Here is a 144,179-nt window from a genome sequence, read left to right as displayed (position 1 = left end):
AATATCTCCATGTTTTAAGGAAATTATTAAGAGTCTTGAGATGACCTTTTACGGTATTTTTAAAAATGTGTATATCTTTCGTAGGCTTGATGAATTCCAAATATGCTGCTTAACGTGAAGATTGGATTCCTTGACCTTCTCTGCTTTCTAGTTTAATTCACTACAAAAAATGGAGCAATAAAAAATCAAAAACACAAATTCCTTCTCTCTTCTGACTTCAAACTCAATCTACTCATAGAATACAAAAGAACTAAATTGATGCACTTGAACATACAAATATAACTATGCATTCCATTCTATTTCCAAAATATTGATGAATTTCATTTTTATACTGACAAAGTGAGGAAAAGTTAAGGCCCCAAAGATTACTTAGTTTAGAAAAGAAAAGGCTGTCAATTCAAATGAAAACTTTAGAAGTTAGATGAAGTATTACTTTATTATGCAAATTCCTTAACAATTGGGACTGGTTAAGAATTTGTCTTCCATATATCTAGTACCTCATCTTGAAGATTACTTAGAGTGAGTTCTTAATAGATATGAATTGAAAATGAACTAAAGGAACTGAATTATCTATTACAATTCCTAATCCTGGTCTTAGCTTTTTATCTAAATTATCTCTATTTAACTCTAGACGTATGAAATTCTTCAGAATTTTAATTTTTAAAATCTCTTTGGATATGGTATGGCAGAGGTATTCTTGTTAATATTAACCCCCCCCCCAAAGGTTCTTTGTGGCTATGTATGGACTCTTCTAGTTCTACTTTCTTCCAATGGTTGTGTGGAGTGTTCTGGAAGGACTAGCATCTCTGGTATGAGTGCTCGCCAAGCTCTTTTCAGGGCTGCTCATCTCTCCTTTGGAGACTTTTTCCCAACTCTCATCTGTGACTCCTAGAAGCTGTAGCATGTGCAGTGCCCACACTTTAGTAAGCCATCTCATCAGAGGATAATCAATAGGTGTCAAACCCATTGGTGAATTAAGGGGATGTCTACCTGAAGCATGTGAAAATTTCCCTGGGCGAATAAGAATAATTAATTACAATGACCTAGAAAGCAACTGAAGCAGGTGCTTTAGAATGCTTGGAGCTTGGTCACATATTGAAGACATCAACATCAATCACTCCATCCTGGACCATTGCCAAGGCTCCTGGCTTTTGTCTTGAGTGAGGCTGATGATGACTTTGTGCACTTAAATCCAATTCACAGGCAAGTGAAGACATCATCTCATGATCAAAAATGAACCATGATTCTTCTTGCCTACATCTGTGAATCCCAGAGCTTGGTGTACTATCTCCTTACTCCTCCTCCCTCCATCTTTATAACTCATTGTACCTCCCTTTCTCTCAATTGAGTCCCTCCATTGTAAAATGAGAAGATTCCATTCCCTCTTACCTTGTGTTCCCCCCCCCCCAAATAACCTTCCTTTAAATATTCTAAGGGGGAAAAGAGAACTTATAAAATAATAAGTAAAGGAGACAAGTTACCAAGTTATAAATTTTAAAAGCTAGACTTAATCCTCAATGAACATAAAAATGGAGTTAGATCTGCACTGATTTCACTCTCCTATTATTGCACTGATTCATCCTTATCCTTTTCATTATCTGGGTTGGATGCCAGACCAAAAGTCAATGTTCCCTGCACTTCCCCATTGTATTTCTGTCTACAATGAATGTTAAGTAAAGGGATTGCCTGAGGCACATGATCACCTCAGGCTAGAGTCTATGAGCCAGACCTCTTCACAGATCACCTCTGACTTGTATAGCATGGCACGACTAACACAAGGATTCTCCTTTCTATCACTGCCTACCCTGAGAACACCTACTCTCGGCATGGTCCTATGGCAAGGAGTAGGAGAAAGGACATAGCCCTTGGAGTCAGAAGACTGGGTTTTGAGTCCGGGGCCCTTCCCTTAGAATCTGTGGGACCATAACCAAATTGCGTAAATTCTTAGAGCTTCAGTTTCCTCAGCTGAACTACAGAGGTCATACCATTGACTAAGTGTACAAGGAGAAAAGAGGTGGGGTGATCATGAAGCAAGAAGGACGAATAGCAAATGAGCCATTAGTGTGCTCCTTCTGTAGGTAAAGATATCAAGAGAATGAGGGAGGACACCCACTGGTTGGATCCTCTGTGGATGAGGAGATAGACAAGGATGGCACATGATGACAAGGTTCAAACAAATTGTCTGATCTTTGTTGTTGGAAGGAGTATCGTCATAGAAGAAGTCACAGATCCATCAGTTTCAGGTCATGTGTATTATCTATCTCACAAAGGGGTTGTGAAGATCAAGGAGGATAATTATGTAACCATAAAACACTGTATACAATAGAAAGAAAAGGAAATAAATATTTATTAATCACCTACTGTATCCAGGGATTGTGCTAAACATTTTATAAATATTAAATAAATAAATAAAACTTATTTGGTTCTCACAGGAATTAAGTTGGTGCTATTATCATTCTCATTTTCTAATGAGGAAACTGAGGCAGACAAGTTAAATGATTTGTCCCAGGTCACAGAGGTTAGAATGTGCTTGAGACCAGATTTGAATACAGAAATCTTTGACTCCAGGTCCAATGTTCTATTCACTGTGCCACCTTATTATCTTAAATGATAGATAATAGAGTCTATCCCAGGCATTCAAAGACTTTCCCTGGCAAAAAGGGCAAATGAGAGCAATTCGTTCCAATGGCCTTGAAGGTGGCTGGAACAATCATTGTGGAGCACTTAGAGAGTGGTTAGTGATCAAAGAAGCCAAAGTCATATACTGCATCCTGAGTCATCACTAATTGTTTTGATTTTTGTCTTGCCACTGGATTTTAATAACTGGAACAGAGAGTGAAGCTCATGACTTTGTGCAACTTTGCTTCACTTGAATTCAATTTATGTGTTAAGTCCAAAGACATCAGTGATGACATTTTGGTCCTCTTCAAGTACTAAGGGAAACAAACAACCAACAATCAAAGATAAATTGATGTAGTGAATAGAGAATCAGAAAGATTTGGGTTCAAACTGAATCTCTAATACATACTGTAAAGAGTTAAAAATTTTGATAAAACTACAAAGAGCAGGTTGATTAAACACCAATACTTGGTTAATTACAAGGAGAAGTTCAGATAGGAGTAAAGGAAGTGAGATTATCTCTCCAATATCATATAACTATGCCTAAAATCCAAATCCTATTCTCAAATTTCTAAGAAATGCTAAATCTAACTGCCTTCAAGGGCAGAATCTCCTTGCCTGCTAGAACAGGCCTAGTTTACCTACTCTATCTAAGATAATATTTACTATCTAACTACCTATCTAAACTAATTGATAACTATTAATCTCCAACATTCTCCTCAAATCATTTTCTCTATTAACTGTCAGTTGTAAAACTGCCTGTGACAGAGACAGTGCTCCTGCTCCCTCAAAGTTCTGAGGAGAAAAAGCCCTCAGACACAGACTCTCCCACAAAGTTCTGAGGAAAAAAAGGCCCAACTGTCAAAATAAATCCAACTATCAGTCCGACTGAGACAAAGGCAGATGACCTCCTGCTCCCTAGAAATCCAGAGAAAAAGAGCCCTTTCTCTTAAGAGACTCTTTCTTAGATGCTGGACCTCTTAAAGAGACAGAGGGAGAGATTAAGAAATTCCTAATCTGTCTGTTACTGCCTCTTAAAAAGACAGAGGGAGAGATTAAGAAATTCCTAATCTGTTACTGCCTCTTAAAAAGACAGAGGGAGAGATTAAGAAATTCCTAATCTGTTACTGCCTCTTAAAAAGACAGAGGGAGAGATTAAGAAATTCCTAATCTGTTACTGCCTCTTAAAAAGACAGCAGGAGAGATTAAGAAATTCCTTTTAACATTGACTCTCTCTCAATGTTCTCAGGCAACTCCATAAGCTTTAGAAGTTAGGACTGATTATCCCTTTGCCTATAAAGTCAGAAACCTGGCCAAAACGCTTGGGATGATTGGGACGATGACATTGCTTTTCAGGAACCAGAGATAAAATAAGATCTCTCTGAGAGAGTGATGAAAGTTCCTTATCCATCAATCAGCATAGCACAAAAATCTCCCATGAAAGAAGGAAAATGGATGTCTACTTACAATTTTAAGGGTAAGTCATTCCCTGGTTCTGCCATCATGGACCTCTAAGGAAATTGACCAATGTTAGTGTTAATACAATAATAACCTCAGAGAATGGAGATGTACAGAAAGATAATAATAACCATCAAGGAGTGATGCTGCTCCAGGCTACACTCCAGCTTGCCTCTACCATCCCAAAACATCACCAAACCCTAGTATTCCATAGTGAAGCTTCACTCCAACCCTCAAATTCACACATTGGAACTTCCCTCTTACCCTTGTAGTCTCTCACTCAGGTAATATGGCTTCTTCTAGAATTTCTATTTAAGGAGTACACTCAGACAAACTTTGTTTCATTCCTCACTCCAGAATTCCTCTACCATGTCCTTCATCCTGACTTTCATCTTTTTATGTATTACCTTCCTTCATTAGAATGTAAGCTTCCTGAGGAAAGGAGCTCTCTTTCTAGTCGTATTTGTATTTGTATTACCAATGATAGGTACTTGGAAACTTCTTACTTTATAAATGCTAATTGACTAGTGAAATACATCTGCAGGTTAGAGTAGCTTCTGTCATGTGAAAGAGAAGACACTGCCTTTCTCCCCTCCATTTCTGGGAACTGCTGCAGGTGGTTCAACTCTTCCATAAAAGCCATCTTCACCAAGAAGAAAGAGGAAGCAGTTGAGTTAGTTTGTGCACCTGACATCTGCTTCTGGATTGGTACCTCAAGCTTTATCTCTGGATGTACTGGAAGCAGTTTCTATTGACTCAGGAGCCAACTGTTAAATTTTTTTACACTTTGGAAATTGGCAAATGCTATGGATCAGAGCTTGATTTGTTCATTGTCTAGACATAAAAACACAATGGGAGAAATGTTAGATTGGCAAATTAAACTTAAAAATGTGTCTTATGTACATTTTGTTTCCATTGGAGAGTTGATTGTTAATTAAACATTTACCAGCTTATCTGGTTGTGAAAGAAACGTTCCTACTAAATATTATTCCCTGAATTTCAGGGTATACTGTACTGACCTTTCAATTCTATAATTTCTAGCCCTTGGAAATTTCATTCTTGGCTTCCTAGAATAGGAACACATATCCATGCCTGATCCCAAAAATTTCTCATCTAGACTTTAGAATATCCCTTAGTGACCTCAAATCTCTTCTGTCAGGTTCCTAAAAATCTCAGTGACTTTGTATAGGGAAGTTCTACTGTGTTCTGACTAATTTCTCTCTCCCTATTGATTGGTTTTCCTGAAACAAATTTGCTAGATGATGAGATTTGTACCATACTTCTAAGTTAAATATTCACTCTGCATGACATTTTATGCTGTAATCTTAGCTTCATCTCACTAGTGTCCATGTGGACATCTTAGCAGATACCATTACCCCTGGAGCCCCATACCAGTTCCCATCAGTCTCCAGGAATAAGATGCCTTACCTGACTGCTCCAAAGATTTTGTCTAACATTGGAAAGAGCACTGAGATCCCAACTGCATTTCCAAGCAGTCTTCTAGGTCTAAGATGACTTGCATAGCTGAAACCACTGATAGATCTTAAGTTTTGTGATTGATCATCCCTTTCTTAGGTCAGATTACTAGCTCCACCCAATGATCCACATTTATCTTTTTTGATGATTCCTAAGTAGCATGGTTTCCCATGTGCTTATTTTCCCAGAATCTGGTCATTTCCAATTTTGTAATATTAAATATACATTGTTTTCTTTCAGTATGCCACTCATCTGGCATTCTTATGAGCCTGAGTGACCCAGAAACACAGGAGGAAAAAGAAGAGTATGATTCAAATTTAAGTAAAAAATCACCCTTCCAAAAAAAATCAAGAATCTCTGATAAGAAAGATTTATTAATAAATCATACTTTGCCTTCCAAAAATAAAAAAGGATTTGATACAGGTTGCTAAGTTAAAAACACATTTGATACAAAGCAATGCAGAATTTTAAAATAAAAAATAATAAAATTGAGAGAATAGTTACAAGAAGCAGAAAATAGAGTAAACAGCCTCCTGGCTTGAATGAATTTTTATAATTGTATGCTGAACTTAGCTCTGAATTTACTCAATGCCAAGACTGAAAGGAAGGTACACTTAATTATATAGTTGTTACTGATTAATATAAGGAAGTAAATATGCTGGGGGTTAGGGGAGGATGCACTTTGTCATGATACTGACCTCAATCAAAAGGAATTTATTACATGGATTTTTATATAAGGGGCACTGGATAACATAATGGACAATGTCTTCACCAATAGTATCACAAAATATATAGACACATTTTTCAAGTAGACATTTCTGATATTGACCTTCAATAAAAGCTGAGGCATAAGATTGCATCTTAACATAGTGAAAGCTCTTTCATAGGGACCTAAGATAATACATTCCTATTGCATAGTGTTCCAGTTATCTAAATACAGGGATAATGTTTAGATAACCTCTAGGGATAAATAGCCAAATTGTCCATTAGGCAGTCTATGAAATATCAGGTGTCTTAATCAGACTCTTTTCAAGTACTGGATCACAGTTCATTTGTGGCTGAATGGACTGAGATCTTTTAAGATCTTAGTGGTGCATGAATTGTTCATTGAAATGAACTGTTTTTTGTTTTTTGAAGAAACATCCATAAGACTTAGATCAGTAGTTCTGGATAGCCAGAGTATAGTAGTGTTTGATGATTGAGAAAATAAATAATAAAAGGCTATCATGAATTCAGTGGTGCTTTTAAAAAAAAAGATCATATTTTAATCCAAAAAAGCTAGAAAATTTTTTTCTCACAAGACACAATGAGGCATTGATAATATAAAATCATTGACAGAAAACCCACTGTTCATGAGACATGTTTCATTGAAGCTAAATAAATACACCAATGCATGGGGCACATCTAGATTCTTATCCATGATCCCCTAGGCATCCAGAGCTCACAGTTTGTGACCACTACTTTAGATACCAGATCTGTGTTCACAGGGTTAAACCTTGAATTGTACATGAATTGGATTTAAGTGAAGCAGAGTTGCTCAGAGTCATCAGCTTCGCTCTTTCTTCCAGTTATCAAAGTCTAATAGGAGGACAAAAGTCAGAATGATTGGTGAAGACCTAGAATAAAATGGATGACCTTGGCATCTTCAATGTCTGGCCAAGTTCTAAGCATTCCATAGCATGTGCTTCAGTTGCTTTCATGGCCACTGAAAAAAAAATTGTTCTCATTTGCCCATTCCACTGGGGGATCTCTTCACATACTAAGTTTATACATCTCCCTAACTCATTCTTGCATTTAAGACATGTAGACAGTTTTATTGTGGAGTGACCACTGCACCTGCCACAGTGTCTTAGAGCCACAGGTGAGGTGAGTGAAAACTAGATGACAAAGGTGAATGAGTAGGCTTGAAAAAGTCCTCCCTGAACACACTCTACACATACAGGAGGCAAAGTTGGTCTTATGATGAGTCACAGATGGTGAGCCATCCCACTTCCATTTGAAGATGAGCCAGTAAATGACTAACCTCCTTCTTTCCATTTCTATTGAAGATAAAACAAGAAAATTGATTTCTTTGTAAAAGAGGTTGGGGTTAGAAATAAGGAAGATATTTCCAGTTAAGTTATTAAGTATACTAGAATGAATTATTGAGAGAAGACAATTCCTTTGGAGGCTTTAGAGACAGAATAAAGGCTCATTGGTCTAAGGTGATTTTAAGCATGATTTCGTGTGAACTCAAGAAGAATGACTGACTATATGGGGGTGAAGGATGGTAAGGGAGAGGTTCATTTTTCCCAGCTGAAAAATAAGAGAATTAAACTTTCTAACTATAAACCAATAAACCCCACTTGAAAAGTCTGAGCAAAATTCTGTGAATTCAGTCAAAAATATCTTGACAGTTATCTGAGCATCAGGTGGGTATAGTGAAGTCTGATAGGCAAGCCAAAAATTTATTGATTGAATCCCAGGCATGTTGACCCAGGCAGTGTTGCAAAACAATGAAAACACTCCTTCTGAGGATGAACAAGCTATTGTGACAAAGCAAGTGGAGAAAATGAAATCAGAGCAGCAGGTAAGCAGCAAATCATACCATTAAAGGCAGAGAAGAGTGGCAGATGTAGAGGGAAAAAGTAGACCAGAAGTGAAACACCATAAATTGCTAGGAAATAGAACCACAAGAAGTATTTTAGTTACAATGTATAACCTTCCTTATCTAGAATGGCTGTCCAGGTAGTGTACTTTTGTTTAGGGCATGAAAAAAACCAATACTTTTCTGTATATGAGAATAGGGTAGAGAGTAACTCTACTACCTGATATACTTTGTTATTTATTTTATTGTTCGATCTTTATTAAACGCTGTACTATAGAATTTATAATTACTGCCTGGTACATTTGGCAGGGCAGCTAGGTGGTGCATTAGAAAGTGTCAGATCTGAAATCAGGAAGGTTCATCTTCATGAGTTCAAATCTGACCTCACATATTTATTAGTTGTATGATGTTGGGCAAGTCACATAACCCTGTTGGCCTCAGTTTCCTCTTCTTTTTCTTCTTTTTTTTTTTGAAGCTTTGCTTTTTTTATTTAGAATATTTTTCCATAGTTACATGATTCACCATTTTCACCCCCTCTTCCCTTCCCCCTCCCAGAGATGACAAGCAATTCCACTGGTTTATATATGTATCATTGTTCAAAACCTACTTCCATGTTATTCATATTTGAAATATAGTGATCTTTTAACATCAAAACCCCAATAATAACCCCATGAACCATGTGATCGATCAAGTGTTTTTCTTCTGTGTTTCTACTCCCACAGTTCTTTCTTTGGGTGTGGATAGTGTTCTTTCTCATAAGTCCTTCAGAATTGTCCATTACATTCTATTGTGCCACAGTATATCAGTCTCTGTGTACAATGTTCTTCTGGTTCTACTTCTTTCATTCTGCATCAATTCCTGGAGGTAGTTCCAGTTCACATGTAATTCCTCCAGTTCAATATTCCTTTCAGCACAATATATTTCATCTCCAACATATACCAAAGTTTGTTCAGCCATTCCCCAATTGATGGACACCCCCTCATTTTCCAATTTTTTGCCACCACAATGAATATGGCTATGGATGTTGGCTCAGACCTGAACCTCAGGTAGAAAATGTGGGGTTAGAGGATGTGGCTCACTCTTGGCTTGCTCTTCCTTCCTTGCTATGGTCTCTTGCTGGGTCTACTCTCCTCTCACCCCAGTGCCCCAGAGGTTTGTTGCCTACCTTTTGGCCTTTTCTTTTCTTGAAAGCTGTTTGACTATGTCTCCTTGTTGGTTCTTTCACTCCTGTATTATTTCTATGGAGATTTTTCAATTTTGATTGGGGAGGATTCTCATGGTGACACAGAGCAGCTGACGATTACTCTGCCATCTTGGTTCCATCCCTAAATCAGTTTCCTCTTCTATAAAATAAGCTGGAAAAGGAAATTATCTTTGCAAAAAAAAAAACCCAAATTAGATCATAAAAAGTCAGACATGACTAGAAAATGACTGAACTTTCAAGTTTGGTGGTAAAAGCAATATGTATAAGGAACTGAGCAATATTTGCATACTTATGGTTAGCTAAAACATACCACACTGTGGCAACGTAGCAAAGATGTTAAATAATTAAGGGGAATTTTTGGTTACATTTATACTAGGGACTTACTTGTAAAAGGCATTATCTCTCCGACAATGAAGTAAATAAAAACTGAATCATTCCCTAGTATATTCCATTTTCAGAATTAAGTTAAGTCTTCCAAGTCTCTCTTAAACTTTATAATTTTCCCTCTGATTCTCATCAAATAATTTATTTTGGCAAAATAGAGAAAACTGTCTTGATGATTCATGTTGCTCATTATTTTCATAAGTTATACAATAGAACAATAAACACATTATTATGCACAATTCAAATTGAACTAAACATAAATGAATGAACAATTCACTGTTGATAGATACATTGCTTGATTTTTTTTGGTCATTCATATGTGATTAATTAGAAAAACACATTTTAAACCATAGATCCCTATAATCAGGGAGAATCAATAAGATTTGGCTACAAAACATTTTAAAGCATGAAGCATAATATTTTCCTTTGGTCACTTTTTTCTAATGATCTTCATTACAGAGAAAATCAGAACCTGATACAGATTGGTAGTTGAAAACACAACCTCCACTCAGAACTAGCTAACATACCAAAGGTAAGTGAGTTCCAAACAGGAATGGGCTGGCAAGAGCTCATACAAGCTCTAAAAAACCAATTGTTAAATTTTCAGTCTGAGCATTTATACTTCAGAAATCAACACCTACTAAAATGAGGACTTGATCTATTGTTTTGGTGATTGTCTAGACCTAACAAAGTGAAACGGGATGTTGATAATGCAGATTAAACTCTAAAATATGTCTTGGGTCCTTAAAACATTTACTAGGACAGCCCTGTCTTGACTCTTTCACTATTCACTTAAATCATTCCAAAAGAAAACTAGGATTTCTCTAAACAGTTATTTAAAGATAGGAGGTGGAGATTTCTAATCAATTTAGAGAAAAATTCAATTGACAGATTTTATAAGCTATAAAATATGATTCTTTTTTTTAACCCTTAATTATTGATTCTATGGCAGAAGAGCAGTAAGGTCCAGGCAATGGGGGTTAAGTGACTTGCCCAGGGTCACACAGCTAGGAAGTGTCTGATGCCGAATTTGAACCTAGGACTTTCTGTCTCTAGACCTGGCTCTCAAACCACTAAGCCACCCAGCTGCCCTATATAAGATCCGATTCTTGAGTTGAGTCCACATAGAATAGCAACTTCTAGTTTTAGTCTATAAAATTGAATCATCTCAACTTGCCAACCACTCTAGTATCAAATTCAAATAGAAGCAAGAATCGACTAAGTCATATATAAGTATCCTTGTGAGCAGTTTTTAAATATAATATTATGTATATATTTCTTTGTTAAATATTTCCCAATTATATTTTAAGCTGGTTCAGCTGCAGTAGGAGAGTGCCCACAAGGGTGTGTTGGACACCTCTAGTTTAAGCTATGGGGCCAATATTTTTCAGGTGTGGAACTATAGAGCAGAATTTAATAGAAGATCACTGAATTATTCTTTATTCTAGTCTGATTTAATCAAAGACATGTTGTCATCATCTTCTCCTTTGACTACTTGAACAAGTTAACCTAGCAAGTTCCTAAACTTCTCAGTGTTTAAAGTTTACTTAGAGTTGCCATAAAAGAAAAAGAAACAAGAAATGGACATGTGCCTGTTAGTTTTAGAAACTAAAACTAATACTGAACAAATAAACCAATAGGCCCAATAATAAGACATTTTCCCATGTGATTAAAATCACAGGTGAGACTGAGAACCAAGATTGATTAGATGCACAAGTTATGTTTCCTATAGATCTCTCAGGTCACCATAGTGGCATGGGGGAGAAGACTGTGCAGGGAAATTTAACCTAGTCACCATGTCTGAGCAACATGGTAACGTAACGTGAAACATCAGATGTGGAAAATTAGTCAGTCTTATTTTCCCAGGACCATCCCCGCAAAGTAAGCATTGTGACAAGGACCTCTAGAACTCCACTCTGGAGCTCCAGTCTTCTGGAAAACATTTTACTTTGGGATTCAGCAAATAAGGAGACAAGTGAATAAAATATAAATTAAGAAGAGTGAGGAGGGTTCAGGAAAGGCTTTATATAGTAAGGAGAACCTCACCTGAGCCTTAAAAGAAGCTAAGGATTTTAAGAGATACACTAATAGAGTCTAGGCATGAGATATAGCCTATGAGCAATGTGAGATGGAATGCCAGAATAGGGAAAGAAAAAATGAACTAATTTGACTAGAATGAGAGTATTTAGAGTCAAGGAATAATGTATATGAGGGGAAGTTCAATTAATTAGATGAGTCACTCCATCAGCTTGATGGAATTATGGAATATGTGGCATTGTTTGAAGGTTTCTGAGGAATAATTTCCCAGGAAAGGGGAAGGAGAATAGGAAGAACAAAGGGAAGAAGAAGAGGAAGGGAAAGATGAAGGTCAGATTCAGCTAGCAGTGCCTAATAGAAACTAGATAGTTAGGCAATGAGGATTATTTGGGAATGAGAAAAATCTATAGTTCCTTTCGGGTGTTTCTGGTCTTTCCATTCTCCATTGGTGAATTGGGAACAAGAAAGGGAGGAAAGTTTCAGACTCTGTAACATAGGCCTAGTGGAAGTGAACCATTCTAGTCTGTCCTGTCTTTGGGGCCGAAGGGAGGATGATTCACCCAAATGGCATTAAGAGCTGCCCCTCTCCACGATCTATTAAAACAACCTGACAAACGATTTCACACTCACTCTCATTTGGTCTCTTTTTGTCTTCAAAAGCCAGAGCAATGCTCAGCTAAGTAGATTTGAGTTCTGAGGGGAGAGAATGATTTTTGCCCAGGTACAGTCTGCTCTCCCAGGCACTGAAAATGGCTCCTCTGGGATAAGACACATGGTGGAATTCTGCATGGAGGAAGAAAGATTTTTTTAGTGCCCTAAACCAGAAGATTCGAGATTCTGGACTTCTAATCTAAGTGAGATTTCCTGGATAATTATAGTTCAAAATCTCCCAAGTTCAAGATTTCAGGGAGGTGCCCTTTTAGAAAGAAAAAAGAATTTCCTGATACAGCATATTCTTGTTCCCCAAGATAGGTCAAGTTCAGTGGGAAGGAAATTGCTTATTCCATAGCTCCCAGAGGATATTTACCTTCCAAAGTAACTAAACCACAAAGATATGGGAGAAACCATGTAAGATTCTGTAGGAATGAGGGATTCAATGAAACCACAAAGGGTTCCCTCAATAGCCAGCCGAATTTCAACTCCTTTCTGAGGGGAGGATAAGAGGAAGTTGAAAGACTTTTCAAGTGTTTATGTTTTCACTTGTCTGCTTATCGGCTTCTGTAAGTCCTTTGCATCTTCTGCAGGATCTGTGAGGACAAATAAAGGCCATTCCAAAATTGATTTCCACATGCTACCTTTGTGTTTATATAAAAACTACAGATACTTTTCCCCTCATATTTTGGGAAATTTGAACATGAGTTGTAAACACCCAGATTAATTTCATTTATTTATATAAATTTTTGTATTTATTTATAATCCAGGAAATAACACTAGAGAAGTAACACTTCCCTGGAGTAGTTACTAAGGAAGGAGAGAAGAAAGGAAGAGGTGGAGAATTAGCCAAAGGGATAGAGAGAAAATGGCCATCTTTGGGTCAGTCCAAAAGACCAGGCCTAGTCCATTGAAATCAGAACTTAACTAGGGAGGTAAAGCATCAGTCACATGCTGAAGCCAAGTGGTATCAGATTTTAAATAACAAGATAAAGAATTTATACCATACCCCAGATATGATAGGCACCTCTTAAAGGTTTTTGAGAAAGGGAATGATGGGGGCAGATATGTGTTTTCAAGTGGATTATTTGGGAACCTATGTGGTTTGAAGAGGGAAGAAACCCGAAGAAAAGTGAAATGTTTTGTCCAGGATCACACTACTAGTGAGTGGCTAAATCTGGACAAAGTTGAAGATCTTCAAGAAGATTAGTCATTCTATCAAGAGAATCAGAGCCAAATTCCATTTCCATCCACTTATGTTTCAGAAACGGAGAGATATCATAGAATCCCAGAATTTTAGCCTAGGAGTGATGATCATAGGCAATCATCACCAGAAGAGTTGATTCATTCCAAATTTTAATCTAAAGGGAAGGTAAAAGTCTTATCAATGAGAGAGGATTTTTTTTTACCATTTTCTAAGTGAAAAACAGAAAGATGGGTCTTGAATAACAATAATAACCAATATGTATATAATGCTTCTAAGTCTTCTTTACATATATAATCTCCTTTGATTCTCATAATTACCCTGTGAGATAGGTACTATTATCATTATCCCCATTTTACAGACATAAAAGTGGCTTGTACTGGTTCCTAAAACTACTATGTATCTGAAGTGGGATTTGATCCTCCTTGGCTCCAAGTCCAGCACTCCATTTACCATATCATTTCAGCTATAATCTATCAGGGTATGAAATGCTCTACAGATGACATTTTAAAATATTTTTAAGGAAAAGAGAACACTAGAATAGACTAGTTAATATTTATGTCTCCAATATATTTTGACACTACTTCAGATATTTAAAGCATTTTTAATGATGATTATTTAGGTTGAATTTTAGAAGCTTTTTAAATATGGAAAAACAAGAATCTGATTAGCCTTTTCCACCATGTTCAAATAACAAGTCATTCTGGACCTAGACACCCACCTGTGGAATCAGCTCCACCTCTTTGTAAATTGGAAGCCTATTCACTGAAGAAAACACCATTTTGTCATTTCCCTTAAGTTTGGCTTGTGTTTGTTTTTGCTCTGTCATGGAACAACAACAACAAATTATTTGAGTAGCCAGTTTGGCTGCAACAGTAGCTGCTTCAGTCAAGAGCATCATAGTGAGCAGAGAGATTGCCAAATGTTCATTGTCTAAATATGGCCCAATTTACTAGGGTCCAAGTTATAATTAGGTTTCTTCTTTGAATTTTAAAAGGGAAAAAGTGAAGACACAAACTCCTAATACATATAATTAAGACTAGCAGTCTGAACTGAACAGGTTTTTAGAGACACTTCCTGTCACTCTAAATGCAGGCTTCCTGTTGAGAGCATAATTACAGTTTTTATAGCACTACACACTATCTACCGCCTGGAGAGCAAGCAGTGTTTATTATTAAAAGGAGGCCTTGTCATATCATGGTCACCTCTGAAACATAATGTCTTCTTGCTTCAGTATATGTGTTATCTACTCTTTTCCATATGAGAAAAAAAAGCTAATGAACTAAAGAGATCTGGTAAATTTTAACAAGTGTGAGTTCATATGCATGTGTGTGTTCTTTTTTTCCCCCCGTGTCACTCTAAAAACAGAATTATCTCTTTAATCAAATATTCTTAGTCTAAGTTATGGCCCCAGAGCAGCCCTTCCCCACACCCTTTTCCATTCTATTATAACTATAAAGCAAATAGGAATAGCAAGAAATAACACATAACTGTGATCACCTATTCCTGAGAAGGCAGGATATTCTATGTTGAATTAAATCCCCAAACTCCTAATCTATTAAAACTTTAGACCACATCCATCTTTCACACTAAGAAGTAGACAACCAGTCATTCCTACCAGTGTCAACAAAGGAAGCTTGGAGAGTGGGGGAATTTAATTATACAATAAAATAGGAAGACAAATCCAATCATAGCTTTCTGAAGGGCTCTCATGACCTCTTAGATTTGGGTGGATCAGAGCGGAACTTTTTGCTTTTTCTTGGTTTTGCCTGTTGTTATTGCTGTTTTAAAGAACTTGACTTTCAGCAAGGAATTAATTGGCGTTTGAACAATATATTGCCCAGCTTGAGCCAAATGGTAGCAGAAAAGATTTTCATGGTGCAAACATGGCCATAAAAGGATCAAATGTATTTATCTACTCTATTGTTAAAGTTGACATCAGCAAAATGTTCTTGAAACTATTTTACATGTCACTCTGGTCTGTGACATCTTATTATGGTTCATGGTCTTTTCTGACAATTCTACCTACAAAAAAAAAATAGTACTTTTCACAGGGCAATTTCTTTTTAAACAAATGGGTTTTTTTCCCTTGTCATTAGAGCTATAATCTATCAGGGAATAAAATGATGTACAGATGACATTTTAAAATATTTTTAAGGAAATGAGGACACTGGAATAAACTGACTAGTTAATGTTTCTGTCTCCAGCACATTTTAGCACTCTTTCAGATATTTAAAGCATTTTTAGTGATGATTACTTAGTTTAACTTTTAGAAGCTTTTTTAAATACGGAGAAACAAGAATTTGATTAGCCTTTTCAACCAGCTGGATTTCTTCTTTATATGCCAAGATGGTGTGTGTGTGTGTGAGTACTTTTATAGTAAAAAAATATTGTTGGAAGAAAAGCGATTTCACATTCAATAATATTTATGATGATTAGGTTGGAAGTCAAAGGTTGTAGGATCCTACAGAGCCAGGGACACTTGACCATTGGTTCCTACAGAATTGTATAGAATATTATGGGGACTTAACAAAAGGGCCTTAAATAATGGAGAAAGAGAACACAGGCTGGCAGAAAGAGCAATGGGCCTCTCTTGACTTTATTAAAACTTTACCATAAAAAATGGATTAACTCTCCTGATTCAGTCTCCATTTTTGTAAAATGGAAATAAGAATCTCAAATTTAAATTAATATCTTAAGAACAAAACATTCAAAACAGTTCTTTTGTTGAGAGCAAAAATCTAGAAACAACATTGCCCATTGATTAATGTTTAAACAAATTGTGGTACATGAACAAAAGCAACATTATTGCTCTGTAATAATGTTGAACATGAATTCAGAGAATCCCACTTAGACTTAGATGAAGTGATACGTATTGAAGTACAAAGAATCAGGAAAACAAATTCACTATGATTCTAGTACAAGACATAAAAAAGATAAAAGACCAATCCTGTGAATTCATTACAATGAGGAAGCTGCTGGGTACAGATACTTCCCTCTGCCAGTGGGAGTCAGCAACTTCTCTGCCCCTTAAGAGTCTTAGAAAACTGCCTGGTGGGAGGCAACAGGGTCACTTAGTGAATTGAAAGGCAGACCTCTTAGAGATGGGTTCAAATCTGGCTTCAGAGCCTCCCTTGCTGTGTGAACCTGGACAAGTCAGTTAATCCCCATAACCTAAGCTTTACTGTTCTTCTCTCTTGGAATCAATACACAGTATTAATTCTAACACAGAAGGTAAGGATTAAAAAAAAACAAAACTGCCTAGCGTTGAGAGGGGGAAGTGATGTCCAGCCACACAGTGCAGTCCTGTGACTTGAACCCAGGCATTCTTGGCTTCAAGGACAGCTCTCTATTTACTGCATCCAGCAGATACGTGGGGAGAATCAAGAAAATGAAATCATTGTGTAATTATACTGACCAAGATTGACGCCCCCAATCAAAAAGAGATGTGAAAAGGTATTCAGTGTCCTTCCTCAGATGCAGAGAGATTTGGATATAATAGCAGATAGTTTGTGTGCCCACTGGTTTTGCTGCACTGCTTTTCCTGCATCTTGGCTGGCTCAGTAAGGAAGGAACAGGAATATATTTTGAAAGGAGGGTGATGTAAAAACTAAAGACATCATAACAAGCAATAAAAATGTTGTGAGAACAAATCTACATGAGTAAGTTTTCCATATGATTTGTCTTGAAGAAAGAGCTGGGTACCATTGTGGTCATAATATATAGTCAAAAAATCCCTAAAGACACTTCCTCTTTTAGACAACAAAAGAGTACTATCACTAGATCTCAAATCAGTAGCAGCTCTTCTGAGTTAATTTTCAAAACTGGACAAGGCAGTTGTCTCCTCAGTTAATGGAGAGAAAAAGAAAGGAGCTAGAGGAACTCAGTGTGGAGCAATGGAAAAAATACTGACTCAAGAGTCACAGAATATGAGTTCAAATTCTGCCTCTAACACTTTCATGAAATTGAGCAAATCACAATCTCCCTAGGCCTGGGTTTTCTCATCTGTAATTAACATGCAAATAAATAAAAATAAGGGGGTTGGACTAAATGGCCTTCAAGGCCTCTTCCAACCCTAACTCTTCAGGTTCATCTCTGAAATCCTGAGGGGCAATATGGCAATGTAGCTCTGGAAAAGACAGTCAGAATGTACATACAACAATAACATGTATAAGTTTAAAAGCACCTGCTTGGAGATAGCTTAATTCAATCCCTTTCCTTTACAGATGAGGAAAGTGATCCCCAGAAGACTTAGTATCCATTACACCCTCCACAGAATGACTTCCAAACTTTCTCCTCTTTTCTCAAGCCCCAATGAGGCCTTCATGTTCCTCTTTTACAAAAGATGGACTTGACTACTTATTTATTGAAAAGAAAAATAAGGCCATCTGTTCCAGGTTCCCTACTCTATCTCTTAAAGACAGTTTCCTCTCTACCTCCTCATCCATTCCTATTCCCTTTTCTCTTGTCTGCCAAAGCAGAGAACCTTCTTTGCAAAGAATAATCCCTCTATTTTCTTGAAGATAAAGCCCTATTGATGATTTCCTCCAAAGTAAACTCCTATTGACCACCTTTAATCCTTCCTCCATCTCTTTTCTTCAACATGTCCCTATCTATTAAATTCTTCCCCAATGCGTACAAACATCCTCCCATACTTAAAAAATATCCTCTTCAGCCTGATGGCTCAAGTTTTCATCCTATCTCTTCTGCATTTCATGACTACAGTCACAGAATTGTTTATACTTCTTGACTCTCCTTTTCCCCACCATCTTTTGACTTCTCAGATCCAACCATTCACTTGGATTATCCCATAGATGGAGTCTGAATATAGATTGAAACATACCATTAAATGTGGAAATATATTATATGATAATATATGTACAATATACAATATTACCTGCATTCTAGGGGAAGGGGGAAGAGAGAAGGACAGAAGGGAGGAAAAAAAACATGGATTAGAAAAGATCAGAAAACAAATATTAAAAATTGTGTTGACTACTAAAAAAAGACAAAAAGGAAGTTTGACATAAAAAATGATTATCCCAGAGTTTGTGAATGATTTCTTTTAGCTTCTCAATCATTTACAGTCTTTTCTTTCTTCATTCTTCTTAATCTCTCTTTTTCCCACTGCCAAACATACCTCCCCAAACCTCCCTCTTCTCTTGGCTTCTGTGCTAGTTCTATCCTTCTCTTCTTCCCTGACTGACTCTATTGTCTAAGTTTTCTCTCCTGGATCTTCATCTGCCTCTGGCCCACTAAACATGAATGTCTCCCAAGGCTATCCTCTCTCAAGTGATTTCTTTTGCTTCCAGTGATTCAGTTATCATATAGTCATGATTAGCTTCCAAATCTATATACTCAAGTTCTATCTCTCTCAAACTACAATCTATGGGCTATATATACCTGGATGTCCCTTCCTAGTAGCATCTAAAAATCAATATTCATAAAACAAAAATTCACTGTCAATTCTTCTAAAAATATTTCTATTTCTATTCAGGGTGCCACCAATTTCCCATTCACACATTGATCTTGAGTTCTCTCCTTTCCCCCTCCTCTATATTAGAGTATTTGCCTTGTCTTATTGTTTTTATTTCCTTTTCATCACTGCTTACAACATTGTTACTAGCCTCCTAAAATTGTGCTTCCTGAATCCAGATCCTCTCCTTATTGGTCTACCCTCTACATCAGTGGTATCAAACTCTAATGGAAACAAAATCCCCTGGGAACCATGCATAGGGTATATTTATATATATATATATATTAGGTATTGTGAAATGGATAGAGAGCCAGATTTAGAGTCAGAAAACTTATCTCTGTGAGCTAAAATTTTGGCTCAGACACTTACTAGCTATGTGACTCTGGGCAAGTCATTTTACCCTGTTTGCCTCAGTTTCTTCATCTGTAAAATGAGCTGAAGAAGGAAATGGCAAACCACTCCAGTATCTTTGCCAGATGGAGTCTTTATGAGTCATATGACTAAAATGAATGAAAGATCCCTCTGGAACCTAGACTGACAGTTTTAAAATGAACTATTATCTATATTTTATAAAAATTTATTTTTGTTAAGCATTATTACAAAATTTATGAGTTTACATTGTTAATGCCTCCTACTTACATTTTTTAAAGTTTTGTTTAAACCTTTACCTTTTATCTTAGTATCAATTCTAAGACAGAATAGCCAGGGCTGGGTAATAAGGATTAAGTGACTTGCCCAGGAACACACAATGAGGAAGTGTAAAAGGTCAAATTTGAACCCAGATCCTCCTGACTCCAGGCCTGGTGCCCTATTCACTGTATCACCTTGCTGCACCCAATTCTAATTTAATCTGGTTTGGGTTACACTCATGAGTATGGGCTACATGCTTGCCTGTTCTGCTCTACACACTGAATGAGTTGCATTCTAGAACACTTGACTTGTACTTTAAACCTTGAAACTATGTATGAAATGATCTACCAAAGGCATAAATTTGACCAGATAACTCTCTTGCTCAAAAATTTTCAACAGCTTTCTGTAGAGATTTCCTCAGTGTAGCATTTAAGACCTTCCACAACCTGTTTCCAACCTCTATCTTCAGTCCTGAATCAGATTACTCCAGGTCCTGAACTCTATCTCGTGCCACCTAGAAAACTGTTTCTCAAATTCAGCATAATAACAACAATAGCTATGATTTATGTCATATTTTAAGATATGAATATGTATTGGGTGGAGTGAGGCAATCTTCTCCATGGAGGAGGTTAGAGAGCCTCCTTCTAGAAAGGCAAAATGGCAGGATGGAAGTTCCCTGATCCCCAATTTGGAGAATATCATAAGTAGCTCCAGGCTGGTTGCCACATGATAAGGATATGGATTATTAATTCAGTAACTTATGAGGAGTATATTCAAAATAGGCAGTGAAGACCTGGCCTTTGTTCTCTCTGTCTAGATAATATCCAGATCAAAAATGATGCTGTAAAGGAAGAGGACTCAAACCCTCCCTAGTCAGTGTCAGTATATAGTCTGTGAATACAGGTCTGTTTATACCTCAGCATTCCTTTTTTGTCTTAGATAAAGGAGAATAAACATGACGATGACCCTTTGAGCTTCAAAAGGTCAGGAAATAAAGCCACTGGAGTCTGGGATTTGCCAGAAGCCAGAAAACCAATGGAGAGCATTGTTTAGGGTTGAAAGTCCCAAACAGTGTACTTGGCCCAACTCAGGAACAGAAGAAATGCAGATATTCATTCACCCATCAAGTGTGGTGAATTTGGAAGTGAATTTGGTAGAGTAAATGCTATGTAAAAACTGTGTTAAACTTCAGCCTCCTATCCACAGGGATCAAGGTAATGTCATAGGGTTAGCAAATGGCACAGTGGATAGAGTGCCAGATCTGAAGTCAGAAAGACATGTTCCTGAGTTCAAATCTGGCCTTGAACACTTAATGGGACCCTGGGAAAGTCACTTTAACCTATTAGCCTTATTTTCCTTACTTGAAAAATGAGTTGGAGAAGTAAATGGCAAACCAGTCCACTGTCTTTGCCAAGAAAACTCCAAATGGAGTCACAAAGAGTCAGAGATAACTGAAAAATGCCTCAACAGCCACAAGGTCCTATCAGAGAGGTGACCTCATGTTTGACCATTGATTGACCCCCACATATACTTGAAGGTCCAGTGTACCCAATAACTGGCTTAGTCAGCTACATTTAGGGTGAGGAATGCAAAGTTAGCAAAATATTAGCTTCCCAAACTTCATCTAATCCAGCCATATGAGGTTAGTAAACTTTACTAATCACAATATCCTTATGGTTTATGGAGGGAGATAATGCCACAGTCTAGACAAGCTTTGATTGACTGCCCTTACACTCCTCCTCCCAGTTTGTCCTTATGATATAATAATCACAATAATAACAATAATCAGATTATAAAGTCAGGGTCAGAGAACCAGGATATCTGGGTTTTTGATCTAGGGACTGTAGGACCATAGAGTGAGAGAAACACACATTTGTGTAGTTACCAGTAATTAATTCCCAGACTTGTGATCTTTTGAGAGTTCATGTTTCTTTCTCTATCTTGCCCCACCCACAATCCCTTTACACTGGAGTGGGGAGGAAGAATGCTCCTATTTCTTTTTTTCAAATTAAATGTCCTTTTGTAAATGCTAATTGATGGCAACCTATTACATGGAACTGTGATACTAGTTGTTCAGTCATGTCCAACTCTTCATGACCCTGTGGACCATATTGGTCATGAGGTCTTCTTGGCAAAGGTACTGGAGTGGTTTGCCATTTCTATCTTCAGTGTATTAATACAGGTTAAATGACTTGTCCAAAGTCACTTAGTTAATACTTCATTTGAAGATTTAAACTTAGGGACTCTTCATAACTCTTTTCTGGGGTATTCTTGGCAAATATACTGGAATGACTTGTCATTTCCATTTTCATCTCACTGTACAGATGAGAAAACTGAGGCAGGATCCCACAGCTAGTTAATATCTGAGGCTGGGTTTGAACTTAGGTCTTCCTGACTCTAGGTCCAGCATTCTATCCACTGAACCACCAACCTGCTTTATCTGTTACTAAATACCAGAAGCTAAACATGGTGGGAAAACACCAAGATGGGGGACTCAAACTAAAAGAAAAAGTCAATAAATAATAAACTATAAAAATGTATTCAATACTTACTATGAGCCAGGCACTGGGCTAAGCCACATTAATATTTCTCAGTACTCTTTAACCTTAAGGAGGAGATATGGTCAGTTTCCCTCTTGAAGAGTAGGTCCAAAGTATATAATACACACATGCATACAAAATATATAATACACACATCCTACCTCATTTTATCCTTACCATCTTCTTGCAATGATCTACCTGCCTTTATCCAACTCACCCCCCATCCCTGGGACATACTCTTTCTTCATCTCTGTGTCTCAGGATCCTTATCTTCCTTCAAGACTCAAACCAGTGGCCCAGCTCCTCTGCGAAGCCTTCTCACATTCACCAGTTATTAATACTTTCTCTCTTCTCTACCTTCCTTACTTTTTCTTCCCCACATGCAAGTTCCATCCCCTCCTCCCTCCAGAGGAATGTTTATAGGAGGATAGACTAGAGCTAGAAGGAGCCATAGAAGTCATCCAGTACAACCCCCTCATTTTATAGATCAGACAAATGAAGTCAAGAGAGGGTAAGAAATTTGTCCAAAGTCATACAGATATGTAATGGGGGAAAAAATTTAAACTTGGGTCCTCTGACTCTTAATCTAATGCCCTTTCAGCTTTATTGCATAAGCTCCCTGAGGGCTTGGTTTGTTTTTGTCTTTATTTCCAAAGTGCCTTTCGTAGTGTCTTATCTGTAATTGGTTTATATTTATTGAACAGAACTTTAAATCAGTTAGTGGTAGAATGCAAACTAGAACCCAGGACTACTGGTTTCCAGTAAAAATGGCACCATTTTTACTACTTCCTCACTGAGCATAACCTCACCTCCTTTCCATAGCTATAAAAGTCACCTTAACTACGGTAAATCTTAATATATATGTCTTTATTACCTAAGCTCTTGTGTATTCAGAATTTAGCTACATGGACATAAGAGAAAGAATTAGAATAGAAAACGAGCCTTCCAAAAGAAAAGGTGATTTGAATTCTGCAGACTTAATGATTTTTGAAAGGCATTTACAAGGCTCTGGTGGCTAGTTCATCTAAAATAAATATAGTCATTAACACCTTAGTATTGCCTCATAAGTTTATGGGATGCTGGGGGTCCTGTCTCAGGTTAGCTAGATGTATGTCAAAGAATTTATTTAATAAGGCATTCTTTCCCAGTTCAAGATACTGGTCAGAAATGGGAGTCAACCCAGAATGCCAAAATAAGAAACAAGAGATACTCAAGCTGTTTCTCCAGTGTCATTCTTTGCCTGTTCCTTGCTTCCAAATCTGAATCAAATCTCTCATAGATAAGTAAATATAAAGGACACACAAGGTTATTTCAGGGGCTGTAGCACTAAGAATGAGTGGAAATCAACAGTGACTTATCTTGTGTAAAGGTGGCGCCTGGTCTGTGCTTGGAATAAACTAGGAGCTCTATGAGTTTTAGATGAGTAAAGAGTACATTGTAGAAATGGAAGTCCAAAAATGGACTGTCTTTTTCAGGAAATATATGTTTAACAGATCATTGGATTCTGGAGGGCAAATACCTTGCTTTAGTTTTTACGTCCACCAAAGTTTTTCTTTGTTTCCTTTAAAATGTTTTCCTATTAGAATAAAGTATATTTTATCTGAGTTACATTAATGCAATAATATATGTAATAATATATGTAATAAAAATCTAATTCCACATCTACAGTAGGAACAATATTCAGAAGTGCTCTCTGCACAGGTTAGTCTAGTTTCTCCTTACACATATTTCCTAAAAGAATTTTGTTCTTTTTCAGCTCAGGGTGTGGAAGGTAGAAAGGAAAAAAAAAAGAAATGCTTGTTATTCTAAAAATAAAAGTTAAAAAAAAAGATATTGAAACAACCCTCTAGATTAATTGGCCTGGGCTATCCATATAGTCCAAGACTTTTGGAGTGTGCCAGAGAGCTGGGACTTCCCCTAATTAAACCTTGATTGTAGGTGGAGAGAGTTGGTGGGAAAGTGAGTGGCATTCTAGAATATTTCACCTCTATTTAAACTTTAAAACTGTATGTTGGTTCCAGGTAATGCTAGCAATCTAAAAGATATTGCCCACATAAATGACACAATTCAAAACTCCTGTAATCTCTGCCTTCGAAAGCAAAGGCAGGGGAAAGGGCTTGCAAGTGGCCCTCCTGAACCCCAGATCGGATATGATTTCAGATCAAGGTAAAGATGAGTGGGTCCAGAACAATGTCTCTTATATTCAGTTTGTGTAGGGAAGTAACCTTATCTTTTCTTTTTTTAAAAAAAAAACTCTTACCTCCCCCCCCCCAAAAAAAGAAAAAAGAAAGAAAAATAAATTAAATAAATAAATAAATAAATGAAACCCTTACCTCCCATGTTAGAATCAATATTATGTAATGGTCCCAAGACAGAAGAGTGGTAAGAGCTAGGCAATGGGGGTTAAGTGACTTGCCCAGGTTCACACAGCTAGGAAGTATCTGAGGCCAGATTTCTTAACTTTTCTAAAAGCAGCATCTTCATCCAGTGGCTACCATGGTACTCTACATGCAATAGAAATGTAATACAAGCTTATGGAGTTGGATTATTTCTTTCAAAACCCACTTCAAATTTCATTTTTTTTGGCATTCTTCCCTGATAAGGAAGCCTTCTGACAAATATGCAAATATTCTGATTTCTTGGAACATGCACTCAAGATGTGGCTTGTCTTCCACCCAAATGTTTCCTACAAAAGACAATTCATCTTTCCTTCCTTTTACACAGGTAGCCACTTGTGTCTGGAATGTACTCTCTACCTAAAAGACATCATAGCTCAGGTGCCATCTCTTATACAAAACTTTTGTTTATTCCCACTGGTTCTCAAATCTCTATCCCTCTTGAAATAGCTTTGTATGTACTTGGTGGATATAAGATTTCTAGGTGCAGAATGGTGAAAATACTGGGTTTAGTCAGGAAGACCTGAGTTCAAATCCAATCATAGATACATGCTAGCTCTGTGTCCCTGGTAAAACCACAATATTCCTGTGCCTCAGTTTCCTCATTTATAGATTGAGAATAATAATAATAATAGAAACTCAAGCTAATGGAGTTGTTGTGAAGATTAGAATAATTTTTACAAACTGCTTAGTGCAGTTCCTGGTAGGAGCTTAACAAATGTTTATTCTCTTCTCTGCTTCTGAAACATATTTAATCTGATTAGCACTACACACTATGGTGTTTTACTCCTATTATTACTATTTCTAATAATAACAGCTGACATTTATATAGCCCTTTAAGGTTTACAAAGTGATTTATAAGTATGTTCTCATTTAATCTTCACAACCTTGGGAAGTAAACACTATTATTATCCCCATTTTAAAAATTAGAAAGCTAAGCAAAGAGGATTAATTACTTGCCTGTGGTCACTCAGCTAGTAAATGGGGGTAGGATTTGAACTCAAGTAATGTTGCCTTAAAATAAAGAGAAATTACATGACCAGAAGGAATCCAGAAAGCATTGCTAAAGATTAAAAAATACTAAGGAAAGAACTAAAGACCTAAGGGAGACAGAGGCAGTGCTTTTATTATTGGTAGCAGTTGAAGAAAGGGGTTTTAGAGAAGAAAATCAACTGTGAGAAATAAAAAATTGGTGAAGAAAATGGTATTTTAAATGAAATTTGAATTATTGTCCACAATATAAGGCATAGGACTCTTGCGAAAAGAGGGAGGGTATCTAAGTGTCAGTAAACACATTTGATAGGAGGCTTGCCAATCTGAAGAATTGGAAAGGACATCCTCTCTGCATTATATCTGACAAGTGGTTATTCAATCCAACTCAAATAGAAATGGATCTCAGTAAACCACATAATGACTTAGAAAACCACAAATTAACATTATCTATGTTATATATATTTTTTTTATTTTGTGGTCTATCCATACTCTATTATTGCCTGGGAAAATGGGTCTTGGGCAGGGAGATGAATACCTCTTAGCTGACATTTACTTGAAGGTTACTAGTAAAGATGAACCCAGTGCTACCAAAGTAGTTCCTTCCACTTCAGTGAAACTCTAATTTTTGTAAGTTTTCCTAGATATCAAGCCTAAACTTTCCTCTTCGATACTTCCACTCATTTCTTCAAGTTCTGTCCTTTGTAACCAAAAAGAAAAAAATCTAATCACTCTTGCACATGGAAAAACTTTAAAAACCTATTACCTCCAGAGAAAGGAGTATAATATATATAATACCTATAATAATAATAATAATAATAATAATAATAAATGAAATGAATAGAAACCAGCAAGGCATAGTTTTATATGCATATTTTTTGTCAAATGATGTCTTGGCTACTGTGAGGAGAGAAGGAGGGAAAGAGATACTTGAGTACTTTAATATAGCAAATTAATTAATTTTTTTTACTTGTAGTTAGCTATCATTATTTTTTGCTCTCTGCTCCACCCTCATCCCCACCCTTATGTCTTATTTTCTCTAGGCTAACTAGCAATAGTTCCTGCAACCAAACCTTTGGGCAAGAACTCAAGACCCTTCATCATTTGCTCTCCCCTAGATATTCTCAAACTTACAACAACTTTCTAAAATTTGGTTCCCACACATACACAATACTCCAGATGTAATGTAACCAAGGCAAAGTTGTTAGACTCTCACTTCCCCAGTCCTTTACAAGACAAAATCCTCATCCCTTTTTATATTTTCTTTCAATGCAGCCTAAGATTATGAGCTTTCTTTAATGGCATATTGTTCCATTGTTCTGTGTTGAATGTGTAGTCTAACAGAACCCATGATCATTTTCAGTTAAATTGCTTTTCAATTGCAACTTTACCATTTATTTCTATTAAATTGACTTTAAAAAAACAAGTATAAGATTTTGCATTTATTCCAACCAACTTTCTTTTTATATTTGGTTCAACATTCCACATCATGTTGGACTCTGATTTAGTCATCTCACATGTTATTTATCCTTTCTAGTTGCATGCATCTCTATATTTTATCAAGTTATCAATAAAAACTAAATACCACAAGGCCAACACAAATCCCCAAAGAATTTTACTGGAGATCTCCTTCTGATGTGATATTAAAATCATTCAAGTCTAGTTTGTGGTTTACCCATTTGGTCTGCTCACCATCTACCTAACTTTATTTTTACCTGGATCTATGGGATATTCTGAGAGGACTAGAACCTTAAATCCAATTCACTCTCAAGTCAAGAGATCACCCTCATGAACAAAAACAGTATGAACACCAATTATCATTTAACTAAAATTTCTTCAACTTGTCTAGAAGAAAAACATCAAATATTTAGTTAAATTCTTTACTAAAATATGGGTGAAATAAATTGATCCACTTCTATAAATCTAGTAGTCCTATTAAAAAGTGACCTATTCTTAATCAGGTCACATGCTGTTTTGTAAATATTGTTTCCTTTTATAGATGATCTTTAATCATTCCTTTGATAATACATATTAAATACCAGAGAAATTTTTCTAGCGTAGCTAGGGAATTTGCAAAATTCTAAGTGGTTGGGCAGTTTACAACTGTCTCTCTGAAGCTGAGATTCAGACATGGAGGTGAGAGGCTGAGAGTCTCCCTGAATAAATCATCTTTGAAGCTGCTTGCCTTGAATTATCCTCAAGAAAAAGGTTGAGTTTGAGTTCCCCATTCACTCTGGTGGAAAGAACTGATTTGGGTGTGATCTCCTCCCTTTCAGGATCATTGTAAGGACCATAAAACTGGATTCTTCAGTCTGACCCTACCAAGGACTCTGGAAGTTTGTGAGAATCTGGGCTCTCCTTTTGGACTTTATCTTTTATTTACCCTTTAGTTTAGTTATAGTTTAGCTAGGTAAAGCTTAGAATAGAAACCTTATTGAGATAACTATCTGGGTGGGAAATAGTTGGTCCATCATCCCCTACCATCCCCATCCCTTTTAGCTAATAAAACTATTCATTTACTTGTTGTGAGTTCCCATCCTTAAATTCCTCCTTTCCCTTAAATTCCCCTTATAACACTAGAAATTAAAATTAAATTCAAAGCTCAAATGAGCTTTAAATTGAAAACAGAGGGAGAGAGAAAAAACTTCTTACATATATCTACCAAACCAAGTGGCAATAAGAATAGCAGACACAACATAAGGAGGATAATGTGAATTAGATAAATATCAGAATAAAATATACAAAGAATAATATACAGAATAAATACAGGATAAAATATCTCAGGGAAAGTAATTCAACCTACAGCTTCAAATATCTATGTAATGATGAGCAATATGTGAGTAATAAGCTAGATGAACTAAACATCTTAACACAAAGACATACATTCAACATCAATAGCATTGCTTACCTGGTAATATGACTGCAATATGTCTATGGAAGTACATACATACATACATACATACATACATATGAAGTCCTAATTCTTCACAGAACTGAATTCCTTTGAAAAATGCAGTTTTTAAGTTAATGGTCCTAGAGCCAGAATATCTGTAGTCTCTGCCTCTCATACATATTAGTTACATAACATTGGACAAGTCACTTAACTCAGTGCTCTAGGTAATTGTGAATGAATGAATTCATGAAAAAAAGCATTTATTAAGCACTTACTATGTTACTGGGACTGTGCTAAGTCCTGAGATACATAAATATAAGGAAGTATTACAGTCCTTGCCTCAGGGAAGTTATGTTGTAATAGGGCATAAATTGGAAAAGGAGGACAAGATTGAGCAATAGATTTAAAAATGGTGGTGAAGTAACATGTTCCTCTGATTCTAGACAGGGCAATGTAGCAAAGCCTGACCAATCACAACCCAAGATACCATGGGCAGGATCTTCCACCCAGTGACTAGACCCCATCATTATTAATGTCAAGAGAATTTCCTCATCCAAGAGTTCTATATGTTGAGGAAGTCACATCTCTGTTCCCTCTATCCTTTCCCAGTGAAGACCATCTCTCTAGGTGTTTCTTCAGATCAAGCATCCCCAAGAAGTAGGAAAGACAAAGTCTGTGTGTGTGTGTGTGTGTGTGTGTGTGTGTGTGTGTGTGTGTGTAGGCACATATATGGGCATCCATGGGGAAATTAATATTTAAATAAAAAGATCTGTGATATCCTCAGCATGTGGAGGACATGCGGTCCTAGGCTTCTGTGGCATTTGCATTTTCATGAGGTTCTGGTGTGGTAAGTAGGTCAAAATGGTGTGGCTGAAGCTATACACCAGAAACTAGCACCAAAGACTCCACCAGATTTGGTTGCTATTTAATGCAATTCTCTTGTTCCTTCAGTACTGGTGTGTCCTATTCAGGCAGTCCCAACCCTTTCAGCATAATATCTAAAAGGATGGGGAAGGAGTCAGGAAATAAGGATCTGAGAAGCTTGCACCAGCTCACCTGCAATGATGCAAGGTTTCTCTTTCTGTCTTTTCTGGTGTTGCTATGGTTGGTCCTCACTAATATTCCTCAGAGAGAAAAATTACTCCTAGACTTTTGTGGCATTTGTATTTCTCTGAGGTTCTGTCATGGTTCAAGGTCAGGTTCCTTATTGCTTGGAGGAGGGGAGGAGCTATAAAATACACCTATAATAAGAGGGGATTTTGGTAATGATAATGTGCCCTGCAGATCTAGCCTCAAAGATGTCTATTTGGTCTTTAATGACTGATATGCATTATTAATACTTTCTTAAGTCTAGACAGTCAAGATTCTCATTTCCAGCAGCTAAATTGGCAGAGTAAGGAACATTCTAAGCTTTCCTAAACCAACTTTCAAACAACCATAAAAGAAAAAAAACTCTCAAAATTAATTTTGAATAGAAGCATCACCAGAAGGCAGAGAGCAAAGTAGGGTCTCAATCAAAGAAAATAGATGGCATCAGAAAGGACCTGTCTTGCTGGGGTGAAAGGTAAGAGCAATAATCTTTACTGATTGATCTTAATGCTTCTTCACATGGGAATAATAGTTAGCAGTAATAATCTTTGCGGCAGAGCTTGATACAGACATGCTACATTATTAGCTATGATTAAGTAAATCTGATGAAAATATTACTAACTATAATGATAATAATGAAAGATGTTATTGAAGGATGAACATTGCTGATAGATATTCCTGTAATAGATATATCTTTATCTTCATGAAATAGATATATATTTAATGAGTTGCAGATAAACATATTTTCAGAAACTGAATTACATTTAAGACCTTGATAGTTTAAGACTTCTGCTATTAATCCTTTTATAAAGAAGAGTCCTTTCATAAACCAATCACCCCATTACCTAGATTCTATGAATCCATATTTTCCTGTTAGATAGGCTTAAAGCAGATCATACCTGTTGTAAAAGGCTCATAGAAAGGGCTTTTTTTTTCTTTTAACAACAAAATAAAAGTTTTTTTAAATGATCTATTTCTTAGCTTCCTTCCTCAGTCTTTACCAAAATCAAGGTATGGGAAAATGGGATAATATATGCTAAATAGTGTTCTTATGGGTCTGCGATAATTAAGTCACCTCCAGGATTAAGTAATTTTATCCCTGGGTCAGGCCAGTGACTCCCCCTACCAGCAGCATGGGCTATTGTCTCAAATCAAGCCCAGCAATCACCAAATTTCATCATTCCCAAGAGGACTATTTTGCCACATCTCATTAATTTTTACAGGGTCTTGACCCATAAGAATAAATGGTCTATGTTTCAGTGTCTAAGTATGCACATAAAGAGAGCAGAAATTTAACTTAAGTGCTCTCTATGTAATCTCAGACCCAGGAAAGAAAAGTGTTGAAAGGGGATAAATTCTCTAGGACTCATTTCTCAAGCTTCCAAACAAACAAAGGATAGACTGACATTCATTTCCATCATTAGACATCTGTCTTATTGAAAGCAAAGCACAAAGAATCATAAGATGTTTTGCTAATCTTCCTACATGGACTAATATCAATATGCAAGAGTCCTTTCTTTTGCAGGTTCAGTCCTAGTTCATTACTATTCTATTCAACTTGAATTAGAAAGACACTTGGGTAGACAATTTAGATCTGGTGTGCATCCCCCACCCTCCTCAAGAAAAAAAGAATCCAGATTTGGTCTTTACTTTAAAGATCAGAGTCCAGGGTCCATTTTTCCAATGATAAAAATTAAAAGAATTACACAGAACCAGGGAATTTGAACTAACTTTTTGACAGAAGTCTCTGATGATTTGAGACTCTAATGATTTGAGCATACTTCTTCTGTTTAAACTACATCAGTATTTTCCTTCCTTGACTAAGAAATATAAAAAAAAATGAAAGCCTTTTCATCAGGCTAAAATACAGCTGGCAATTTATTCATAGTAATGAGAGAGGGATGTAGCTACATAAAATCCACAGATAATCAATTCATCAATGTCATTTAAGCTGATAGAATTAATCTCTTTCTCAACAAACTACTGACAACACACCAAATCAATTTTTTAATCATTTATATTCCTCTGGAACAATTTCTACCTTATGGAAAAATATTAGTTATTAATATAATTAGGAGATTTGTATCAGAATCTTGTAAAGCTTCAAAGTTAAGATCTTGGGATGCTATAAAATGGCAAGTAGAAAAATAAAATGGAAAGTAGAAAAGTAAAACCTAGCTATCCCACAGAGAAAGTTTTCATCATCATTGATCATTTCAGAGATAATTACAACTCCAGGTTTTTATTTGGGAGAGGGGAGATGTTACATTATGCATGAATTGAGGTGCAAAACACATTAAAGTAAAAGGAAACCAGAGAAAAATTGATATAATAACTTCACAGAGTGAAATGAGAACAGAGAGCATTTTATATAATAACACTGGAAAGAACAACTTTGAAAGACTGTGTCACAATGCAACCATAACTCCAGAAAATAAAATGGTGAAACATGCTCCTCACCTCCAGAAATAAAGGCAATGCACTCAAGGTACAGAATGAGACATGAACATGGATGGTGTAGAATTTGTTTTGCTTGATTATACATATTTATTTTTAAAGATTTTGTTGTATTTTATTTTTCAATTGGAGGAGAAAGGGAATTAGGGTGAGTTAGCAATAGAGTATAAAAAAAGGAGTGATTGGAAAATGTCGATGTACTTAAGAGAACAAAAGGTTGTAAAAGTTCTGTGTTCATATATCATAAATTAACAGATTAATGATTTCATGTACAATTTCCTGTTCTTATTTTTGTTCATTTGTTATTTATTAATTTCAGATTTAAAATATTTTAAAAGAAAGTATCAAGATATATGAATTGGAGATTTGGAAGACCAGAACTGTGAAGATGGTAGCATGGAAAGAGTTATAAAGAAAGCATGTACTTGAGTTTACATTTGAATGATTATAGAGTTAGAAGAGTCACTACAGAATTACTGGAGTATAGAGCTTAAAAATTATGTCAACGAATTTGGGATCTGGAATTTGGGATTTCTGTTGAAAATAGAGTAGGTGAATAGTAACGCAGCTGAAAAGTTGAACCCCAGTGGTATACATGAGAAATGGACTGATTTAGAGAGTAGTCTAAGAATATAGAGTGTATATGCCAGTTAAGACCATGATCTGGTTGCTGAAAATCACATACATTATATTTTAATAGTCAACAATGATGTCTACATTCCGTCTACATTCAGATTTGTCCAGTACAGAATGTCTCATCTGTGGAGGGGTTCAGTGCAAAGGGAGGAGTCATATGACATAATGTGTGTTCTAATACTGAGAAGCTATTTATATGAAATTGTCTGTGATCATTTTGAGAGTGGATTGCATTATGAAAGAATAGGTTAAAACTTGCTTTATATCACCCATCATGACGAGGTCATAATAAATCTGAATAATACTTCATACACAGAACATAATACACATGAAACTTCCAAGGTGCCAATGACACTAGAAAATGATAGGGTAGAAGTTATATTTTTCCTAAAAGTTAAATGGTATTAGTTATTTAAACCCTAGATAGCTAATTGGTGCCAACAGTTAATAGATTAATTATCTAGGATACCAAATAAATAAAGACAATCTCATTACAGGTAAATTTAAAATTACCAAATGAGATATATCATAAAAATATGCTAAATCATAAAATAACAACCTACATGTCAAGCAACACTTTGGTGAAATAACTACCCCAGTTAGCATATCAGTCATCCTCACTTTAGGAGAGCAGAAAGCCAGAAGAAAAGCAAATAAAGGGCAACAAGTAATGGGGAAGATTAGTCGGCCATCTAACCACTAATTTTGGTAGAAACTTTGACAATAGCCTTGTCAGAACTGCCAGCACTTCATAAAGCGCATGGTGCTTCTAGTCTGAAAGCTGCCAGAAAGAAGGAAACCAGCCTGACTGAAAAATAATAGTAATTATAAAAGAACCTTTTCCCTCTCAGATATTCTCTTTATTGATTGCTAATATAGAAACAGCTATAACCAAAAAGTATAAAATGAATTCAAAATAAAATCTATAATTCCATTTTGTCTAGAAAGGAATGAATGATAAGCTATCAGGGTTAACTAATCAATTAGCAAGTATTTATTGAGTGCTGATGATGACCTAGAACTGTGGCTAGGCCCTGTGGAAAATACAGTAGAAACAGAAGTACTTCCCAACTTTAAAGGTAAAGGATCTAATTGAAAAGTTCATTCTAATACATCTGGAAATTAGAAAATGGTTAAAAGCTCAGTTGTGATGCTAATTAAAATTATAATTTGAATGACTAAATGTAACTAACATTTAGAGCATGCATTAAAGTTTGTGAAATGCTGTATATGTTATCTCATTTAATCCTTACAGAAACTCTGGGAGGAAAGTGCTAGGATCATTCCCATCTTACAGATGAGGAGACTGAGAAAAGTACAAGAAGGTTAAGTGACTTGTGGGGGTCACCCACTAATAAATACCTGTCTGAGTCCCTTAGCTACCAGAAGGAAACTAACTAGTAAAATAAGAAAGTTGTTCTATGTTAGTGCTTCAGAGAAGGATATTAATCTCTAAAATATGGGTGTGATCTAAGTTAGAGATTCTTAAAAAAAAAAAAAACCTTACTTTCCATCTTAGAAACAATATTGTGTATTAGTTGCAAGGCAGAAGAACAGTAAGAGCTAGGCTATGGGGCTTTGACTTGCTCAGGATCCCACGACTAAGAAGTGTCTGATTCACTTTTGAATGCAGAACCTCCTGTCTGTAGAAATGTAATAGACATATGATTAGATATTGATTAGATATTAGATTAGATATTGATTAAGATAAGAACTTGGAAGGAGAGCAGATAAACTCTGACAGTTGGTCACTGAGCTCTGCATTGGTCTTTAGCTTTTGGTGGAGGCAGATTCAACTCCGCCTTGCTCTTTGGTGGTTATAGGAGAGAGAGAAATCAAACCCATCTCACTAGGTTTCTACTTGCCTGACCTTGAGAAATCATCACGGAGAAGAAGTTATCATATCTGCTGTGCGGGAGAACAATTTTGAAGAAAGAAAGATCAAAGGCCTGTTTTGCCTGAACTTTGGGAGCCATCATTTAACTTAAATTTAAAGTTAAAGTTAAAAATTTAACTAATTTACTCTGTGTGTACTTGGAGACGCCTTTAATAATTAAGTTGTTTTTAAAAAGGATTATAGTTAGGTTTTAGTCAAATAGCTGTTTGGGATTTTTTAGTAAGTGATAGGAAGTTCAGTGTAGCTTCAAGAAACTTAGAAGAGTTTGCTGTGAGGCAAACATAGGAAAGTGGGTAGATATATAGTTCCCTTTTAATGTTGAGACTTTCCTTGTTACCAATCCTTATACTCACATCTGTTAAATATAAATAAATTGAATTTTATATAAATATATAGTCTCCAAGAATATTACATACTGGCCTGGTGAAGGGAAGTCACTTCTGGCTATCCTTCTGAGAGAAGAGGTGAAGATACTTTTGTGAGCAACAAACAAAGCATTTACCACAGCTTCCTCCTGAACAACATCAATAATAATCTCATTACTTCACGTCTCTAGACCTAGCTCTCAATTCACTAAGCCACCTGGCTGCCCCCTTAGTCAAAGGTTCTCAACCTGGCATTAAAGGACCCCTTGAATAGACTTCAAGGGGACTATAAAGGTCGATGGGGACAAAAATTTGATTTTGATTTTCACCAACGTTTAGCTGAAAATTAGCATTTTCTTCAATTATTTAAAAACATTGTTCTGAGAAAGGGTACAGGATAAAAAAAGGCATCATGTACTCTTGTTTAGGTAACTTTTAAAGCTCTACTTAAGCTTTAATGATTGATTCTGCATATATGCTACAGTAGTAGAAGACTATAAGAATATGTGGGGTTTGTGCTGGGCATTGAAAGGGTTTAGGGTTTAAATAAAGTTTCTAGATGACTCAAAAGAACAAGGAACTGAATAATCTGAGCTCACAGGTTCCATGCAAAAAGGAGAGCAATGGATAAAGTATAATGTATTCGAGATAGCTCAAAACTTAGAAATAGGGCATTCGAAACCTTGAGGGATTGGAAAGTCAGTCCAAAGGTGAAAGGCTAATTATTTATCAAGCACTGGTACTTGAAATAGGGTGAGAAAAGGTAGAATGTCCTTGTGGGGGAAGGCTTTGATTTTATATGCCACTTATAAGCAGATAAAAACAACTCTATAATGGTAGGCAAAATGCTGCTCCTGTCCTTCATTCCACCTAGACATCTCTTTCATTTTTCTTTTTTTTTCTGATTCATTTCAATTCAAGATGTATTTATTCAGTGCTTACTATGTCTATAATGTAGCAGGCGGTCCAAAGGATGTAACAAAGTATTACGGGACAGTTCATGCCCCTAGAAGTATCAAATCTAGGTGAGGAGAGAAAGAGCATACACACAGAATTGTGACTTAGAGTAGAAGGTGGTGTTCAATAAGAACTAACTACAGAAGTTCAGAGGAAGAAGAAATCACCATGGATGGGCTGGGCTGGGCTGGGCTGGGAAGGCTTCCAGGAGAAACTTGAATTGGTCATTGAAAAAGCAAAAGGAATTAGGTTGCCAGGAATAAAGAGGATATGCCAGGTGGAGAGAATAGCCTGAGCTCAGAGAGAATTTTTATAAAGGATATACAGTGGATAATGCATAGACAAGTCTGGCTAGTACAGAGGGTTCATGTAAGGCGAATAGAGGGAGAGGTAAATTGGGGCCATGGTTATAAAGAATGTTGAATGCTAAGCTACAGAGTTGTCTTTACATTATAAGTAATAATGATTTTTTTTATTTCCATGCAAGGAAAGAGGCAATACTCAACTGCAGAAACACAATAATATGACTGTGAAACACTGCATATCATGTAAGATTTTTAAAAATCTTTAATTTAACTGAGCTATCTTTTTCTCCCTCCCTTTGTTACTGTTTGTTTTACAAGTTTGAAAGAGAAATTTTTCTAGAAGGGACAGGTGATAAATTGGGAAACAGGTGATGTGAGGATATTTGATCGCAACTTTTTTTTTTTAAGAATTGAAGAAGAAAGGTGAATTTTTTTTGACAGCAGTGTGCCAAGAGGACTAGGATAGAGAAAAATAAAAGTGGACAAACTAATTAAGAAACTCCATTACTATGCCTGGTTTTCCTGGACACTTTGAGGACATAGACTTGTATTAGGTCTCACAAATCTCAGAGCAAGAGTGTACTTACAGCAGGTAGAGGTGTTATTTCTAGATCTACTGTGTGGCAAACTGGATAAATGCTGGTTCTGGAGTCAGGAAATTCATTTTCCTGAGTTCAAATCTGAGTTCAGACACTAGCTCTGTGATCCTGAGCCTCACTTTCTTCATCTGTAAAATAAGCTGGAGAAGGAAGTGGCAAACCACTATGATATCTCTGCTAAGAAAATCTCAAATGGAGTCATGAAGAGTCAGACAGGACTAAAAACTGACTGAACAAATATTGTTCACAAAATCTAGACTTGGCTCTCAATCTACTGAAGCCACCTCAGTAAAGCTACAATTTCAATTAGAATCACAATTTAGTTTTTGTTTTCTAATTTCCAGATCTAGAATTAACTCTAGTATCATGACATACCAAACCAAAAAGTGGTGGAAAAAGGGATAATCTAATGAGGAAGCCCATGAAGAAGTTAGTATGATTTAGTGGAAAGAGCCCTGAACAGGAAAAACAAAGTCCAGATTTAAGTCCCATGGTTACCAGGAACTGGCTACACAACCTAAGAAAAGTCATTATGCCAATGAATCAGTTGCTTCATGCAAAACAGGGGAAATAAATAGCTGTCTTATCTCAGAAGATGGTTGTGAAGATAAAACGAGGTGACAGCTGTTGAAGTACTTGGAAGATTTGAAAAAAATAACTTACATAAATACAAAGTGTAATTACCACTAGCAAAAGCTTCCCTCTACCTGAATCTGAGGCCTCTTTTCCCAATAAAATCAATGAAGCATCTAGAACTCAAATTCTTATTCCTCATATTTTATGGTCCTCATAAAAGAGTAGACTAAAAGAAGGCTGAGATCTCCAAGTACCATAAATCTAATAGCATTTAACTATTAGTTCTTCAACAATCCTAGGATTAATAACAGGTTGAAGAAAACCTGTGTAGGGACAGGGAAAGCTAAAGATACAAGTGGCATATTTATCAAATTTACTGATAACTACAAATGGCAGTAACAGGATGGATATCAGAATCAGGATTCAAAAATCTTTAATTGAACAAACATTTACTTAGTGGTTACTACATGGAAAATATTTCTGATTGGCCGTAGGCATAGAAGGACAAAAATATAATCCTTGCCACCACCTCCCCCAGAGTTTCCATTTTGTGGGAAATATAAAATATATGTACAGCTCTCGGGCTAAATAGATGGATCAAATAGAAGAAGATGAAATGTAGTAGGGAAACATGTAAGGTTTTATACTTGCATTCAAAAAATCAACTCTGCAAATGCAAGATGGGGCAGATATAGCCAGACTAAATTTTATGTGAAAAAAGATCTGGAGATTGCAGTGTACTGCCAACTCTTAGTGCTCTGATGGTATAATCTGAGGAACCCCCACCCCAAACTAATAAGCTCTTGAGATGCATTAAAAGAAGAATGTCCAAAACTAGGTATGGAATAGCATTGCTATTACTCTGCCTCGTTCAGAATATATTTGTTTGCAGTTCTATGTGCCACATTTTACAAATGGTCTTGGTCACCTGGAAATTATCCACAGAGATAGACAAACAGACTAATGGATGACCCTTAGCATATGTTCATGAGAATAGATTGGAGAAACTGGGATTTTTATCTGGAGGGGGAATGAAGCTCATTTGTGTAACACCTACTCGATGGGAGAAGCACTTTTTTCAATTATTTCATTTGACTCCCCATAAAAACTCTATAAGGTTGGTGCTATTATGGTGCTCATTTTTCAGTTGAGGAATCTGAGATAAACAGAGATTAAGTGACTTGTTTAGGGCTACACATCTAGTAATTGCCCAACGCTAAATTTGGACTCAGTAGCTCCTCACTCCAAACTCAGTGCTCCATCTATTGCACCATTAGCTGCCCCCTGAAGATAGAAATCTGCAGGAAGAGAGGCAGGAGAGCTGTCTTCAATATGTAGAATACTCTAATGTATATAAAAGATGATTCCGCTTGGACCCAAAGGGCAGAACCACTAGCAACAGGTAATGTTCACAAAATGGCACATTTAGAATTGATTTTTTAAAAAATATACTGAAAATTAGGATGACCAAAAATTAGATAAGGTCCCCTAAGAAAATAAAAGGATCTCTTCTTACAAAATATGTGTAATCATTTACTGGATATATTGGGGGGGGGCATGTCTTTTTATATTAGATGGCCTCTAACTCTGAGGTCTGGTTATTTTGTGAAGTTCATAAACACTAATAACAAGTTCTGTAGAAAATGTCCCTGGACGGTACTCTCCCTCTCCCTTTTGGAAGGCAAGATCTGCCTATTTCCTACTCTATAAAATATGGATAATGATAGCACCTGCCTCCCAGGATTACTGAAAGAATGAAATGAGACAATACTTTTAAAGTTCTTCTCAGATCTTAAAACACTATGGGTAGGTGAGGAGGTTGATGGTGGTAATAGTAGTAGTACTAGTAGTAGTAGTGATGGTCATTGTTGTGGTTGTCATCATCATCATAATATTCCTGATTCTTCCAGCAAAGATTTGTATAAATTTAGGGAATTCATTGAATCTTCCTTTGGTCTCAGTTTCTTCATCTGTGAAAGTATAAGAAAGCCTACTCTTCTACACCCATGGAATTGCTCTGAAGGTGAAGGAATTAAAAGGAAGTAACAAATGGCGCAGTTCTTTGAAAAACTAAATGACTCACAAAACCAAGGTGTTTCACGGCTGTGATAATACTAGGTTTGCCCACATTGCCAAACCACCCAGTGATATAAGAAGACTTTATTGAACTCTTGACCACTTGGCAGCACTGCAGGCTGGAACAGCTGACAGCAAGAATCGTTGGGGTCTTTGACTCCTAGCCCTTTGCCTGCACCACATGGTTGCCCTTAAAATCACGTCTCTCCAAGCAACTTCATGGAATGCTTGTGTGGTCGTGTTGGTCCTGCCTTTGGCCTCCTTCCAATCAAAGCTTTTACTCTTCCCTTTGGATTTGTGGCTAAGAATTTTATTTGTTGAATACTAGTTGGGTGTTTATCTTTCTCACTTTTTCCTGGAACAGAAATTGAATCATTGTTTTTTAAAGAGTTAATGATGTTTTCTGAGTATCCTTTGGATATAGGAACTCATTTCTTGAATATCATTAATTACTATAATTATCCCAAGCTACATGATATGATATTCATTCCATGCCCTTTCCCAGATGAGATGATTACAAAGGAAAATTTAGCTTCTATTGCAACAACTCTTTAGCAAATTTTGATACTGAAACCAATCTATTTAGATATTTTGGCTCTTTGATGATTCCAAATACTTTCTTTACTAATTCAATGAAGTCTTATTGGAATTCTCCATAGCAAAAGCAATGATAATAATTACATTCTTTTTTACATTTTCTTTAAAAATCTTTTTATTTGCAGAGATGACATGAGCATAAAATCTAAGTGGAATGAACCTTATTCATTACCATTAATAGTATATTAAATGGTATTTGCCTTGACCTCTTAAATACTTTTGAAGACCTATGAGCCATTTGCATTAATAGCATAGGTGGCATGTCAAGGGGTATAGATTGCTGAAATTGAATTACATCAATAGTTTTCTTGCCCATCGAGGTCCATTCAGGTTATAGCTATATTGGATGTCATCCACACTAAGAAAAATTGCAATGATTCACACATTTCTGTTCATGACTTAAATAAAATATGATGTCAGATTTTTCAGAATAGTATGGCCATCACAGAATAAGAAATAAAAATTAAAAATTGAAGTTTCAATCAAACTTGTTTTTCTCATAAATCATTTAGCTTTAAATTCAGCAGTATTAGCTCCTTTGACAGTTGTCAACATGTCATAGGCCCCAGGGGAATTTGTGACCACCATTTCTGAATTCTGAAAAAAAAAAGAAGCAATGATGTCTATCTATCAAGAGGCAAGGAGAGGGAATGATGAGGTTAAAAGGTTATGCTCAGTATGAGAGTATTCTACTAGTAAAAATAGCATTTCATCCATCAAGGTCAAGAGCAGGAGCCCAGAAAAGAATAATGGAACAACTTCAGCAGCATTATCTGTTCTCACATTTTGATTTTCATGCATGGCATTGCATTTCTTCCTTTGATTCTTATATATAATTCAATTTCAATATTTAGTGCCATGAACTATAAAGAAATTGGAATATTAAGGGGCACTATTTATATAAAGGAAATGCAAGCAAGTAAAACCTTAGTCAAAAACTTGGGTGGAGACAGTTTACTAAGGTCTCAAAAAAAAATACTTTTCATTGGTAAAGCTACTTAGTATTATTCTCCATTTTTTAAAGGCAGTCATATGGCTCAGCAGATATACTACTGAACCTCTAGTGCCTAGGCCTACCATGCTGGAATCAGGAAGACAAGTAAAAATCAATTCTTGAACACTACCTTAATGTCTAACTAACCTTTTGGTAAACCCTTACATAACTAAGTTCTGTCTGCAAGTTACTTTATCTCTGCCTGCCTCAGTTTCTTCTGTAAAATGGGGGTCAAAATTTTGACCTACCTCCAATTGTAAGAGTAAAATAAGTTATCTATAAAGTTCTTTGCCAACTTTAAAGCATTTTAAAGATATAAATAATATATTTATAAATATATATTTTATACATAAATGCTAATTATAATTAATATTATTTTAATCCTGCCCTTCACTAAGGGAGTTCACCCTCTGCCCATGCAATAAAATGCTCATTGATTATACATTCAAAAAGGGAGAAAATTAATGTTTTTTCATCCCAAATAGACTTCTAACAACAAGAAATTACTCAATTGAATGCTAAGGAAATCAGCATCCAAAGAAAATAGATGAGGAAAACAAGTAAACAAAAAATCTTTTCAACACCTTTGGAAATTTTATGCATTTGTTTTGTTTTTTTCTTCTTCACATTTTTCCAATGAGAAATAGAAAGCCATGGAGTTTAATGGCTGACTTAAGCTTTCAAACTAAGCCTTGCCTGAAAGTCACCTACTCCCTCTCCCCTCCACTATGAAATTTACAGGAGCATACAGACAGTCCTTGGGTTGGTTTTGGCTTTTGTTCCACCCCCTTATTTAACTGGTAGACAGATAGATATAGAGATAGAGGGAGAGAGAAAGAGAGAGAGAGAGAGAGAGAGAGAGAGAAATCTTTAAGAGCATCAGAGCATTTATTCAGACCCACAAATTGTTCTCCTTAATGGCATGCTCCCTAATGGTAAGGGGTCCCCAAAATAACTGTGTGGTATTAAGCTCTGTTTGAAATAAGTTTTAATAACTTAAAACTGGACAAAGATTTCTGGGTCAACCCTATATTCCAGCATTTTTGTTAACCTTCTTAGTTTCTCAACAGACACCTAAAAGAAGCTTCTTGGTTTCTCTCAACCACAAAAGATAAGGACAATTTAATCTAACCCATTGTTGGGCTCTAATTAAAAATGTACAATATGATTCCAATTCAGTGCTCCAGCTGAATATAGGAGGTTGTCTTGAAATCATTATTATCTTTAATAAAAAGAGGATCAGACACAGGGACAGTTTCATCCACAAGTTTAGACACTTTCTGGTAGGAAAAATAAGGACAGTGGACCCACCATGGAAATTGGCATTACTGTTGTGGTACTCAGAGATAGCATATAAGACTCTTAGCTGACTCTTTGAAGCCTTAAAGTGCATCAAGTTAAAAAATCACTGCATGAAAATCAAATTTCCTTTGGGCGATCAACTCTTCCAACTTTTCTAAGATGTCAGGGTTTTCTTTTTTTTTTTAATAAAGAAACACAGTTGGAAATAAAAACATTCCTTCCCCTCATCCTTCTCCCCTTGGGATTGTATATGCCATTTTGTCCATCTAGATATTCTCCTGTTAGGTGGTGACGCAAAGATATAAGCAAATCCGACTTATAAGAATGGACATGAAGGACAAAGAGAGAAAACATTTCTCAGATTGTAGTAAAAGAGTGGTAAAAACTAACCCTCTGAAATCATCAGTTTCCCATTATCCAAATCCTTGATACCTGATAACTTCATTAACAAAGAATATATAGTCTGAGTTTGGAAAAAGGTACAGGAACAAATGCAGAAATAGTGTTAGATTATGTATAGCAACACTAATTCAGTCTTCTGTGGGGTAAGTTGTTCCATCATCAAAAACCAACTGCAATAACTTAGGTAATTGAGATTCTGATGACTAAAATCCTAATCAACAAATATTTCTTGGGTTCCCACTGTGTATAAGGTACTGTGAGAATTTTGCTGTTCATCTGTGTTCTGCTCTGATGCCTATAATTGTGTTTTTTGTTTACTCATTTTTTCAGCCATGTCTGACTCTTTGTGACCCCTTTTGTGGTTTTCTTGGCAAAGATATTGGAAAGGTTTGCCATTTCCTTCTCTAGCTCATTTTACAGATAAGGAAATTGAGTCAAAGTTAAGTGATTTACCCAGGTTCTTCAATCTGGGTCAAATCACTTTCCCTCTATGAGGCTTCAATTTTCTCCTCAATAATCAAGGAGCTTTGCTGTGTGACCCTGGGCAAGTCACTTGACCCTCATTGCCTAGCCCTTACCACTCTCCTGCCTTGGAGCCAATACACAGTATTGACTCTAAGATGGAAGGTAAGGGTTTAAAAAAAAAAGTTTATTTAGTTCCTTTAAGTTTTGACATGACATTTGGGGTTAGGGGAAGAAGGGAAGGAAGGAAGAAGCTGGACAGCTTCAAACCTTCTTTCTGAACTACCTCCTCTCCCCACCCCAGACTATTCACACAGAGTGCTGGACCCAGAGTCAGGACAGTCAAAGTCCAGATCTGGCCTCAGACACTTACTAGTTGTGTGATTGTGGGTAAATCATTAACCTCCATTTGCCTCAGTTCACCCCACAGTAAAATGGGGATAATAATAGCATCTACCGTGCAAGGATGTTGTGAGAATCAAATGAGATCATGTTTGTAAAAATCACTTAGCACAGGGCCAGACACCTAGTAGGTGTTATATAAAAGCTCACTCCCTTCTATTCCCTTCCCATTCCACTCCCAAATTACCAAACCAGGCTCTTTTAAGCCAAGTGTGAAGAAAAAAATTACTCCTTATCAGTTTCAAAAGGAAGCTACTAAGAGCCCTCTTTTTCCACATGGGCAGTTTCACAAAAAAAGGGGGTCCAATCCCAAAAAAAGGCACCTTTCATGCAGCTTGCCCTGATGTGATAGGCGGGTCTTGTCCCAGGTGTAAAAAGGTCAATTCACCTCAAATGGTGTATATCAAGAAAATGTTGACCAAGGAAGTAGCATTTGAACTGAATCTTGAAGGTTAGATGGGACTTGGGTCTGTGGAGAGAAAGGGTTAGAATAGAGCATTCTTATAGCATAAATAAAGTCTTCCATTCATTCTTGTCCTGTGATTTTGTGGGGTACACGCAATGTGGAAATTCCCTCCACAGATGCCAATCGGGACCTCATCTGAGACGTATAATCTTAGAGTTATATGAGGAACTGCAAGGTTGAGGAGTTTACAGTGACTGCCCATGGTCACACAAACAGGATGTGGCCCGAAGCAGACCCAGGGATTCCTGGGTCCTCTATCTTCTGTATCACAATAGCTCTTGGACAAAGGATCATAAATGAAAGGATTGAGTTAGGAAACACAAGTCGCAGTCAGAGAAATAATAAATAAACCAATTTGGCTGTAACAGAGTGCTCATGGATACATAAGATTAAAAATCAGTGGGGCCCCAGAACAATATAATCAGAAGGGGTCCCCTTCCTTATAAATTCAGTATATTTAGGCCTTAAAATCATTCATAATTATGATTCATAATAAAGTTACCTTTAAATAAATTTTCAAATTAAAACAAAACATCTCTTTTGTTGTGTTATAGGGAATTTCTTCAAGTGAAAGAACTTTGAAATGACACCAAGCTGGCATCTCTGGAACTACTGCCCTTTTGGTGTTACATTGATCCAGCTTGTAATGCAGGGGAGGGAGGAGCAGGAGAAAAGGAAAAAGGAGGTTGTGTACCTCTGCAAATTGTTCTTTTGGAATGTCATTGAAGGTTTTTGAGCACTGTGTGCCAGTTTTCTAGACACATTTAAAAATCATTCATTTTTAGGAATTGTATAAATGTAGATTGTAATTTCTTTGCTTCTTTGATGTTTTTAATACTTGATTCATTTGCCTTATGACTAGACCATGTATCCCTGTGTAATTCCTACTCATATCCCTGTATCCTCCTGAGGGAGGGGAGTGTATTATTATTCACCTTGGGGCCAAGTGATTGTTTGAACTTTGATTTAAATTTGAGCAATTTTATGATAAGAAACTTGCTACCTCTCAGGATCCAGAATGTGTCATGAAGCTAGATGCCTGCAGAGACCACATGCTGTACCAGAAGATCCAGAGTGAACTTTGGGGTGTGAATTGAACTATGGGGGGTTGAAATACCTTTGTTTTGAATGTATACTCTCACATCAAAGGGGACTGCCCCCAAATTGGCATTTTGTCAACCTCATAATCATTGGTTTTGTTCTTTTTTTCCTTTTGTTCACAAATTATTGCAATTTTTAATTTGTGTTTCCATGATCCTTTTGGGGACACTGGTCTCCCAATAGGATCACAGGGGGATATGCATAATGGAGATTTTGAACCTTTGACTTAATTTCCCAGAAGTCCTTAGTATTTCCCAAAATTCCCTATAATCTCTCCTGCGTCTCCAGATTGGCAAGATCACATTGATATTTAACTGACTGTAATTCTGCCCACAACTTCTTTTTTCATGCAAACAGTCTTTCAGGTACTTTCTTTTACTTTAGTTATTATTAATAAAACTTTATAAAATATAATATTTAGTTATTGCATGTTAATTTTAATCTTTACAGAATCTAAACCTTGTAATTACTCCCTTAGCATTGGGGCAGAAGCCTCTTGTAGAATGCTATCATCCTAAACTAGAAACTCATTAGAATATTGCCATTTGGGTCTTTATTCTAAATGACACTCAAGTGACAGAGGATAAGATAATGAGGTTTCCCTTCGATATGCTTTTTAAAAAAACACTTTTCTTTGCATCACTCTCCAGCCATGTTCCCAATCTAATGTAAATTCAGTTTACCACAAGCTGATGGTCAACACTGAGCATACCCATTGTTAGTAGGTTGGTTGTCGTCCTTCATACTCAAAAAGGACCAAAATGGCAGTCATTATATCAATGGCAATGCACAGTGTAGCCAACTGTGACTGATCAGACCAATAGGACCTTGGAAGCGACAGAGCATGCACAAATAGCCCATATGAATATTTGAGACAGAGATGTCTCTAAATCTGTGGGTCCCACATTTCAAAGCAATTCTGCTTTGCTCAAAGAGCCCAACACCTTCTTTGATGTAGGGATACCACGCTGGAAAGGTCCCATTCCAGTGTCTCCCATGACTCACAATTGATACCAAAGTTCATCAGAGAGACCTTAAGGTGTCCTTGTAGTGTTTCTTCTGACCTTCGTGTGAGTTCTTTTCTAAAATACTCTTTCAAGCTAATGTATTTGGTATTTGAACAACATAGAAGTTCATTCAAGTTGTATTCTCTGCAACAGAATTTGAATGCTGAGCAGTTCAACTTGAGAAATGAACTCAGCATCCAGTATCTTATATTCAATGACCTTCAGAATCTTTCTAAGATAATTCAAATGGAAATGATTCAGTTTCCTAGTTTAGCTCTGGTAGACTAAGTTTCACAGGCTTACAATAATGAAGTCAGTCCAAGTATTAGGAAACTAACCACCAGTTACTACTCAGTTAGGTGGGCCAAGGCCATATTTATGTTGCCCCAATAGGCAGAAAGTAATGGGGTCATGACTATAATCAATCAGGCTGAATTGCCAAGTGATACAAGCTGTCCACACCAAAGCTTCCCTAGGATACATCCCAGATAGCTATAATTGGAACTGAGAGACTCCTGGATGGTGAGGATGACCAATGAAACCAAGTACAACAAAGAAAAAGACTTTAGGAAGATCAACACACTAAGATAACTTAGAATACATCCCCTACAATATATAACTATTTGTGGTGTTTAATCAATTGAAGAATTATCAGGTGAGAAAGAGCTCAAAGGAAAAAAAAATTCTACAAAACTTAGATCATTCAAATGGCTCACTGTGAAGTTCAATTTGCTGACTGCCTCCCCATCTCTTTACTGGTCAGTCTTCTCCCCCCATATCTCTCTCTCTCTCTCTCTCTCTCTCTCTCTCTCTCTCTCTCTCTCTCTCTCTCTCTCTCTCTCTCTCTCTCTCTCTCTCTCTCTCTCTCTCTCCTATTTCTTCTTCTTCTTCTTCTTCTTCTTCTTCTTCTTCTTCTTCTTCTTCTTCTTCTTCTTCTTCTTCTTCTTCTTCTTCTTCTTCTTCTTCTTCTTCTTCTTCTTCTTCTTCTTCTTCTTCTTCTTCTTCTTCTTCTTCTTCTTTCTCTTCTTTCTTCTTTTTTCTTCTTCCTCCTCCTTCCCCTCCAATTTGAATATTGGAGGAGACTGATAGAGCCATGCAATTCCTGAGGTTTTTTCTCCTTTGAAAATCTGTCGGGATGTCAAGTTCATACAAATGCTACCAGCTGTGGTTTAATCTCAGAAAAGTATGAAGCAATGAAGCTAAGCTTCCAGGAACACCAAATGGGGGCTCAACTTTGAGGCACAATTTGAAGATACTGATCAGCTATAATTTTTGTGGTTAATAGTATTTTGATTCTTGTAAATTAAAGTCTCCATCCTAAAAACATTTTTAAACTTTGACTTTTTTCTAGCATTTCTCAGTTCTGCTACCTATCTATTTCACAATTCCCTCAAGAATGGAAGAAAACCATAAGGGCATAGGTACCTATTCTAATATTTTATAAATAATTTTGATTCTTTTTAAAGAAAAAAATTATTCTTTTTAAAATAGCAAAACAATTACAGGACTCTTTTTCCTGAGATATTGCAAACATGTCAAATAATTTTACCATTACCTAATTTTTAATGAGTAAACTTAAAATAACTATACCGACATTATAGTTTCAATTGTGCCATTAAGTAACTGTGAATTGTTAGTTACATTTTTTAACCTTTCTGAGATTGTTTCAATATCTGCAAAATAATAATCTTCATTATGCTCCCATTTTCATTTCCATTTTGATCTTCAATCCTCACCTCTACCACACCTAACACAGTGCCAGGCACTTATATAGTAGTTGTTCATCTTTTATTTTAAAGAGGACCAATGACATCACAGGGTGATATCTTGACTTGCACATGAATTGGATTTAAGTGAGGCAGAGTCATCAGCCTCTCTCTCTCTTCCAGAGTCTTCAAAATCCAGGGTCAAGACAAGAGTCAGGATGCCTGGCAATTGCCTGAGATGCAGTGAATGGCCTTGGTATCTTTGATGTCTAACTAAGCTCTCAACATTTTGGAATGAATTGTTTTCATCTGCTCATCTGCCAGGAAGTCTTCACAAGTTTGAGGTAGACATCCTCACCAATTCACAGAGAGTTTGATTATCTTCAACCTGGTTTAATCTGTCTGCTAAGGAGGTTTTATCAAGATGTGGTAATGCCACGCTACCACTTTTTGGAGCTACACGTGAGAGCTGAGTGAAAGGTAGACACCAAAGGTGTATGAGCAGCCCTAAAAGGACTCTACAAGCCCTCACCCCAAAGGGGCTAGTCCTCCCGGAACACCTGGTACATCCTGCTTATATCCCACCCTACTCATATAGTAGACACTTAATAAGCGATCATTGAATCAAGCTGTTGGATTTAATGAGTTAGCCTGAGAATTTACGGACCATACAATAATGTTTTGGTTTCTGAACATCTGGTTTATAGGACAGACTTGGGGAACACAAACCATTTGGTAAGTTGGGGCCTACTTTATGTAAGATACAAAGAGGAACAGCTGAAGAGTTCAGATTATATGTTGAGTTCTGTTCCCCCACTGTCTTACTAATCCCAAAGTCCCAAAGGAAATAGAATTTTTAACAGAGCCTCCCCAGGATCAAGGAAAAGCAATCCATTATTTTCCAACCTGTATTAGCTGCCCTTATATATCTGAGTGCTATGAGAAACACCATGAATAATTCAGGTTATGCCCTCAGGGGTCAGTTCACCTCTTAGGATATAAAATAAGGACACCCACAAATTGATCAAGTTTATGAAGTTCTCTTTCTTCAGAATAATAAGCCTGCCAATTTTTTTTCCCAAAAATAGCAAACCATGCCAATAATATAGAGTAGCTAAATGGTGCCAGTTTGGCAGAAGTTTTCCTGTTTTCATTCATGCCAACTTACTTCCCTTGCAAATTACAATCAGGCATAAATATTCAGCCTTTGACATAGATCCCACATACCTGTATTTCAGACCAAAAGAAACAGAATATCATTTAAAAAAAGAAAGAAAGTAAAACCTCTCCCCAACTGCCACTGGATGATGAATCACTTAAGGCTTTTAGCCAACAAATGGATGTTGAGTTTGTAAAGTTGCAAATGATGTACAGTCAGATGAGAGGGAATAGGGATAACTGTCCAGTTTTCCTTTCTATCAGAGGTCTGGGGATTTATGGGGAGGAGAGGTGTTTTTTTCTTAATTTTAAAACACAATATTCATCACACTAAGAAAAAGTTAAGAAATATGATGGATATGGTGATTCCATAGTGTCCCAAAGGCTTCTACAGAAATGTACTGGCAGCTGCTAAGCAGATACTAATAACTCCCTGCAGATCTCAAATAAAAGAACCCCCCCCCCTTTTCTGGCCTGACATATTTTCAAAGGTATATGGTTAGAAAGAAGGAATGCTCCAAAAAGAAAATGTTATAATGGAACAGATTTTATGCAGGGAGCAGGACAGTGTCTCCAATTGAATCTCTGGAAAATGGGAGAGAATCTGAATTCAACGGTGCATAGAAGCAGTAATTGATTAAACGGTACTCTAATGGCCTCAGATAGTCAGTGTCCAAAAGTGTCTGACATTCTCTTTCCCAGGGGCTGATGGCACACTGAAAGATCTGGCTCATTGACCATAAAATAATATTCTAGGTTGCAGAAACATAAGAAAAAAGACAGTGTCCTTGCTCTCTAAACGGACCCTCAATTGAGAAAAAAAAGATCGAGTATGAAACATTTGCCAATTATCTCCAACATCATTCAATCAAGGTCCAGAAAAGTTCATGGAATTTCACAGGGTCACACAGTAAGTTGGGTGATAGAAATAATCCTTCAGATCCTAGTTGCCTAACAGGTAACGTCAGGAAGCACTTAGCACAATGCTTGGCACATAGGAGGTATTTAATAAATGCTCATTCTCTTCCCCTCCCTTCCTTTCCAATAGACCACACTAACTCAAGTCTTCTTGCCTCTGACTTTGTTGTTCTGAGCCTTTAGATAACTGATAGTTGACATTGTCACAACATGACAAGGATGGGCAGAGAGGTTTGGTTGCATGTTATGCTATTACCAGAAACAGAACGCCTTAATGTCAGCTTGGCCTTGACATGGTGTCAGATACCTGCCTGGAGACAGGGATTACAGAAAAAAAGGGGGAACTCTACTAAGTAGCCATCAAAATGGGAAAAGATGGTATTGCAAAATCTTAGCCAATGGCTATTCTAAAGCCAAGTTAAAATTAAACGATGGAATCCTACCACTTGGAGACTGCCAGCCCTATCAGGACACACTTGGATTCTAGTCTTATCTTAATTGCCAACTTGCTGTAAGCAATTCCCTTAACTAATCTCTCTGTGAGGGAAAGGACCTACTTGTACAAAAATATTTATAGTAGCTCTTTTTATGGTGGCAAAGAATTGGAAATTGAGGGATGTCCATAAATTGAGGAATGGCTGAACAAACCATCGTACATATTGTTGATGAGATATTATTGTGCTAAAAGAAATGATAAGCAAGATGATTTCAGAAAAAAGCGGGAAAGATCTGCATAAACTGATGCAGAGAGAAATAAGGAGAACTGGGAGAACACTAATACAGTAACAGCTATATTCTAGAATGCACAACTGTGAAAACTTCGCTACTCTCAGTAATGTACGGATCTGGTACAATCCTGAAAGACTTATGATGGGGAATGCTATCCACCTGCAGAGAAAGAACAATTGGATTCAGATGCAGATCAAAGCAAACCAGCTTTCACATCAGTGTATTTTTTACTTTATTTTGGGATTTTGGTTTTGTATGAGTGCGCTCTTAAAACAATGACCATTATGGGAGTGTATTTTGCATGATAATAATTTTTAATTAAAAAACTAGTCACCCTAGGTCTCAGCTTCTCCATCTTTGAAACAGGCATAACGACGACACTGATCCAATCTATCTCAGAAATATTTTGAAAGGATAAAATAAGATCATGTACACAAAAGTCCTTAGAAAACTTCTAGTTAAGCAAAGTATTATATGCTCTATGAACGTCTTACCTACCCTGATACTTCTGTAGGGCATAAAAGTGAGCTTCAAGGGCTATGCCAAAAACATACAAATGCTAGAAAGTAACTGTCAAAGTCTCACAAAGTTTAACATAGGCAAGGATACTCAAAAGAATATGGAACTCAGTGGAAGCTATCAGGAATATCTCTATCACTGATCTCATGACACAGTATCATCCCAACCCAAGCCCTTTGGTGTGTGTTGTGCCTTAAGACCCACAGCAGCCTTCACACAGACCACTCAGTGAACAATATTCTCCAGACAGACAGACATATCACAGAAGGCACAAGCACAAACACACCCATGGAAGACCTCCTAGATAATCATATTGGCTAGAGCATCACTGCTTTGACACATTGAGATCTGCTCTAGCTCTGGGTGGCTCTCCTTCAGAATGGTCAGCTCTACAAATAAGGTCTACTGTAGCAACGCCATACCAGAAAAAAAGCCTGAAAGGATGAGTGAAGCTGATGCCCTAGAGAGGGTTATTGATGATAATATCTGCCTTTTTTGTTTCACAGATTAATTACCTGCCTTGCCTTGTGCTGGAAATAATACCAAGTTGGGAAGTCTTTGAGGATAGGTATAGTTACTTCATTACCACCCTTAAAATAAAAAAGACAACCTTTTTTTGGTCAGAGATTATTGACAACGGAAAAGAATTGTTGAAAATGAATATTCAGGAATAATAATGCTTTAATACTTCAAAGTTCTATGATTCTGTCAGTATGAAACTCCCTATAATGAAATGGATTACATTTCCCTTTCCTTGTGAGTTGTATGAATCAAAGACATTTGCCTCTTCTACCAATGACTGAGTCTGTCTTTCAAGGACTAGAGATCTTGTGTGTTTGGAGAAGCCCAACACCAGAAAAGACATAGTCTTTAGCCCATGCAATTCACAAATATTTCCTATGAAAGCAAAGAGGGGAACACAATTGATTTGGTATAGGGAGTCCTACATTGACAGAAGCTTCGAACTTTGAAGCATTAAAGAGTTATTATTACCTAATAATGATTTTCAACCATTTTTAATTGCCAATAGTCCATTACCTTGAAGAGCTCATATTTTTTTTCTTTAGATGGTGATAATGGTGTAACATGTACAGAAGAACACACAATCAAGCATCATAGTATTATACATTTGATGATAGACAAGAGCTTGAAAGTCATCTAGAACAACATCTTTCCCCCTATTTTATAAATGTAGAAATTGAGGTGAAGAGAGCTTAAGTTGCCCAAGGTCATAGGTAAAAAATGTCAGAGACAGGATTTGAATCCCCATTGGGGACACAAACTAATGAGTAATTATGCTATCAATTTTGTGCCAGTTGCTCAAAAAAGCATAGAGAATACAAAATTAACCTCACTCTCCCATATTCCATTTCAGAATCAAAGAAAATTTTATGATCATAGAAGTTTTAAATTAATTACTGTCTCCAGAAAAAAAGAAACAAAAGGAATATTCCCAGAAATTTCTTCCAGAAAAAAAGTCAAGAAGAAGGGAGAGTTGGGGTATTTTTTTTCATCTCCACATAATTCAATAGCACATGTTTTCTAATTAGGGCAAGATGGGAGTATAGAGGGAGAAGAGCTATCCAGGAAAGGGCAAAATACTTCCCCAGTTAAGATCCAACATTGTAAATTTCAGCTTTAAAAAAATCTTTCTTTTGTACTTGATACATAAGCACATTAATGTATGATGAATATGCCCTCCACCTCTTCAATGTATGACATTACTGAAACAAGATCATAATAAACTATTTACCCTGTGCTACTTCATTGCCGTGACATTAAAAGGCTGCAAGTACAGGGGTAAATCATTTTTGGCCTTCTGGCTAAAGTTGTGAACTAAGAACAGGGACTCAAGTTCTTTCCTAGCCTTACTAGAGTACTGGTGTCTTTGTACCTAGACAACCAAATTTAACAGTTACGGCACCATACACAATTTTATGCATATATGTGATTTTCCAATAAACATAATTGTGTTTCTTGTTGAGTTGCTTTTCCAGTCATGTATGATTCTTCATGACTCCATTTGGGGTTTTCTTGGCTATGATATGAGAATGGTTTGCCATTTCCTTCTCCAACTCATTTTACAAATGACAAAATTGAAGCAAACAGGGTTAAGTGACTTGAGCAGCATCACACAGCTAAGTGTCTGAAGTGAGATTTGAACTCAGGAAGATGAATATTCCTGACTCCAAGCCCAGAACTCTATCCACTGGGAACTGCCCCACATACAAATAGATTTGTCTTCAGATCTAAAATCCAAACATTCTCTTCTCCCTTCAAGTATCCCACTAATCCATCTCTAGTCCCACCCCCCACAACTCTCCCCCGCCTTTGCAGAGGACTTGGCCCCGTGATGAATTAAGAAAATAGCAGTCATTTGCTCTGACTTAGAAGAAAGGGAAAAAAACTAAAACCCTCTTCTTTCACTATATGTCTCAAAAATTCTTGGTATCGTCACCTTCTCTCCTTTCTCACTCTAGTCTCTGAGGGAAAAGATGGTCCAACTTTGCAAAAGTCAACCCTTCTACTTGTAGCCTTGATTCTATCACTTCCCCTCACCTCCAATCTGCTCCTCCCTACTCAGGATGATAGTACATTCCCCCTGAAATTATTGTATCTATTTTGTATAAACTATGCAATCATTTATACATGTACATCATGTTTCCCCTAGTAGAATGTAAGCTCATTGAAGTTAACAGTTCTTAACTCTGTTCCTGGAAGCACTTAATAAAAACTTGATTGGTTGACTGATTAGTTTAATTAATTACATTGATTAACAAATGCTTATTGGTTGATTAATTTTTGAAGAGTGAGAGTTTATGAAACAACAAATCCAAGTAGAGGGAGTTGATTCACTTTTTTCATTCATTCTTTTGACTTATAAGCAATATTAAGGGCTCATAGAGTGTACACCACAGTGATAAACAATAGAAAAGATACAAAGATGATTAAAATGTTGTGGTCACTGCTTTGATGGCACTTGTGATCTAGGTTAGGTGAAGAGATAGTGTGCTCAGGTGAAAATGTAAGCTAAGCAATAACTATACAAAGAAAATTACCATAGTGTAATAGTGGATAAAATACTGGGCTTGGAAATAGAATGATCTGGGTTCAAATTCTACTCCTCTCTGATACTAGCAATATGAACCTCTTTGTGTCCAAAATATCTCCCTAAGATAGACAAATGCCAATTCTGTATCATTTCCTACACAAATGAAATCACAAGTCCCCATCATCTATGGGATAATTTTAATGTGAAATAGAATATGCGAGATAGCAAGAACTATGGAATGTCCTTGAAGGAGAAATAGAGCAAGAGACTGAGATACAGGTAGGACATACTAAGGGTAGAAAATAATATGCACAAAGGGTCAAGGCTTTCAAAACTGCTGATGGTCTCATTGGTTCATGGGGACATTAAAATTGTTTTCTATTTGGTTTAAAAAAATTTTTGTGGCCTTTAGAATAAATGGGTATAATGTACCCAGTCCAAGTACACACAGAAACCCCAATTGTAAGAACACTGGAATTTTACTTCCCACTTAGTATAAATAGGACTATTAAAGAATCTGATTCAAGTAGTCTTTTCTGGGTTCCCTCTCTGTCAAACCTGCCACAACTATCCTTATGCTTATAAAATCCAAGCCAGCCATGTGGTGATTTATCATGTGACTTCTCTACCCACGGCAGGGCAGCAAGGAAGAATAAACATTTTAATGTGGTCTCATGCCAGCAGGTTGAGTGAATAAGTCCATTATGAACTTACATACTTAATAACTCAGTGGGGGCGAGAATGGGGGTTGGGAAGGAAATTGCAGTTGCCTGCTGGCAGCAGGTCTGGGGAAGATATAGAAAGAGTCCACAGAGAAACAAAGGAAGGGGGGGAACAAATCCAGCCCATTATCAAATATAAATTCCATTACTTGGGAATTTGTATACAAAATTCAAAGTGTCACTGTGAAGATACATACCAAGAAAAAAAGACAGAGAAGATTGGGCAGTGGACTAATGATGGTCTCAGAAAATATACTAAAGAAACTCAGTGAGGAGATATGCTATCTTAAACAAAGCCATTTGGAGGCTAAATCCTAGAGGACTCTAACCACTGCCTTGTATTTGGAACTATGCCCAAATGGCTTTAAAAGACTGTCTGCCCTTTGATTCAGCCATACCACTGCTGGGTTTATGCCCCCAAAGAGATAATAAGGAAAGAGACTTATACAAAAATAGTTGTGGACATGCTCTTTGTAGTGGCAAAAAAAAAATGGAAAATGAGGGGATGCCCTTCAATTGGGGAATGGCTGAACAAATTGTGGTATATGTTGGTGATGGAATACTATTGTGCTCAAAGGAACAGGAGGAATTCCATGGAGACTGGAACAACCTCCAAGAAGTGATGCAGAGTGAGAGGAGCAGAACCAGAAGAACATTGTACACAGAGATTGACACACTGTGGTACAATCGAATGTAATGGACTTCTCTACTAGCAGCAGTGCAATGATCAGGGACAATTCGGGGGAATGTATGAGAAAGAACACTATCCAAATCCAGAGAAAGAACTGTGGGAATAGAAACACAGAAGAAAAACAACTGCTTGATCACATGAGTCGATGGGAATGTGATTGGGGATGTAGACTCTAAAGGATCACCCTAGTGCAAATATAAATAATATGGAAATGGGTCTTGATCAATGACACATGTAAAATTCAGTAGAATTGCTCATTGGCTATGAGAGGGATGTGGGAGGAAGGAAAGAACATAAATCATGTAACCTAGAAAAATATTCTAAATCAATTAATTAAATAAAATCTTTCAAATAAAAAAAAACACTGCATTGTAATTTATTTTGCCCTGTGATTTAAACAGTAGTAGGAATTTATTTTCTATAACTGAGATCTGTCTCTTTAGTGTTTGCATTTTAGAAATAAGAAATCAGGCACAAGTAATCCATAAACATACATATGTATTATTTAGATATACATGTGTATATAACGTCATATATACACATACACTGATATGCATAATATACTAGAGTGTATATATACATATATATTGTTGTTCATCTTTTGTTTTTGAAGGGGACCAGTGATATCACAAGATGACGTCTTGACTTGAAAGTCAAGAAGGATCTAAGTGAGGCAGAGTTGCACAAAGTCATTAACTTCATTCTCTCTTCTAAGTCACTAAAGTCCAGTGGTGAGACAACTGGTGATGATTCTGGATCTTCAGTGACAGACCAAGTCTATGTGCTCCACAGTACCTGCTTCAGTTGCCTTCACAAGTATTGAAACAAATTGTTCTCATCTGCCCATTCCAATGAGGGAAGTCCTCAAGTACTTGGGGTAGACACTGGTTACCCTGTTTTTGCCCATCTGTCAAGATGGGTGAAGAGTGGGCACCAAAGATGAATGAACAGTCCTAACAACTTTATTTATATGTATATATAAAGAAATATATAAAATATGCTAGATATTTTTGTATATATGTACATGTACATAAAGAGTATATAGATATAAATGTGTATAGAGTGAGTAGATATATATTTATATTCTAAATATCTATGTGTGTATGTGTGTATTTATACATATACACATGTATGTTACAGAGACAGATACATACACAGTTTTTCATTTGTTGAGTACGCATAGCTTAGCCTGGCCTGATCATTAGTGACTCAGATTATACCACATCATTATTAAAGACAAAAGTGGGTGAATGTAGGGAGACCAATTAGAAAATTTCCCAGTTAGAGTCCTCATGTACATTCTTTTATTATTAGCTCTAATGAAATGTTTGCTTAAAGCCCTCTTTATCTCACTCTTGGCTGTCACAATAACGGTTGTCATAGAAGAGTAATTTGTTAAAATGTCACATGTATTGTAGAATTTTGTCCCTCCTGCATTTTCCAGCTAGCCTAAGGCTGATAATCTCATGGTGACACTTCAAGGAACAAGTTCTATTTAAGCTAACAAATAAGTCCAAAGCTATGATTTGAATGGTTCCCCAAGGGTCCACCTGAACAAAAACAGTTCTTACTATATGGAGTGCCTAAAGTTCCACCATTAAAAAGACCCTGCTAAAATGAAAACATGTTAGCTTGACAGACTTCCATGTACATTTTTAATACATAACCTGCTAACACATTAGTGAGAATTAGTTTCTTGGATTAGCGAGCCACTTTGCAGAGAAAGAAACTCTGGAGGAATACAGCACACACCACCTGTTTTAATAGGGTTCTGGGGGCCTGGAAAGACTTGTAAAAGGAGAGAGCAGGCTCAGGCTGCATTGAGTGAGATATGGGTGGATTCTGGGCAGCTGGAGGACATCGGTATCTGAACCATGAAACAGGGAGAGAGGAGCACCAAAGATAAACTTCATCTACTTTGATGTTTTTCCAAGAGCTAGCCCTGGTAACAAATGATCATCTTTTGCAATAAAACTATAAACAGAAACTTAATTCATACATTTACTTAAAGTTCTTCCTTATTACTACATTAGGCTCTGTTCCATCTTCAGCCAGACATAACATCAGTCTATGGGATACCAAAACATCCGGTCAGCTCAGTCATCACTACAAATTCAATTGAATGGCCAGATGTTTTCTATAGTTAACACTAAGTGATCAGCTTGACTAAATGCATATTGAACCAACTCAACTAACAGATGTTTTGGCACTGTGTAAATGTTAGGTGACCACCTCCAAACAGGCATGCTCGTTCATCCCTTCAATCTCCAACATTATCGTTTAACAAACAGCGTCAGTGAGGGTCACTGACATATTTCCTGATCTTGCTCATCCACATATCTAGGACCAGGTGGCTTATGTGTCCCCAACAAGAAATTAAACATACACACATATATGTATAAATATGTATGTATTTATATATAATATATATTTCAATCAATGCTGACAATGCTCTGTGTGTATGTGTTTTGAACTGGAAAGAGATGAGGTTAATGTATGCCAGTCTTAATTTTATCTAAACTTGTTTTATAATCAGAGGGGGGAAAAAATCCCTTCCTCACCTCAGGATTTTAAAAGGAGCATACCAGGTGTTGATCCATTGCAGGAATAATCATAGTAATAATGAGGATAGCTTTGAACCTGCAATTGAACTGCCTTAGGGAATTCCCAGATGAGGAAACTCCTTTGCCTTTTGGCACCTTCTCTGCAATTTAAAGATTTCCCAGGGTACTAAAAGGTTCACTTGCCCAAAGCCACAAAGCCAATAGATCCATAATGACTCTCTATGAAAATCTATAGCCCTCCCTTAAAGGTTCACCTCATCTTATCTCCTCTACTTTTCCTACCAGGACATTCCATTTAAGATAAAAATAAATAAAAGTCACTTTTCCAAGGCAAACAATCCGTTCATAGTCTTTTCCAAAAAACTTTAAATATAGAAAATATAATTATAAGCACTCAAATCCCAAACTTTCATCGAAATATTTAAAAATCTATCCAAAGGCAAACAATTTGAAATCAACACGTTGACAGAAAAGAAATAGATCTTAATTCCATTTAGGCCCTCATTCATCCATTGGAAATTTCTTAAAAAGAAGTGTAGTTTTGGGGGACTCTCACTCCTTAGAGAAATAAGGGCTTAAGGCAGTGAGGAAAGGGTTGATGAAAATGGCTTCCCTCACTACCCCCTCTCAGAGTCCCCAAATTACTTGAAGAAGACACAATGGAGATATCCCCTCCATGAAGGATTGCCCTTTGACAGCCATGCAGACCCTCAAAGGCAGCAGGGAAGTCTTCTCCACAGGAAGAGATATGTGGGACCCCAATGCAACTGAGCTACTTGGGAGAGCTCACAAGCCTCCCCCCTCATGTCCTATTGAGAACTGGTAACAAGATGGAGTCAGCCAATGAGCTTATTCCCTTGATGCAAATAAATAAATCTGAAATCAATATCTGACTGCTTATTTTGATTTAAATGGGATTGGGATAAAGGAAGAAGTGGGTAGAGGTTAGAGGGGTTGTAGGTCATCCTAATTCTTTTTCTAAATAATCTAATTACCAAAGTAAAAGGTATTTCTTGTAGGCAGGGGAGAGGTAGAAAAGGGGAAAGAACACTGCTCACTGAATTGAGTCCAGCATTTCAATAGTTCATAGAATAAAAAGTCTTCTGAGAAATTAGGTTTGTTCACAGGAACCAGCAATGTGTTAAAAGGAACCAGTGATGTTAGGATTTCTGTCAGTGATAGAAATCTCCAAATGTGTCTTGAAATGGCCCAGAGAAACAGTTCCTCCTTCTACTCCTTTCTGTGTCTCAGCACCTAAGACCCCCTCCATTTCCCAGAAGTTCTTGTCCAGTTTCCAACTGTCATTCCTGCCTCATGTACCTGTAAAGCTCTCAACATTCCATTTCCCCCAATGGTTCTTTTTTCCTACTCCCCATCATTACAATGGGCAAAAATTAAAGCTGAGGATGAGTGGTAGTGATCACTTAGTCAATCCATAAGCATTATTTTCTGATTGTTATATTCCAGTTATGCTATTAATCATTGGTGATAAAAAGAGATGCAAAAATACAACCTTTGCCTTTGAGGAGCATAACAGAGGAAACAAAAGGTAAATAACTAGGGATATTCCAGTTAAATACAGAGCAGTGTGGAAGGAGGTAGTAGGAAGTAGAGAAAACTCTAAGTGAAAGTACCAGCATTTTCAAAGGCATGACTATTTGAACTTTAAGGCATATTTGGGAGCCAGAAAGCTGTATAGTCAAGTATCCAATTGGGGAGGAGGGGAAATAGTAGAAAATAAGCATGAAAGGTACATTGGGGCCTGATTGTGAATGACCCTGATTGTCAGGCCAAGGAGACTGGATTTTGCCCAATAGGCAATAGAGAACTATGTAAGGTTTTCAAACAAGGGAATGAAATTATTGAAATGGAATCCAAGGATGATTTCGCTTTAGTAGTATGTGGGATAGACTGTTTCTAAAGATAGAGAGTAGTCATTTAACCTCTTCTTGCCTCTGTCTGAGGCAGACCATTAAACTATAATATGAGGATGATAATAGCACCTATCTCCCTAGATTATTGTGGTCATCACATGAGATAACATTTCTAAGGTACTTATCACAGTGTCAGGCACACAGAAGACACTAAATAAATGTTTGTTTCCTTTTCTTCTTTTGTAAGATTAAGCAGTTGGCCTAGATTGTTTCAAAGATCTTTTCTAGATCAGATATGCCATGATCTTGAGTCTTCAGCACCCATTTCTGTTTTCAGCATTGTAAATTTCCATTCTGGAAATAAGAGTATGTATTGAGATGAAAAAAAGATACAATGTTAGGATCTTTAGAGACAGGAATTCCTACCTCCCTTTTTTCTCACTTATGAAATCCTAACCCATCTTTCCATACCCAGTGTAAGGTCTACCTTCATTATGCCTTCTCCAACTCTGGCTCATGTTGATTCTTCCCTTCTATTTAGCACCACACCACCTAGGATTCTTAAACCTTTCATACTTGCTCCTTTTATCTCTCTGATTAAGTTGTAAGCTCCTTGAAAACATGTCCAGAGTCACATAATGCTTTTGGTATCTGACAGAACACACAGTACACAGGAGGGAAGAGGTATGGGTCTACTAGGATGCACTGTAGACGTGTTGATGTATATATGAGTTATCAGGTATATGGGATATCCAGAGAGGACAAGCAGCTCTGGTGGGAGGGCTTGCTGAGCCCTTTTCAAGACTGCCTCCCACCTTTGGTGTCCATCTTTCACCCAACTCTTCCCCACGCTTCCAAGAAACTCTGGCATGCACAGTGGCCACATCCCAGCACAAATGTGTCCTCAGATGGGCTGAAACAGACTGAGGGTAACTGATGGGCTTCAGACCTGCTGGTCAGTTAGGGGAATGTCTACTGCAAGCTTGTGAAGACTTTCCCCTCCCAGGGAAATGGAAGGATGAGAACAGTTTGTTCCAATGGCCATGAAGCAGGTGTTGCTCTGAGAGCTACATTGGTTACCCAAGAGACCATAGTCAGCCACTGAATTCCTTTTGTCTTTCTGCCAGTCTTCAATGGCTCTGGAGGAGTGAGGCCAACTGCTCACCAACAACTCTCCCTCTCTTAAATCCAATTCATGTGCGAATCAAGATATCACCCCATAATGCCACTGGTCCCCTTTCAAAAACAAAGGACAAACAACAACAATATGCTTTACTAGAATTCTCAGATCTCAGGTAATAGATAAAACACACCTTACAAGAGTCTTATTACAGAAGAACTCTAAAGTAATTTATAAAATAAGCTAACCACCAGGTACCATGATGAAGAAAAGGAGATTGCTCCTAAAAGGTTTGGAATGGAATAGTTCTCAAATACACAATAATGTGCCATCTGGGTTGCTTCTGTCATATTTCCTATGTCTCACAGTGTATCACTGAACCAAATTTTCTACTAATTATGAAAAACTGAAAGGTGGGCAAAGGGAAATATCAATAAAGCCCCAGAGTCACTTAATAGTTTATTGCTTTGCTTTATTTAGGACCATTTAATAGCCTAAGGCATACTCCTGATCATAGTTTTAAGCATAAAATAGGAAGGGCATGAGCATTTCTATAACATTCAAGAGGTGACTGGTGCTTGTCAACAAATACTAGTCTTTGGCCCTCACAGCTACCCTGTTGTGTAAAACAAACAAACAAATGCTTACCACCATTGCTATTAGTATCTTCATTTTACAGTTGAGGAAACTGAGGCAAACATATTAAGTGACTTGCCCAGAGTCACACAGCTAGTAAATACCTGAGGCTAGATCTAAAATCAAGCCTTCCTGACTCCAGGCTCAGCACTCTATCCACTGCACCACCAGCTCCTTGTGTAAAAATTAAGGAATTTAAAATGATTCCATGATCCAATGGGAAGATTCCTAGATTAGGAGTCAAGAGACCTGTGTTCTTGTCCTAGCTCAACCACTGAGATGTCACTCAACTTTGTTATGTACCCTTCTTTAGGTCCACTAGAGATAACTAGGCAGCAAAGTAGATAGAACCTTATGCCTACAGGTTCAAATCTGACCTCAAGCACATACTAGCTGTGTGATCCAGGGCAGGTCATTTAACTCCTGTCTGCCTCAGTCTCCTCAAGAGTAAAATGAGAAAAATAAATGCATCTATTTCCCTGAACTGTTATGAGAATCAAAAGAGATAATATTTGTAAAGTGCTTATCACAGTGTCTGATCCAAAGTAGGTAAATGCTTCTTTCCTTTCTTCCTCTGTGAAATGAGGAAGCTAGATAGACTATGTCATCTCAAAGTTCTTTTCTAGATCTGATAGTCTATGATCTTGTATCTTAAATACCTGCTGCTTTATTCAGACTTATGATTTGTATTATAGAAGATAAAAAGTATATAAAATTAAAAACAAGTTACCACACATAAATTTGCTCTTTTGTGAAGATGATTATATGTGTTTGACACACTTAAGTGTGTGTTAAAATTTGTAAATGTGATTTTTATTATGTCTTAGGGTCTTAGAGTGTTTTCTTTCTAGGGATAAATCAAAGAAATTATAAGAAAAGTGAGTAAAAAGATGATTTGATGACATTTATGTCTTTTTGATTTACATGGAACCTTTTAGAGTACATCTAGACTGCAAAGCTGAGAGTAGATTTTCTCATTCTTCCCAGACAGCAGCTTGGACTAAGAATGGTTTTGTGCAAAAGCACATGGGAGAAGTAGACATTTGACTATCAGGTTGGCCCTAGAAGTGAGTCCTAGCCTTGGGGGTCATGTCATGGGGAACCCCAAATTCAGATGTCCTAAATTGGAGAGTTCAGGGATTAGAACTTTCATATTGAAACTATTTTTCCCCAAAAATTTGCTTTTCAATTGATGAAGAAAAATCAATATTTTATATGTGTATATTCCTTAGTACATTAAATAGTAACCAATGATCATAATGAACTTTTAAAAGATTATTATTAAACAGGGCAGCTAAGTGGAGCAGTAGATAGGGTGGTAGCCCTGGAATTGGTTAGATCTGAGTTCAAATTTGACTTCAGGCACATGCTAGGAGTGTGATCCAGAGCAAGTCCCTTAACCCTGTCTGCTTCAGCTTCCTCATATGCAAAATAAGCTAGAGAAGGAAATGGCAAACCACTCTAGCATCTTTGACAAGAAAACCCCAAATAGGGTAATGAAGATTCAGAAACAAATAAATAACAACAAAAACTGGAAAACAGTTGGAAATTGTATGTGATTATTCATTCATTAATACAACAAAAACTTGTTGAGGACATATTATATGCAAGATATTATGATAGGATCTGCCTGGATCAGAAAGGATAGATAACACCATTCTAGCTCAAATTAGTTTCAGTCTATTATTTTCAGTCTATAGGGAAATAAAATCCCAAGGTGGTTAAGTGGGAGGAGCAATGGGTTTAGAATCAAAAGATCTAATCCTAATTCTGACCTTTGGGGATTCGCTTAACTTTTCTATGCTTTAGTTTCCTCATATGCAAAATGAGAGGTCAGAATAGAGAGGTCTAAATAGATGTTTTTTACCATCCATTTCATCTCTCAGTCTACAATCCCAGGATTTGTACTGTAATGACTCTCTTTTTCTGTTTCTCTGTCTCCCTTTCTCTCTGTCTGTCTCTATGTAATCCTAAATGTATAGGTGTGTATTAACACATACCTCTGTTTTGTGAAAGGGAATTCTTTGTTCTCTTTGTCTGAGTTTACACTTGTGAAAAGGGAACCCTTTATTCTCTTTGCCTAGTTGGAGTTGACACTTTGGTTAACATTAACTTAAGTACCCCTACTAAATACCTCCGTAACCTAAAGACAGGATTAACTCTCCCATTGTCTACCTTTTAAATTGAATCAACAAAAGATTGAACATGCTACTTAGTGCTAGATTAGAAGCCAGCAAGATATTTGGAGACCTCCACCCTTTTTTTAACTCAATCTTTCAGAAACTTGTGAATTCTTTTAAGAGTTCACACAAGAGTTCACACCCTCAGAAACTGTTCAATCAAGAAACTGTGAACCTTTTTGATGAGAAATTGACCTTCAGAAAGTGAAAAGTGGATCCCACAAGCACTGCCCCCTGGGAATTGCTAGACAATTTGGAAACTGTGATTGGCCCCTGTGAAGAGGGGAGGAAACAAGAAGTCACCATAAAAGCAAGTCCTAACTCCCTCAGAGCAGATTGTCTTTGAGAAGATAGTCTGAAGATATTGTCTTCTGGAGATAGTCTTCTAACTGGGGAGAGTCTTCGAGGGAGCTTTGTTGGAGACTGCAGCTTGGATCATAAGCTTGGAACTTTGTTTCATTGGGTGAGGGAAAGGCTGACTATTTTCCTAGTTTCCTAAGAGACTAGCTTCCATCTTGGAGGAGGCCATGTGGTTACTCACCACCAGCCTTCCTGATTGAAAGCTAATTAAACTCTGCCTTGACTAAGCAGACCCTAAGCAAGACATTTAGGTTGATAGGATAGATAACTTCTCTATTCCCCCTCACATTTCTCTTCTTTATTGTTTCCTCTTTATTTATAAATATTTGTAAATAAATTTCTGACTCAAATTAATAAATATTGGCGACCACATAATTTCATAAAATTATTGTTGAACCATTAATTTTCACTTTACAGTATTTGTGGGCATGTCTGTATATACATTGTGAACATGTGTTTTTAAGCCCCAAATGCCAGTGCAAGACCTCTAGACTTTATGTAGGCAAATTTCAGACCCTAAAAACATTTTATTACATTCAGTAACAGTGTTTAAGATGCATGAGACTGAAAGCTAGTGAAATTAATTTAGAAGTCATAGTAATAGTACAGTATGGAGAACAAATACCATGCCATATAGAGGGGCATGGTTATATTTTTAATTTTTTATTTTTTATAATACTTTCATCATACATCTCTCAAAACAAAGAATAAAAAGAAGAGAAAGGAAAGGACTTCAACAAAACTAATGGACATATTAGTTAAGAGAGACATTATATGGAGTTCTCCATCCTTATCCTCATCTCCGCAAAGAAGGAAGGGAAATGCAGTTTCATAATTCAATCAACTTTGGTCTTTATAATACATTATATATGTTATATAATATATATCCATATATATGGGGGGGCCAAAGCCTGAGACCCCAGTGAGCAAAGCTTGGGGCCATAACACAGCTAAAATCTGTCACGTATCTCACCTTTTCACCCTGAGGCCTGTAGCATGAAATCACTGATGTATGCATTTCCTTGGGAATCTAAGCTAGCCTGTTTCATGTTGATTTATTATTGCATAGAAATCATTGTGTAGACTCGATGAGGTATACAGATAACATTGTACCACTTTATCAATCATTTACCTTTATTGTGTAAAATCTCCAGCTTGTTTGGCTTTCTCTATAAAACAGTAGCTATTCTCAATAAACCTTGCTTCTGATAGCTATCAGCTTCAGTGGTCCTCCTGATCCCCGCTGTGGTCTCATTATTTTCTTACCACCTTCTGAGGACCCCCTGACTATTTTCTGTAGAGCCAGACTCGGGATATATATGGTATAAACTTTAATACATTTCATATTTATTGTACAGATATATGAATTTTATTTTTTTCATTTTATTTAGTCAATTTAGAACATTATTCCTTGGTTACAAAAATCATATTCTATTCCTCCCTCTACTCCTCCCACCCTTCCTGCAGCCAATGTCCAATTTCATTGGGTATTACATGTGTCCTTGATCAGAACCTATTTCCATGTTGTTGGTATTTGCATTAGGATGTTCCTTTAGAGTCTATATCCCCAACCATGTCCCCTTGACTCATGTAATCAAGCAGTTGTTTTTCTTCGGTGTTTCTACTCCCACAGTTTTTCCTCTAAATGTGGATATGTACTTTCTCATAAGTCCCTCCTAATAGTTCTGGATCACTGCATTGACACTAATGGAGAAGTCCATTACATTCGATTGTACCACAGTGTATCAGTCTCTGTGTACAATGTTCTCCTGGTTCTTCTTCTCTCACTCTGCATCACTTCCTGGAGGTTGTTCCAGTCTCCATGGAATTCCTCCACTTGATTATTCCTTTGGGCACAATAGCATTCCATCACCAACAGATTCCACAATTTGTTCAGCCATTCCCCAATTGAAGGGCATCCCCTCATTTTCCAATTTTTTTGCCACCACAAAGAGCGTAGCTATGACTATTCTTATACAGGATATATGAATTTTAAAGGAAAAATATAATTACTGTAAAAAGTAAAAGATATCCTGACTTTTTAACTTATAGAAGTGATGAAGTTTGGAACTAATTATTTTTATATAAGATAAGCTTGGAAATTTAATTTGACTTTAAATCACACTCTCATAGAATCTCAGAAGTCAGAAGGGGTCTTAGACATCATCTTGTTGAACTAGATCTTGAATCATTAATATCCCCAACAAGAAGTCATTCTATTTTTGCTTCACAATCACACACACAAATTAATTTAATTAGTATTTTTAGATACCTGTTATGTGAACAGAACTGCGTGCAGAAAGTCTTGGGGACTGGAACTCATCATAATTTAGCAAATGGCATAACACATTTTGGGTAGATAATACATAAAAAGAGACAAAAGGAAAAAGTGAGGAGAAATGGTTTGGAAGTGGTGATAACAGATCAAGAGACTCACAATCATGGAAGATATTCCTATGGCACTAGAGTAGAAGGAAAAGCGATCAGGGACCAACTCAGTTTTCCTAATCCAAGTAGTGCACTTTACATCCATCCCTATTAAAAACCATCTTAATAGCTTCACTCATGTGTTCTATCTCATTGAGATAGTTTTAGGAACTTTTTCTGTCATTCAATGGATTTAGCTAAGCTTCCCTGTGTCATCTACAAATTTGATAAGCATGTGATATTCACCTTTATTCAAGCCATCAATAGAAATGTGAAACAGCACAGGGCAAAGCAGAGATTCCTGGATTTCTCCAGTGGAGACCTCCTTCCTAGCTGACTTTGAATCGTGAATGGTGACCTTGAATCTGGTTGTTTAACCATGACTGAATCCTTCTAATATCATTCTCTTCTAGTTTATATATCTATATGTTTTCCATAAAAAGCATTATGAATTACTTTTCTAAAAATCTAAATTATATTCACAGCATTTCCTTGATCTACCAGCTGAGTAATATCTTCTGACATACACACTCTCTATGAAAATTAATTATTAATCATTGCTAGTCTGAATATGATTTTTACCAGCAATAAGGAACTGGAAGGAAATGATATGATGTTAGGAGTAAAGTGACTATTTCATGTTAGAGTTTGTAATAGGGAAGGAAAAGAAGAGCAGGCATAGTCCGACAGCAATTAAACATTGGAAAATAGATTTCAAAGAGAAAGAATAAAATAGATAAGATTCTGCAGACTACAATTCTATGGAAAAGCCCATCTAGGAAGGTTGGTAGGAACTTAAGAATGAAATTCTGAAAATACATAGAAAAAAAATTCTGTGAGGTAGAAAATGAGATTATCTAAAGAACAATGTGACTACAAAGGGAATTAACTCATTAACCAACTGAAATCTTTAAAATCAATTCAAGGAGGGGGCAGCTGGGTAGCTCAGTGGATTGAGAGCCAGCCCTAGAGATGGGAAGTCCTAGGTTCAAATCTGACCTCAGCTACTTCCCAGCTATGTGACCCTGGGCAAGTCACTTGACCCCCATTGCCTAGCCCTTACCACTCTTCTGCTTTGGAGCCAATACACAGTATTGACTCCAAGACGAAAGGTAAGGGTTTAAAAAAAAAATCAATTCAAGGATTGCAGCTAGGTAGCACAATAGATTGAAAGCCAAGTCTTGGGGGCAGCTGGGTGACTCAGGAAACTGAAAGCCAGTCCTTGAGATGGGAGGTCCTGGGTTCAAATCTGGTCTCAGATACTTCCTAGCTGTGTGACTCTGGACAAGTCACTAAACCCCCATTGCCTAGCCCTTTCCACTTTTCTGCCTTAGAACTAATACACAGTATCGAAGTGCCTCCTACACTTCCTAGCTGGATGACTGGGTAAATCAGTTAACCCCTAGTGACTAGGCTTTACTGTCTTCTGCCTTGGAACAAATACTTTGTAATGATTCTAAGATGGAAAGTAAAGAGTTTTTTAATCAATTCAAGAGGATTCCAGTTAAGATTGTTTTGTCAAAAATCATAGAAAGGGCCAGTTCTTTTACACACATATCAAAAACATCTGAAAATGACCCCAGAAAGACCAATGACAAATGCACACAGATTTAGAAATAACCTCCCCTCTCTAGTCCAGAATTGTATAAAAAGGCAGCAAAAGAGGGTGGTAGCAGAGAAATCGGTCCCTTTGGGAAAAACCATTGCAACTCTTTTTTGTGGTAGCAAAGATTTGAAAACTAAGGGGCTACCCATCAATTAAGGAATGGCCAAACAAGTGAATATGATGGAATTCTTTTGTACTTTAAGAAATAATGAAAGGAATGATTTCAGAAAAAAAATGGTTAGACTAATATGAACTGATGCAAAGTGAAATGAGCAAAAGCAGGAATTAATGCGATTAATTCATAATGCCAAAGGACATGAGGAAACATACTACTCACCTCTTGATAGATAAGATTTCGAACTCGGGATGTAGACTGAAATTTTTTTCTTTGGATAGGACTAATGTAGGGATTTGTTTGGCTTGACTATACATGTTTAGAGAAGTTTTGTTCCCTTGCACTTTATGGTGAGAAAGTAGGAGGTGCTGAAAATACAATAAAATAAAACAATTTTTAAAGGATCAAGAGAGCCAGATCCAGTGAGCAAGAGAGTGAGCAGACGTTTTTTAGACCACCCCGACCTGACCACCCACCTTCATCCCCAGACCAGGGCTCCTTGCGCCATGTCCACCAGCTCCAACCTCGTCACCCTAAGGAAAGTGGTACAGCAGCTCCGGCTTGCGGCTGGGCTCCATCATGTGAAGGTTTCTCAAGCTGCTGCTGATCTGAAATAGTTTTGCCTGCAAAATGCCCAAAACGATCCCCTGCGGACTGGGATATCTTATCCTTTCGGTCCCCTAAAGGTCTGTTCACTCCTGTAGCAAGATGCTCTGAAGCTACATGGAAAGGATTTCTGTATCCAGTCTTCAGATTTGGATCTGTGATGTGAATTAATGTGATGTGAATTGTGACTATTTAAAAGGGCAGAATTCCGAAGCCGGCACAAAAAGTTAATCTATGTGTAACAATGTGCCAATTTAGTCATCCAAATTTCAACTCCTGTCAGACTATCTCATCCACCTCTCTGAATTTTCTTTGATTTTGTTTTGTACACTGGTGAGAATACAATAAAGAACACAGATGGGAAAAAAAAGGATCAAGTGGCTAATCAAGGCCCAAGGCCAATGTGGACCCCCAGCAGATAGAAAGAGAAATCAGGGATTGAGGAAAAGAGAAAAGCCTAATGCCAGCCCATCCGAATACCAATCCACATCCATTAGTGACAGGAGTGTCCAGGCTACAAAGAGGACAGGGCCAAGACAAATTATTCAATATATCCAAGTGTGTGGGAGGAAACTAGTTAGAACACAGAATCCCAATTCAAGAACTAAGGTTAACATTATGAGTTGGTAAAAAATGCCAAGCACAATGATGAAATGTTATAAGGTAAGACAAATGTAAAAGGTAAACCCAGAAAAAAGATAGTAACTCCAAAACAACTATAAACAGAGCCTCAAAAAGAAGGAAAAAAAAGTTTGGTGAAATAACTTTAAAAATATCTAGAAAACTTTAACATGAAAATGAAATATGAAATGTGAAATAAAACTTGTTCAGGAGAAAGAAGTTGAAAAAAGTTTAAGTCACTTAAGAAAGAGGACTACTTGAAAAATAGAATGGAACTAATAGAACTCAATGGTTTCATAAAATAGCAAAAAATATTAGAATAAGGTTAAAATAGTAACTGCATGTATGCATAAATTAGGAGGTGCTACTGTAAAAATAAAAAAACTGACCTATAGAATAACTCCAAAGAATCAACAAACTCCCTGAAAAGCATGACAAAAAGGCACCACATTTTAATTTTATAAAACTGCTCATATCCTTTAGAACAGGGGTCCCCAAAGTACAGCTCATGGGCCACATGTGGCCCCCTAAAGCCATGTATCTGGCCCCCACCAAACTTCTGGAAGGTGCACCTCTTTCATTGGTGGTCAGTGAGAGGAGCACTGTATGTGGCGGTGCTGCAAAGAGCAGCATCACTCACATACAGCACTACTTCCGGTAGCTGCACAATGGAAGACATCAGCATAGTGAGCAGCAATATGAGGGAGGGGATTCCACACTGTGTGTACTGCTGCCCAGTTAGGGTTAGGATTAGGTTCTTATAGTCTGGCTCTCCAACAGTCTGAGGCACAGTGAACTGGCTCCCTGTGTAAAAAGTTTGGGAACCCCTGCTTTAGAACTATAAGGACAAAAGTTAAAATGGAAATAATCTGTCACCTATGGAAAGATACTGAAAACTCTCAATAATGTCATAGCCAAAATTCAGAGCTTCAAAGTCAAAGCGAAAAATACTATAGATTAAAGAATTCAAGTACCAATAGCCACACAAGTCTTGGAAGTGCATACTAGAAAATCTTGCAACACAGTATTTAATCTTGTATAATATACAATATTATATTGTACAGAATACAATGTAAAAGGCAAAAATTAAAGAATGACAATTAAAAATAACAACCTAAAAGAATAAATATAATACAATGAGGAGAAAATAGATTTTTAAGAGAATAGAAGAGAAGACTTAAATATTCTTGATGAAGAAAAAAAAAGTTGAGTAGAAACTTTGAAATGCAAGAGAAATGTAGAAAGGGAAATTCATTTGACCATTTAAAAGAGTTAAGCAATGATCAAGTGTTTATATTATAATGGAGCAAAAGAGACAATTGTCCATTCAGCATGCTAATGTCTTCAAGGTTCATAGAAGAATATAAATAAGAAAATGGGATCTAGATATAGGTTAGTTGTCTTGTTTTATAAAGGGTTAAGGAAAAAGATATGTGCTTGGGAAGAAATCAAGAAGAGCATGGAAGAACTTAATTAAAATAAAAGGGTATGAAAGAATATGATAGCATAAAAATAAGAAGGTTGAGGAAGTGAGAATTTCATCTCCTCACTCTTATTTTAACCTGAAAAAAGATGGTTCCACATAAGAAGAGGAAAGAGGAGAATATAAAGGAAACAAAGAATTGATAGTGGGGGGGATGGGGAAATTTTCAAGTAAAACAAACCAGTTTCAAAGGGTTGGTAATAAAAAAGAGATTAAAAGATGTAAAATGTATAAGAAACAGATATCCGAGTATGGGTTTAGAGAAGAAAAGAGGGCAGAAGAGCAGAAAGAGATCACTTCAATTATGAATGAATAGTATTGATTATATAACTTCTCTGTCTCAACTCTCTTCCTCTTCATAAAGAGGGGGAAGAAAGGAAATGAGAATGAATATAAGTATATGATGGAGGGAAATACACAGTTAACCATAACAGTGAAAGTGAATGGAATGAATGTACCCATTAAAGAAAGAAAAATAGCCAAATGAATTAGCAATCAGACTCCAACAATACATTGTTTAGAAGATAAAAGCCTGAAACAGAAAAGGAAAATAAGGGGATAGAAGAGGAATGTGCTTCAGATGAATTCTGTGCAGAGGAAATAATTTTGTACAAGGTATCAGTAAAAAGTGACAAGGTAAAAGAAATAAACAGAGAAGTGACATTATGTTTAAAAGCAAGACAAATAATAAAATGTCAGCATTTAATATATAGGTGCTAAACATTCTAACAACTGTTCTTGAAGTAAAAGTTAATTAAACTACAATAAGAAATTGAATTGATTAATTAAATACAACCAACTGCTAAGATTGGATTTAGCTATCTCCTGATTATAACAATGAAGATACCTGGCTCTTCCTTTATTGTGGAGATTAAATTGTAGTCCCCTGATTGTAACAATGAAGGTACTTAACTGTTCCCTTATTTGGAAGATTGAATTATAATGCACAATCTATTTTTAGATTTTAATCCCCAAAAGGTGATAACTCAGTATTTAAGTAGATCTACCCATTTTAACTACAAAAAAGGTGTTAAGTAACTACAAAAGGTGAACTAACCAAAAAAGGTGTTAAGTAACCCAAAAAAATATAATCTAACCAAAGAAGGTGTGAACTAAAGAGTGGGAAGTCCTGGAGAAAAGCTTCTGCTGTGATTGGTAGACATGAAATTTAGGGGAGGTATCCCCAGAGAAAAAGATCTTTGAAAAGAGGATCAGAGGCCAGAAGAGGATATTCGATTTGAGATTCGAGTTGGATGGAAGATTCTCTGACTTGGAGTTGGACTGGAGGAACTGAACCCCTGGACGAACTTGTGCAGAAAACCTCAGACTGATTTCCCTTTTAGATAGTCACCATTGGTGAGTGAAAGGCTGACTTAGTGACTCTGCCTTTCTTGGAGGTATAAACCTCCGAGAAAGGCCCATCATCTTGAGACTCTCTTCCCCTGGCTGGGGCTTAGAAATTCTAACTGGTATCAACGAAAGTCAAAGCACTCTCTCTCTCTCTCTCTCTCTCTCTCTCTCTCTCTCTCTCTCTCTCTCTCTCTCTCTCTCTCTCTCTCTCTCTCTCTCTCTCTCTCTCCTCCCCTTTTCTCTCTTCCTTAATATCTTCCCTCCATTGTAAATAAACTATCATAAATTCCATTTACTTTAGTAATTCATTTTGAGATTTAGAAATTAAATCCCTGGCGACCACCCATATAAATATTCAGAGTCCAACCACAATTAAATTTAACACAGCATATATTTTAATATGACAGATAAAAAATCAATTGCCAATATAAAAAAAATGAAAAATGAACAGTTAGATAGGTAGGAGAAGAATCAGGAGAGATAAGTGTTATAAAAAACCTAGAGAAGAGAGAATATCAAGAAGGTTATGCCCAGAAACATTAAAGATTAAAGAAACATTGTAGAGAAGTCAAAAAAGATGAGGATTGAAATAAAAGTCAATTGGTAGTAGAAGAGATTGGTTTCAGCTGAATGATGATGTCTGAAGTCTGTCTGCAGAAAATTTAGAAGTAAGAAGAGAAGCAGAAGTGCCAATCGTAGCTGATTTCCTCAAGTTTAATCACGAAAGGAAGGATCATAAAAGTCATACAACTAGAAAGTATCCAAAGTCACATTTGAACCCAGGACCTCCCATCTCTAGGCCTGGCTCTCACTCCACTGAACCATCTAACTACCACCCAAACATAGTCCTAATACTTAAACCTAGAAGAGACAGATAGGTAAAACAATTTTTATTCAAATTTTCTAATGAATATTGATACAAGAAACATTAAATAAAATTTTAATGAGATTATAGCAACATTTTTGAAAAAAAATATACTAAGGGCAAGTTGGATTTATTTCAAAAAATAGCATTAGTTCAATATTAGTCAAACTAGAAGTATAAAAGCTCACATTAATAACAAAATCATGATTATTCCACTAAGTAAAATAAAAGGGTTTTTGTCAAAATATAAGCATTAAGAAATATTAATAAATGGACCTTTACTTAATATGTGTATATGTGTATACATATATTTGTGTGTGTACATGTATATACATATACTTGCATATATATACATATATTTCTAAATATTATATATAAGTAAGCATTATCAGTAATGGAAAAGTAGTAGACTTTTTTCAATAAGATCAAGGACAATGAAAAAATGTCCATTGTTGCCACTATTATTTGATAGAGTTTTAAAAATGCCCATTATGGTAATAAAACAAGAAAAAAGCAAATATGGAAATATAAAAAGACAAAGAAAAAAGTGTTTTTCTGGTAAATGACATAAGATTTTAATTAGAGAATACTAGATTTTCAACTAAAAGTTAGTATAATTAATAGATTCATATATAAAATAAAACCACAAAAGTTGTCAGCCTTTATCTACATTGCTGATGGAACCCAACAAAAAGAAACAGAATAAACTCCATTCAAAACTGTTACAAAATTATAAAATATGTAGGAATCCATTTAACAAAACACAAAAAAACATGAATTAAGCTACAAAATACTCTTTACAGAAATAAATTTTTACAAATTTTACTGAAGAGAAATTATTTGCTCATGATTAAGACATGCTAATAGAATAAAAATGACAATACTATCTAAAATAATTTACAGATTTCAGTGTCATATCAGTAAACCTATCAAGTAAATACCTTATAGAACTAGACAAAATAATAGTAAAATTCATCTGGAGAAACAAATGATCAATAATCTCAAAGGAAATAATGGAAAAAAAAGTGGGGAAGTGAAGTGGTACCTTTAAGTACTAATAGTATCTTTAAGTACCAGACTTCAAGCTATGCTGCAAAGCCATAATAATCAAAACTATTTGTAATTGGTTAAAAAAAAACTTCCCAAGTTGCTCTATGGAAAAATTAGTGGTAGAAGAGCAAGAACTGAACACATATATACATTCAATGGCCCCAAGGACACACATTACTGGGGTAAGTTGGATTCACTATTTTTTAAATTACTGGGAATATGGAGATACAGTCTAGATTAAACAACACTTAGAGAAACATCTCACACATCATATACCACAGCAAGTTTCAATGACTATGTGTTCTAGACCTAAATGATATCAAAGACAAATTATGAAGAGGAGAGAAGGGAAGGGGAGGAGAGGAACTACCTTTCACAGCAATGGATAGGGGAAGAGTTCTTGGCCAAAGACCAAAGAAATCATTACAGGAGCTAAAATGGAGGATTTAGTTCCATTAAAATGATACTTTTTTGACAAATAAAAGCAATACAGTTAAAATCAAAACATAAATAATTAACTAGGAAAAAACTTTTGCAACACATTTCTTTGGTAATGGTTTGCGATCTAAGATATGAGAACTGATAATAAAAAAAAATTAAGAACCAGAAGTGTTCTCCAGTAGATGAATGGATGTTCAAAAGACATTCAAAGAACAGGCAACTCTTAGTGGGGAAAAAAGATTTTTAAAATGTTTCAAATCATCATTAACAAGAGAAATGAAAATTAAAATAATTCTGACAAGCCATTTCGCATCTGTCACATTGGCAAAGAAAAGGACAAAAATGGAAAATGATAATTTTTGGAGGTGATATGGAAGCCCAAGACTGATAATTCACTGTTGATAGAGGTGTAAAGTGTTACAGAAATTCTGGATAGTAATTTGTGAAGATACCTAAAAAATCATTTACTGATGCACACCTTTTGACCTTGTAATACAACTAAAAAACATGCCTCAAAGAGACTGAAGACAGAAGAATCAAAATGTAGGAAAAAAAATTTATAGAGGCACCTTTTGTTGTAGCAAAGAGATGGTAACAAGATAAAGAGATGGTAACAAGATAGGTGAAAATCAACTAAGGAATGGTTAAACAAACATAATAATGCTAGAATATTACTAAGCTATAAGAAATGACAAAAGAAATATATTCATCAAAACCTGGAAAGATTTATATGAGCTGGGTGAACTACAATGAACAAGTAGCTATATTTATAAATGATCTGTATTGAAAATGAAAATAACTTTAAAATACTAAAAAATACTGATAAATGCAATGACCAGTCATCATTGATAAAGCATGTCTCTCATCTTTTGCTACACAATTGACAGAATAAAAAGTATATAAGTAGCACAGTGGATAAAGTTGCAGGGCCTCAAATTGGAAAACCCCGAGTTCAAATGTGGCCTCAGACATACTAGCTGTGTGATCCTGGGCAAGTCATTTCACTTCTATCTGACTTAGTTATTTTCTCTCTCAAATGGGGATAATAATAGCATCTATCTTGCAGGGCTGTTGCAAGGATCAAATGAATTACTAATTGTAAAGCACTTGACAAAGTGCCTGGCAAATAGTAAGCATTATATAAATGTTAGTTATTATTATTTGTAAGACATTCTTTTGCAATATTATCATTGCAACACTAATTTGTTTTGTTTGTAGCAAGGGGGGATTTTTTGGAGGGAAAGAGTTGGAAGAATAGAATAAAGTGTATTGATAGTGTTGCAAAAAAAAAGAAGAAGAGTATTGAAACATTTACAAACATACAGAAGAAAGCTCAAGGAAGTTTAGAAGGGCACAAATGAGAAAAGTAATGTTGATGCTACCATATAAAATTAATATGTATGTTTTTAAAACAAGCTGAATGTAATATAATTAGATTATATATATATATAATAATATAATTAGAATGTATTATAATAAAAATAAAATAATAAAATATAATAATATAATTATGCATAATACTTTTTCCAGCCTTCTTTGTATATGAAAAATTTTAATGTTTGTGTATAATTTTCTAGTTCATAAATAAAAAGCTTTTCAAAAAAAAGATTCAAATTGGCAATTATACAGCAGTAGAGATGAAAAAGTATAAGTGGTTCTAAAATATAATTATAAAATGAATGTAACCAGTGTAGCTCTATTCTAAAATGAACTAGGATTTTACCTAAGAACTAGAACTTGTCATTTACATTTTTTTATTTTGTTTTATGTACTTTCATTTCTGAATATCCCTTCATTCTCCCCTAACCTTAGCAAATAATGTTTTTAAAAATAAAAAAAGGAAAATGAAGACTCATAACTTGCACAAGATAATCAGGATATTGCTCTTGTCAGCACTGTAGAATGCAAGAGACATGGTGGAGGGGTAGGAAATGAAATAAGATCACTTCCTGGCCATGGGATTCTATTGAGTATCGGTAGCAGTCAGACTTTTCTTCCAGGACCTCTTTTGGTCCACTGCAATGGCACAGTAACTGTATCTGACCAGGGCAAACTGCCTTTGTGATACTTGGCCAAGAAAATCATGAGATGCCCAGTATTAGTGGCAAGAGAATATGGATATCCTGGAGTCTCAATCTCCTACCCCCACTCAACTGAATTTGGCATAACAATTAAAATTCCCCATTATAACATAATTAAAAGGCTCATAAAGCAGATTGGAACAAGTCCAGGGTACATAGGATAAATACAAAAGTGTGAAATGTCCCATAAGAATAGAGTCATTAATGTTAAAACTCAGGACAAGTTAAAATTAACAAGAAAGACTAAGACAACAAAAAGGCATTTTTAGACAAAACAACCAGGGCAAAATCTCAACTACCTTGTGCAAGTTATGAGTCTAATTTTTTTTCCTTGTTTTATTATTTTCTCTGGGGTTAGGGGAGAATGAAGGGACATTCAGCAATGAAAGTATATAAAACAAAATTTAAAATATAAATTGTGAATTCTAATTCCTTGTAGGTAAAAACCTAGTTTATGCATTGGGAGCAAGAAGAGGGGAAAGGAGATTCTCAGAATGAATGGGATGATAATAATGAAGAGCAGAGATGTACAACTCTTATTTTTTTCTGTTCTTGTTTTTTGTTTTTCCTGCCAAGAAGGATGACCCAACTTGTATTGGAAATGGCAGAACAAGAACAGCTAATAAGAAGCTAAAGTCTAAAAGATAAGCAAAGAGATATAAGAACCCTATAAATCAACAGGCTCAGACTAATTCTATCTCAGTCCTAAAAGAATTGGCAGAAGTAATTATTGAATCACAGAAAAATAATCACTAAAAGATGATAGATAAGGGGAGACTTGTCACAGGACTGGAGTTGGACAAATGTCCCAATTTACTGAAAAGAAAAAAAAAATGGTGTGTGTGGGGGGGTGGTACATAGAATTTGTGAACTAAAGGCCTGTGGGAGAAATTTTGATTCATGGGAAAATATTGTACTTCCTCTTAATAGTATAATTATAGTCTACCTAGAAATCAGCAAAGCATTTGAAAAAAATTATATTTGCTATTCTTATGGGAAAGATGTATTAGTATGGCAATGGCTCATTGTCTAGGTCTAAATTTCATTAATATTCACTTAATACTTCAATTTCAACCTGGGAGATTTCTAGTGAAGTACCTCAAAGGTCTTTCCTTGTTTATTTGCTGTTCAACCATTTTAATTAATGCTTATATAAAGGCATAGCTGGTCTTCATCCCATTTGCAACTGACACAAAGCTGAGAGGGAAAGTCAACATGGTGGATAAGTCAAGATGTAAAAAGTCAAGATGGGCTTAATCAAAGTACCAAAAGTTAGAAGGTGTATTTCTTTATTACCTATCCTGGATCCTTTTTGCTAAATGATGAAGTTCCCAATCTTCACTCCCACTCCATTATGCCTTCTTAAAAATATGCAAAATTCCTTAGGTAAAGTATGAATTATTTGCCTTTTTTATTGTTCCTTGATAGTCAATCAATGCTGAATGTTTGACTCATGTCCAATTCACATACTTGAAGTATATTTTTGAAGGGATGGAGGATGAAAGCTGGGGAGCAAGAACTTGGGAATAGGACAGAAAGAACAAAAATTGACTTCACTTCTCAAGAGAAGTCTGTGTTGCCATGTGTTCCTCCAAGAAACTAGGTGTTCCAAAGAGCAATATACACCTACGAATGTGGTCCCAGCAACCATATGTACCAGAAAATTTCATGGGACTATTTGATGGGTTATTGCCTCTTTTTTGTATACATAGTACTAGGCATTGTGCCCAGCACGGTGAAGGCACATAATAAATGCTAGTTGTTATGTGCAATGATGACACGAAGACAAATAAAAAAGACCCAGTAGTAAAGTTCCTTGGTCAACGTTCCTAGACTCACTGGCAGAGTTTCTAGATAATGTGGAGAATTGAAATTATATGAAAGCTCCAGTGGATCAATTAGGAAGATTTAGTGTCATGATGTAAAGGAATAACTCAAACATTACTGAGTTATGCAGATAGTATAGGTCATAGATGAGGAGAGGAGGAAGTGGGAATGGTGTTCCACTTTCGATCAACATTGAGTCCTTTCCTCTTGCAGAATAACACAATAAGCCTAGGGGATTGGATAGGTCTCTGTGAGTAAGGGGCTCACCAGAAAAGGAATAAGAGTGGTTTTAATCATTAATAACCTCTGGTATGTGTCCTCCAAATTTTGTTATATTAAATGAAGCTTATTCTTTATTCAATGCATAGTTATCCTAAGTGCATGCATGAATGCTGAGGGGAGGACCTTGTCATCATACATAATGTTCGAAGCATGAGCCATATTCTAATATTCCAAAGGGAAAACCTAGATAGTGTCATGAGCATATAATTAATATGAAAAATAATAATTTTGGAAGCATCTGAGACTAAGGTCATTGTCTGTAAAAATGAGAATTTCAGTCACAGTGTTATCAAAAATATAGTCTTACCCTTGTGTTCAAAAATCAACCTATTGGGGGCATCTAGGTAGCTCGGTGGATTGAGAGTCAGGACTAGAGATGGGAGGTCCTTTGTTTCAAATATGGCCTCAGACACTTCCCAGCTGTGTGACCCTGGCCAAGTCACTTGACCCCCATTGCCTAGCCCTTACTACTCTTCTGCCTTGGAGCCAATACACAGTATTGACTCCAAGACAGAAGGTAAAGGTTTAAAAAAAAATCAACCTGTTAAGCACAAGATGAAGCAGACAGGGTTAGATAGTGGTTCAACTGAAAAATAGTTGGAAATTGTAGCAGATTTTAGGCTCAATATGTTAATTTGTAATATAACTGCTAAAATGGCTAAAGTTTTTTAGGCTGTATTAAAAGAGAGTACCCAGGACTAGGAAAGTAATATTTCCAAGGTATTCTATCCTGGTCCCAGCATATCTGGAGTATGATATTTAGGTCTGAGTTTCAGGAAGGATACTGCTAAGTTCATTTGTTCATTCATTGAATAAGCATTTATTAAGTACCTACTACATGCCAGGCACTGTGCTAAGTACTAGGGATGCAAAAAGAGGCAAAAGAATGTCCCTGCCCTATAGTAGCTTACAATCCAAAAGGGGAGAGAACATGCAAACATATATTTACAAAGTGAGTTACACTCAGGATAAATGGGAAATAATTAACAGAAGGAAACCAATTGAAATAATAAGAGTTGATGATGGCTTCCTGTAGAAGACAGAATTTTAGATGGGACTTAGAAGGAGCTCTGGAGGTCAGTAGTTGAAGCAGAGGAGGGAGAACATTCTAGGGATGGAGGATAAGGGGGATAACAATTTGCAGAGAATGGCAACCAGAATGGGGAAGAACTTCTGGATCATGCAAAAGAAGGACTGCTTAAAGGAACTAGGTATGTTTAGCATAGAAAAGAAAAGATTTTGGGGGGTTTTATACAGTGGTCTTCAGAGGCAGCATATAGTAGAGAGAGCATTGCACTTGGAGTCCAGAAGGCCTGAGTCCAAAACCCACCTGGCTTCTTGCTACCACACCCATGCTGATCTCAGGCAAATCAGATGAACTTTCATACCTCAGTTTCCTCATCTGTAAAATGTGACAACCTCTAAGATCCTTTCCAGCTCTAAGTCTATAATCATATGATCCCATGATCAAATATTTCAAGGTTTGTCATGTGGACAAAGGAGTTACCATATTCTGCTTGGTCCTCGAGGGAAGAGCTGGAAGCATTGGATGGAAATTATAGAAAGATATTTCATGCCAATGTAAATGAAAAAAATAATTCATGAGAACTGTTTGAAAGTAGAAAGGGGGTAAAGTACCTCTGGGGGTAATAAGCAACCTCTGGAGGGAGTCAGTTCCCTCTTATTAGAGGTGTTTAAGCAAAGACTGGATAGCCAGCTGTCAGTCTTATTATATACTAAACTCCTGTTCAGGAACAGCTTGGACTGTGTGGCTTCTAGAGACTATTCCAAGTTTTTGATTCTCTTCTAATTCCATATGTCTAATCATCTGTGAAATGCCACCGTCTATTTTCTCCACTCCATCTCATACCCATCCATCCTCTTCCCTCCAAATGCCTCAGCTCTGGTTCAGGAACTCTTTAGCTCCCACCTGGACCATCATCACAAAATTGTTCATTGTAATCCACACTTCCAAGGTTCTCCTCTCTCTCTTTCATCGTTTACATCACTGCTAAAATAGTCAGCACTGATCTATGTTGTCACTCCCCTCCTGAAAAAGTAGTGGTTGCCTATTATCTATGGGGTATAATATAAGCACTTTAGCTTGACATTTAAGGACCTTCACAATCTGTCTTCGATTTACAGTTTCAACCTTATCGTGTATTACTCCCCATTGCACACTCTACGGTCAACAGTCAAACCAAACAAGACTAATTGGCGTTCCCCTAATGCTGTTTGCCACCACCTTCATCTGTGCATTCACACAAGCCATTCTCCATTCTTGGAATACATTTCCTCTATTATCTCAGCTTTTTCAGAACCTTTATGTCCATTCAAGGCTAAGTAAGGTTCACTGTGCTTTAAATTTTATTTCCCCCTTAAATATTCCTAAGGAACTTTATTTGGATTCTTTTTTTTTTTTTACCTTGTGCCTTAGACTCAGTACAATTTATTGGTTCCAAGGCAGAAGAGCAGTAAGGTATAGGCAATGGAGGTGAAGTGACTTGCCTAGAGTCATAGGTAGTAAATATCTGAGGTCAGATTTGAATCCAGTACCTCTCATCTCCAGGACTGGCTCTCAATTCATTTTTTTTAAACATTATTTTATTTGGTCATTTCCAAGCATTATTCATTGGAGACAAAGATCATTTTCTCCCCCCCCATACCCTCCTCGTATCCCATAGCCCACACACGAATCCACTGGGTATCACAAGTGTTCTTGATTCGAACCCATTTCCATATTGTTGGTGTTTGCACCAGAGTGTTCATTTAGAGTCTCTCCTCAGTCATATCCCCTCAACCCCTGTAGTCTAGCACTTGGTTTTCCTCAGTGTTTCTACTTCCACAGTTTGTCCCCTGCTTGTGGATAGTGTTTTTTCTCCAGGATCCCTGTAGAATGTTCAGGGACACTGCATTCGATTGTACCACAGTGTGTCAGTCTCTGTGTACAATGTTTTCCTGGTTCTGCTCCTTTTGCTCTGCATCACTTCCTGGAGGTTGTTCCAGTCTCCATGAAATTCCTCCACTTTATTATTCCTTTGAGCATAATAGTACTCCATCACCAACATATACCACAATGTGTTCAGCCATTCTCCAATTGAAGGGCATCCCTTCATTTTCCAATTTTTGGCCACCACAAAGAGCGCTGCTATGAATATTCTTGTACAAGTCTTTTTACTTATTATCTCTTTGGGGTACAAGCCCGGCAGTGCTATGGCTGGATCATAGGGCAGGCAGTCTTTCATCGCCCTTTGGGTATAGTTCCAAATTGCCCTCCAGGATGGTTGGACCCATTCACAACCCCACCAGCAGTGAATTAGTGTCCCTACTTTGCCACATCCCCTCCAGCATTCATTACTTTCCTTTGCTATCATGTTAGCCAATCTGCTAGGTGTGAGGTGATACCTCAGAGTTGTTTTAATTTGCATCTCTCTGATTATAAGAGATTTAGAACACTTTCTCACATGCCTATTAATAGTTTTGATTTCTTTATCTGAAAACTGCCTATTCATGTCCCTTGCCCATTTATCAATTGGAGAATGGCTTGATTTTTTGTACAATTGCTGTAGCTCTTTGTAAATTTGAGTAATTATACCTTTGTCTGAAGTTTTTATGAGGATTATTTCCCAATTTGTTGCTTTCCTTCTGATTTTGGTTACATTGGTTTTGTTTGTACAAAAGCTTTTTAATTTGATGTAGTCCAAATTATTTATTTTGTATTTTGTGACTCTTTCTAAGTCTTGCTTGGTTTTAAAATCTTTCCCTTCCCAAAGGTCTGACATGTATACTATTCTGTGTTCGCCTAATTTTCTTATAGTTTCCTTCTTTATATTCAAGTCATTCACCCATTTTGAATTTATCTTGGTGTAGGTTGTGAGGTGTTGATCTAAACCTAATCTCTCCCACACTGTCCTCCAATTTTCCCAGCAGTTTTTATGAAATAGTGGATTTTTGTCCCAAAAGCTGGAATCTTTGGGTTTGTCATAGACTGTCTTGCTGAGGTCACTTACCCCAAGTCTATTCCACTGATCCTCCTTTCTGTCTCTTAGCCAGTACCATATTGTTTTGATGACCGCTGCTTTATAATATAGTCTGAGATATGGGACTGCAAGGCCCCTTTCCTTTGTATTTTTTTTTTCATTATTTCCCTGGATGTCCTTGATCCTTTGCTCTTCCAAATGAACTTTGTTATGGATTTTTCTAAATCAGTAAAAAAAATTTTGGAAGTTCAATGGGTATGGCACTAAATAGATAAATAAGTTTGGGTAGGATGGTCATTTTTATTATATTGGCTCGTCCTATCCATGAGCAGTTAATGTTTTTACAATTTTTCAAGTCTAGTTTTAGTTGTGTGGAGAGTGTTTTATAGTTGTGTTCATATAGTTCCTGTGTTTGTCTCGGGAGATAGATTCCTAAGTATTTTATTTTGTCTAAGATGATTTTGAATGGAATTTCTCTTTCAAGTTCTTGCCGCTGAGCTGTGTTGGAATTATATAGAAATGCTGATGACTTATGCGGGTTTATTTTGTATCCTGCAACTTTGCTAAAGTTGTTGATTATTTCGGTTAGCTTTTTGGTTGAATCTCTAGGATTCTTTAAGTAGACCATCATGTCATCTGCAAAGAGCGATAACTTGGTCTCCTCATTGCCAATTTTAGTGCCTTCAATTTCTTTTTCTTCTCTAATTGCTACTGCTAGTGTTTTCTAGTACAATATCAAATAATAGAGATGATAATGGGCATCCTTGTTTCACTCCTGATCTTATTGGAAATGCATCTAGTTTATCCCCATTGCAGATGATATTAGTTGATAGTTTTAGTTATATACTATTTATTATTTTTAGGAACGACCCTTCTATTCCTATGCTTTCTAGTGATTTTTAATAGGAATGGATGTTGTATTTTATCAAAGGCTTTTTCTGCATCTATTGAAATAATCATGTGATTTTTGTTGGTTTGCTTGTTGATGTGGTCAATTATGTGGATGGTTTTCCTGATATTGAACCAGCCCTGCATCCCTGGTATAAATCCTACTTGATCATGGTGAATGACTCTTCTGATTACTTGCTGGAGTCTTTTTGCTAGTATCCTATTTAAGATTTTTGCATCTATATTCATTAGGAAGATTGGTCTATAATTTTCTTTCTCTGTTTTTGGCCTGCCTGGCTTTGGAATCAGTACCATGTTTGTGTCGTAAAAGGAATTTGGTAGAACTCCCTCTTTGCTTATAATGTCAAATGGTTTGTATAGTATTGGGATTAGCTGTTCTTTGAATGTTTGATAGAATTCACTTGTGAATCCATCAGGCCCTGGGGATTTTTTCTTAGGAAGTTCTTTGATGGCCTGTTGGATTCCTTTTTCTGATCTCAATTCATGATACACAGTCTAGAGGGGTTTTGGACTCAGACCCCAAAGGCTCTCTCTATTATATGCTGCCCCTGAAGACCACTATATAAACACCCCTAAATCTTTTCTTCTCTAAGCTAAACATGCCTAGTTCCTTCAACCAGATGCCCCTAAAATCTCTTTTTTTTTTGTCTGCATTACTCTCTGTCTTTCATTATATTTGTCTGTGCCCATGTTATACCTGCCTCCCCACCACATTCCACTAGAGACTACAAACTCAAGAACAGGAATTCTACCTTCATAATCATATCCCTATATTTCCCCTAGCCTTTAGCACAGTGTCTTGCAGATATTGGGGGTACAAAATGTTTGGTAAATTTGAATTCAATAGGTAGGATTGGATTTGATTCCAATAAAACATAAGCTCCTGGAGGGGAAGAACTATTGTTTCCCCCCTTGTTTCTTGAGCTCCTGGTATGAAGAAGACACTCGGTAACTGCTTATTGAATGAATCAAGATTGTGTCTCTGAAACCAATGAGATAAAAGAGAAGAAAATCATGATTTAGTCTATATAAACTTGGAACCCCCAACCCTGACTTTGTCAGGGCAACAGCATTGTTGTCATATGCCCCATCCCAGACAGTCTTGCTAATTCTCCCTCTTGTCTTGGAGGAGTATCAGTTTTCTCATTTTAAAGATAAGGAATCCATGGTAATGGCTTTCATAAGGATAGGTTCACTTAGTTCCTTAAGATGTACTGAGCACCTAGGTGTACTGTCACCATAATGGGTTCTAGAAGGGATAGGATAGACATATATATATATATATATATCTGATCTCCAACATCAAGGAGTTCACAGTTTTGTTGATGAAAATATACAGAGCCATTTTATACAAAGAACATATGAAAGTGTACAATAAAATGTTTTTATATTTTCTCAAGAATAAATGCTACATCTAGAAGTAATATAGCCAAATTTCCTCAATTAAAGATGATGAAATTTGGGCCCAGAGAAGTTAAATGACTTGGCCAAGGCCACATAGATGGCAGGGTCAGAATTCAAATTCCTTATTCAGAGTTCTTTCTGCAAATGTGGAAAAACTAGAACAGTTGGGGGAAGATTTCATGGAAAAAGAACTGAGTTGGACCTCGAAAGATGGATAGGATTTGGTTTGGTGAATAGAAAAAGAGTGTTTTCTAGGTGGGGGAAGAAAGGACTGAGCCAATGAGTGACATATAATGAATGATAGCTTCTCCCAGACAAGAGCCCAGGCTGTAACCATAAGGGGTCAGGTAGTTGTGTCTGTCACTCATTAGCTCAACCTCATCTATCAGCTATTCCCATACCAGATCCAGTGTGTTAAGTCAGTCATTCAAGTCTCAAGTTATTTTAGATGAGTCAAAGTATAATAAACACTAAAATTCATTATGCACTTATATCACAAATGTCCACCTCCAACCAGAAAGCAACTCTTTTGACTGAGGACCATTCACATACTCTTCAAGCCCCCTCAAAGAGACAACCATGAAGTTCTTTTGCTTAAAACTTCCATCTCCAGGAACAAGTCTCTATTATAGTTTGTCACAGTAGCTGAAGAGGTAAAGTCCACTTTAGCTCTTGCTGACAAGCTAATATGAGTTCTCCTTTATAGGAAGCTAATATGAGTTCTCACTTTATAGGAAAGAGTAAATAAATGCTTACTGAATGAAAGAATGAATTAATTAAATTGAATACAAGATTGAGAAGTTTCAAATTCATTCTGTAGGCAGTGAGCAACCTTGAAAACAAATCAATGAGTCAATGATAAAATTCAGAATTCGAATATTGACTTTCTCATATCCTTACCTCTCAGTGCTCAATCCAAATCATTCTGATTCCTTTCTGCCTTAGAAAGGACAGATAAGGGGGAAGTAAAGAAGAGGAAGAAAATTACAAAAACAATAGAAAATGATGGTTCAAATGAACATTTGCCAGGCATAACATTTCCTCTGAACTCAGAATTCCCAATAGAAACTATATGAGGAGAGAAACTATATCTGATCCAGGATTTTTATTGAGTTTTTTAAGGCCCAAAATAAACCCAGCAGCTGTTCAAATGGCTGACACTAACCTCAGACTTTGGCCAGAAATTAAAATCCTCAAGTAAACAGAAAGATAATGAAAAAGGGTGACAGAATATATCACCACTTATATGAATCAAACACATCTGCATAACTGAGAGGGACAGTGGGAGATTTGTGGTTAATTTGGGATTATCATGCAAAAACTACTGCATTGCCAACCAGGAGACCTGGGTTCTAGTTCCTGCCTTAGCCACTAGCTTCTGTGAAATTAGACCAGTCATCTTCCTTCTCTGAACTCCAGTTTCCTCACTTAGAAAACAAAGAGATTGAAACAGATGTTCTTTAGACTCATTCCAGCATTAGCATTCAATAAATCTAAGTATGAATGCTACTCGACCTTCTTCTGCTGCTCAGATCTCTTGAACATAAATTAAGAGGCAGAATCAAACAATAAGTATTTATTAAGCACTTTCTATATGCCACCCATGGGGAAAGGTGCTGAAGATACAATGCAAAGGTTATGCAGCTCCTTTGGGGGACTTTAAAGCCGTCTAGTCCAACCCATTCATTTTTCAGATAGCAAACTCAGATCCAGAAAAGATATGCCTGGCCTGAGATTAGTTAGTAAGTGACTCATAGGTCCATTTGCCACTGGGAAGCCCAAGGTGTTTCCACACATAATTTGGTCAACAGATGGGCACATTTACTATCTGCTCTGTACCAAAAAAGAATATGTCATTACCTACAAGTGTCTTTATATTTTGGCAAAAGGTTTTCTCCCATCTATTGAAATTATTATATCTTTGCAGATAATCTGTTTTATTGATTTTTTAATTTTACATATATTTATAGATTACTCACACTTTGTGAAAACAATAAGGTAAAACTGTTAGTATAGTGACCTCAAAGGAAAGTTTAGACAACTTCTCATGTCTATAACACCACTACCACCACTCTCACTTCTCTGTTATTAAAAAAAACAACAACAAAAACAACCTTTATCTTTTGTCATAGAATTTATCCATTCAAAGATAGAATAGTGGTAAGAACTAGGATTTGGTATTAAGTGATATGTCCAGAGTCACACAGCTAGGAAGTACCTGAGGCTAGATTTGAACACAGAATGTCCCATTTCTAGGCCTAGCTCTATGCACAGAGCCACTTAGCTGTCTCATCTTTATTATTTTTTTAAATTGATCAAATTTTTAAAAAAGCAAACTCAGACACTTTATAGCTGTGTGACCCTAGACATGTCACTTAAACCTCATTGCCTATCCCTTACCACTATTTTACCCTGGAACCAATACCCAGTATTGATTCCAAGATGGCAGGTAAGGGTTTTAAAAAAAATTAACCAAATTTATTTTCTCTCTCTTCTAACTCTAATCCTCTGGGGAGGTGGAGGGAAAAAAGGAGAAAAAAACAAATTTCTTATAATAAATGTGCATAATCAAGACAAATAAATTCTCCCAAAGGCTGAACATTATACATGTTATATTATATTATATATATATATATGTATATAAATTATACATATATATGAGTATATAATTCTGCATCCCAAATCCATCACCTCGCTGTAATATATAGAATGCTTCATTAGCCTTCTAGAATCAAAAACAGTAATTGTATTGATCATAGTTCTTACAGATTCCAAAGTTTTTTAACAAGTTGTATAGTATAAATTGTTGTCCTGCTCCTACTTACTTTATTCTTCATTAGTTCATAGAAAGTCCTGTAAAGTATTTTTTTAATATTGATGAGACAATTGATCAGTTATTCTGGTTCTGCTCAGTTCACTCTTCGTCAGTTTGTACATCTCATGTCTTTTTGAAGCCATCTGTTTCCTCATTTTAATAGTACTCTCTCATATGTATATACCAACAACATATGAAGCCATTCCTCAATTATCATGTGATTTGTATTCCTTATATGTTGTTTAAATCACCCCAGGGTAGTGTCAGCCTACCCTTCTTTTTACCTCTAATGGCCCCAGATGCCAATTAAACTTGTTCACTATCTCTATAGCTTCTAAATCTGAGCATAGGTATCAAATGTGAATGTCTGAAGAGACTAATTAAATACTTTGAAAAAGGGTAAAATAATCAGTCCTGGGGGAAGAAAAGGACAGCAAAAAAAAAAGAACCAAAAAAAAGATTTTTGAAAGATTACTGTGACAGAGCTCTTGTCTTTATTAAAGTTTAATAAAATCACAAGCCAAAGATTAATTTTTAAAAATAGAGGGCGATGCATTAATGATAAGAAAGAAAACCTCTTTTGAGGACCACTCTTCTAGTTTAGTTTAACAAGACAATTTTAGTAGCCTATTATCATATATCGCCACCTAGTGCTCAAATAGGAAGGAAAAAAATGAGAACAATTTCCAATTGTACCCAACAATTTTTGTTTATTAGCAAAATCTTTAAGCAAAATCCTTCGAGTTAAGCTTGAGTTTTCACTATGTCATGAATCCAAATGTAATTCCTTGATGCCTACCTTTAAGTTTCTTATTGAAGTTAATGACTTGTAAATATTTTCTTTTTTCCTTATTTTATTATACCAACAAAATCAACTAATATCTACTGAGTGCCTATGCAAAACACTATACTAGGAGCTGAAGAAGTTAAAGATGAATGAAAACTATCCCTTAAGCTTTAATAAAATTATACATTTATATGTATATATATATATATATTTATACTCTAAAGGGGCAAAGAGATATTATACATGTATGTGTGTGTATAAAATAATAGCTCTTTCCCCCTTTGGGAGTATACTTTTATTGAGGGAGGGAAGAGGGATAAGGGGAGAAGAGGGAGGAAAAGGGGAAGGAGAGGGAAGAGAAAGGGGGAAGACAGAGGAGAAGGGGACAGAAGGAAGAGGAAGAAGAAAGAGGCAAGAAGGGATAAAACAGGAAGACTTTTAGAAGAGAGGGCACTAGTAGCTGGGGGGACTGGAACAGGCTTCCTGCAGAAGCAGGAGAGTCTAAGGGGAGAAGGTGAGGAGAAAGCACATTCTAGGCATTCTGGTCCTAGATGAGAGCCAGGCCAAGGCAATGAGATGGGAGATGGGGCATTATGTGCGTCAGCAATAGCAAGCAGGCTAGTATAACAGATCTTCAAGACTTTAAATTCTTTGATTGTACAGATCCAACCTCAACTACTGGCAATTCACTAGGATTCTTGTTAGTATAACTAAGTTATCAGATGAAGGTGTTCTTCAGGAAGGTCACTGCAATCCTTCAGTTACATTTGTGTAGTGGACTTAGAGCAGGGGGAAAGCCAAATTTAGTTGTTGGGGGCTTGGGGGTAGGGGTGTTTGTTTGTTTTAATGCTTGGATTGAATTGCATCTTTGTTTTAATTCATCATCCTCGCTAGTGAAACGTCATGCTCTGGATATAGGTTTATCAAAATAAACTAAAACCCCAAATTACCATTCTTCATGAAACATGGCTTTTAAAAACATAAAGACTGGATGAAACTCATCTAGCTAATGTAAAGTCCTTTTTTGTTCTGTTTTCATTCCTTTGCCTTTCAGTTTTACAAACTGCACTGCAATAACTGTTTTCCACAATTAACAACCAAAGCTTGGGTGGTAGTGACATCTAGTGTTCATATAGAGTATAGCATGTCTCCCCCTTTAAGAAAGGAACCAAAATAAAGATAAAAATTATAAGCAGAATGCCGTTATGCTTATAAGGTACTGTATAAATAATATCTTTTACTTCACTTGAGTTATTAATCAATTTATATGGCAAAATAAGTGTCAGTACGATACTAATGAAGACACCTCAATGTACTCTTTTTTGGCTAAATAAAATCAATTAAAACATAATTAGGGAACTTTTTTTAAGGAACTAAAATGTATCCATTCATAGACTAGAACATTAGAACTGGAAATGCCCTAAAATCATCTAAATCAGGGGGTTGGTTTTTTTTTTTAACCTTTACCTTGTGTCTTAGAATTGATACTAAGTATCAGTTTCATCGAAAAAGAAAGGTAAAGGTGAGGCAATTGGGGATAAGTGACTTGCCCAGAGTCCCACGGCTAGGAAGTTTCTGAGGCAAGAATTGGCCCAAGGACCTCTCTTTTCCAGGCCTGATGCTCCATCCACTGAACCATCTAGCTGCCCCTCTCAGCCTTTTTTATGCCATGGACTCTTCTGGCATTCGGGGGACCCCTATTCTATGGACCCCTTCTCAGACTGAATTTTTTAAAATGCTTAAAAGAAAATGCATGTAATTACAAAGGCAGCAAATTGTTATTGAAATGCAGGTGTCATTTTTTGTTCCAAACAAGTTTATAGATACTAGGTTAATCCAGCCCCATCATTGTATAGATAGGAGAAGTGAAGTATTTCTGGATTCAATAAATACTTCAAATACCTATCAGGTGAAAGGATCTCTGCTAAGGACTGTGGGAGATATCGCATACAACATTAAGTACCTGCTCTGTAAAAGGCACGATATTCAATGCTAGCAGAGACACAAAGTTTAGATGAATAGATACAGAGAGACATGGATGTCACGCTAAATATTTCAGAGTTCCAAAACAAAGTGCGAGGACTAGATACAAGGTTGATACTAATCATGCAAGAATTCCTGGGGAAGATAGCTAGTTGAGTTGGGTTAAACAGTCCCTGACTTCAAAGCACTTACAGCTTTGGAGGGAGGAAATGTCAGGTACAGAATACCCTCCAACTTAATGGAATAAAGCCCCCAGTAAAAATGAAATATGCTTTTGTGCAAACAGCCCTTCTACAACCTTCTTGACCCTATTTAGTTGATAACATGAAAGCAAACTTCCTCTCAAACCTTTCTAATTACCATAAATTAATGGAATCCAAATTGATGAGATTTTCTATATGAAAGGACATATGACTCCAACGCAGCTGTGCAAACTAACCATATATATTATCCCCCCACAGATGGGAATCTGTCCTATTTATAGTTTCCAGGGAAGGAAATTTAATGACCTTTCTCCATAACCTATTCTACTGTCAAATGGCCTTCACTGTCAGGAAATTATACATACCTCAAATCCCTCATGCTGGACCATGAGGCCATGCATTTCCTCTTCTATCCTCAATGGAGTTGGAGAACAGCTGGTCAACAATGTGATGAAAACAACTCAAAAAATATGGATGGTCCATATCAAATTGCCCAGTTTCTAATATCTATCATTTCGGAAATGATTTACTTGCTCCATAAGTGAGTGAGTTAACATTGAAATCAACTCTAAGCTGAAAGTGTAAAATTCAAATAGTCCTAATTTTTTTTTTTCAGAGAAACCCTGTAGAAAATGAGGAGGACCAAACAAAAAAGAGATTCACTCTAAAGAGCTAGATATATCCTATTCCGTAGCCATAATAGAAGTGAAGCTGTGGAGTGATTTCAAAGAAGTCTAAAATACATATAATTTTTGCAAACAATATTCCTTAGGGCAAATATGGTCAGGTGACTTAAAACTTTCATCTCCCTCTAGTGGTCTACGAATAAAATACAAACTCATCCTAGTCGATAAGTATGAAGGACTTATTATGTGCCAGGTACTGAGTTAAGCGTTGGCCATACAAAGATAGACAAAATTATAGCCTCTGAACTCAAGGAGTTCATGTTCTGGTGAGGAAGAAAATATTCAAATAACTGCATATAGATGATGTGCATGTATATAATAAATGGGATGTAATCACAGAGCCTTAAGGTATTGGCTGTTGGGGGGAGGAGGAGGCATCTTTCATGAGGATGAGGTGATAAAGCTCTGCATCAGAGTAGTGGCTGCTGAATGGAAAAGAGACAGATGGGAGAGATGTGAAAGGAGGATCAGCAAGACTTGGCTACAGAATAGATATGTGGAGTGAGTGCAAGTGAGGAGTCAAGGATGATATCTGGGTTGTGAAACCTAGGTAATTGAAAGATAATAATAGGGAAATGGATTGCTCCATGCAGACAAAACTAGCTTATTAACTATTCCTTAATCTTTTTTTCTGATGTCTCCTATCTCTGTGCCTTTACTTGACCTATTCCTTGTGTCTAAAATGTATTCTCTTGTTTCAAAACCCTTTACTTCCTTCAAGTTCAGTCTAGGTAGTACCCCTTTCATGAAGCCTTCCCTCATTCTTCAACAGAAAGTAAACTCAACTTGTCTTAGAATATTAGGTCTGAGCCTGTCCTATAGCCCTATCATGATATGCCTCCTATTATTATACTTAATGTGGGTACATGGTATAGCCTCTGGCCAAGGGAAATGGACATTTTGATCATAAAACAAAGAAACACCCAAAGTATGTGTCCTCCTCTGCTCCTATATGTTAGTAGAGTCCTAGAAAAGAATCCTAATAATCAAGGTTTTTAGAGTTTCAATAAACATAAATTAAACTGTTGGTCCTCTAACCTTGGGATTCTTGTTCAATAATCACCGAGTCAATATACTACAAGAAGAATTGAATAAAATTCTGAAAATGATAAAGAACAATTGTGATGAGGAAGGGGGCAGGAATTATCTAACAAGACCCCTAGGTGCTGACTGGACAATGTTTGGAAGATATACAGAAGATGAAAGCAAGGGAAGAAAAATAATATAAAATTAATTTTAAAAAGTTTAGCAGTCCTATAAAGGTGTTCCAGAATAAGGAACAAGGGAGTTCCAGGGAGCCTTCAGCTATTGTGCAGTGAGGGGAGAAGGGACTGGAAAAATGAGAGCATGGACCAAAAGTGAACCAGGAGCAACTGAAAACTAAAGCTATGTATCTCTGATTTGAGACTCAGATTAGGGACCTACAAAACTCAGAGTTGGAGAGCAGCAATCAGATCATACCTTAGATGAGACAGATTAGGACACAGAAAACTCAATGACCCGAGTCACCCTTGTAATCCTTGAAGCACACAGCATTCAGTACCTGCAGAAAGGATAAGTGGAATCCCCAGATGATTTATGTTAGAATCAAGTCTTTATCATTCTTTCCAGAAATGCAGAGAACTATGATGCAAAGTTCTAATTAAGAAAATTGGAAAATGAGAAAATAGCAGAAAACACTTATAATAAAGATGTATGGCTCCAGGGATAACCACAACATAAATCCACAAAAGAGAATAAATCCACAACATCTAGAAGTATTATCTTAAATAAGTACACAACTTTGCCAAATGGTCTACTAGAATTCCTGGAAGAAATAAAGCAAGCCACTTAAAATTTCACTCTACAAATGGTTTAAGAGCTCTAAATGAAACAATTGGAATGTAAATAAAAAGCCTAGTACAGGCATGGCAAAATTTTAGCCAAATAGCAGATGTCTTGAAATTAGAATGGACTGAACAAAAATCACTGCCTCCACAAGACAAGAAACAGTAGAACAAAATCAGTAAGATAAAGGGATAGAGAGGAATTTATTATGCTTCAGGTGAATTCAAAATAGCAGGAACAGGAATAATGATGTCAGACAAGGCAACAGTAAAATCACAAATGACTAAAAGAAACAAGTCATGAAAGTACAATATATTTAAAGCCATCAAAAATAAAGAAATAACATGTCTTAAATAGGTACACTATATGTTAAAGTCTCTCAACACTTAAAGAAAAAGTTAATCAAATTATAGGGAGAAATGGACAGCAAAACAATACCAGCTGAGGCTGCTGAGGTGTCACAGGGAGCACAGTTCTTGGCACATATTTTCATCCATTCAGCCCTAAGTTTCAAGCATCAATGGCTGGGTGAATGGTGATGGGACTGACAGAAACAAGAAATGAGGAACATTATTTTCAAGATAGTTACCCCATACAACATTTTGGGCACCCCTTTTTTTAAACACTATAGAAATAATCTTTCAAAGTATGTTCCTTAATCTTTACTCTTATTTTTGTCCTTCTAGATTATTGTTTCTGGTAAAGAGGTACAAGAGAGAGTGCACCGGATCTGGAATTGAGAAATTGTTGCAAGAATCCCATGTATTTACTGGCAGTATGACCTTATTCATGTCTTTGTTGTTATTATTAAGGGCTAATGAACTCCTAGTGTGGAAACTCTCCAACAGCCCATCTGCATTGTATAGTCTTAGAAAGTTGTCTGGGAGCACTCAGAGGTATTACCGACAAAAGAGTGGTTGCCATTAACTGTGACCATGAAAATATGGGTTCAAGACTTTGAATTTCCAAAACTATAAAGATAATTTTTGTGTCTTGATTTTATATCAAAAATAAGTGGTCACCATGGGAAAAATTCCCAAATATGATATACCCAAGTCAGCTGTTTTATGGAGATTTTAATTAATACAAATGAAGGAATTAAAGAAAGGGAAAAAGACAGAGTAAGAGGAAATAATAAGAAGGCTAGAGCCTAGGCCAATGGCCTAGGCCTTTTTCTTTAATAGAGAAACTAAGTGAGTCTTTAATCACTCACTACAAGATTTTGTCCCAGGCAAAACTCTAGTATTCAGAGAGACCCTCCAGTTCAGCTCCTGAACTGAATTATTCTGAACTTCCATGAACTGGTTCAGACAGCTCCTTTTAAAGAGACGTTTCTCCTATGTCACCTCCCCTAAGTTTTCATGTCTACCAATCACAGTAGATGCTTTTTCTTTTTTTCTTTTTCTTTCTTGCTTGCTTTTTTTAAAATAATATTTTATTTGATCATTTCCAAGCATTATTCATTGAAGACAAAGATCATTTTCTTTTCCTCCCCCCCACCCCCCATAGCTGACACGTGATTCCACTGGGTATCACATATGTTCTTGATTCAAACCCATTGCCATGTTGTTAGTATTTGCATAAGAGTGTTCATTTAGAGTCTCTCCTCTTTCATATCCCCTCAACCGCTGTAGTTGGACATTTGCTTTTCCTCCGTGTTTCTACTCCCACAGTTTGTCCTCTGCTTATGAATAGTGTTTTTTTCTCCTAGATTCCTGCGGATTGTTCAGAGACATTACACCGCCCCTAATGGAGAAGTCCATTACGTTCGATTATACCACAGTGTATTAGTCTCTGTGTACAATGTTCTCCTGGTTCTGCTCCTCTCACTCTGCATCACTTCCTGGAGGTTGTTCCAGTCTCCATGGAATTCCTCCACTTTATTATTCCTTTTAGCACAATAGTATTCCATCACCAACATATACAATTTGCTCAGCCATTCCCCAATTGATGGGCATCCCCTCGTTTTCCAATTTTTGGCCACCACAAAGAGCACAGCTATGAATATTTTTGTACAAGTCTTTTTGTCCATTATCTCTTTGGGGTACAGACCCAGCAGTGCTATGGCTGGATCAAAGGGTAGATATTCTTTTATTGTCCTTTGGGCATAGTTCCAAATTGCCCTCCAGAATGGTTGGATCAGTTCACAACTCCACCAGCAATGAATTAATGTCCCTACTTTGCCACATCCCCTCCAGCATTCATTACTTTCCTTTGCTGTTATGTTAGCCAATCTGCTAGGTGTGAGGTGATACCTCAGAGTTGTTTTAATTTGCATCTCTCTGATTATAAGAGATTTAGAACACTTCTTCATGTGCTTATTAATAGTTTTGATTTCTTTATCTGAGAACTGCCTATCCATGTCCCTTGCCCATTTATCAATTGGAGAATGGCTTGGATTTTTGTACAATAGATTTAGCTCTTTATAAATTTGAGTAATTAAACCTTTGTCAGAGGTTTTTATGAAGATTTTTTCCCAATTTGTTGTTTCCCTTCTGATTTTAGTTACATTGGTTTTGTTTGTACAAAAGCTTTTTAATTTGATGTAGTCGAAATTATTTATTTTACATTTTGTGACTCTATGTCTTGCTTGGTTTTAAAGTCTTTCCCTTCCCAAAGGTCTGACATGTATACTATTCTGTGTTTACCCAATTTACTTATGGTTTCCTTCTTTATGTTTAAGTCATTCACCCATTTTGAATTTATCTTGGTGTAGGGTGTGAGGTGTTGATCAACTCCTAATCTCTCCCACACTGTCTTCCAATTTTCCCAGCAGTTTTTATCGAATAGTGGATTTTTGTCCCAAAAGCTGGGATCTTTGGGTTTATTGTATACTGTCTTGCTGAGGTCTCTTGCCCCCAGTCTATTCTACTGATCCTCCTTTCTGTCTCTTATCCAGTAGTAGATGCTTTTTCAAAGGACTGACCATTCTTAATTCACCTTCTCTGGGTAGACTAAAACTCTGAGTATTTCACTTCTCTTTGCTAAGCTTGCCCTTTTAGTGATTAATTTGACCTTCATAGGTACTTAGCACCCTTTTGTATTAGATCTAAAAATAGACCTAGCTTAAGGGCTTGGCCTCCCTATAAGTATGAGTTGGGGATTTTTTTCATTGTTCAGTAAGGAGTTTTACAACTTTATCTTCCTCTTAAGGTATGTCTAAATATGGGTGGAGTAAGGTTAAGTTCTCAACACATTCCTGACCAAGTATCTGCATTGTTTAAATGGGGAATAACCTAACCAAATCTTCTAAGGTTAGAGTCTGAGAAATTTTAAGATTCACAGAGGTTAGGGTCCCTGTCCCCAGTTCCCTAACTATAATCCTCAGTTACAAAACTAGTATTTGCCAAAGGCAGAACTTAAAACTCAGTTTTTCTGAACTCCAAGCAGGTTCTTCTATCTACTACACCACAGTGTCACTTTATAAACTACAGGTGATAAATATTTGTTGAATGAAATGTTTTCTCCACTTTCTTTCCTGTCTTTACATCCCTTTGTCAACTTCAGGTTTTTTCCTATTTATTTATATTAAGAGCAATAGCCTTTCTTCTCTTTCCACTTTTCCTTCTCTGTACTTCTTCAAGTTCTGTTATTTCATGGAAAGTGATATTCTTTTTTTTTAACTCTTACCTTCTTTCTTGGAATTGATACAATTGGTTCCAAGGCAGAAGAAAGGTAAGGGTTGGGCAACTGAGATTAAGTGACTTGCCCAGGATCACATAGCTAAGAACTATCTGAGGTTAGATTTTAACCCAAGATCTCTTGTCTCCAGACCTGGATCTCTATCCATAGAACCTCTTTGCTCCTAGCCTCTTAATGATGAAAATCTTCATTGGTTTCTTGACTGAAAACGTTTATTTTCTATTGGCTACCATGTTGGTTCTAACTCTTCACACTTAGAAAGGTTGTTCTAACTCTCTATAAATTTGGTTTTCAATTTCTGAACAGTATGTTTAAACACAGTAGTACATGGCTTCATCCAGAGATAGAATGGACCTACCAAGAGCCAGGTAAAAAACTATTTTAATATAAAGTCTTTCAATTAAGTGAAAAAAGTGTTTAATACTATTATCTGACCTACTGTGTCTCAGACAGTCCTTCAGTTTTCCTTACTCAGAGTGTTTTTCTGACTCTTTCAAAGGCAAGATAGAGTCTATATAGAATTTTCAAGTTTGATTAAAGTACCAGAATATGAGAGCAGTTGGAGTGTAAAATGCAGTCCTTGCTGTCCTCTTGTTTATCCCTCTCCACAACTGCCAGTTTTACAGCATACTGATAAACACATGACTAACTTTGCATTCCAGATAACACAGGTTTTTTAATCTACAAATGACCCACATTTAAATAAGCTAAAAGATCTATTGCACCATAGATATAGCTTTAGCATAGAAAGACATTGTATCATTGCCAGGCAGTTCTTCCATAACAACAATAGAAGGATTATAAAAGAGAATGTTTTCCGCCTAACCAAGCATATCTAAACCATATGAACACAATGAAAGCCTGGAGACAATCATCTGTGATGTTTTAAGAAAGAGTGGCACAGGATATCCCTGGTTGAAAGAAAGTGATGCCCAAGAGTAGGGTGATGACATAAATAAAAAAGGGAAAAAACATAAAAGAAAGAAAAAGATATTTTAAACAGTTAGTTTTGGTTCTTTAATCTTCTTTATTTCCCTCCATCCTCCCTTTCATTCTTCCCTTTTTTCTTCCTTCTTTCCCTTTCTTTTCTCTCTCTCCTTTCCTTCCTCCTTTCCCTCCTTCTCCCCTCTTCTGCCTTTCTTTCTTTCCCTTTTCCTTTCTTTCTTCCCTTTTATTCTTCCTTTCCTTCCTCCCTCCTTTCCTTCTTTACTTCCATCATTCCCTCATTCCTTCCTCTCTTCTGCCCTATCCTTACTCCTTCCTTTCTTCCTTCTTAACATCTCTCATTCCTTCTTTCTTTGTCTTCTCCTTTCTGTCCTTCCATCTTTCCTCCCTTCCTTCCTTTTCTCCTTTATTTATTCCTTCTTCCCTGCCTCCCTCCTTCTTTCCTATTTTCCTTCCTTCTCTCTACCCAAGTACCATCTGAGCCACTGTAAGCAATTGCAAAAATGCTCACAGCCCTTCTTGCATGTGGGGACAAACTCTGGCCAACCCTAGAGGCCTCAAGAGTTTTTCTACCAGACTCTGCTATTTGGCCCCAAAGCATTTATTTCCTTTTCCTTATTACTACTCTGCAATAAGTGAGTGTCAAAATATGCTGCTATATGGAAAACATGTAGTTCACTAGGATAAAGAACAACAGGCTCAAGAATCAGAAAAGCTAAGTTCAAGACCCAACTCCAAGCCACATGACAACAGGTAAGTCACTCAACCTTTCCTAAGGCTGAAAAATGAAGATCATTAAACTACACTACCTACCTCCTAAGGGTATCAAGAGAAAAATTACTTGGAAGCTATAAAGTATATTGTGAGTATTAAATGTGAGCTAGGGTCATGATCTCTTCCTGCCTTCGAATAAAATCTCTGTTCTTTAGAGAAGCAGCATGGTATTTTGAATAATGTCAGACTGAATCAATAAGACCTGGGTTCAAATGACCCCTCTGATCCTTACTAGCTCTGAAAACTAGTAGTTTATTTATTTTTAATATATGTTTTATTATATAGTATTTATATTTTATGGAATAATATGTATAAATTAAATAAATGTATTTAGTAGGATGTTATAAAGATCATAGACTTGAGAGCTGAAAGGGATCTTAGAGGTCATATTCCAACTTTCTTATTTTGTAGATGAAGACACTGAGTTCCAGAAAGGTTAAATGATTTGCCTTCAGTCACATATTGTCAGAATCAGAATTTGAACCCAGATCTCTTCATCTGGACCTTTACTTATCCCATCTTTAATATGGGAACAAAAATATGTCTATAGTGTTTTCCTCATGTGGTTACTATGAGTTTAAAATAAAAACATGAAATATAAACTATAAGAAATACTTGTTATTATCTCTATTATGCCACAAGGAATGAAGTCTGAGTGGTTCAGTGTTTGGGTTTCCAGTTTGCATATATTATCTAGAAGACAACACTATTAGATTGCAACATGAAATATTTATAGTATATTAGACATAAGGAAGACACTTGACACTCAGGCTTTGTAAGCACGAAAATGAGTAACTGAAAAAAGTTACATTTAAAACTCATTCTTTAAAAATTGGAAAACTAATGACTATTAACTATTTTGAAATACTTCTTGTGTGGTTCTACTTCTTGCACCATAAATTTCATTCTTAAAGCAGGATAAGACTAATGCAGGGATTACTTTCCTACTTGCTTCCCACACATAGGCACAGAACTACTATGGGGCAGTGCTGCCCAGACCTGCACCTTCTTCTAACTGTGCAGCAGGCACAGCTGAGCCCTTAGCTTTGTCAGTTCTCTCACCAGGGTAGCTGCCTGATTACTTCTCTGCCTAGAGACACAATTCAGTTCATGGTAAAACTGACCCCACTCTTTACATTCCTAGCACACAGTCAGGCCTTTCTGGTCAGAGAAACCAACATTCAGAGCTCTCACTATATAATACTTTATCATTACAGTATCTCAATTTACAGTTCTTTGCCACCACACAGAAAGTTACTGTGAATATTTTAGAACATATCGGGTCTTATTCCTTTTCCCCTGATCAGCCTAGGAAATCAACTTAACAGGGGTATTGCTAGGTCAAAAGGTATACTCAGTTTTATAACTCTTTGGCCATAATTCCAGATTGCTTTACAAAATGAAAATGGTTGGATCGGTTCACAATTCTACTAACAATGTATTAGTGACTCCATTTTTCCACATCCCCTCCAACATTGATCAGTTTGCCCTTTTATCATTTTAGATTTGCATATATCCAACAATGATTGAGTATTTTTTCATATAATTATGTATAGCTTTGATTTCTTTATCCAAAAACAGTTTATTCATATCTTTTGACTATTTTATCAATTGGGGAATGAGCCCTGCTATAACCCAGTAAGGTAGGAGAACCAAATATTTGTAGCACCCTTTTGAAGAAAAGAAGACTGAATTTCAAAGAAGTTAAGTGATTTTCCCCCCAAGGTTACTCTGATGGTAAAGGGTGGAAATTCAGGTTTTCTAAGTCTAAATCTAGTGCTCTATCCTCTTACATAGTAGACTGCAAGGTAAGAAAGAAGATTTAAGGGTAGGCTGTCCACCCTCCCTGTCAAAGAGGATATATACCTACCATTTTCTGCACAGAAATAAGGATTCAGACTGGGTGATTTAGCTATATTTCTGAATGAAAGTGCTTGAGTTTAAGATTTGGGTATAAAGGATATAGATCTTTTCAATTTATATCCTGATCTTAAACCTAATCATTCCTGGTATGAAAAGTAGTCAAATCACACTGCCAGGAATCTAGAAGAAAGAGTAGAGGAGAGAAGAGGAGAAGAGGGGAGGAAATGGAAGAGAATGAGAGATAATGTGTATGTGCATGCACATACATATCACATGAGCTCACAAAGTTCAAAGGTAGGAAACAGGCTGTAGGATCTGACTACTTTTCATAGTGGGAATGTTTGGGTTTGAAATATATATGTGTATATATATAAACTATGTGAATATGCATATATATATATATGTTCAGGTTTGCATACCTTTTAAAAAAATTCATTCATTCATTCATTCATTTTTAATTATTTATATTATTTAGAAGATTTTTCCATGGTTACATGATTCACTAATTTTCCCACCCCTTTTGCCTCACCCCTCCCAGAGCTGACAAGCAATTCCATGGGGTTATACATGTATCATTGTTCAAAAGCTTTTTTAATGTTATTCATATTTGCAAAAGAGTGGTCTTTTAATACCAAAACCCTAATCATATCCCCATCAACCCATGTGATAAAGCAGTTGTTTTTCTTCTGCATTTCCCACAGTTCTTTCTCTGAATGTGGATAGCTCTCATAAATTACTCTGGATTGTCCTGGATCATTGTATTGTTGCTAGTAGAAAAGTCTATTATATTTGATTATGCCACAATGTATTAGTCTCTGTGTACAATGTTTTCCTGGTTCTGCTCCTTTCACTCTGCATCACTTCCTGGAGGTTGTTCCAGTCTCCATGGAATTCCTCCACTTTATTATTCCTTTGAGCACAATAGTATTCCATCACCAACATATACCACAATTTGTTCAGCCATTCCCCAATCAAGGGAACACCCTCTCCAGTTTTCTGCCACTAAAAAGAGCATGGCTATAAATAACTTTGTACACATATTTTTCCTTATTATCTCTTCGGGGTACAAACCCAGCAGTGGTCTGGCTAGATCAAAGTGCAGGCAGTCTTTTAAAGCCCTTTGTGCATAGTTCCAAATTGCCCTCCAGAATGATTGGACCAACTAGTGTCCCAATTTTGCCACAACCCCTCCAACATTTATCACTTTCCTTTGATGTGTAGGATTTAAATCAATATCCAATAACTCCAAGGATTATATTTTATAAGATTTATTAATAATCACTTGAAGGAGAGGAAATAAATTGACAAAAGTAAAAGCATGAGTAAAGCGTTTTCCCAACTGTGTTAGCAGGAGGAGAGAGTAAGGACAGGGTTACAGAAACTTTATCTCCAAAATGTAAGGACTTAATGTGAAGACGAAAGTGGGATTCTGGGAAATGGAGTCCTGGGGTACAAAATTTTAATTACACAATCCCTCCCTGTGATTCCATTAGAAAACGAGCATGTAGACATCTCCCATATTTACATGGCTTGTTTCCCTATGGAATCAGTACACATAATCAGCTTATATCTCTAAAGATCTATAACTAGAGATATATACAATATTGCACTTTCTAAGGGGAAATTACAATAATTTGAGGATAAGAGGGAAATAAAAGAGAAAAAGAACAAAAACAATGATTGCTACATTGAAAAAAAAACAATTGGGGGGCAGTCCCCTTTGGCATGAGAGTGTACATTAAAAAAAATGCATTCAACACCCCACAATTCAAATCACCATATCCCAAAGTTCACTCTGGATCTCTTGGTTCAGTGTGTGGTTTCTGCAGGCATCTTCATTGCTCCTCCAAACAGTTCACTTTCTTGATTTGGGGAGGTAACAAATTCCTTATTCTAAAATTACTCTCAAAAGAATTTAGGGGGCAGCTGGGTATCTCAGTGGTTTGAGAGCTGGGCCTAGAGACGGGAGGTCCCAGGTTCAAATCTGGTCTCAGACACTTCCCAGCTGTGTGACCCTGGGCAAGTCACTTACCCCCATTGCCTAGCCCTTACCACTCTTCTGCTTTGGAACCAATACATAATATTGATTCTAAGATGGAAGGTAAGGATTTTTAAAAAAAAGGATTTAAACTTTGCATTATAGGATAATAATGCAATTCACCCCTGAGGAGGATGTTAATAAACACACAGATCACCCCAGGATACATTGCTGAGTTAAGAGGTCATTGAATCAATTGTTAAAAAAAATCAAAACATCAAAAAATACAAATAAAAGAGAAAAAGTAACTTCTAGATGAAATATAAAATATCAAAGTCTCATGTGTAAAAATTCTAAGTAAGGAAAAATAAACCAATAACAGGTCCTTGAATCAGGGCCCAATTAAAGTGATTTATGTCCCACAAGCCTGTAGTAGCAATTATGCACTTACCCAATCAGCAGCCAGAACTATAGAAAATTGCCACACTATGAAAGACAGCGAAAGGACTAGATTTTGAGGCAGATGGGAAATAACATTCCTTGGTATGATTTTACCTTTGCTCTCAGGGATAAGGGAGTCTGAATGGCAGCCAAACTGAGGTACTTGGTATAAGTGTGAATCTGGCACAAGGGAATCCTGCGTCTGACTTTGCAAATAGTCACTTCCTCAAACCCCAAAATAAGTTCAAGTCCCCTGTTGTGGTGTTGAATGTCATCAATCCCACCTGAATTGGTTGGTCTCTTTGACCCTGTGCTTGATGGCACTGTGCAGATTAATGTTGTGCTCCTTGGCACTGTGGAGTGGCTCTTTAGTGATCCCTTCTCCTGGAATCAGACACAATCATTAATCAAAGTCCCACAATATTTAACAATCAATTACAATGTTCCATAGTCTAAAGCTTTTGGGTATGGACTGACATTAGGATTAACAAACATTTTAAATTTACCCTAGTGTAAAATAAAATAAAAAAACATTAATTCTAATAACATGTGCTTCAAGTACAAAAAATAAGAGAAAAATGAAAACTTGAAATACTCTATTGCACATGCAAGGAAAAACAATAATACAATTTTAAATAAATCAAAAATATATAGTTCACAATCGGTGATACACTGTGTTAGCCAAGGAGAGGCACAATACAAAGGTTTCTTACCCAAAAATGAGATTCATTTCCTTTTTAACAGCCATGATCCACAGTGTGAGTGAACATAATTTTCACCAAGTAACAGTTTTTTTTAAAACAGTAGTACAGCTGCTAATGCAAATTCAAAGAAGTGCCAAAATCCCCAACATCATAATAGCCCATTTAATAACAATAGCAAACAACCCCCCTATCATTTTGATTCACATGAGTCTATAGTCACTTTCTGTGTGACATTTAAAAAAAAACTATGAAGCTCATGGATACTTGTCACAAGTTCTACAGATCTAGCCAATCTTTCAACCTTGGCAAAGATATTTCTAACAAAGTCTATTACTGCCATAATTCCAAAATGTGGCAGGAGACCAGAAAAAAAAAACAAAAAAAAAAACAATTCTTTACTACTGATGAAAACGTTTTGGGCCTAAAATATCACCAAGAATCTAGACCATTTGGGTGGAAGGGTAGAGTAAGGGAAGAGTACAAATATAAAAACAATTTTAAGGATTACAAAGCCCCCCTGGGAAAACCTTCCCACCTCCCGTATAAGTTTATAACCCATCATGGGCTAACCATGCCCCTTGGGAAGCCTCCCTCCTCTGATAGGAGACTGTAACAGCCTTAAAAGGCATGTCTTTATATGTCCCATTCATTGCAATGTGGAGGCAAGGAATACAATTGTGAAAAATCACATCCATTACATTTTTATAAATGTGGAGGTGGGGAATAAAATAGTGCCATTGCACTACATTCCAACTACTAAATGGACCCTTACCTTTTGTTACAAACAGATCAAAAAGGGGAGGGGGATAAGCTGTGTAGCTCAGTGGATTGAGAGCCAGGTCTAGATATGGGAGGTCCTGGGTTCAAATCTGGCCTCTGACCCTTCCCAGCTGTGTGACTGAGGGCAAGTCACTTAACTCCCATTGCCTAGCCCTTACCACTCTTCTGCCTTGGAATCAAAGTACTGTTTCCAAGACAGAAAAAAAAAACCCTAAGGTAGGCAAATGATCAGTCAAAGGTTCCACCGAGATCCGAAGTCCCAGCTGTCTGAGCCCTCCTGCTAACAAGGACCCCCAGACATGAGGTACCCACAGAGCCTGTTTGGGGTTGAGTCAGGAGTCCAGTTAGCAGAGGGGCCAGGTAAGTGGCTCTCAGAGGTAGGATTTCCACCTCATGTATTTGGGAGTGACTAGCTCGCTCTTTAATTAAGGAATTGTTAAGCAGGAGTCTGTGGGGTACACAGAGAGTCGCATTAGTCCAGAGCTACCTGGGTGCTGCTGGACATGGGTAACAACTTGTCTCAGTGGAACCTCTGTTAATGTTAACTGGAAAAAAACACAGAACTATTAAATAGCCAAAATCACTCTTTAATCAAGGGGAAAAGGGGTTCAGTGCTTGGCCTCAACAACAGAGCTGCTGCACGGAGTCGGAGGATTGAAACTCTGGCCACCCTGGTCACTGACCCCTGGGAGTGCCACCGCTCAAGATGGACTCCGAGGAACAAAAGAATTTGGGGAACCTCTATACCATTTGGGGAGTCCAGGGGCAGGGAAAGATGATTGACATCACTATAGCTACAAAGAAAATGGGAGTGTTCAAACTACACTGACAGGATACAATCAAGCTGGGGAAAGGAACCATAGGTAGAGGCTAGGGTGTAAGAGAAAGGGCTGCTTACAATGGATACTAAAGGATGGTTTCTGCCCAGGTGTGGGTCTTCTTGGGAAAGGGTCTGATACAATCAGGGAGACTACCTGAGACAAATAGTATATGCTTAGTCTCACCCAACTAGGATTGTCACTCCCCTGAGGGTCTCCCACTCAGTCTGAAACTGCCAGCTTGGGATTCCCTTCAGGGTAGATTCCCTTGGGAAAAGGGAACAAGGTTAAGCTTTGGGATCTCCAACCTATAAGCTAATCCTGAAACTTGGGGTTCATCAGATCTCACTGGGCCATAAGTTTGGGATTCCAAGATTCCATGTTGACACAAACTACCAAAAAAATGTTTATAGAATTAGAAAAAAAAATATAACAAAGTTCATCTGGAAGGACAAAAAATCAAGATATCAAAGGAACTAATGAAAGAAAATGTGGAGGGTGGCCTAGCAATGCCAGATCTTAAACTACAAAGCCGTCATCATCAAAACAAAATGGTACTGGCTAAGAGATAGAAGGATGAATCAATGGCATAAACTTGGGGTAAATGACCTCAGCAGGCTAGTGTTTAGTAAACCTGAAGATCGCAACCTTTGGGACAAGAACCTACTATCTGACAAAAACTAGTAGGAAAATTGGAAAACTGTATGGGAAAAATTAAGTTTAAATCAACATCTCACACCCTATATTCCAAGATAAATTTAAAATGGGTAAATGACAAATACAAAGAGGGAAATTATATGTAAATTAGGGGAACAAAGAATAATATACATGTCAGATCTATGGGAAAGGGAAGAATTTAAGGCCAAGAAAAAGATAGAGAACATTACAAGATATAAAATGAATAATTTTGATTATATTAAATTGAAAAGTTTTTTGTACAAACAAAATCAATGCAAGTAAAATTAGAAGAGAAGTAACAAACTAGGGGGGGGAATATAATAAAATATCTGACAAAGGTCTAATTTCTCCAATCTGTAAGGAACTAAGTCAAATGTATAAAAAATCAAGCTATTCCCCAATTGACAAATGCTTAAGGGATATAAATAGGCAGTTTTCAGATGAAGAAATCAAAACTATCAATAATCATATGAAAAAGTGTTCTAAATCCCTCCTGATTAGAGAAATGCAAATCAAAACAACTCTGAAGTACCACCTTACTTACACCTAGCAAATTGGCAAATATGACAATAAAGGAAAATAATAAATGTTGGAGGGGATATGGCAAAATCGGGACTTTAATGCAATTCTGGAAGAGTTGTGAATTGATCTAACCATTCTGAATGGCAATTTGGAATTATGTCAAAGAGCTTTAAAAGAATGTCTGAATTTGGAACTATGCCCAAAAAGTGCTAAAAGGTTGCCTGCCCTTTGATCCAGCCATAGCACTGCAGAGTTTGTACCCCAGAGAGATAATAAGGAAAAAAAAAATTTGTTCAAAAATATTCATAGACATGCTCTTTGTGGTGACAAAAAATTGGAAAATGAGGGGATGCCCTTCAATTGGGGAATGGCTGAACAAATTGTGGTATATGTTGGTGATGGAATAATATTGTGCTAAAAGAAACAATGAACTGGAGGAATTCCATGTGGACTGGAACAACCTCCAGGAATTGATGAAGAGTGAAAGGAGCAGAACCAGGAGAACTTTATACACAGAGACAGATACACTGTGGTACAATCAATTTAATGGACTTCTCTACTAGCAGCAATGCAATGATCCAGGACAATTCTGAGTGACTTATGAGAAAGAATACAATCCACACCCAGAGGAAGAACTGTGGGGGTAGAAACAGATGAAAAACAACTGCTTGATCACATGGGTCAATGGGAATATGATTGGGGTTAAAGACCCTAAATGATCACCCTAGTGCAAATATCAATAATATGGACATAGGTCTTATTACACATGTAAAACCCAGTGGAATTGTGTATCTGCTACAGGAAGGAGGCTTGGGGGAGGGGAGGGAAAGAACATGATTTTTGTAACCTTAGAAAAATACTCTAAGTTAATTAATTAAATAAAATAAAAAAAATTTTAAATTAAAATTAAAAAAGAAGAAAAACAACTGCATGATCACATGGGTCGATGGGGATATGAACGGGATGTAGACTCTAAATTATCATCCTAGTGCAAATATCAATAATATGGAAATAATTCTTGATCAATGACACATGTAAAACCTAGTCAAATTGCATGTCAGCTACAGGAGGGAATGGGGGGAAGGGAGGGAAAGAACATGAATCTTGTGATCATGGAAAAATATTCTAAATTAACTAATTAAATAAAATTTTCAAAACTTTAAAAAAATTTAATAAGAAAAAAAAAAGAATGTCTGCCCTTTGATCCAGCTGTACCCCCAAAAGGTAAAAAAAAAAGTGTTTGTAAAAAATATTTATAGCCATACTCATTGTGGTGGTAAAGAATTGGAAAATGAAGGGGTTTCCATTGATTGGGGAATGGTTGAACAAATTGTGGTATATGATGGTGATGGAATACTATTGTGCTCAAAGAAACAAAGAACTGGAGGAATTCCATGAGCTGGAAAGACCTTCAGGTACTGATGAGTAACAAAATGAACAGAACCAGGAGAACATTACACACATTAACTGAAACATTATGGTACAATCAAATTGATTGATTTTGCTACTAGTAACAATGCAATGATCCAGGACTATCCTGAGAGACTTATGAGAAAGAATGCTGTCCACATGGAGAGAAAGAAATGTGAGAGTAGAAATGCAGAAGAAAAACATATGATTTATCATTTGTTTATTTGTTATAGGATTTGGGATTTTGGTTTTAAAAGACTACTCTTGTACAAAAATGAATAATATAGAAATAGGTATTGAGTAATAATACAAGCATAACCCAGTGGAATTGCTTGTCAGTTTCATGAGGTGGGAGGGAAAGAAAATGAATTATGTAACCTTGGAAAAATGTTTTAAAATAAATTAATTAAATTTAAAAAAAAAAAGAAGTTCCTCCTAACATTAAGCCTTTATCTTCTTCTCTGAAATTTCTACCCAATACTGATTCTGCTTCTAGGAGCAAACAGAAGTCTAATACCTCTTTTATTGGCACTGTCTTTCAAATAATTAGATTCTTTGAGTTGTCTAAAATGTGAAAAGTAATGCTGAAAATTTCTATTTTGTCAGACCGTTTTAAAGTAAGTGCCTCTTGAAGTGCTATATAAATGTGAGTTTTTTACTTTTTATGCCCTTTTGACTCTTTCTGGTTCTTACTCTTTCAATTAGCCTTTGCTTGCATATCATCTTTGCTCAACTACTTACTCCTTTTCCTGTGCTTAAATGCCCAGTTCTCCCCTATCCTAAAAAAACACCCTGTTGTTTTCAGGTGTGTCTGACTCTCTGTAGGTTTTCTTGGCAGATACTTCCTTCTCCACTCTTTTTACAGATGAGGAAATTGAGGCAAATAGGTTAACTGGCTTGCCTAGGGTTACATAGCTAGTAAGTGTCTGAGGCCAGATTTTAATTCAGGAAGATAAGACTTCCTGATTCTAAGCCCAGTGATCTATCTTCTTTACCAACTAGCTGCCCCCAAAAATACCCTATTGTTTCACAAATATCCTTTTTATTTTTACCCCTAAATTTCTAAGCTTTTACAATGATTTTTCTCTTTAAACTTCTATAATCTAGTCTCTTTTTCTACCACCCTAAGCAACGGATTTCTTAAGACTTCCCCACCTGTATCACTAAAATAATTTTTTCTCTTTCTCCATCTACCTTGACCTTTCAGCAAAATTTGAGTTAACTACTCCTATTTCACTTACTATATTCTATCTTATATGACTTTTTATTTATACCTTTACCTTCTATCTTAGAATCAATACTATGTCTTAGTTCCAAGGCAGAAAAACAGTAAGGGCCAGGCTACCGAGATGAAGTGATTTGCCCAGGTGTTGCTCAGCTAGGAAGTATCTCAGGTCATATTTGAACCCAGGAACTTCTTTCTATCTGTAGGCCTGGCTCTCAATCCACTGAACAATTTAGCTGTACCTATCTTGATACTCCCAATCTTCATTACTTATTTAGGCTCTTGTCTTCTTTACCCTCATAGATTTTAAGCCCCTTCAGAAGAATTGTATCTGTTTTATGCCTCTTTGTAACCTCAGGGCAACTAGCACAGTACCTAAAATATAAAAAGTGCCCATTACAATTTTGTTTACTTTAAAATAATTGAGTTTATAATTAGCAAAGAACTTGACATCTGGTACTGGAGAGTGCTTTGGGAAACTCTTGATAATGCTGAAATTTTAGGGGTTGTCTAAAGGGGATGGGCTACCCCTCAAAGTATCACTTCTGTTTGCAACATTTACAGTCTCTCTATAAAAGAATTATTTCAAATAGGTCCTCCTAAGCCTATCTTCTTTCTTGGAATACATTATCTATGGTTCTGGAGGAGAGCACAACAGACAGACTGCAAGGCCTGGATTTGGGAAGACTTAAATTCAAATCTGACCTCAGACACTAGATGTGTGACTATGGGTAAGTCACTTAATCTTATTTGCTTCATTTTCCTCATCTATAAAATGAACTGGAGAAGGAAATGGCAAATCACCCCAGTATCTTTGCCCAAAAAACTCCAAATGGGGTCACAAAGACTCAGACACAACTGAACAAATAAATGCCAAATGACTCTGGAACCAAAAACCACAATCAAATCAACTGTCATTAACTAATGGAAAGACTGTGTCAATCTACTTGCAAATTGCTCCATGCATTATCCCCTAACTTTCTGGATCACAGTGTCCCTCCCTGGCCACTATCCCCCTATGTAAGGGGTAGGGACCTACTGACAAATATTTAACAGATAAATCTGTAGAAAAGGAGGAAAAATAAGTATCTGCATTGTTGACATTTTCTCCATCACTTTCTTAAGTCCAGACAACTGACAAAATTAAAAACCAAGTCCTCCTTTGTAGTGGTGTAGATTCAATTGCTTATAAAGAAAATTTAATGACTGCTTCTCCAGCAGCTTCAAAAACAACCTAGAAATATGAACTCTCCCAAAAGGCTTTAAAGGAATGCATACCCTTTGACCCAGCAATACCACTACTAGGTTTGTACCTCAAAGAGATAATAAGGAAAAATACTTGTACAAAAATATTCATTGCTGCACTCTTTGTGGTGGCAAAAAATTGGAAAATGAGAGAGTGTCCCTTAATTGGGGAATGGCTGAACAAATTGTGGTATATGATGTTAATGAAATACTATTGTACTGTAAGGAATGATAAACTGGAGGATTTCTATATGAACTGGAAGAACCTCCAGGAACTAATGAAGAGTGAAATGAGCAGAACCAAGAGAACGTTATACACTGAAGGTGAAGCACTGTGGAACAATCCTATGTAATGGACTTTGCTACTACAAGACAATCCCAAGGGACTTATTAGAAAGAATGCTATCCCCATTGAAAGAAAGAAGGATGGGAGTAGAAATTAAGAAAAACAAATAACTTATCATTTGTTTATATGGCTATATGATTGGAGGGGTGCTTTTAAAAGATTGCTCTATTGCAAAAAAATGAATAATATGTAAATAGGTATAAGTAATAACATTTGTATAAATCAGTGGAAGTGCTTATTGGATCAGAGAGGTGGAAATGGAAAAGGGGAGGGAAAAATGAATTATGTAAACATGAAAAATACTTTTAAATTAAATTTAAAATTAAAAAGAAAAAGAAATATGAGCTCCTTCCCATTAGAATGAAAGAACCCTGAAGGCAGAAACTGTTTTGCTTTGGTATTTGCCTAGGACAGTTTAGCGCTTAAATCAATTAAACGCCCATTCACTCATTCAATTAACTAACAATTAAAGCTCGGATTTAGCTAGATCTCAAAATACGCTCTCTACCCCATACATAAACTCGTATACGGTAAATAAAGACTGCTGCTTTTTTCTGCCAGCCAAAGGAGATGAGAAAGGAGAAGGGGTGAAATTGCCACCTGGGACCCCTCTGCGCATGTGTAGTATCTAGCTGTACTCTCTTCCGCTCGATCGAGCCTCGGTATTCCTTCTGCTTGATGCGCTCTGGTATCTACTTCTACTACCTTCGCCTTCTACGATGACGACGTGAACGCCATTTTGACGGAGGCCTGTAAGTGGGGCTCCTGGCCTCTGGCGGTGGCTGGCTACTGAGACAGGTAAACACTCGTGGTCCACACTAGTTCCTCCTTCGCCCGAGTCGTGTCATGGTTTTCGCCTCTCTCTCGCTTGTCTTCTCGAAGCCTCTCTCCAGGTTCTTTGTCGCTGCCCTGTCATTCGGGCGCCCTGGTCTCCTGTGTCACGTCTCAACTCCCTGCCCCCTTCCTCAGCCCCCTCAAACACCCATCCCTTTGCCGCCTCGCGGAGACTCCCAAGGATCACTAACCTGAGGGAGGTCTGGGGCGCAGGACCCTCTTCCCCGGGCTGGGAATGGTTGGGATGATCGAGATGGTGATGCTTTGGGGGGGGGGGCGGGGCGCTGCCTGGGCTTGGAGTCCCAGCCTTCGGCCTCACCCCCACCCCCCTGGGCGGAAGAAATACTCGTCCTGGTGTTTGTTGAGCTCAGACTCTTCCTGACGTCTCTATTGGTCACTAACTCGCTCTTTTGTTTTTGTTTTTTCTCTTCCAGGAAGAACTTGCCTTTTAGGACAGGGCGGGAAAAAGGAAAAGATTATTTTGTTATTTTCTTCCCACCAGAAATGGCCAATGTGAGTAAATTAAGTGGAGTCCTTAAAAAGCTAGTGGTAACGGGGGGGGGGGGGGGGTGGATCTTGATGAGGGGAGAATTTGGGGAAAAGTGGATTGTATTTATTTCTACTTGAGTATTTTGGGTGTCGGACGTGGTCTTAAACTTTCATGTAATGCCTGCTGTGTGCTTAGCGCTCTAAGGGATTCGAAAAGAAGCAAACCATAGTCCATGCCATCACAAATCTAAACTTCGGCTCTGATATTATGAAAGTATAATTCAAAATGGAAATGTAGGAGCTTATCCTGGTGGCTGTAGCTTACATGGTATAAGTGTTTGCATGTTGGCCCTCCCATTAGATTTTAGACTTCTAGAGAGTGGGGACTGTTTTGCCTTGTTTTGCTTCCCAGCACTTAGCATAAGTGTAGTAGACGAATGTTGACTGATTAATCAATCAATTAGAATGTTTAGAGTGTTTTTACTATGGTGATTTTTGCTCTTTTTCTTTTGGAGTCATTAGAAGTATTCTTGGTTCTCCACTAAAACAATCTATAGCTTTTAGGTTATTTATTATTATATGTTATATACATATGTGTGTGTTATCTCATTCACAGTGCCTGACACATAGCAGATCTTAATGTTGATTGATTTATTAGAATGTTTTTAATATGTCAATATTTGACCCTGTTTTTCCATTGAGTCTTTAGAAGTGTTCTTGGTTCCCCACTCTAACAAATATGTAGTTTTAAGGTTTAGAAACATATTTCCTTCTCATTCTCAGTGCCTGGCACATAGTAGACCCTAAATGTTGATTTAATTGAATTCAAAAGAGAAGCATGTTTGCTAAGTTTCATTTCACATAATTTTTCCTTGTGTTAGTTCAGTGGCTAAATAAAACATTTCTTAAGTCCTCACTATAGATCCAGAAAATAGAGGTATTTATACCAGTAATAATACTTTTGCACATAGCTAATTATGATATGTTTTACATGATTTCACTTATATAATGAGTATCATTTTGGTTGCCTTATATAAGGAGGGGATAGAAGAAGACATAATTTTGGAATGCAATATTTTCAAAAATGAATCTAAAAAAATTCATTGTAATTTTTAAAAATGCAAATTAATAATGCTTCTTTCATAAATTATCAGGTCTTCTAACATCACATTTGTTAAATAAACTTTTGTCTCCACTTAGAGCACTGATATTTAGCTCTTTTTTGTATCTCATGGACTCCTTTGGCAATCTGGTGAAGTCTTATGGACTCTTCCTAGTATATTTTTAAATGTATAAAATATAGTACTTAGGATTAAAAAGGGAACCAGATATGTTGGAAATAAAATCACTGAAAATTCTTAAAATAGTTTCATTCCTTTGTTATCTATTCATAAACCCCAGATTAAGATCCTCTGATTGAGAGACAGATAAAATGACTGGCCAAAATATCAAGTTCCACTTCCATGAAAACATAAACAGTAAATGGCTTGAGTCATAACTTATTGAAAGACCTATAAAACAAAGATAAACCCTTACACAACAGTAAAAAAGTTGTAAACATAAAGTTCATATGTTTTTAAAAGAAGATTCTACATACATTTCAGTAATAGATGTTGTTGGTAAATTCAGAGTCATGGCAAAGTCATGGCAAAAAAAATGCTTTTAGGTAAATTCAGTTGGGTGATTTCTGTAGAGTATATAAATTCACTTAAATGGAAGGAACTTATATTTTTTAATGGAAATTTTGTAAAAATATTTGATATGCACAGTATAGCATCTAATGTCTTATTGGGTGATCTTTAGGAACCTCAGTCAATTCTTACACATTATAGTCTTATAGTTATATATATAGTTCTTTGCATTTATGTATATTTGGCAGTATAAAAATGTAAACATGTCATCTTGATTTTGGAGGAATGCTTTTAATTATTTAACATATCATGCATGTCTATCTCTAAATTAAAACTGCTTAGTTTGATTTATACCTGTGTTTATTGGCAGTTGCTGTTTAAATTTTTAACATTCTTTTCTTTTTAAATTTTGAGTTACAAATTCCCTCCCTCTTACTTCCTCCCCTACCCACTGAGAAAGGCAAGCAAAATATCACTTATGCATCTAAAATCATACTAAGTATATTTCCAATATGGCCATATTTCAAAAATAAAGCAAGAAAATTATACTTAAGTTTATACTCAGAATTCACCAGTTATCTCTCTGGAGGTAGATGGCATTTTTTCATCATGAGTCCTTTAGAATTGTCTTGCATCATTGTTTTGATCAGAAGGGTAACCATCATTACATTGCTATTATTGTGCACAGTAATTTCTTTGTATCAGTGCATAGAGGTCTTGCTTTGTTTTTTCAGAATCCCCCTTCCCCCATCATTTCTTAGAGCACAAACCCATATGACTTGACTCTTTTTTTTTTTTTTTAATAGTTTAAACCCTTGCTTTCTATCTCAGAATCAATACTACATACTCATTCCAAGACAGAAGAGCAGTAAGGACTAGGCAGTGGAGTTAAGTGACTTGCCCAGGGTCTCATAACTAGGAAATGTCTGAATCCGAATTTCTATGTAGGACCTTCTGTCTCCAGGCCTGACTCTAAATCCACTGAGCTATTTAGCTGCACACAATCACAATCTATCAAAATCATATGCCACAATTTGTCAAGCAATTCCCCAAATGATGTAATCCATTCAATCTCCAATTCTTTGCTACCATAAGAAGAGCTGATATAAATAATTCTATACATAAAGGTCCTTTTTCTTTGATTTCTTTTAGGATACAGATCTCATAATGGTATTTCTGGGTATAAGGGTATGCACAATTTTATAGCCATTTGATCCTGGGTCAAAACTTGTCTCCAGAATAGTTGGACCAGTTCCCTTAACAGTTTGTTAGTGTTCTATTTTACCCTCCTCCCTTCCAGCATTTGTCATTTCTGATAGGTGTGATTCTCAGAGTTGTTTTAATTTGTGTTTCTCTAAATCAGTATTTATTTGGAGCATTTCTTTCATATGATTATAGATAGCTTTGATTTCTTCTGAAAACTACCTGTTTATGTCCTTTGACCATTAATTAATTGGGGATTGACTCATATTTTTTTATAAATTTGAGTTGGTTCTATACTCGATATATATTTGAGAGATGAGGCATATTTCAGAGAAAACTTTCTGTGAATTTTTTGCTATTCAATATCTGTGGTATCTGTAGCAAAATGAAGTTTACTTGATTACCTCTTACCTGTCTATTTGTTTTTGCTTTTTCTGAGCAGCATAATAGATTCTTCTTTAGCCTTATATTTTGACAGTCTTTCTCTTTCAAATGTTTCTTGTAAACAACATATTGTTGGATATTTTTTTCTAACCCATAATACTACCTGCTTCCCTTTTTGGATAAGCTCTTCCCATTCATAGTTATTATTAGTAACTGTATTTCCCCTCTATCCCATTTTCTGTTGTTTTCTTTTTTCTCTCATTTTATCCTGTTCTTTCTCAAAAGTCCATTTTGCTTCTAACTACTACCTCCCTTAATTAAATTCCTTCCATTTTTCATCTCTCTCTCTCTCTATTTCCCTATTGAATGGGTTAGATTTATATGCATAACTGAATGTAAATATATATTTCTTCCTCTTCATACCAATTCCAATGAAACTGAGATTCAAGCAATACCCATCACTCCCACCCCTACCATTTTCCTGCTCTTCCTTTTGCATCTCTTTTATGTGAGCAAATTTTCCCCATTCTAACCCCTCTTTCCTGTTCTGCCAGAGCATACCTCTTTCTTTTGCCTTCATTTTTTTTTTAGATCATTCCAACAAAATTGGTATAACACCTGTGTTAAGTAGTTTGGAAGTTGCTTTTAATTATTATATCAATATACTTAAGAGTCATAGGACCTAGCAAGTCTTCCCTGAGAACCCCCTCACTTTTTGTTTGCTCAGTAATCCTTCAGATAGTATAGGTATATAAGTTAAAACAAGCAACTATCATCAGATGGTCTTTTTGCTGTTGATCTACAATTATGCACACTAAAAACTTATTCTAGCATTGAAAGGGAACTTTAGAATTGTCTTAAGATATAATTGTTCAATTCACTTTTGTGTGAACAAAAATGATTACAAAATCATGATAAACTAGCTAAAGTGCTAAGAACATAGCATAAATTAGGACATTAAGCAGTAGCTGATGTTTTGCTTCCTTTTGTTCCTATTTAGTTTGATACTGACTTTTATTCTACATTATTTAGAAGGTGGAAGTATGCTATTGAATGTATTTTTGGTAGACATACTAAAACTCTTTACTCACTGCATATTCTAGTGATCCGATTTTACTGTGAACCTTACAAAATACTAGATGGCCCTTGCTCTCAAAAAATTTAGTCTAATTGTTTTATAGTTATTTAGGTATATTCTCCTTCTTAGATATTCATAAGTTTGAGGGTATATATTTTTACTTTCCCAAATGAATATACAGTAGCCAAGTGCCTTGCATGAATAATTAAATAAGGCATATACTTAAGAAAAATTAAATAATCCAGAAATATTACAGCTATGCATAATTAATTGCAATGGTAGTAAATGCTAAATAATTTGGAGGTGGAGAGGAAGAATTGCTGGGGATCAGTAGTATTAAGAAAGGATTCCTAAAAGGGGTGAAGCTTATGCTTTTGAAAGAACTTAATATATTTACAGTATATACATATTTACATTCCATTAGCCTGACTACAGAGGGAAAATGTATGACTAAAATGACTATGGTAAATTCAGATAGGGCCGGTTAAGTTTTTTTGGCCAAAAAAATTTTTTGCAGGTGAACAATTTTTTGAAACTATAATATAATAAAACCTAATTAATGTAGATCTTTGTTCAGGTGTTGTAATTTCCACATTCAACATATCAGCAAACTATAAGTGCCTTCTATGTTCAGTCTTGTGCTAGACTGGATAAACAATTTTTAAATAACAATGTGAGTACAAAGCTCAGTATTTTAAAGTTAAGTTAAAGTTCAGTATGAAAATTGGTTTGATTTGAAATTTGTATCTTTTTATATTTATGGGATATATGGTAGGCCTATTTTGAATTGTCCTCTATTAATTTAGCTTCATTATTATTTTTATCTTGATTTTAATATATACAACTCTTAAACGTTAGTACAACTTTTAAAAAATTAATCTTTTCAAATTTAAGATACCTGTTTCTATCTCTTTAATTTGAAATAATCAAATCTTTTCTGTATTTCAAAACCATACCATTGTATTAAACTGTGTCTCACTTTTACATCACAAGAGTTTTCTACACTGTATAACATGTTTAGCAAGTTTGGACTGAGACCAGTTAAGTTGGTTTAGAGCTTACCTATGAGGCCAAACTCAAGAGATTCAACTCCTTAACCTATGAACACACTAAAAATTTCACCCCAACTCTAGAATTCTGTGATATTTTCAAAATGTGGTTTTGGTAACAAAAAGGAAAAGTGAGACATTATGATTAGGATTATGCTAATTCATTGACATGGAAAAAATCAGTTTGGTGTTAAGATAGTAAATATATTACATAAAAATAGTGTATTTGTGGTTTTTAGTGATAATTTTTAATGTGTTTCTTTGTTAGAAATCAATTTTAACATTTAAGTGTCAGGTTATACAGACGAGACTATTTTGGCTTCTAAATCACTATAGAAAGTTTATATGTCTTTTTAAATTTTTTTAAGCCCATATCTTCTGTCTCAGAATTGAGCAATAAGGTCTAGGCCAGTGGTTCTCAACCTTTCTAATGCCTTGACCCCACAATACAGTTCCTCATGTTGCAGTGACCCCAAAAAAATTATTTTGGTGGCTACTTCAAAACTGTAATTTTGCTACAGTTATGATTCGGAATGTAAATACCTGATATGCATTATGTATTCTCATTGCTACAAATTGAGGGGTTGAGAACCGCTAGTCTAGGCATTTGGCATTCAATAACTGCATTATGGTCACACAACTAGGAAATGTCTTAGGTCAAATTTGAACCCAGTCCCTCCCAACTCTAGGCATGTATGCACTGTGTTTCTTAATTGCCCAAAAACTTTATATGTCCTTAAGAATCTACTTAATATTTCAAGAAATGTAATCTGCTTATCTCAAAATTATATTTCGTTAAGTTATACAAAGAAGAATCTTAGTGGCAAGTTTTGGCAAAAATCACACTGCACCATAAGGGTTTTTACCAAGGAGATGTGCAAATATAAAAATAGAATATTTATATTCCAAAAAAATCATTTTCATTTTCTTTTTTAATTCTAGGTGCTCTGTAGCAGAGCCAGGCTGGTTACCTACCTCCCAGGCTTTTACTCTTTAGTCAGGAGGGTTGTAAATCCCAAAGCTTTTTCTACTGCTGGATCTTCAGGTTCAGATGAGTCTCATGTAGCTACTACACCCCCAGACATATGTAAGTAATAGATATTTTACATAATTTGAATTATTTTTACATTTACAGAAAATTATTTGAGTAAATTTTCCCTCCTTTCTCAAAATAGAAACACATCATCATCTCAGCATTATTAATTGTCCCAATGTCGGATTCTCCTTTTGCTATATCTGTGTGAACTTGGGCAAGCCACTCAACTTCTCTTTGTTTTGGTTCTGCAACTGTAAAATGGGAATAATAAAGCACCTAATTCACAGAATTGTTGTGAAGATCAAATGTTAAAAAAAAAAATCTCTCCTTTCTTGTTTTTGTCCCTTATCTTTTTAAATTAGATAGCTTAATTAATAGTGGTATTATGCATAAAGTATTTACCTAATAAAATTTTAAATTGAAGAAGAATCAACCATAAAAGAAAGATATAGCAGTAGCACTATCCAGTTCCAGTTCTAGAACATTGTAGGTGGTATATAAAAGCTTATCCCATTTCCATCTCTTTCCTACCTTCAAACATTTATGTAATAACTTATCCAAATAAAACATGAGTGTGATAATCCTGACCCCTCAAATTTATAAAATTTCTCTATCTTTGTGTCAAACAACATTATAATCTTATCTGCTGCCTCCATTTTCTCATTGCTTATCTTTTCCTTAAGGCCCTTTAATCTAGTTTTCATTATTATTTATCTAACTAAGGGTTCTTATGGCATCACTTTCATTCCCGTTTTTCAAAATGTAAATGCATTCATTCTTGAAATTTAATTATTTTCTGTTTCACTACACTGTTCTGATTTCTTCTTACTATTTCCTTTTCATGTCCTTTAACTGAGAATTTCCCAAGAATCTGCCTTTGACCACCCTCTGTTCATTTCTAATCTTATGCTTTAGTTATCATCTTAGATGATTCCCTATAGCTTCTCTTCAACCCCAGGCCCTCTCTCAAGTGTCAGTTATCTGTTTTTTAATACTAGAATACCAACTTAAAATCTTAGTGTCACCTAAAATTTAGGCAGTCTACAACTGAATTCATTCGCTTTTTTATTTACCTAGAACAAAGATCAAGAAAACTCTTTAAAAATTCATTTTTAACAATAAAACCATCAAATATTTGAGAATTGACCTACCTAAAAATGCATAGATAAGAGTCAGTTTAAGAACAATTCTAAAACTATAGTGATCAAAATTGGAGGGGAAATTCAGTGTTCATGAATGGGCCAAATCAACAAAATAAAAATGGTACCACTCTGCTATAGTCAGAATACCTAGAGATTTATGTATAAAACTGGATAAAATCTTAGTGAAATTTACATGGAAAAAAAATAGACAAGAATATCAGAAATAAAATGCAAAAGGTGATAAAGTCTGCATTTCAAAACTGAAAATATATGGGGGGGGAAATTGGGGATTCTGTGTAGTTTAGGGTTCAAAGAATAAACAATGTTATTTTCATTTATGTAGGTATATAAAGAATCTCTTTTATTTTGATTGGAATTATAGAAATTAATGGAGATTTTCATTTTAATTACATTAATCTGATTCAATAATACTATATTATTTAGGTCTTTTTTTTTTAAGGTCATTATAGCGGTAACATCCAAAAAAGACTATTGTAGATAAGTGTACATAAAATAAATACCTGGAGGAAAAGATTCAATATCCAATATGCTTGAAAAGTGGGAAAGCTGACTTGGCAGAGAAGATATTGTCATATATGTATATATATATGTGTATATTGTAACAGTTAAAATTTAGGGGAGACTGAGGCGGTAGAAATTAGTTTCTCTCTACAAGGAGTATTATATTTTTAGAGGTTTATTAAAAGTTAAGAATTAAAAGAAAATACAGGATAAGGAAAACATGCCTAGGCCAGGGAGGCCTAGACAAGACCTCACCTACATTATGGAAAGAGCCACATCTGCCCCAAAACAGAAGTCCAAAAGAGCTCAAAAGCCTTTGCAATCAGGTTAAATCCCTTCTCGATCTTGGCCCAGGTGAGATTACAAGGCATTCTGGGGAAGTGGAGCAAAGGCTTGTGGGGATTGAAGTCCTGGATTCCAATCCTTTTTATTTATATATAGATGCATATATGTATATACCCACATATATTGTCTTGTATAATTCCATTTACCTCACCAAATTCACCAGGTTGATAAGCTTAATTTTGTTTTGTTTTTTAACTACAAAAGAATGTAAGGCAAGAAAAATGTATTTATCTTAGTTGTTTGTGGAAGATAGATTTTTTATTTTTGACAAATAAAAATTAGTAGGGAAAAAATATTCTTAACATTCAAATCAGAAACAATATAGGAAAAAATAAGATTAGGAAAAAAATATGTAAGGCAGATTTAATTGATTTTAAGACCTGACATCTAAATCATAAGTAGCTGTAAAAAAAAATTTACACATTTAATGTCCAGTCTCTAATAGATAAAAAGGTCAAAAGATGCAATATTCAAAGAGAAAGCCTAGATAAATAAAACTTGAAATAATGCCCACTTGCATTATTTATCCAAAGAGTTATAAATTAAAAGAACTGGAGTGCAGTGTCACACTCATCAAATTGACATGTGTAATTAAAAGCAAGAAACTCAGTGGTATTGAGATTGTTAAAATAGGACAATTGCTGATTAAATTAGAAGTATAAAATTTTTGAGAGAATGATTCAGCAATAGTTAAATCACTAAAATTATAATACCATTTGATCTAATAATTCCATTGTTAGTGATATACTTTATATCTTGAAAATATCATAAATAAGCATAAAAGATTATTAAAAAAATTTCCTGGCAAAATTATTTTCAAAAACTACAAATAACCTCAATGTCTAATAAGCGAATAGTTAAATAAGGACTAAATAATTTCGTGCCCTAATGTTATGGAAGCATGTAGTGCAGTTTGTGAATTTTAAAACTACTCCACCATACTCAGACTGTACTTAAGAAGATTTGATTTAGCTATCTCCTGATTGTAACAATGAAGACACTCTCTTTAACAGAATCAGGAATATCTTGTACTACTTTACATTACTCCACCCTACTTAGACATACTTTAGGGGAAGATAAAGTTGTAATATCCTAATCGAACAATGAAGCTACTTAGTTCTCACCTTATAGTGAAACTAGAACTTTAAGCTAAGTCTATTTTTAGACCTTAGTACAAAAAGGTGTTAAGTAAAAGGTTAAATTAATCACAAAAAGGTCAAGTAACTAACAAAAGGTGAACTTAACAAAGAAGTGTGAAGTAGCTCAAAAGATATAAACTAATCAAAGAAGATGAGAACTAAAAGTATGGGCAGTCCTGGAGAAAGCCTTTGATGTGATTGGTAGATGTGAAAATTTAGAGGTGGAGACACAAGGGTGAAAGGTCTATATATTTGGGATTTTTTCATTTCTCCTGAACTCTTTCCCTGAAAAGTTGACTCTGGCTGATGACTTCCTGTGAGCAGCCTGGGCGCCAGTTCAATCCTGGAACTCAGCCTGGAGGAGCTCACTCAGACAGCTTCCTTGAGACAGTCTTGGGGGGAGTGATAAGGCTGACTTCCTTTTTCCTTGGGCTCAGGGAGGCCCCTTTGGCCAAGGCCTTTGATCCGGAGCAGTTTAAATTAACTCTTTCCTCTCTCTTCTCCTTAATTCCTTCTCTCTATATTAATTAAAATCACCATAATTTCCAGCTGACTTGGGTATTTTATTATTTGGGATTTTCCCTGGTAACCAATTAATTTAGATTTTAAGTCTAAAATTATCCTTTACAAGTTAAGACCAAATAATAAGAACATGTGGGGACAGACTTGTTAAATAATGCAAACTCAGTACCAAATGGATAAATTGAAAAAGCACTTATTAGGTGCCATTTATTATGTGCCAAGGACTGCTAAGTGGTGAGGATACAAATATCTTTAAAAGAGACTATCTTTAATTACATTCTAATAGGGAAGACAACACATACAGGAAAACAGGTGACCAGGAATTGAGAAGGATACTAGGAAGAGGGCCAGAAAGAATGACCAGGCCCACTCAGTAGAATAGACTAGCCAAAGATAAATGTATTAACTTCTCCAGGGAGTGGAGCATGGTTTCAGAAACTTCCCAAGGTGGAGGAGATTCAGATCTCTAACCTACTGTGGGTAGATGCTATGGATACAGATGGGGAAGCACAGCTCAGTGGCTACTGACAGTGAAATTAGATAACTAAATTGATTGCAAAACTGAAGGACAGTTTCTGGTGGTCAGCAATGACCCCTCTAGGCATTTAAGTTATGGTAGATAAAAGTCCAATCCTATTTTACCCTTACCATCTCTGTTCACTACTCGTGTGTCTCACCTTAGTTCTTCTTGACTATAAGTGTTCAGAGGCAGCATCAATAAAAAACCCACTGACTGACCCACTGGTAGTCTTCCATCACTCTCTGTTCTTGGCCAAATAGAATAGAATAGCTAGCCACCTGTTTCTCCTGCCAGAAATTTTCCTAAAATAGCAGACTTCTAGAGTACTTTGCCACTTCTTCCTCCTTCTGGTCTTCTTCCTCATCCTTCTTACATCCACCCTCCTAGTCCAGAAAAATAACAAGAATTCATACTTAACTAGAGCCATGTAAAAATGAAAGTAAGGGGCATAGACCTAAGCTTGTGCTCTGGAATTCTAAGCTACAGGATGCTAAGTTGATCAGATTTCTATACCAGATCTATTACCAACATGATGAAAATAAGGGCTGAGTAGATTTTGAGGTATACCAAAATGCCCTAAGGACAGGTCAAAGAAGAGCAGCTGAAAACTACTAGGCCAATCGAAGAGATATGAGATTGAGCTCCTATACCTCAGTTTAAGCAAGTTGCAAAGATCTAGACTTTTAAAGAAAGGATAAAAAAAAAGAAATGTATAAATAAGTATGTTTAGGACTTAGGAGTGTCTATAAATTATAATTCTTGCCTTGAAATTAAGTTAAGCCTAATGAGGCAAGCTAAATATTTTTAAAATGTTGGCCAAAACATTGTCCCACTACCGTCATCATAGCCATTTTCCATTCCAAACCGTAGCATATTAGTTAGGATGGAAATGCTGGAATGTCTTATTTATCTCAATGGCAAATAGTCTAAAGACTGCCAAGTATGGCTAGGAGATAGACATGCAACATTAATGCTACTTGTGTCTGTCATGTATTAATTACTAATCCTATTTGGAGAAACTACTCATTTTTACCTCCCTAAGTTCTACAAAATTGTTTATGCTTAATATTAACTTCCTAGTTGATAAAAATGACTTTACCAACTGTAGTATTATTTTTTCAAAATGCATATATAACCCAAATAAATTAAATCTGAAAAAGCAAAGATAAAAAATGAAAGTCTACTTCAGTAAAAAAAAAGCAAATCAAAGAATCATATTCTATATATGTAATATCCCAATTTTTCCTTCAGTTTCATAAAAAAACCCAAAAAGATGATTTTCACCCCAGAGCTGGTTTCTGTCATAATTATATTAGTGATACCATTATTTTTCCCAGTCATCTTAGTTGGAAGTCTTGAAGTCATTATTGAGCCAGACCTTTGAGGTAGGAAATATAACAGAAGAGATGGGCTTGTAGTGTGGATGGGAGAATTTCTAAAGAGTAATGTAAACCTTAAAATTTCTTAGACTTATAAATGTTGGAAATTTCACCATTGAGAAATTTCATACTTGGAAAATTTCTTACTGATAGTCTATTGGAATGTGAACCCCATTGGCATGGGAGGTTCCTCCTCCTCTCTTCTTAAGATTACTTTAGGACAGAAACCTTTTGCTGAACAATGGAAAGGACTTTGACCAGTGCTTAAGCATAGAACAGGAATTTCTTTGAGTCATGATTGATTTTAGAATTGATACAATAGAGATACTTGGAATGACAGAATCAGGTCTTGGAAAATACAATTTCCACCCCACTCAGTCCTAACAGGATTTAGGAAGGGCTGCAGCATAGATCAAAATTTAATTATTCCAATCTCTACCCTACTCAGGGTAACAGGATTTAAGAAGGGCTGTAGAAAAGGATCAAAGATTTAATTATTTGAGAATATGACCTTCAACAGACATGTGCAAAGCCAGAGACCTCTGGGCGGTCCTGGGTTAAGCTAGAGCCTCCATTGGCACAGGGAAATTGATGGACAGTGATTGGTAGATGTGAGAACTGAGGGGAGGGAACTTGGATGGTTTCCTTAAAGATAGAGGGGTCTGAAGACTCAGGGGGGTGGGAGAGTTTTTTTGGCTGTGAGTGGTTGGAGAGGTGCTCTGAGAAGCTGGCTCTGAAGGAAGCTGAAGGTGGGGGCCTCTGAGACTGTTTCTCCATTTTGGTCACGTGAGTAATAGGGACTGATCTCTTTTCTTTGCCCCAGCTATCTAAGGGCTTGGGCCTTTTGGCCCAGCCTAAACAGAAGGGGTATTTAAGCCCTATTCCCTTCTCTCCCCTTTCTCTCTCCCTCTCTCTCTCTATCTCTAATTCCTTTCTTCCTCCTGTCTGTAATTAAACTTTATAAAAGGTTGACGGCTGACTTGAGTTTTCATTTAGGAATTACATAGCTGAATTCCTTGGTGACCTTAAATTAATATATATCAGTCTTTTAAAAGTGATTTCCTTGTCACAGTAATAACTACAACCAAGAAGTATGGTAGTTCAAATACATATGCCTGTTTTCAACCAGAAAAGAAAAGCAAATAAAAATGCCTTGTGATCAAAATTTTAGTATGTTTTCTAAATAAACCTTGAATTTTACTTAGCAAATGAAATTGATATAGATGACTTATGTTCTCATTTAGAGCCACCTTTCTGAGACCCTTGCTCTCCCCCCCAAATTTTTCTTTTTCAAAATAAGTTCCTACTTTAGAAAAATCATATACCCCAAAACTATTACTTCTGTGCTAAAATTTGAGTGAAAAATAATCATCCTCATCTATTTTCAGGTTCAAGGACTGTGTGGCCAGATGAAACAATGGGACCGTTTGGACCCCAGGATCAAAGATTTCAGCTCCCTGGAAATATAGGTTTTGATTGTCACCTCAATGGGACAGCTTTGCAGAAGAAAAATCCAGTTCATAGAACTTTGCCTGATGTCTTAGCAGAGCCTTTATCAAGTGAAAGGCATGAATTTGTGATGGCACAATATGTAAATGAATTTGAGGTAATTATTAGTTTCTCTTGTGAAATTATTTCAACTATGACAAATTAGCCCAATTCAGCTATAATTTATGATATTGGAGAGTTGCTCGAGACACTCAAGTCAAGTGACTTGCCTATAGTCACAAAGCTAACATGTGTCTAAACCTAGTGCTCTAGCTAGCTACTTAGTCCTACTACCTCCCAAGACTTGATATATTCCCTAGAAATTCTCAAATATTGTTAATAAGGTATGTATGCTGTGCAGAAAATATTTACCTTTCTCTGAGCTTATATCTTATTTATACTAGGTTCTCGTATTGCCTTCCCTTTCAGAACCCCCTCATTTATTTTTCACATATTTTATATGTGTGTACCTTGGCTTATCCACTAGAATGCCAAATACTTTAGGATAAAAATTGTTTCACTTTTTTTCTTTGTATTCCCAACATGTAGTAAGTAAAGTACCTAGCACACAGTAGACTTTTAAAAAATATTTACTGATAGTAATTTATTAAATCTATGTGATAGCATGATAACTGGCAGAGAAACTATTGTGAAAATATTCTTGAACCAAAGGTAATATTAAAAGTTTGGCTTTTAGTTAGTTTGTACAAATGTGTTTCCAAGTATTTTTAGAAACACTAGTGAAAGCAGATGTTTAAATAACTTATCTTGCTTATCACTCTTCACCTACTCCTAGTCTCAGCATGATTTTGTCATCATAGTATATAGGAGCAACAACTTGTAATTAATTTCAGGTTTTAAAACATAATTTCTCTGAGTACTTTTTATGTAAAAGCCTTCATACTATCCTATTTAATATTTATAAAACATGTTTATCATCATATATAATTGAGAAAAGAGATGCATCAGTCATGTGTCAAAAGTATTCCATTGGTTCCCATCCAGTGTTAAATGAACTATAGTAAGAACTCTAGCACTTTGAATGGAGCCTCATGGAGGAATAATGAGAGTAGAGGGCATAAATGTCACATAAGATAAGCTGTTTGGCAGAATACAGATTTTTAAAAAATGTTTTGAGTCTCTCCCACCATTGAAATAGGTTTCTATCATACTAGGATGAAAGCTCAAAGACATTAACATAATACTTTTAGTTTGTGTAATTGTCCTTCAGATGTCTTTGAAGAGAGGGCCCAGAAAGATTATACTATATTAGTTTAATCTACTTGATTTTTATGTGTTGCAAGGCAAAAATTTTAAAGATGTAGGTCATTTCAATAGATTCAAACTATACTACCATACTATAATCTTTTTATCAAGGATTCTAATATTTCCAGAAAGGTATTATACTATGTCATGTGCATTTTCCCTTTATTCTTCATAATGAACAGACTTGTCTTCATTAATTTTTCCCCTCATATTATATATTATAGAATTTCAGTACTAATGCCAAAAATAATAAAAGGTTGGCCTTTTTGTTCTGTTTGTTACCCTTTATTTAATAGATATTTTAAAAATGTTGCCTTTTCTTACATCTTTATTTTTAAATATATCTCTTCCCCCTCTATTCAAAGACCCTTCTTTATTACAAAAAATGAAAAAAGAATAAGGGAAAGAGTTCAACAAAACTTATGACCAAATTTGACAGCATACAAAATGGTATGTACCTCTGCAAAGAATCTGGGAGAAAGTTATATTTTCTTACCTTTTTCTCTCAGGCCAGATTTGACCATTATAATTAAACAGCATTTGGTAGCTCATTGAATTGAGTACCGGGCCTAGAGTCAGGAGGACCTGGGTTCCAATGTGACCTCAGACACTTTCTGGTTGTGTGATCCTGGGCAAGTCACTTAACCCTCATTGCCTAGCCCTTACTGCTCTTCTGCCATCAAATAAATACATTGTATTGATTCTAAGATGAAAGATAAGGTTTTTAATAATAATAATTACATAGCATTCATTTTCTTTTTTTTGTTAATTTCATTTACATTGTTTTCATCGAATATGTTTTTCTAATTCTGCTTACTTTGTGTCAGTTTACTTCCAGTGCTCCTCTAAATTCTTTTGTCATTTTTTTTTACAACACAGTAATTTTCCTTTATTATATTGATATACCACAATTTGGTCAGACATTCCCTAGCTGTTGGGTCATATGCTTTGTTTTTAGTTCTTTGCTACCACAAAAGGTGTTGATATGAATTATTTTTTAAACATGCATGTAAATGTAATTTACATACACATATAAATATATTTTCTATCTGCAGATGCATACACACATATATCCTTTATGTCTTTGACGTTCTTGAGGCATAGGACTAGCATAGAGTCTTTGTGTCAAAAGGTATAGATGTTTTAGTCACTTTTTAAACATAATTCCAAATTATTTTCCAGGCTGGGGAGAATGAAAATTATTCTAAATAGAACTTTTAGTTTAAATTCACAATATGAGAGCAGGGAATCTCCAAATCATAACAAAGTCCCTTTGATCTCTCAAATTGGATAGCAAACTCCTTGTAAGAAATTCATTAAAATAGAGTAGGAAATTATTGTAATTTTTTTAACAAGACAAAAGAAAAGATGGAAGTTTCCTATACAGGCAGAAGTGGTGTGTGTTGGAAACTATACCCAGTGCCTCAAAGATTAAAGAGAAAGGAGGAAAGGAAAGTAAGTTTTTCTTACTTGATCAGAATGTGGTAAAATGTAGAGAATGTTCAGTTGATGGTTAATATGTAGAGAATGTTCAGTTAATTTTTTGTTTGATCAATTAAGTCATTTATAAATTAATACATTTGGGCCTTACATTATATTTATCTTTTTGTAAAGTACTTGATAATTCTTTATATCATCTATTATCTCACATTAGAATCCTCTTTATATTAAGACAAATAATGAAATGTTACATGATTTCACAGGTGAAACTGCAAAATAATTCTGGAATTTTTGTCCATTTTTCAACCAATTATATATTCTATTCTTTATGAAATCAGATCTTAGAAACAAATAAATGTAATTATCAATTTTATATATATGGGACTTTTTCTTCATCCACTTAATTGTTCATACCTCCAGCCTATGTGATTAGAGCCTGTATTTTTTCTTCTTAATAGAAATAAGTAGAAACAGCTCAATGAAATGACAAGTTCCTTAAAGGCAGATTCTACTTATATTGTTTTGTTTTCCTTAGGGAAGTGATGTACCTGTTGAACAACAGGAAGTTAACAAAGCAGAAACTTATTTTGAAAATGCCAAAGTAGAATGTGTACTCCAGACATGCCCAGAACTACTTCGAAAAGGTGTAGTATGCTTTGTCCTCTGAGGCACTGATAACTTGATAATATAGATATTTTTCTTACTATTGAAAACTTTCCCCTAGTGGTGGTAATATTTTAAATCTCCATGATTTATTACATCCTTGACATTTAAATGCTTTTACCTTGACCATGGCTAGTATTTTTTTTTTAAACCCTTGCCTTCCATCTTAGAATCAATACTGGGTATTAGTTCTAAGGCAGAAGAGTGGTAAAGGCTAAGTAATGGAGGTTAAGTGACTTGCTCAGGGTCATACAGCTAGGAAGTGTCTGAGGCCAGATTTGAACCCAGGACCTCCCATCTCTGGGTCTGACCCTTAATCCACTGAGCCACCCAGTTGTCCCCAAGGCTAGTCCTTTGTAACATGTTAACCCATAATGATATTTCTTAAGGAGGAATCTAATTTTTGTCGCTTTTTATGTTGTCCTCAGTTTTCTATTCTGTTTTGTTATAAAAAATTTAACTGCTACTATGTTATGATAAACATTAATTAACTAATGATTGTTATTAATCATTATTAACTATCTACTGCCATTATGCTAGATCTTGTAAAAATAAAAATGATAATGGCGAGTACATAAATACAGATAAAAAACTGTTCAATGTAGGTTCAGAACTGTGTGGATACTTTTGATAGATGTAATCAAAAGTATCCTCAGTGATGAAGTGAAGCTCAAATAGGGAAGGTGAAAGGATGTTAAAGAGTCTCTTATTATAAAAATAAAATATTTATTGAAATATATAAGGATAAAGAAGGATTTCTAATTCTAAAGGATTCTAAATCCACCCAAATAAACTCCCAGGTTCCTCTTCTCCTGTGATTCACAGGCTACAGTAATCCTTCCTGATCTGACTAACCCAAATTTATACTATCTAAATGAAACTACCACTATTATCCTTATAAATCTTAACCTCACCTTCAAATTATAAATAGCGAAGACTAGCTGGTTGAGTCTCAATAAGAATCAAGTTAGGACTCAACCATAACAGACTCAGTCCCAACCAAAGACCAGGTTTTTCTTTGGTCTTCTCACAGTTTAATCAATCTATATAAACACAATAGATACACAATAGTGTTTCCCAAATTGGGAAAGGAAAACACTGAACTCCTTCAGGTCTCTCTCTTGGAGAGAGAAGCAAAGATGTTACTTCCTCCAGCCCTGAGAGAGTCTTGGAGAGTGTGTCTCTGCCAACTGCCAGAGAGTAATTAACATAGAAAACCAGTTCTAACTGTCACATCTAAAATCAACATGCTCTCTCAGCTCTGCTTCACACTCCAGTTCTTGTCTCAAGCCAGCCACTTTATTTACTTCTTATCTCTAAACTAATAAAACAATACTTATTTTCTGATATCACCCCTACAGTACTAAACATCAGGCTCTACCCTCAAAGAATTTGCATTCTACCAAATTATGTATTCTATGAACCCTAGAATGTGATTGTAAAAGACTTCAGTTTGGTATACTAGAGTAATGTCATGGAATCAGGTGACCTGAGTTCCAGTCCTGACTCTGAGCCTTATCAGATAATTGAACACAACCTTTAATTAACCTTTCTGGGCCTTTATTTCATCAGTAAAGTGAGAGAGAAGTAGATGAATGATCTGCAATTCATTCTAATGTATATATGTTTGTCCACAGTTATGGAAGAGATTTAATATCTTATTAAAAAATTAGTTGTAAGTAAATACAGTTTTTGAGTTCATCTTTGCAAATGAAAATGTGTTCCTCTTTTCAGAAATTGTTTGCTTCTTTTAAAGTAATTAGGCTTATTTTGAGTTTCATTTTCTGTTTTTATGTTATCTGGTAGAACTACAGTGTTCTTTTCTTTTAAAAAAAGCAATACTAATTTTTTCTTCCCTAAAAGTCTGGTTCGTATCTTGATCAAACTCTAATAAGATAGTGATCTTGGAATTTCTGCATAGCCTTCTTTAAATATTTTTAAAAGATTTATATCATCAATGGTATGCCCCTCCCTCCATTGCCACATTGCAGCCACTTTTCGTCTTAATGGAAGACTAAAAAAAGAAATTTGATCATTTTGATGATGAGCCCCTTCAATCTTCTGCCAGGCTTTCCCTCAGAGAACCTGCCATTGAACCTGTCCTTAAATCCTCCCATCTTTAAGTAAAATTTGTGAGAACACAGGGTCACTTCCATGTCTTAATGAAGCATTAGAGTAGGATGTTAGTTGAGGTTTTTCTACTCTGGGGGATGAGGATGAGCCCAGACTTAAATTTTTTTATTTCAATCCATGGGACTTCTCTACATAGCAGGGGTTAAGGGTATGGTACCCCTAAAATCTGGAAAATATGTAAAATTTTTTGGCCTTCATACCAGAGAAGTCTGAATGTTTTCATTTTTCAATGGGGTCTTAACAATATGTTATAATAAAATTTGGATTAAGTTTTTTCATAGACAATATGCAGGTCAATGTTAAGTAAAAATACTGTTTGAAAAAGAAATTTTTAAAAAATACAAAATATGAAAAAAATGAAACATTGAGAATACTACTGAATATATTAATATATATAACAGTGCATGCATTTTATGCATTTATGAGTTACTAGACTCTTTAGGATGAATTCATTTCTAGTTTTTTTATGTCATTTGCCAACTTTTGTGGGGGGGGGTTCCCCAAAGAATAAATTTTTTACTTATTTTAGTTTTTAAAAAGACATGTATATTTATGGTATTAAAAGATCAAATATGTTGATATCATATAATGCTATACTATATTTAATGCATTTCTGAGTTTCTAAACTTTCTGTGTCATCTGCTGGCCTTTGCGTGTTGTCTGTGGCTTCCACAAAACTCCACAAAAATTATCATTTCTTTTCTTATGCTGATCTGCGATATAGCAAAATCATGATGAGGAAAGTTGCCATGTGAAAGTGATACCTGTATTTCTTACCAATCTGAAGAAGAAAATAAGAATTATTATTATTGTAACAAAAATACAACTTATGATTATTGAGAAACCTGCTATGTCTAGTAGAAACTACTAAAGGCTTGGTAGGAAAGACCTAATTTCAAAAAATATCTCTCACACTAGTATAACCTTTCCTTGACTATTAAAAATAGAAGAATACCTGCCATACTTTGCTATTTAAAAATAATTTGAGTCAGATGATATTAGTAGCGTATGGAATAAATATAATGGCAACCCTTTTGAATTAAATCTAATAATGGATATTGAAACCCTTTGACACTATGGGTTCCTCAATTTTAGAATTGAATGGGAAGAAAAATCTACATCTCCATGGAATGTTTACTTTATTCTCTCCCTAGATTTTGAATCAATATTTCCAGAAGTGAATTCGGGCAAACTAATGGTACTAACTGTAACACAGAAAACCAAAAATGATATGACCACATGGAGTGAGGAGGTTGAAAATGAAAGAGAAATGCTGTTAGAAAAGGTTTGTACACGTGATATTTCTTACACTTTTTTCCCCTTATGAGTAAATGCAAACAAGTCTGCGATGTTATTGGTGAAAGAAATTCCTTCATGTAGAAACTCCCTCTATCTGCACTCACTTCCCTAGCTATGTTATCACATAATCACATATCACATAAGCCTTGTTACCTAGACCTTGTTCTGCCTTGAACCGATATTTAGTATTGATTCTAAGACAGAAGGTAAGAGTTTTTTTTTTGCTTCATTTACCTTTTTTTAAAGAAGGAAAGAAAGAAGTTTCCTCCACTAGTGTCATTTGGCAACTTATCTGTAACTTAGTCTTAGAGATTTTAATGAGTTTTGAAAAGTTAAAGTAACTTTCCCTGGGATGCATAGCTAGAATGTGTCAGATGCGGGACTTGATCCTATGTCTTCCTAACTCACCAGACTGCTAGCTATCCTTTTTTTGTCATTTTGCTTCTCCTTCCCTTCTATATACCAATCTATCAGCATGTTTAACATTTATGTAGCAATTTATGGTTTAGGAAACACTTAATATTCTCATTTGATCCTCACAAGAATAAACTGGGCGGTGCAGTCGGCCTGGAATTAGAAAGACTCATCTTCTGAGTTCAGATCTGGCCACAATAGCTGTGTGACTCTGGGCAAGTCACTTAACCCTGTTGCCTTAAAAAAAAAATAGTGCCTTGCAAATCATTTGATCCTCAAAATTTCTCTGTCTAATGGGTGGTAATATTATTGTTCCCATTTTACAAATGAAGAAACTTGAGTCCCAGAGAAACAAACTACTCAGGACTACAGGAGAAAGCACAAAGTAGCAAGATCCTAATTTTCCTAACTCTTAAATCCTGCTCTCTTTTTACCTCAGCATTCTGCCTCCCTTTTATTATAATCCTCTGTGACGTAGTGGATGGACTTGAAATCAGAAGGCATGGATTCTTTGTGTGCAGAGCAGGAGCTATCAGTATTTTAAAAGAAGTAACCATGCAACCTCTTCTCTTAATAAACATGAGTAAAATCATGATAATTAGGTGGCATTCATATATAGCACTTTAAAATTTACAAAATATTTTACATTGTATCTTTTATTTTTCATATCAGCCCCAAGTACTGTGTGTATCAAGTGAAGAATGAGGATAAGAGGTAATTTGGATAGAAGGTGCCAGTCTGGTAGACCTGCATTGAGCCCTGACTCTGACACAGTACGCTAACTATACGTCATGATATCTCAGTGCCCTAGGTTAGTGGCATATAATACAAAAGAAATGGGGCACTAAACCCCATGTAAAGTGCCCTGTAGATGCATATTAGCTTAGACACATGCATTTTAATATTATGTATGTTCTATTATTTATTTTGCTATATTTTTCCCAGTATAAATTATTGTGACTGTAATTAGGAATTTTGAAAGTTACATGTTTGAAATCTCCATCCTAGGTAAATCTTTTAAGACTCTTAAATTATGAATGAGTACTAGTGCTGAGACCCTGGACTCAAATCCTTCCTGTTACCTAATATTTGTGTGACTCATACCTCATTCAGACTCACTACTGTGTTGCCCTTTCCACCCATCTTCACTCTAAGCAGCACATACTTCCCCTTTCCCTTTTTTCACTTCTGGCTCTGGGAACAGTAATGTATACCACAGTACCATTCCTGGAAAGTTCATATCAGTCTGTTGACCTGACCATGAGCACCTCCTCCCTGGCCACCATTCTCAGATACTGTGTTGTCTTCCTCTGTAAAATGCAAGTACTTTAAAGCCAGAGACTGATTTTGTGTTCATAAAAATGCTACTTCATCCATTTTTGTTTTGTGAAGTCAGTTTAAAGTGAATACATGCAACTAACTGTACTTCACAACTACTGAAACTATTTGTAAAATTATTTATTGATGAATTCCTCTTTACAGAATAAACATCATCCAATGGTTTAAATATTAAATATAGATTATGAACCCACTTTAGCGTTCAGTGGAGGACTTCTCATAGATGACATGTAGTTAAGTCTATGTTCCAGCAGATGTCAGTGTTTACTGTTTGATTACCAGGTGTACCATAGCTGGTGTCTTGTTTGAGATTTTGTGGTTTTATTATTCATTTAGTGTTTTTTCAGCTTTGTTCAGAGTTGTGAGCATTAAGTAATAGGATATATTTTGGAGTATTCAGAGAGGAAAAATGCTTCATTACCAAATAACGCAAATATTACAACAGAAAATAGATAGTAGGGTAGCTTCAGTCATCACCATGAAAATTGCCTAAAGGGGTATTTGTATGTTTTGTGCCTATGTTTTACATTTGAATCATTTTGAATATACTTTCTTAGTTTAGCATTATAATCTAAACTAATTATCTGTTGTAATTTTTGTCCTATAGATTTTTCTGTTAAAAAGTCATTGTAAGGATGTTGGAATGTAACCTTGCAGGTGTCCAACACATGACCCATAATGCTTCTCATTATAACCCAGACCAGATTAAAATGTAATTGGTAAATATTTAAAAAAATAATAATAAAACATGGATAATATTACATTTTTAAATTTTCTTTAGGGATTCTTATATATGATTTAGTAATCCGCTTATCTATTTGAATTTAAAACAGTGTTTTAGGTGAAAGGAACTAGAAGCTGATAATAGCATTCATTGCATTCTGAAACCTAGGCTGTGGCTTATCAAAATGGTTGTTTTGCCTGTATACTGGTAATTATACAATATTTTCAGTTAAGGTAGGAACTCACCATTTGAATAAAGTGCATTTTAGCATAATTTCACCTTTTTTTGCAATGTTTCTTAAATTGGAAAGTGCTACTGAAAACAACTGTTGCAAGGCATGAGTGTAAGTGCAGAGTTTTGGTTTGTTTGTTTTTAAACCTTTACGTTCTGACTTGGAATCAATTCTCAATATGTGTTTTAAATCAGAAGAGCAATAAGGGCAAGGTAATCAGGGTTGAGTGACTCCCCTAGGGTCACATAGCTAGGAATTATCTGGGGCCAGCTTTGAACCCAGGTCCTCCTACTCCAGGCCTTGCCTTCTTATCCACTGTACTACCTATTATTATTCTTTTTAAAGGACTTGGAATTAGTTCACTGTTGCAGGATAGTATGTTTTAAGTTTCTACAAAATTAAATTTCAAAAGTAGCAAATTGAAAGTTACAGCAAAGTTTAAGATTATTGTATCTGATTAGTCTTCTTACCCTTAATTTTCTTTGTTCGTCCTTATATTTGTGTATTTTTTATATATACTTGAAAGGGAGGTCAGAGGCCATCCAGTCCAAACCCCTTCATGTTAGAGATGAGTAAACTAAGACCACAAGAAGTTAAGTAATTTGCCCCTAGTTATACAGGTAGTTAACAGAGGGAGAGTATGTACCCAGGACCTAAGTTAAGAGAAAGTACATTTGCCATTATATATACATATATATACACACACACATATATAGTGTATAGATACTGCATAAATCAGTTGCCAAATCTTATTCTTTTTACCCCTACATCCTCTCACACAACCACCACCCACTCCTAATGTAGGCTCTTGACTTTTGCAGTGACTTGCAACTTGCTCTTAATTGGTATTGTTTCCAGTATGTCCCTCTATACTATTGTCATAATACTCTTCCTAAAGTTTAGGTCTTCCATCAGTTTATTTCTCAAGAACTTTCAAGTTGTTTCTATTATAAAGTATCACTTCCTGGGCATTTAAACCTTGCTCTAGCCTACATTTCCAGATTATTTCACCTTACTTCTCTTTAACAGCTAGGTAATACAGTGGTTAGAGTGCCCTACCTGGAGATAAGAAGACTTGATTTCAAACTTGGCCTCACACACCAGCTATGTTACTATGGGCAGGTCACTTAAGCGCTGTTTGTCCCAGGTTCCTCATCTGTAAAACGGGGATAATAATAGCACCTGCCTCACATTGTTGTGAGAATCAAATGGATTAATAATTATATAGGGCTTAGCACTGTGCCTGACCCATATAAGCACCATATATAGATGCTAGCTACTATCATTATCATTGTTTTTGTTATTACATTCTGTATTCCAGCTAAACTGATCAATGTGCTGTTTTCCTGAACTATTCATCTCCCACCTCTGTGCTTTTGAACACATTATCCCTGCTTAGACAGCTCACCCTCCTATTTTTCATCCTTACCTTATTTCAAATCTTAACTCTGGTTCTATCTACTATTTTATGATTTCTCTTCCCTTAATTATTAATGCTCTCATTCCCAAATTTCATTCAGTCCAAGTCTTATTTTCGTATTTTGTCCTCTAGGTAGATAATACCCCTTTTGAAGAAAAAAACTTATTTGGTTTTGGTTTTTGTATCCCATGCAGCCAGTACAGTGCCATACACAGAATCCTTGTTGAGTTGTGATTGAATTCATGCCTACTTCATTTAAATGCATTATCTCCCATTATATTTTATATATAACAATTTGTTTAATCTCAGTTGTCAGATATAGAGGTATTTTCTTTTTCCTGTTGGATAATAACCTCAAGATTTAATCTCAATAATGGGTATCACTGGATCAAAGACTATGATTGTTATAATTCTAAATAAATTTTCAGGCTAGTAGAATATTTTTGGAAAGTTTTCACAATATTACCAACTATGTATGGATGTGTCTAGTTTGTCTATAATCCCACAATCAATTATTTTTGTCTGTTTTTACCAGTACAATGGGTACTAATTGGTACATAATAGTTTTAATATTAATTTTCTTTGATCATTAGGCAGAGTAAGGATTTTCAAATGATTTTTATTCGTTAGAAATCACTTCTATTCCTTGACCATTTGTCAATTGGAGACTGAATGTTCTTCCATGCCTACGTTGTTTGCTTAGTGTTTTTTATTGGTTTCTCAAGTTTTTGTTTTATCAGATATTTTTCTCAATATGTCATTTCTCCTTGATTATATTTTTGTTTTTATGTAATGAAATCCATCTACCTTTACCTTGTCTCCTAAAATTTCTTCGGCTTAAAAATCTTATTTCCCTTCCATAGGTGATAAATACATAGACATCATTCCCTTTGTAACTCTCTACTTCCTTATTATTTGTCCCTAATAGTTATCTTATTAGAATTATATTTACATATTGCCATGTAAAATATTAGAAATGGACATTCATTTCAGAAAGTATTTCTACAGGGCTTAGTGTGCCTCAAAAGAAAAGTAGAGTAGAATGCTAAAGTTCTAAAAAGTCAATTAGCAAATATTTATTGAGAACAAATATGCAATAACTACTTCAGAAAGCTATATAAATATAAGATGTGACCCCTACCCTCAAAGAACTTTTATATTCTTATAGACTGATGTAGAACTGTTAGAATCTCAGATTTATGGAGAATATTCTGGCACCATATTTTTATCTTTCTCTGTATGTTTGTGCATGTAGATAGACAGATATCTTGTTTTCAGGCCAAATGTTAGGTCCAGAAGAGATTGTAAGCTCTTCAAGGACTTGATCTATGTTGTTGAAATGAATTTTAGAATCTTCCTTCAAGGCAGAGCAACTGGTCAGGTATTTTCTTTTTTCTTTTTTTATATTTTTGTCTTGCAGCTCACATAGATACCCCTCCAAGGATTGGGCAAAAACCTTACCAGAACTTATTTTGAATAATAATTCACAAAACAGAAACTAAATAAGAAGAATGTTACTGAATTTATTATACTATTTTTAAAGAAGGTAACAATTGCAAATCTGTTATTAGCCTTAATGATCAAAAGCATTTGTAAAATCTACAAACCATCATGCTTTTTCCTTTTGGCAAAAATACTCCATTGTTATTAGAATAGTACCATAATATCCATCATTAACTTTAATTTTTATTATTGTTAGCAGTCTTCTCAAAGCAAAAGATGGTCTATTGAAGATTTTATTTTTGCACAATAAAAATTGACTATAGACTGATATCCTTGACATTTTATCATTTGTGTAATTTTCTTATTTTTTCTTACAGTTCATAACTGGTGCTAAAGAAATTTGCTATGCTTTGCGTACTGAAGGCTATTGGGCTGACTTTATTGATCCATCATCTGGATTGGCAGTAAGTAAATATGGTTGTGAAAAATAGAATATTAAAGCAGGAGAGATTTCAGTTGGGGGGACTCTTTATAGTTCTGAAGAAAATAGGCATTTGGGAAAATCCATTTAAACTTAAGGAAATATTACTCAGAAGTCATACTCGAGTGACATGTGGAAAGTTTGTCATTACAACTTCTCATCTGCACTTTCAAAAGCCAAACACAATTTCTGCTATATAGTAAAATCAGATTTTTTTCCCCCATTGGTTATGATCACTATTGGATCACAAGGAGACTTTTCCTGGTATCCCATGGTTTCCTGTTAATGCCTTTCCCATTATATTATTTTCATATATCCTTTATCTCTCTTGTTTGTACCTAGATGTTTACATGTTTTCATCCCCTTTTAAAGTTCTTCTACTTGAGAACATGGTCTGTTTTTTGTTTTTCTTTGTTTTCCCTAGCACCATAGTAAACATATAATGAGTGCTTATTCACATTGTGTATTTAACTGACCATTAGAAATATAAGTATATTTCTTATCTCTACTTGTAGATAAGAAATCTATATATATACTTATACAGATCTATACATTCTGTACTTGTACAGATACAGAAATCTATACAGTTTGAATTGGCTTTCCTAACTAAACACTCCAAACTCTTTTAAGGAAAAAAACTAAATTACTGAAAGCATGTGTTGAAGACATTTTTATTAATATTTTAAATGTCATCATTTTAAAAGCTTGACTCTTAGTAAAAATTTATGTTCGGCTGAATTACTTTATTTGAAATTTTATTTTTTGACATCTTAAATTTCTACTTGTGTATTTTAAAAACAAACTCATAAGTTTTAGTTTATAATTCAGGGATCCCTGTCAAATAAAATACTACAAATGTCATGATGTAATCAATAAACACTAACTTTTAAGCCAGGAAGACTTGAATTCAAGACTTGCTTCTAACTTATAGTGGCTGTGAGACAGAATCTCTCACTGTTCTAGACAAATCTCTTAAGACTAAGGTATCTTGTCTGCTTTGGATGGAAGCAGGACTTTTCTCACCTGGGATGTCCCTATAAAATTAAAATTGCATATCTGATTTCTGTTCTTTTGGGGAATCCATTGTTGAAAAAAGAAGTATATTTTTATTTAAATACAACTGAATTATACTTTATGTAATATAGCTAGAATTTATCTTTTTGCAATTAGGCAAAATTAAAAGCCTGTATGCACTATGTTACTTAGAAAATACAATGATGGGTTTGAATATGATATGTGATACATTTTGTTTTCAAACAGGAAAGACAAATTTGAGAAGATAAAACAGTAGTTTAATTTAAGGGTATTAATGCTCCCTTTGTGTTTTTAAGGTAAATTTATTTATGTCATAGAATTAGCGTCCATTTGTTATAAAAATAATTTATTCTTATTCACTGTTTCAGAACAACTAAATATCTTCCCTACTAATTTTAATTTTTTTTTTTAATCTTAGTTTTTTGGACCATATACAAGCAATACTCTTTTTGAAACAGATGAGCGATATCGACATTTAGGATTCTCTGTTGATGATCTTGGCTGCTGCAAAGTGATTCGCCATAGTATTTGGGGTACACATGTGGTTGTTGGAAGTATCTTCACTAATGCCACACCTGACAGTAGAATTATGAAGAAATTAAGTGGAAACTAGGTGAAAGCTGCATCATTTGTACTTGACATTTTGTCTATAAACACTGTCAAGAGTCTTCATTTTTTAAAATATTCATTTCTAGGTAAAAGATTATTTATTTCTGCATCTAAAATTTAAGAATTTATGTGATTTATGAGATTTTCAAAAAATGGCAAATGTTTGTTTAAAACATGCTAACTCTCCACATTGTATAAAAGGCAGTACTTAATATAGATCCAGGTCTTGATCCTATATTATTTGTTTATGGAGAGAGAGTTTTAGCTGTTTCTCCTTTATATTTGAAATTTTCAGTTTTCCTTACATCCTTCCAAAAATAAATCACAGGTTAAGAAGATGAAGACATTTCTTTTCCTATTGTGATGCATCAACTTCAATTCTAAATGATTTTTAATTCAGACCTATGTAAATCTTATCAAGTTACAATTTTTGTAAATTATAGTTGTGATATTTAGATTCAGATCGAGTCTTCTAGTTTACTGGAAAGCAATACTTTTTACCACATTTTTTAAGTTGGTCTTCCTCAAATTTAAAATTTTTAGGATTTTGATATTTTCCTCATTTTCACATTCTGTAGATAATTGTGTCAAGTTGCCTACATCAACATCAGTATTTAACCTAAGATGTCTTAGGCCTTGGGTTTAAAAAAGAAGTGTCAGAATGTAAGCACATTTATTTATTATAAACAACTTTTTATTTCTTTCATTTGCCAATCTATTTTTGTGATCCAATGATAAATTGAAACTGCTACATGCTACAGAATACCTCAGTCAATAACAGAATTTATAAACTTGAAAAGATTAATCTTTGTGTCACTAGCCTTTTGCCAATAACTACCATGAAAATAAGTAACTTATACCAGAAAGCATTCTTTGCCTGAGACTTGTATTTTGGATTTCTCTTGTAGTTGTTAAATGGGGTTATTGAACATCTATTTAAGAAATGACCTGTAGAAATGGCAAGATTTAGTGTTACCTTCGTTGATTAATGTTTAGCTTGGTAACAGGCAATACTTATTCCTACAAAGAAAGGACTTAAGTTATCACAGTAAAGAAAAGCAATGATTCCCTTTTTTTCTGTACTGAACTCTGCAGTCAGTATTTTTTAAAATGGGCTATTAGATGAGAGATTGGAGAAGATAATCCTAAGTTCCCTTCCAGCTGTAACATTCTTTTACACTAGATATAAACAACTCAAGTACAGGAACCATCCCTAATAGGACTTCTAATGGATTCCTAAGAGTCCATGCTGTGAGACTACCTCATTGTGTAGTTTTTTTTCTTCAGTAAGTAGTGCTCTATATTCCATGTGTTTTTAAGTAGTTCTGCTCCTTCATAGTTTGCTACTTTGATCTGCCTATTCATCAGCACTTCTTACCAAAAAAGAAGTGCCACGTTCTAGAAAAATAGGTTTACTGCTCTGTATGTATTAGATTAGTTTGGTTTTTTTTTTGTATACAATTACCAGTAATATGGTAAAAAGCAAGGACTACTTAGAGTTGTGAGCTATAGGGAACAATATTTTGACCCCAAGTTTTGATGTTGGGATAGTCTGCATGGAGATGAACTCATCTCCACTGAATTCTGTGAAAGCTTACCCTTGAGGAAATAGGTGTCAGTTATTGTGCTTATAAAAAAAAGCTATAAACAGCTCAATTCATTTTTCATCTAATTCTCTTGACCATAACCCTATGATTAAGCTGTAGTTGGAACATTAGCAAATATCCAAACAAACTACTATTTTAAAAATAGAGCTTTTTGGTTTAAATTAGGATTGCTTTATGATGTTGACAAGTTCAACTTCAATTTTATTGAAAATATTTTTATGCCCTTTTTTGGCTTTTTTTTTTAATTTTGTAGCAACTTTGGCAGCTTAAGTTGTGCAGTCACCACTTTAATACTTTTCATAAACTGTTTATTTGGCTTGTAAGTTTTCTGTATCAAATCAATAGTATAACTATATCTTGCCATGTCAAATCCAGATGGTCCAAATTCAGATCTTAAATATTTCATTTCTGTTTCTGTTGTCACATAATATACAGTGCCTTGACTACTAATTGGAGAATTTAATCATTTGGGAGGCTTGTAGATAGAAATAAAGATCTTCTTATTTCTATATTTTTATAATTAGAGCTTTTTATATCTCTTTGTAGTAAGTATCTTCACCAAGATATTAACCAGACACACAAATATGAAGAGAATGAAAACAACATCCATTTTTAAAAACTTTCTTTTTCAGACTCTAGGTTCTCAACTTTCAATTGTATAAACATTATAACTTGTCAAGAAATATTCTAACATTAAAGGACTCATTCTGTTTAAAGAATGAAAATCAAAGGTTTAGCATCAGATTGACCACAAATTTATTCTTAAATATGCAGAAAAGTAAATTATTTTTATTCTAAATAAATACCATAAGTAATTGCAACTTTAGTTGCTTACTTTTATATACAGACAGTGACTACAACGTAAAATCTGAATATTTCAAGTCTTCTAGCTATATGGAACAAATAGATCAAACAAGATAATTATTTTGCTGTAGAAATTGAAGTTAATGACCTGTAATTTTGGGGAAAGTATGACATACCATATTATTGATTTTTACCCAGTGGATAGGGCATAAGGCCTGAAGTGAAGAAGACCTGAGTTCAAATTTGACCTCACACACAAACAAGCTGGGTAACCCTGTTTGCCTCAGTTTCTTCATCTGTAAAATGAAATATAAATGAAATGACAAACCATTCCACAATCTTTGCCAAGAAACCCCCAAATGGGGTCATGAAGAGTTGGACACCACTGAACAACAGCCACTCAGTGGAAATATGCTAAAAATTATGATTAATATAAAAATGACCACTTATAGATAGATCAGCTAACTGGGTCATGTGGATTTTTGTTTTCAGTTTAACCTTATTTACCTTTAATCAGTTCCTGGGTTGTTCAGCCTAATTCACAAGTACTGAACTACACTCTATTGAATGCTAAAACTTCATGGTTAGGGAACATTTTAGGACAACTTTTGCATCATGCAAAACAAAAATGAATACCTCTTAATTCCAGGGGATAAAAAAGCTCAAAAACTATTTTGAGCTTATTAGAAAAATGCAGTCAAAAAAAAAATAAAAAAGAAATAAAAAAAAAAAGAAAATGCAGTCAAAGGAAACAATACTCCTCTGTGTTGGTCATATCCTCTAGTATCAGGGTTTTTTGTTTAGGTTTTTTTGTTTTTTTACTTTAAATGTTTATGATACTGATATTTGAGTTGTGTTTATTTTTAAATAGCTGCTTAGTAAATCCCTTAACCATCACATGAACAGTAAATTTTTTTAAGCATGTAATTATTCACTCAGTCTTAATTTCTTAACAGTGGCAAAATATGTCATTGCTGCCTTCATTAATTCCGTTTTTACATTTGAATGAACCAGATTCTACTTGCTGACATTATTAGATTCTCAATATTTTAATGGCATGACTAAATCATACTCAGTCACTTAGAGGTAGCCTGATAACTAGAGCACCAGGCCTGGAGTCAGAAAGTTCAAATCCAACTTCAGACCCTAGCTATATAACCCTGGGCAAGTCATTTAACCTTCTTTGCCTCAGTTTCCTCATCTGTAAAATCAACTGGAGAAGGAAACAACAAACTACTCCAGGATCTTTGCCAGTAAAACCCTAAATGGGGTCATGAAGTCAGACAACTGAAATGACTAACAAAAAAATCACCAGAAGTATTGTTAG

At 35.8% G+C, this 144,179-nt stretch overlaps 1 protein-coding gene and 2 long non-coding RNA genes across 7 annotated transcripts; 2 read left to right on the top strand and 1 right to left on the bottom strand.

Annotated features, from left to right (window-relative positions):
- Positions 1-27,669: 27,669 nt before the first annotated feature.
- LOC103104832 (uncharacterized) lies at positions 27,670-37,416 on the top strand. Of its 3 annotated transcripts, none has more exons than XR_008911198.1 (4): positions 27,670-27,992; positions 29,497-29,616; positions 36,439-36,494; positions 37,195-37,416. It is a non-coding gene; the product is annotated as an uncharacterized LOC103104832 (long non-coding RNA). The 3 variants fall into 3 exon arrangements; XR_008911196.1 differs by having other exon boundaries at positions 27,672-27,935; XR_008911197.1 differs by having other exon boundaries at positions 27,675-27,860.
- A 2,105-nt stretch (positions 37,417-39,521) lies between these two features.
- Positions 39,522-112,424, bottom strand: LOC130453698 (uncharacterized). Of its 2 annotated transcripts, XR_008911200.1 has the most exons (4): positions 69,089-69,427; positions 68,835-68,980; positions 43,985-44,130; positions 39,522-39,857 (listed from the first exon to the last, which is right to left on the bottom strand). It is a non-coding gene; the product is annotated as an uncharacterized LOC130453698 (long non-coding RNA). The 2 variants fall into 2 exon arrangements; XR_008911199.1 differs by lacking the exons at positions 68,835-68,980; positions 69,089-69,427 and adding an exon at positions 112,209-112,424.
- MMADHC (metabolism of cobalamin associated D) lies at positions 111,830-142,557 on the top strand. 2 transcript variants are annotated; one of them, XM_001372278.4, is made up of 8 exons: positions 111,830-111,981; positions 112,452-112,530; positions 118,794-118,938; positions 125,845-126,062; positions 129,186-129,294; positions 132,601-132,731; positions 138,694-138,780; positions 140,251-142,557. In XM_001372278.4, exons 2-8 carry the CDS (start codon positions 112,522-112,524, stop codon positions 140,443-140,445), a joined length of 894 nt encoding a protein of 297 aa, XP_001372315.2. In that variant the 5' UTR covers positions 111,830-111,981; positions 112,452-112,521; the 3' UTR covers positions 140,446-142,557. The 2 variants fall into 2 exon arrangements, with proteins under 2 accessions (XP_001372315.2, XP_056649808.1); XM_056793830.1 differs by lacking the exon at positions 111,830-111,981 and adding an exon at positions 111,992-112,076.
- The last annotated feature ends 1,622 nt before the right edge of the window (positions 142,558-144,179 follow it).

Source organism: Monodelphis domestica, chromosome 4 (genome assembly GCF_027887165.1).
Source record: "Monodelphis domestica isolate mMonDom1 chromosome 4, mMonDom1.pri, whole genome shotgun sequence".
NCBI lineage: Eukaryota > Metazoa > Chordata > Mammalia > Didelphimorphia > Didelphidae > Monodelphis > Monodelphis domestica.
Note: the sequence above shows the minus strand (reverse complement) of the source record. Positions and strands in the feature narration are given on the sequence as shown.

Bases quoted from the DNA above. Each gene is read 5' to 3' on its own strand.
- MMADHC (XM_056793830.1), top strand. From the start codon at position 112,030: ATGGTTTTCGCCTCTCTCTCGCTTGTCTTCTCGAAGCCTCTCTCCAG. The intron at 126,063-129,185 runs GTAATTATTAGT...TGTTTTCCTTAG, and splicing joins AATATGTAAATGAATTTGAG to GGAAGTGATGTACCTGTTGA. The intron at 138,781-140,250 runs GTAAGTAAATAT...TTTTAATCTTAG, and splicing joins ATCCATCATCTGGATTGGCA to TTTTTTGGACCATATACAAG.